We start from the raw sequence: 113,746 nt of genomic DNA, 5'->3' as shown, positions 1-113,746 counted from the left end.
TCCATCTTTGCTACAAGGGAAAGCACCTGGTGAACAGGGGCTCTTCACAGGTAGGAGTGTTGGAGGCCTCAGGGAACTTCTAATTCTGCAGCAAAGCCTTCCTATAAACTACACACCACAGGGCTGGCCCTCAGTTTCTCCAATAGGACGGAGGAGAACTTAAATCAGAGGTGAATGCTTTTGTGTGGGGGCACTGAGGAAAAAGAGGCAGGGTATGAAAGCTCACTTTCTAGAACACCCAACACAAAACAAGGCATTCCCGGCAACAAAACCCTTGCATACAGGCAGAAAGTATGGCTAAGGGGGGTTGCAACACTGCCGTTTTAAAAGCAGAATCAGAGATCCAAACCCGGTCTCAACCCTCGCCTCTGCACTTCCAGGCGTCCCCACAGTGGAATTCTTGTTCACTGATCATGCTGTCCAACGAGGCCAGGCTGCACCCCCGGGAAGGGTCGCCGGGATCCTACACCAGGGCGCTGGTGCTTGCCTAGCCCCCGCCTTCTGCGAGGCCGAGAGGGGAGGAGCCACGCGCATGTGCACAGCTGGCGCCCCCCCGCCCCCCGCGCACAGCTGGGACGTGGGCCTGAGACCTGAGGGCTCAGTTGGGAACCGGCGGTGGATGTGCCCGCCGAGGCCTCCGCTGCGGTCCCAGCGTATCAGCGCCTGTTCTGTCCGCGCCGTCTACCATGGCCGTGCGCCCCATGCGCCGCCGCTGCCTTCAGGCGCTCGTGCTATGCTTCGCCTGGGGGGCTATGGCGGTGGTCTCCTCGAAGCCGGGGGCAGGCTGTCCAAGCCGCTGCCTGTGCTTCCGTACCACCGTGCGCTGCATGCATCTGTTGCTGGAGGCCGTGCCCGCCGTGGCGCCGCAGACCTCCATCCTGTGAGTGCGGCCCGGGGTCGCTGGGGTCCGCGAGACGTGTGATTCACAGTGATTGGGGGGAGGGGCGTGAGTAGCCAGGGGGACGGGGGTTTGGGTTTGGCGGAGCGGGGAATCCCGGCGTCCGGTGCAGGGCTGCAGGGCGTTCTGGGCCTTTGTCCGTCCTGGCTGGGACGCCAGGGGCGGACCTGAGCGCAGCGCGCGCGGCCTTGGGAGCCGCCTTTGTTCAAACTCAATCTCCCGCTGGCCCGGGAAGTGGTAGGGAGTCGCCAGGGAAAGCCCCGTGCGTCTCGTGCGCCCTCCCCGACTGGCCTCCCCTATGGTGTTTTCTCAACTTCCACTCAACCCGCTCCCCCTCCTCACCACCCCTTCTTCCACCTCTTCCCCTCTCTGCTCTCCCCCTCTCCCTCTTTCTCTGCCTCCTCCTCCCTCCTGAATCTCAGGCCTTAAGGGTGAGTCGCTTCTCTTCGGACCTCTTCCCCCCTCAGTCTACCTGCCCCCCTTCCCCCGCCTTCTGGAGTGAGGCCCACCCCACACCACCCTGTGCCAAGGAAACCTCTCCCGCAGATTCTGTCCCGTGTCACTAGCGCCAAGTGTATACTCCCGTCAGCTTCTGCGCTAGAGCCTTCAAGTTAGCTGGGTGTCCTGGGGACTCTGTCGGGTGCAGCACTTTGTAGATTTTTTTCTATGCCTGAAGGGAGCCTGATATCCAGGGTGCCATGGGGGACCCATCACTGTGCGGGTGACGATGTTCTTGGCCGCCCGAGGGGCCCCTCTTGCTGTTTCTATTCCCAGCTGGTCTGTTTCGCAGAGCTAAGGTCCCCCACTTCCTGGATACTTGACTTTCACCTGGAATCGTGCACTTTTGTCTCTCTGCAAGACCCAGATCGGAAGGAATCCCAGTCCTGAGGGAGAGGGGCCCGAGTTGGCTGCAGGCCTCAGTGTGCTCTGAGGTTTGGTTTTGCGGAGGCAGGCATGCGTTTTAGGGGCCAACTGTAATTCAGGGCCCTGCAGCTGCACTTCTGCTTTCCAAAAAGAGTTTTCACTTTTTGTGGCTGGGCTGGAGGACTTTGGCATCTCCAAGGAGCCTGTGAAAGTTATAAAAATCTGAGGGACCGATTTACGGAGTGGGCGGGCAGCATTCTCACTTCTGAAAGTGCATGGGTGTCCTACTTCCTCTGGTAGAGATTGTGCCCGCGGCAGCAGGGCCAGGCTAGGGTGGGAATGCCTAGCAGAATTCTCCGGAGAGCTAAATAAGGCTTCCATTCCAGAGGGGGTGGATGGTCAGCCAAGGCTGCATCTGAGAGGACCAACATTCGAGCCCTAAAGCAATAAACTTTTAAAGCTGGCCAGGATGGACCGTCTCCAAGTGCGGAGGATTTCTGTAGTGAGTCAATGGCCAAAACTTGGACCCTGAAGCCATTTTTCACATCTGGGCAAAGTCAGATACTCAGACTATGTGTTCCCAAATCTTAATTGCTTTTTGCAACAGTGTTTTAAAAGGAGTGCTGTCGAATAGAACTGGAGACCTCCACTCTTCTTGGCTTCTACCAGAAATGTATGTGGGTTCCGAGTTCAGTGGTTAAGGACCTTTGCAGCCAAACTTTATAACCCGAGTTCAATTCTCAGGACCCACATGGTAGGAAGAGAGAATTGACTCTTGCAAGTTGTCCTCTGACTTCCCCATGCCCACCCCCCATTAGAGAAATAAACTTTTAAGAATTTAAAACAGTTTCCGTGTAGCAGAGGATGTGTAAGGTCCAGAGAAACAGCAGAGACAGTGTTTGGAAGATTCCCCGAGAAGGTATATTTGCAGAAATTCAAACCTTGCACTTTCATGGATGTCTGAAGTTTCCTGTAAGATTTTGTAACAAGGTACGGCTGATTCTCTCAGGCCAGCACATGACAGAACATGCTAAGTCAGTCCCCTTCTGTGTCTGGGTCCAGGCTGGGGCGGGGGGGGGGGGTGGCCCAGTGGGATAGTAGCACACAAAAGCACGGCTCGCTTTCAGCTTCTCTGACCACTCCCTGCTCTCATGTGCTTGCTGACACTCTCTGTACTTTTCTGCATCGGAGGCAAAGGTGTAGCTCAGTGAGGCCTAGAGTTAGATCCCTAGTGCTGACAGAGCTTGTGAGACATAGAGTTAGATCCCTAGTGCTGACAGAGCTTGTGAGACATAGAGTTAGATCCCTAGTGCTGACAGAGCTTGTGAGACATAGAGTTAGATCCCTAGTGCTGACAGAGCTTGTGAGACATAGAGTTAGATCCCTAGTGCTGACAGAGCTTGTGAGACATAGAGTTAGATCCCTAGTGCTGACAGAGCTTGTGAGACATAGAGTTAGATCCCTAGTGCTGACAGATGAAGCAAAAGACAAAAAGAAAACAATGGTCTCGAAGACACTGGACGTAATAGATGTGAACTTACAGAAGCCCACCTCCAAAGTCGGGACCATCCCGTTGTCACAGTGTGTGCTGATGCTGTCTCTCTCATCTTCTCCAAAGACTGAATCGGGTTCTGTCGTTCCTAATGATACAGAGGTTATGTTTTGGCCAAGGAGAATGCCAGATTGTTTGGGGCTTTTGAGTATTCTCAGGCCACCTTATGGTGCAGATTGGTACTGGCTTTGCTTTCTGGCACCTGTCAGTTCAAGGTGGAAGACATCAGTGGTACCCTGTGCCTCTCCGTGCTCAGTGCCTTGAGCCTCCTTAGGAAGTGTGACTTGGAAAGCTGCCTGATTTTCTCATAGTATCCTGAATGAAGCACTCCTATCAGCTCTTCCTTCCTCTGTACCTCTTCGCCCTGGCCTTTTTGGGGAAGTGGCCTTAAAGAACCAGCGCGGGGTCCTGTAGATACTGGGCTTCTCACTTCACCCCCTGTTCCCTTCACAGCCTTTTCTGTCCCCTGAAGTCTCCACTGCTGAGGTCATAGGAACTGAGCCTGGACACTTAACATTCACTCGGCATTCCAGGCCACTCCAGTGCCAGGGAGTTGTTACAAACTGGTGGTGTGGAGGAAGCCCCAGTGCAGGAATGACTGAGGCTGGGAGTTTGGGACAGCTTCTCCACGTGCCTTGCAGAGGTCCCAGGGCAGTCACCGTCTGGCCTCTTGGGCCTGCCCGTCTGCCCGGTGCCCAGTCTTCATTTTCTGATGGCCTCTTCTGTGTTTGGACTTGTGATCTATTCTAGACCCGCCACTTTAATAAAGACCCCATCCCTGTAGTCAGCCTTGTGGGATATCAACTTTCCTGTTGGCGCACGGGATAATGTTCAAGTGTGCCAGGCCCCTGTGGGATAGAACTCTCTGGTAGAGTGGATGCACACTTGGCTCGTCCACATGGACAAAACTCCCAAATGCTGACATCTCTTGGACTCTGGAGATGGACTCTGTCGTTCAGCATGCCCGTCCCATTTGTCACAGCTTGTCATTGACCAGCACCACATCCAAATGAGGCACTAGGAGAAAGCAGCTCCCTGCAGCTGCCCTTGTAGAATCAGCCGCCTTCCCGCAGGAAGCACAGTCATCCCGACCTGAAGACTGCAGGAGAAGGCATTGTTGGTCGTGCGCCAAGTTCACAGGAAGTTCCCTGACTCCTGACCACGTCCTCTGGGGACACCCTTGGCTCTGGCTTGCTGGGATGTGCTCTCTGTGTTATGTTCAGTGGCTATAACATGAGAGCTCATGTCCCTGGCCTCGGGGCTGAGAGAGGCTTAGATTCATGAAATCCCTGTGTTTTCCCACTGCTCCCAGCTCAGCCAACATCTGGGAGGCTGCTGTATCCATTCTGGATTCCTGGGTGTTGGCCAAAGAGGAGAACCCTCAGTGTCCACCCAGGGTTTGGTGGGACTTGAGTCTGGGTGGCATTCGTTGAGATCATTGGGATGCTCTTTGAGGGTTTATTCTGCTGTGACATCACTACTTCCTTGACCTCTGAATACTTTTTCTTGCGTGTCTCTGCGTGGAAGACATTCCTGTGAGGAAACCATGGTGGTTCCCTTGTTCTTTAGCCTTTCTATCCCGCTCTTCAGTGTGTTTTAACGTCAAGGAAATGGTGTGAAAATAATCCCTTCACCTGGGACCCTGGACCAGGCAGGCGGCTCTGAGGACTGGAAACTTGGCTCCATCCTAATGAAGCCAGCTTCCTGCAGTTTTCTCCTATGCTAATGGACTCAGTTGGTGGTAACTGAGCCTGGCTGGTTTCCTTGCTGTGGAGTTGGGGGGAGGGGGCAGAGCTTGAGTGTGGTGCAGGGTCTGTGGGCCAGCTTGTTTGTGCTCACCTCAGGGTCACTCCCTGTCGGCAGTCTGTGTTCCCTGCGATGAGGACCAGAAACTGAGGACGAGTCCGGTGGTTTTATCTGAAGTATGCGGTGCTGGGCGGCCTGGCCAAGAGGTGCTCTCTACACAGATCAGAGGCATAGCATTGCCACATATAGGCCCAAAGCGTATCTCTTTATCACTGTAAAACTGGGAGAGCTGGAGAGTCGCCATTCTCTGTGCATAGTTCCGTGGACAGAGTAGGCGCTCCTGCCTGACCTGTTGGAGAAACTGGCCTTTTCCTTTGTACATGGAAATAAAGAGAAACGTAAAACAGATTCAAAAGGATAAAATAAGCTAAGGCCATTATGGAGTTAGGTGGTCAGGACTCCAGGCCTGGAGCGGGAGCTGTTTAGAAATCAGGAAATTAAGGAAATGAAGAGGCGTCTGCAGGTCGCTGGCCTCTAGTGCCACGTGAGTGATGGTGGGTGGGGGGCTCTTGAGTTTCACAATGGCCAGGATGGCCACTTGTTTTCACAGTGACAGCTTTGTGGACTTTGAGGTGCAAAAGAAAATGATACATTTAAAATATCATTGTTTTAGCGAACTCGGGTTAAGAGCAGTTTAACTTGACTGTGGTGCTTACATAGCTGGGACTCCGTATCAGTTACCTCTCTGCTACTGTGGTAAATCCATGACCAGAGCAGTTTGGGGAAAAGCTTATTCAGGCTCGTGGTTCCCGAGGAGTGAGAATTCATGTCAGGGGGGCATGGCAGTAGAAGCAGGAAACTGGGGGAGCAAACTGGAAGTAGGCAAGGGTTTTTCTCTGTGTCACAGCCCTAGCTGTACTGGAACTAGCTCTGTAGACCAGGCTGGCCTCGAACTCACAGAGATCTGCCTGCCTCTGCAAGCATGCTCCACCACCACCTGGCTGGGTTTAAACTCTTAAAGCCTGCACTCAGTGACATACTTCCTGCAAGGCCACACCTTCTAAACCTTCCCAAACAGTTCTACCACCTGGAGACCAAGAATTCAAATACTGGAGCCTACAGGGGTATATTCTTATTCAAACCCCTGCTGACTCTCTTAGGATTCTCTTCAGTCTCTGCAAGCCAGGAACTCTTAGGTTCAGGATGGGGCTGTTTTCTTTATCCACCATGTGCACCTGACACCCCAGCACTTTAGCAGTGTGAAGGGATGCTTTCTTGTTGCTTGAAGTGATGCAGGTGATGGCTTTAACATCTTTCAAATTTGGTGATTCCAGTACTTTGTGCTTTCTTAGTTTTGGTGATTGGAAAAACAGGAGCCCTGCACCATCTCCCACCTGTTTGCTTATTTGCATGTTCTATTTGCATTTCTGGTCCCGTGACAAACACACTGATCAAAAGCAACTTTGAGGAAGAAGTGGTTTATTCAACTTAAAATTACAGATCAAAGGCAAGTTCAGGCAGAAACTCTAGACAGGATTGGAAGATAGACCTCTATGCTATTCCACAAACCATCATCTCAGACCAGGAAACTCACTTCATGGGCAGAGAGGTGCACCAAGAACCAGATAAGATGGTGATTACTGGATGGCAGACAGGCTTCTTCTTCGCTAGCTTTCTATTCTGACTGGTTTTATGTTAACTTGACACAGAGTACCACCATGTGGGAACCTCATTTGAGAAAATGTTCCTACTGGATTGGCCTGTGGGGCATTTTTTTTTGATCCATGATTGATGTGGGAGTGTCCACTCCTTGTGGGCAGCACCGTCCCTGGGTAGTGGTCCTGACTGGTGTAAGAAGGCAGGCTGAGCAAGCCATGAGAAACAAGCCAGTCAGTGAGCTTCCGTTCCTGCCTCTAGGTTCCTGCCTCGAGTTCCTGCCCTGACTTTCCTTAGTGATGGAGTGTGACCAGAGAATTAAAAGGGGCAATACACCCTTTATCCCAAGTTGCTTTTGGTCGTGGTATTTCTATTAGCACAGTAATAGAAATCCTAACTAAGACACTTGGGGTTATATGTGTTTCTATAGTACTTTTTAAAATTTTATGTGTGTTTATGTTCAAAGTGCATTTCTTGTAGGCAGTATGTAGGTGGACCTTGCATTTCATTCATCTTGACAATTTCTGTCTTTTCGTTGTGATATTTGACCATTATATTTAATGTGATAATTGATGAGTGGAATTATATCATCTTCTTATTTGTCCCATATGTTCTTTGTTACTCTAAAAACCTATCTTTTGAATTCATGCGTTTTAATTATTTTTCCATTTTGTGTTACAGGTTATTTACTGTGAATCTGCTGTTTCAGTTGCTACATTGTATGTTATTTTAGTAATGCTTATTTAAATTGTGCTGCGAAGCACATAACACGAGAGCGTCACAGCAGTTTGCTTCCGTTTCTTCCTAGCCTGACTTCTGTGGTAGAATTCTCTAGCATTTTACGTTTTCATTAATTACACATGCCACCGCACCTTTGAAAGAAATGAACAAACGCCAGGGTTTAAATGAGCAGAAACCATCTCCATTCTTTCCCAGGCCCTGCATTTCTATGCATCAACCTTTCTTTCTGCTGTGAGATATTTCCTATTGCAGTCCTTGTCGAATAGACCAGTGATGATCCTTTTCCCAGTGTCTGGAAAGCTCTTGTCTGCCTCCTTGTTTATGTATGCGTATGTGTGCTTGTCTGTGCCTGTGGATGCTGGAGAGCTATGCTGGCTGAATGTCTTCCTCAATCTTTATCTCAATTTTTGAGGCCGACTCTCTCACTGACCCTAGAGTCAGTGAGATTTAGCTAGATTGGCTAGGGAGAAGGTCCCAGGGAATATTCCTGTCTGTTCCTCTCGAGACTGAGATTACAGACATGGGCTGCCATGCCCAAATTCTTCTCTGAGTGCTGGAGATCTGAACTCAGGTCCTCATGCATGGTTGGCTACTGTTTATCAGCTGAACCCTCCAGCACCACGATATGTTTTGTTGAATAGATCCCAGACATCATGAACTTTACCTTTTTGAGGACTGTTGTCAGCCCCAGCTTTGTTCTGCTGCTACTGAGAAGCCACAGGAAGTCAAGTGCCCTCTTCCCCCAACCCTGAGTCTTACTACTAAGATTGGTGAGGCTGGACTGGAGGCAGGGCTCCTTCTTAGACCAGACTTTCAGGGTGAGACTCTTAAACACTACAGCCAGTGCCTCATGACTCCTTCACTGTGTGACGGATGCCGATGGGCATTGTTCACCTTGGTCCAGTGTGAGTGTAGCCTTTGAGCCACGTGGGTGCTTCTGTCCGTGTTGTTGGCTATGACCTGTCAGGCCCTGCTCCACACTCTGCAGCTTCCTACAGTCTTCTTCCCCTCCTCCTGGTGTGTTCTGGTGTTTCTGGCATCGGTCCTGAGAGTTTTGGCTGCCTTAGTCTCCGCATTCCTTGTGTTCCCTTCTCTCTCCAACAGTTTGCTAGACTAGCTGCATGCTCACCTCATTTGTTTCCCATCTCTCTGGGTTCATCTCCAGTTTTGACTGAGGTGCAATACCATGAAAATAGTTGCCCATGCGTTATCCATTTTTGGGTTGTTTATGATGGGAGACTTTCACCTGTTACTCCATCTCATTTAAGAATGAACAGCCATCTTTGGCTTTTTTTTTTTTTTTTGCCTTTTTAAATATCTTTTTCAGAAAGGTGTGGTAAAAAGAATTTGTGTTCAAAATAAAATGATGAGTTAACATTCACAAGTTTGAAAAGAATTTGAAACAACCGTGGTGTTTCCCATTTGTCTGTGGGCCGTTTAGCAGGAACTATTCCGACATGCAGTGGCAGGGTCCTGGTGCATTCCACCATGCGGATTCCCACACAGACGTTCTTGGCTGCACGGTTTTTCTGCTGGGAGTTCTGCTTAAAGCCAGGGGTTACCAACCACAGCTGTGGGTAGCCTGCCTGGTAAAGCTTGAGGTGTTGGGACAAGCCAGAGCGGGGGCTCCCATTTGGTCTGTGGCTGCCTACTAACCACAAAGGCAGAATGGAGTGGGTATTTGTACAGACAGACAGACCGGAGTTGATATTTGTACAGACAGACAGGGTGTTTATGTAAACCAAATGGTGTTTACCACCTGGTTCCTTCGGCTGCATCATGTTGGGCATAGACCCAAGGACGTGTCCCCTGTCTATCCTGAACCTGTCTCTCTTCCTTGGCTTTGAGGCTGTGATGGAGACAGAGAGGAGGGGGCGCTGAGCCTCCGGAAGTGACGCTGCACTGCTACTCACATGCCTTGGTGAATTCTGGTTACATGCTTCACCCCACTTCAGGAGTCCCAGTGTGTGGATCGGGCATGTACCCAGAAAGAAGTGTCTTCGAATAGCTCATCTTCCCCAGCTGCGGCAGCTTTAAGTTTCCTTTCACCGATTGATTTTCTGTGCTGTGTACGTCTTGATGGGAAGCTAGGTGGAAGGGTACTGAACATGGCCTCTTCTTGGAGAGGGTCACCAGATGTCATGGTGTGTGTCCCTCTGTTTCCGTGTGCTGTGACTTAGGGGAGATTCATGGGATGTCATGGTGTGTGTGTCCCTCTGTTTTCGTGTGCTGTGACTTAGGGGAGAGGTCACCGGATGTCATGGTGTGTGTGTGTCCCTCTGTTTCCGTATGCTGTGACTTAGGGAAGATTCACTGAATGTCGTGGTGTGTGTGTCCCTCTGTCTCCGTGTGCTGTGACTTAGGGGAGAGGTCACCAGATGTTTCTGAGTGACACAGGGTGATCTGTGCTAAGGGGACAGTGGTCTTTGTTCTGGTCCTCACCTGTGCCCTTCCAATAGGATGACTGCCCATAATTTGCATAATAATGCTTCAGGTGATTATTAAAATGATGGGCGATATGGTGAAGGACTCGAAGAGAGAAAGTAACATGGGGAATCCTTCATCCCTAGACTCAAACCATTAGCTTCTGGGGACCAGTGGTCAGTTGAATTTCCGAACAGGTTTGGCTTCTGGTATGACCATGCATCTTTGCCTACTGTGTCTCAAGGACGTGAGGCTGCAGCTTAGGGTCTTGTCCTCTGGCTGAAGGACTCTCAGCCCTTCCTGTTTACTTCCTATAGCTCTAATGCTGCATATAAACGTGCAAGGTCTTCAGAAATTCACCCCTTGATGTCTCCCTTAGGGTCTCTGAACCGTTCATCTCTGAGAGTAGTTTGGTGCAATAAACAAACACGTTAGATTGGCTTTTCCTGCCGGAGAGCCCTGAGCAGCAGTCTTCACAAGTTGTGCTAGGAGTTATAAAACCTGCCATCTACCCACCGATCGACCATTTTGTTTTTCTTCTACAGGTTAGCAATTTTGTTTTTGTAAATAATACATGCTTATATTAAAAATACTTTAAATATAGATAAAGCAAAAACAGATAGCTTATATTCCTGCATTAGATCATATGCACATTTATACAAATGTCTGTTGGAAGGCCAAGGCATATCAATGTTGACATACCTGTCATGTCTGTTTTCAAAAATTAGGGCAAGATACATGTCCTGTTCTGTAATGTGCAAGTATGCTTTAGCATTTGGTCACATGTCATACTTTGTGTGTGCACATGCATATGTGAGTACATGCATGCATGCATGTGTGTGTGTATGTGTGTGTGCATGTGTGTGTGTTGTATGTTATGTGGGTGTGTGCATGGAGGCCAGAAATTAATATGAGGTGACTACCTTTTTAAACAGGGTCTCTCATTGGTCCTTGAGCCTACCCGTTAGACTAGCTGACCAGTGAGCTCTAGGGATCCATCTTTCTCTATCTCCTAGTGCTAATAAAGTTAATGATGTCCAATGCTATGCCTACTGCTGCAAACTCGGGTATTCATGCTTGCACATGGCAAGCACTTCACCCTGGGAGCCATCTCCCCAGCCTCACATCCTTGTTTTGATCATGTGTTTATAGGTAGATAGATGCTAGATAGACAGGTAGGTTGATAGGTGATGATAGATAGGTAGATAGATAGATAGAGAGATAGAGAGATAGGTAGATAGATAGATGATAGATACATAGATAGATGATAGGTACATAGATAGATGGGGGGGGGATAGAGGGATAGATAAGGTGGTTGTGGTTAAAATGAGAATGGCCCCCGTTGGCTCATACATTTGCATACTTGATCCACAGTAGCTTGGGAAGGATTAGGAGGTATAGCTTTTTGGAGGTGTGCCATTAGGGGCAAATCTGAAGGCTTGAAAGGCCTCCTGCCATTCCTAGGATGCTCTCTGGCTCCTATTTGTGGATCAAGATGTGGTGAGCTCTCAGCTGCTGCTCCCGCTGCCTGTCACCATGTCCTCTCTCCTCCATCGTAGACTCTAAACCTGTGGAACCGTAAATCCAATTAAACTTTTTCACGGGTTGTTTTGGACACATCATTTGATCACAGCCATAGGAAAATAACTAATACACACACACATGCATACATACACGCACATTTGTGTACATATGTTGGGGATTGAATCCAGGATCTCAAGCTGTACCAGCAGACCACACCCTCTGTCCTGCCTTCTCATTGTTAATGAACACAGTATTCATTTCTATGAAATTGCCAAGTTTGCTTAACCAAATTCTTATTACAGACTATTGCTTTGTTTCTACTTCTTAGCAAACCTAAATCATACTTCTACAATGCACAGTGTGCATTTTCTGGGTGTCTCTGTCTGGGTTATTTTTAGGGTTTGGTTCTGTAATCCTGTAAATGATGGTGGAGTTTCTGTGGTCACTGGTTGCAGTGTGGTCACACCAACAGATCCACAGATGGTTTCTGTGTGTTTCAGCTTGAAAATGCCTAGTGTGAGCACATAATCCATCCATTAACAGTGAACCAGACTCGATCTGATGCACCGTTTGTCTGCAAGACCCATGCCAGCTTCCTGTTTAGAGACCAGGGCACGTACCAGCATCATGCCCAGCTGTGGGGGATGTTTTAATAGCAATATCAACAGTACAGAATATGGAACCACCAAAGCTGTGGTTCTAAACAGGCCTCAGAAGGGACTGGAGCCTGCAGACAACATATGGACCAGAGCAAGAAGGCCACCTGTCCATGATCCTCGGCGGAAGCAAATGTGGCAGGTGCCTCAGATTTTCCACCACTCTGCCCCTGTCTGCAGCTGATGGCTGAACTCCAAATATTGGCTTTGGGGTAATGTTTCACATAGATGTAATCTGCAAATAGAGCTCTCCTTGAATTCCCAGAAGGGACACCGTCCAGAACTCAGGGGCTCCTGGCCTAAAGAGAGACACTGGCTCAAGGTCAAGGAATTCTTAACCCAAAATGGGGTGCTGCTAGACCTCAAGGACTCCTGGCCTGGGAATCTGTGCCTCCGTCTACATCAGTTGAGGACAAGGAAACTCTATGCGAAGTAGTAGGTTGTTTAATGGTTCCCAAGTCTTTGGAGATACAACCACCTCTAAGTCGTTCGGTTTCCCTTCTTGTGCAGAGAAAACACGGTGCAGGTGCAGTGTAGGACGTAGGGGGTGCTGGGGTGGGTTAGGCAACTTGATGATAAAGATGTAGTGCTCGGATAGGGAACAGGAGACCCCTTCCTTGGAACCCTCATGTTATGGGGGTTGGCTGGATCTTGAGAGAGGTGAGGACCTGGACTCTGGAGCCAGGCTCACAAGGTAATAGGCTCAGTCAGAAAGGCCCCATCAGAGTGTGCTGGTCAGGGTGTGCTGCCAGTTCTGCTGGTGAGCAGGCTGCGAGCTTGCTGGGCTCAGTCCTCTGTATTTCATGCTTTGACTTTAGTAGACACAGAGATTTTAATGCAAATAGGAAATTGTGTGAGTGTAGTTTTTCATGCACGCTTCCATGGGTTTTTCTAACGGGCCAAAAAAGATGCTTAAGAAACATCTAAGTTTTTCCTTTTGAGAATGTGATATGGGAATACCCTGAGGTTGTGGGTCCTGTCCTCAAAGCCACTTCCTTAATTTCAGAAACAACTTACCTTTTCTAAGACACGACAGACCTAATGTCACTCACTAGAAGGGAAGACAACAAAAATAGACATTTAGACTTCCTATGAAGAAGGCTGTCAATAGACATGGGAAATTTTGATTTAGCAATGATTCAAGCTCAGGCTAATATTGTTTCTTTCTTAAGGAAGAAAAATAAGATCACCAAAACTCAGGAAGATAATTTTTTTTCCACATAGAAATCTAGGAGGGTTGAGGATGTAGCACAGTTGGAAAAGTACCTACCTTAAATGCCCAACGTCCCGAGTTCAATCCCCAGCCATGCTGTATAAACTGGCATGGTGCTACGTGAATGTAATCCCAGAACTCAGTAGGATCTGACAGTCAAGTTTCTTCACCGCTATGCCAAAAGTTCAAGACCAGCCCGAGCTGCCATAGACCCTATCTCAAACAAAACAAAACATGTTATAGGAAAGAAACATGCCTTTTGGATATAGTGTGAGAGGCAGTATTGTGTTTCTTCAGTGGAAAACAAGAGCTGCAGCGTGTCGGAAGTCCTTGTCGTTAAAGTCATGGCCCTCCTCTTCCTAGTCACCGCTGGCCTTCCTTTAGGGAGTAAGATTAGGCTCGTTGCTTCCTGGAGGGAAACAAATGTTTCTAACAATCTATAACCAGAGTAGCTGGACTTTTAACTTTTAAAAATAGCAATTAAATAGATTAATGGTCACCATTGTTATTTTTTCAGATGTGTGAGGTGTTTGTGTTGGCATGGTAACTAACAGGTTGATGAGAATTAACGTTGAACATTTGTTTTTTTGTGTGTGTTGTTTTTCATCATATGTTCTTCTAAAATCAGTGCCCATGTCACCCCTTTATCCACCCATCTACCTACTCACCCACCATCCCACCTACCCACCCGCCGTCCCACCTACCCACCCACCATCCCACCTACCCACCCACCATCCCACCTACCCACCCATTTATCCTACAACCCATCTGTTCATTCTCCTACCCATCTCTCCATCTACCTACCCATCTGTCCATCCACCTGCCCATCTGTCCATCCACTTATCCATCTGTCCATCCACCTTCCCTTCTGTCCATCTACCTATCCATCTGTCTATCCACCTACCCATCTGTCCAACCACCTTCCCTTCTGTCCATCCACCTATCTATCTCTCCATCTACCTACCCATCTGTCCATCCACCTGCCCATCTGTCCATCCACTTACCCATTTATCTACCCATCCACACTTTTCTCTATCCATCCACCCACCCTCCTGACTACCCGTTTATCTGCTGGCACAGTCATCAACTCACCATCCTTAGTCACTCACAAAGGGAGTCTTTGTGCTGGTGTGTACATGTCCCATGGTCAGGTACTGTTGTAGGAGAAGGGCTCAAGCCATGAGGCATATCCAGTAGTATTAGAAGATGCAGCAGTGTTACCTAGTTACTACCCATCCTCTGGTTTAAGTACAGGACTGATAATCCAGCCACCTCATTATAAAAGAGCTAGCTATAGAAGGAGTCTAGCAGAAGGCTTCTTCCCTCCTGTGCTCAACCTTAGAGAACACTTGTTTGCTGTGAGGCTCCCCAGAGTCCTGTGTCCAAGTTCATTGGGTTCCCTACAGACCATGATTATTTGCCTAGCTTTCCAGGGTTGTCCCTGGCCAGTATCTGGAGGAAAGAGAGCCCTTCCCATACCAAGGTGGACTATTGTGCTTCTCAGGTGCCCAGGGAAGAGCAGTTCTGAGCCTAAACACTGATTGGCACTGGGGCAGGGTGGTAGGGGATTAGTTAGGATGGTGACAAAGGAGCCCCAGGAAGGGATATGAGGAAGTCCTCATGTCCTTCAGAGGGACTTCCTTGGCTAAGAGTTACTTTTGTTCTCTTTATAATGGTCCATCTATTTCACTTGGTGCTTCCAGAGTGCTGAGGATGCAGGTAGCCACTCTGATACATAGACTCTCTTAAACATTCCTACTACTTAGTATACATGTTTGTGGATTCTGATTTACTATTGCTTCCTCCACAGTCAGCCTGATTGAGCCTTAGGAAAGCAGCAAAGATCAGCTGGGGCCAGGAAGGCTGGGATCAGCTCTTCCTTGGGTAGAGCGCATGCTGGCCTGTGGCCTTCTGCTGGCCAGGCAGCTGACTGACTCCTGGATGGCTGCCCAGTAGGATAACTTAATTTATCCATCTCCTCGGCTGCACCCAGAGTATTCTGGTCTCTGCAGAAAACCTTGGTTAACCCGCTTAGTTGTTTAGATAGCAATGTTTTTGGTAATCTACCAGGTCTTACAGACGAAGGGTGACCCTTCACCTCATGGCCAGACTAGCTGTCCATGATGGGGAGTTTCATGTGCCAGTGTAGCTAGGCACAGCTTCCAAACATGTAATTATATATTCAGAGTGCTTCTGTTACGGTGTTTAGATGAGACTGAGATTAAATGGGTATCCTGTGAGTAAGGCAGAGTTGCCCCAAAAACCTTTGTAGGCTTTGTGCAACCAGTTACTTAACAGAACAGGAATAGGTCTCCCCTGAGCAGGAAGGGATTCTGCTGACAGCCTGTGAACTTAGTTCATGTTCACAGAGCTTCTCTTCAGGGCTGGCCTGCTCGCCCACCTTCAAACTTCTGGATCTCTTTCCTTCTGTGTCCACAGCATCCTCTTGAAATCCCTGACTAGCAAGGTCCCTGCGATCTGCTGCCTGATTCAGATTCTTCTAGATCATGGGTGACTAGATCTGGTCGAGTCCTGATCTAAGCTAGTGCACTATCACTGACTGTCAAGCATAGCATAAACTATGCTGTCTCCTCAGAACTTAAACCAAGAAGCATAGAGGGAATGACTCGAGGAGCCAGGGAAGTCATAGAATACATGTGTCATTAAAGCAGGAGGAGGGGCTGGGGGAGGAAGGAGACAGGGGATGGGGAAAGGATCAATAAGAACAGATTATAAAAATGCTATAACGAAATCGAGTACTTTGTATGCTAACTTAAAAAAGAAAGCTAAAAAAATTTTGGAAAAGGAAGTGACAGCCTCCTGTGGCCAGAGCTGAAGGCCAAGCTGTGTCAGTAGAGTCCAGAGGGGGCTGTAAGAGAACAAGAAAGTGCTCCTGGGAGTGGAAGGTGGGCCCCAGAAGTGCAGTCAGCTGGGGAGCTTCCTGAGGGCAGCCAGTGGGCATCCACCTCTGTCCTTGTTCAGCATCAGGAGTTGTGGAAAGAGGTGAATTCCTGGCTATGGCTTGATGGGAAAAGGAAGGAGGAACAGAAGAAGGGAAGGAGAACGCTTTCTTATTACACAAGTAAGGCCATTGCTGTAAGGTTCAAAAAGTACCTTCATTAACTGTAATCCATAGGGCGTGCAGATTCTTTCCCCTGTACATCTGTAATGTTTTCAAGTATTTTGTAAAGGAAAACCCATGCTTCTTGGGCCCTTGTGTCTTTCCTTTTTTTACCTGCCTACTCTCCGAGTGTATGGGTTTTGCCATGTCTGGTTTCTGTCTGTCTCTGTGTACACTGTGTATGCCCGTGTGCATGCCCCGTTGTGTCTGTGTGTTTCTGCATGTATGTTTCACTTCACGTGACTCTGTGTGAATGCTAAGTTCTAGCTGTCAGCTGAAGAACCCCTTTGAGGCTGTAATAGGTCCCCCGCACCTCTTTCTCACTCCACTGAGGGTGTCCATCATCTTGCTGAGCCTTGGGATGTACGTTCTGATAGGACCCCCATCACAGCCCACGGGAAGCATTGATCTTAGTCTGATTTTCCAGGTCCAGAAGCAAACTGGGGGAGGGCTCTGAACATTGGCAGGTGTGAGGAGCAGAGCTGAGCTGGCCACCATGCTGCCTTGCCATGGAATGCCAGACATCCAGGGGCCTCTGAAACCTCACACCCCAAACAGTGGGCAGTGAGTCACTCCTGTGTCCGGGGAGGGGAAGACACCAGCCCTAAACCAAGGCCTGTTCTTTGAATTAGAAGAGGCAGCCACTCGGCACCTGTGTCCTGTTTTCCTAACAGGAAGGCTTGTGCGGTCCTCCAGCCTCAGCTCAGGATCCCCTCTCCCAGTGTTGGGACCATGTCTGCGTCACTCTGCTGGGAAGGGGTTCTCTGCCGCTGTTTTCTTGTCTGGTTCTGATTAGGAAGATGTCCATCCGGTTATGTGTTCACTGACACACTTGCTGGGAAATAATGAGTGTCCTGCTCTATTGCGCTGTTGTTTCTCTCCAACCTCCTCGTTTGCTTAAAATAAGAGCTTGAGATCGTTTCCCTCTCTCTTAGGTTGCTGTTCTCACTCTTGACCCCAGACTGGGGAGCTTTCTAGGACAGAACAAAATGGCCTTCACAGAAGTCTACCACTACAGGGTTCTGGCCAATTATTTAGGAAGCAGGGAGAATACTGACTTTGTTTTTTTGTTTTTTGTTTTTTTTTTTTTTTTTTCAGCATCCATGGGAAATATTTTGGGTTTGTTCCCAGGGAAACGATATGCATGGACTAGGGGCATCTGTATTGTTTACTCACGAGGCACCGGGATTGCTTGTGTTTGCGAGTGGCCTGAAGAACAGTGCTCTAGTAAACAAAAGCTAGAAATGGGGTTGCCCGTCTGGGGCCCAGTAGCTGGCCAGACCTGAAGCATGCAAGCTCTGCATTCTGTCCTTCCTTACTCTCTGGGGCCTAGGAACGGTTTCAGTCTGCTTTTGTCCAACTAAGCATTTTACACTTCTAACTAAATGAAACTTTGGCGAGAGTTTCATGAAGTGGCATCCGATGTGGTGGGCGTTAAGTCCATTGGTTAGTGAATTCTAGAGCCGGTAGAGGACACAGTGTAGAGCCACTGGCCCCGAGACACCCAACAGCCCAAAGCTCTTTCATAACTGCAGAGAAATCAAGGCAACAGGACTGCCGTGAGCAGAAAGAGAAGGAACGTGTGCAAGCCTGCCAGTGTTCAGCTCATTTTCTCTTTGATATAGTCTCAACCCAGGGGAAAATGCCACCCGCTTCTGTTCTAGGATCTCCCATAACAGTTCACGTGATCACAGTTCCCCATAGAGATGCCTGCACAGCAGCCTGATCTCGGCCTTTCCCCATCTGCAGGTGATTTTCGTTTGTATCAAACAGACAATTGAATCTAAACATCCCAGAGTCCTCTCTACTCATGGAGCACGTGTGGACCGGGAGCTGTCTCGGTGAAGCATGCGTGTTCCTGGAGCTCTCTCCTCACAGCCTTGGCTTTCACACGCCTGCTTTCCACTGCGACTCCAGCTCATCTGGTTACCCATCTCTTGGGGGAGCTGCTCGGTTAATCCGTCATGTAAGAGGCCCACCACAGGGTTGTTTTTGCGGCTTGGATGTTCTCTTCCTCTTCAGTGATCAGTGCAGCACAGCTGTGCACAGTTCCTACTGGGTGCCTCTTCATCTTGTACCCGGATCGCCCTTCCCAGAAGCAGCCTCTGTCTGTGGGCTTGCATGGGTATCGTTTGAAGAGGTAAAGGAACTGGAAGTAAACACACGAGGGTGCCCTAGATGGCTCGACACATGTATTGTTCAGGCAATGCTGTGTTTTACACAGAAGTGGCCGACTCCAAGTAGGTTAGGGCTGAGCAAACCGAGCACGTTGACTTTGCCGTAGTGAGCGATGCTCAGCTCCTGACTCAGTGCGCTCCTTCACACATGGATGCACAGGAAGGGCAGACTGGATGGGATGTGGGGATGTCTGGCACCCCTCCTGTTGGGTGCTTTAGGAAGGCACTCTCGGCTTGTTTAAAGCCGCGGTTACCATCCCAGGAAACAGTCCTGACTTTGAAACAGTTATATTTCTCTAGCCATCTCCCACCCCCATCTTTATAAGTCAAGCTGGCCCTGTGTCTATCACTTTCTTTGTTTTTTAAGTGAGAAGGAAGTGATGGAGGAGACGGACAGACAGACAGATGGGGTGGGGGGAATGACTCTCTTGGGCCTTCCTTCCTAGGCCCTAGATCATAGCTTCTTTGAAGGTATTTCCTGAATCCATTCTCCTCCACTTCTATGTGGAGGTGACTTGTCAACCTGAGTTTTGAGAACGAGGTGGTCAGAGAACTTGAGGGAGGTCTTTCTGTTCTGCGATGGAAAGTAAAACTGCATTCTTTAAAGTCTCAAAGGAGCTATATCATGTAGTCTAAACAAATACCCTGCATCAGAGTTTATACTGGAAAACCCTCTGTGACTGATAAAGCAGGCACTGGGGTGACTTTTCTGGATAATGTTTCACTATATGCATGCCTCTAAGGCTAAGCCTCTGCTCAGTCCTCCCAGCCCAGCGTATGCATGACTGCTTCCTTATGGTCACAGGCAGAACCTTTAGCCCCACCCCCTCTGAGCCTAGTATTCATTCATGACATTTGGTGAAGTCTCACAGAGTTGTTTACGGAGACAGGATGTCTGCAGATTTGTGTAGGGCATTTGGGGTAACCATTTAACATCCCTAGAGGTTGAACTGGCTTCTTAGAAGTTTTGTGGTCAAGAAGAGTAGAGTCAGAGATTGTCCTGGGGCCCCCAGGATGTACAGATGCCTTGTCCTCAGAGGAACCTGGGGGCCTTGCTCTTGGCTTAGTTCAGTCTTCCCTCACCAGTGTCGTCCTCTGCAAGTCCAATCCTGTTTGGAGCCCCATGGAGCTGGTGAGCAAGTCTTGAGAACCCATCTGATGGTGCAGGTAGGGTTTCCAAGTTGTCCCTAGGCAGAGATAGCTCGTCCACAGGGAACTAGTGTAGACACAGGCTAGGACCCCAGCTTCAGGCTTCTCCTGAGTTTGTCCTTTGCGGATCTGTGCAAGTTTTAATTTTAGCAACTCTGATAGAGGAGGACGTGTGCCCGAGAGGATCTGTGAATGCTTGAGTGCTGAGCAGGGTCCGCAAAGGCCTCTGCGGGCTGAAAGTGTGAACCCAGAGGAGTGGGGTGCAATTTGTTAACAGCTCTTGTTGCGTTGTGCATTAAAGCTGTGCCCTGGGCTACAGGGAGGCCAGAGAAGCAAGCAGAGCCCACTCTTGCCCTGCTCAGCCGCTGTGTTAGCTGTGATTCATGTGAGACGTTTTGCTGTAACCACAATCCCAGCAGTATCTTTACTTCCCCTCCACAGTTGGTTCAGTGTTGCCCTGGATCCACCGATGTTTGTACCTGAGCTGGTTTCCTTTCTGCATTGCCTGCTGGGACAGAGACACTGATACTGAATGCCCAGACTCTACCCTCGGCACCAGCGTGGTCTGGCTTTTGTATGTACCGTGTACTGCCCTAATTATCTGTGAAAGGAACAAGAGAATCACAGAGGCGAGGATGTTAATCAGTGTGCGCCCTGCTGTGAAATCACGTGGCTGTGCTAGCCTTTGTGTGGTGTCAGTCTGGCTGCTGGGGTACTGGGCAGCTTCTGGTTCCTGCTTTTTTCATTGCTTTAGATGGCATAGATCACGATGAGTGGTTCTGGGACTGGGAGTGTGAACTTAAGATGCCACTGTCCTGCAGGTCTTCCTGCTCGCTGGCAGTCACCTTATCATTGTGTCTTCTGCGGGGTGTAGAACACAGAAGCAAGGGAGCAAGCACCCTGGGGTTCTTCCTCCCAGGTCCCACATGGGGCCCGCGTTGGGTAGGAAGCTGAGAATGTGTGTGCAATGTCTGTTCTGTAATTCACCGAGTAATTCTGATTTCACTTGGTCATCGGGCCTTTGTCAATCACAGAGTCCAGATTCTTTTATTCCAGTCTTAATTACTATACTAACGTTAACTCTCTGAACACACGTTACACGTCGCACAGTTATATTTAGGTTATATGATGGCTATGAACAAGTTAAAGAAGCTACATTGAAGGCAGAGAGCTCACACAGCCTCAAGGAAGAATCTGTCAGGGACCAGATTTGAGACTTTTATGAGTGAACCGCAGGGCTTCTAGCCCTGCAAGCTCACCGTTGTCAAATGCAGGTCGTGGTGACAGCTTGTTCAAGAGTTAGCTAGAACTGGATTGGGTATCACAGGTGGGAAAAACAGGCTGATGTCCTGAGCTTTAACAGCTTCTCAGAATAAGCCTTGAGGCATCTGACCAGGTGCTGGGGAATCCTACTAGCTCTTCAGTCTCAGTGTGTTACTCCTAGTAGTCTTGTGGTGAAGAGGTTGTAGCTAGTGTGTGTAATCGGTTTGGGGGCCTCCTTTAGACTTTGGATATGCCCATGTGTCTATGTGTTCTTAGTCTACTTTGATCAAAGTTTATGGGTGGTAGGTAACTTTTTACTTGAGTCTTTGCTTCCTGGGTGTCTATACACACAAGGGCTTTATCTTGCCTGTGCATTTTCATTCAAAATGGAGTCTACCACTACTTTGTGAAGTAGTCTCCCAAGGCAGGCCACAGCCTGAAGCCATCGTCTTACCATGTGGAGTCTTTTTAGATCAGGGCCCACTTTGATCTCCTCTATATGTGTATCCTGCTCTGTCCGGGTTGAGAGAAGAAACCTTGTAAAGTCCGTGCTGCCCGTGCAAAGGTAGAATGAATATCCTTTGGGGATCCCAAGGACTTTATCTCTTCCGTCAGGAGAAGGCTTCATGGTAGGCCAGAGATAGATGGGAGGTTTGGTAAGAGCAGAGGTAGTCAGAGCTTGGAGATGCAGTCCTCTAGTGGGCTGGCAGGTCAAGCAGCTGAGAGGATGGAGAAGAACTCCCATCACCCCTAGCTGTGTGAGCCTTCTGCTCTGGCAGAGAGCAAGCTACATCATCCCCCCCCACACACACACATACACTGAGCTCTCTGATTGGAACCATGCAGAGACAAAGGATGAACCTTTTGTGAACAGTCCAGGCTTGGACTTTCTCAGTAGGACAGGGAATCCAAAGCAAACATTAGCTACTGGGTTTACAGACCGGGAGAGATGGGAAGATAATTTAAGAAGGGCCATTCTTCCCAGCCTGCAGGGCTAGGCGGATCCCTGCGGTCCAGGACAAGGCTCATTGTTCTGGCTGGGGCAGGATTCTGAGGAGGGTTCCTGGGTCATTTCCACCACAGGCTTTGTGGACTCCTCAGCAGCCCTAGGAAGTGTCTCAGGCCCTTGGGCAAGGGGACTGGTTATTCTCAAGCACCGAAGGCTTCGTATTCTTCCTATCAAGTGATCTTCTAGGGCATGCACTGGCAGGTGGCTGATTTGGGCACCTGGACACAATTCTCTTCCCTGGGATTTTGACAAGGGTACCAAACCTTTGGCTTCTCTGCTGTGGATGACACAGTCTTCCATTGCCATACCAGGTATCCTGGTCTGATGCAGAGGTGCCCCGCCATGGGCATGGCGCTCACTCTTGTTCCACCGTGGAAGGCTGGCATCCCTGTCAGTAAACAGTCTGGAAAGAGCTGAGTGTGTGATATGCTGTCTAAACAGAAGGCAGAAAAGCCCGCTATTACAGTAGAATTGCATTTTGGTTGCTTGCATTTGGCAACTTAATTTTCACAAGACTTGGCTAATGCAGGTGGGGTTGCTTAAAAGTGAATCTGTGCAAAAAAAAATTCAGCCCTAAGAAATGAAGTTCTGTCCTTTGCAGGAAAAATGGATACAACTGGAGTTGGTCATTGCGTGAATTAAGTCGGCCCCAGAGAAACTGTGGCATGGGTTTCTCAGTTGTGAGCCCTAGACTTTATAGATGCATCTAATAATATAGGCGACAGGAAGAGGGATGTGAACTGCTCAGGCTGACAGAAGGAACTGATGGGACAGGGCGAGGGGAAAGGGGGCGTGTACAGGAGCACAGCAGCAATGGGTTCACGTGTGTAATAAATAACGAAATAGACACATTTGCCTCATTTACATGCAGTTCTACTTTTGTCTTTAATAAATGGGAAAATTGCATGTATGCCAAATAATTTTTTAAAATAAATTTCCCTATGGTTTACTATCAGAAAAATAAAAAAGGATACCTTAATTCACTTTAACTGTTCAATGGATCAGAAAAGTTAGGAGAGACTTGGGAGTGCCTGAGGGGCTGTGGCTTGCACAATTCCCCTTTAACATATTTGCTGGAGGACTTGCTGGGACCTGATGGAAGGCTGGGGCTCTAGCCTCGCTGGAATCAGGGGCTTCTGAAAACCCGGGGTTGAGGGCTTGAACGCGCAAGCCCCTGCCTGGGGACAGATGGTGCTGGGGCTAATTGCTTTTTAAAAGTGAGTAGCTCATAGTTTAAAGTTATTTTCTAAAGAGCTCAAAGTGGGAAATGTGATTTAAAAAAATGTTGGTTGTTAAAAATCATCACTGGGACTCAAACCCTGAAACAAATAGACAAGCAGGGTTTGAGCCACAAGCTGCTTTCATGCTTGTCCAAGTTTTAAGCCTTTAAAAACTTTTCTGAGTTTCTGTTTTGTTTTTAAGAATATAAATTTATTCTATTGTTTGTTTATTATTTACTGTATGTGTATATTTGTATATGTCTGTGTGTCACTGTGTGGAAAGGGGGGATAGAAGTCAGGTTGTCTCTCTTACCAGCTGAGTCCCCTTACTAGCCTGGTTTTGTGTTGTTTTAAGAAGCTCATTCATGAAGGGACAGCACAGAGCTCTTCTCTTAGAGCTGACCCTGTGGCTTTAAATTTCTAACATGCCTGAACATATCAGCAGGGCCTCTTCACAGTGCTTGCTCACATGGAAGCTTTGTTAGGCTTGTGGGGAGTTCGCTAACTCAGGCTCACTCTGCTCCATAAACCCAGGACCCCAGGAGTGTATGCAAAGTCACAATGGGATCCACCCAGACAGACCCTAAGAGGATTTTTCTTTTTCTTTCTGTTTGAGATAGAGTTTTACCATGTAGCTGGCCTGGAACTTGCTACATAAAACCAACATGGCTGCTGTCTTAGTTAGAGATTTTATTGTTGTGAACAGACACCATGACCAGGGCAACTCTTATAAGGAAAACATTTAATTGTGGTGGCTTTCTTACAGTCTCAGAGGGTCCGTCCATGATCATCATGGCAGGGAGCATGGCAACGTGCAGGTAGACATGGTGCTGGCAACATCTTGATCAGAAGGCAACAGGAAGCGGACTCATTGTCACACTGAGGGAAGCTTGAGCAAAAGAGACCTCAAGGCCGGTCCCCACAGTGGCACATTTCCTCCAGCAACAAAACCATACCTCCTAATAGTGTCACTCTCCTTGGGGGCCATTTTCTTTCAAACCACCACAGCTGCGTGTTTGCAGAGATTAGCCTGCCTCTGCCTCGATGGTGCAGGGATGAAATTCATGCACCACTACCTAACACAGCTTTTGTCATAGCCTTTGAGACTGGATCCAGCTTTCCAGAACTAATGTGGTTACATTCTCACAGGATGCATAGTGAGAAATAATTCTGGGTTGTGAGGACGTCATGTGTCTGGCCCTGGAACCAGGGGTTGTATCTCATTGCTGGATGGAGGAGACCTATGTACAGCATGGAGAGGGCTGAGGCTGGGTGTGGAGCCTGAGAAAAGAGGGAGGTAAGGGGGGTCTTGTGGTTTGCCTTTACAGCAACAGTCATGGCAATTATTGAATTGCCTTGGTGCATGGGTTGATTGCACCAGTGATTCTGACTTAAACAGGCCAGAGAGTGAGGTCAGACTAGGGGATGGTGGATGGAGTTGGAAGGGGTGAAACAGATGTGAAGTCTAGTTACACCTGCTTGCGCCTGGTCGTGGGAAGGCAGGGCTTCCGAGATGCTCCTCTGAGATTCCCATGCTGAGCTAATAGGAAAGGGTGCACCTTGCGGGTGGGAAGGTGAGGTGGGAACTGTCAATCACAGTGTCCAACATTCTTCTCCTTAAATCATTTGAAAAGATTTTGTTCTAAATACCCTGTCTCAAAGAGCTCGTAACGTTTGAGTAGAAGAAGGGATGTGCTTAAGCAAACTAGAATTGGATGGTACAGATCCCAGCAAAATGCATGATTTTAACCCACACTCCTGAAGCCCGGGGGTTCAGCTTTCTGGTTGAGGCCATTCATCTTCCTGCCCTTGAAGACCGGTTTTCCTTGCTGATGGTGCCCTGCAGGCAGAGTGTACCTGCCACCTCTACTGTGTTCTCCCTGTGCGAGACCTCCACAGATCATTGACAATGAATAAATCATTCCCATCAGAAAATGCCCCATATCACCCTCAAACACAAGTTAGTGAGCTCAGAAAGAACACTGACAGCTATGTGTTCAAAACTGCTAGGAGATGTCTAGGAGACCCGAATTTGATTTACAAAGTTGTCCCCAGACCTTTGCACGTGTACACCCTGATACACACATACACACATACACACACACACACACACACACACACACACACACACACACAGAGAGAGAGAGAGAGAGAGAGAGAGAGAGAGAGAGAGAGTTCCATAATGGAGAGGTTGGGAATGGCCATGGCCATTAAGCTTCAGGGCAGGTGGGCAGTGGTGGTAGCAAGGCTTCCAAGAGCTGCTGGATCAGCCTGTAGAGCCCACTTCCTCCACCTTCATTCATGTAGTTCAGGACCATGCTTTCCCTCAGACTCTGGACTCTCCTCCTGAACTGCATTTTTTAAAAACACACATCAGCCCTGCCCTGCCTCTGCCTCTCCCTTCCCTCCCCTCTTCTCAGTTCCCACAAGTGTCACTCCAACCCTGGGCAAACACTTGGCTAAATTACACCCCAGGAATTCCCTATCAGCTGCAGTGGGTCAGTGGTTTTTGTGGAAAACAATGCTTTGATTCCTTCCAGCCCTTTTCACTACTAACATCTCGAGCTGTGAACCTCCATCCTCAGCAGGGATCAGCAGTTCCCAGTAGTGGAGAAAAGAAAGGGGTGCTCCACAGTTCCCTCAGCACACAACTCTTATGTGCTTTCCTCTGCGTAAGCATCCTTCATCCCTATGGTTAGTCCTCCTCCCATCAGTAGACTGAAGTAACCTTGTTCTCAGGCCTCTGCTTTCTGTACACTCTGGCTCCTGCTCTCCTACGGTGATCTATTTGTAAATACTGCTCTTATCTGTGAGCAGTGTGGTGTATGGGACAAAGGTATTCGGTTGCCGTCATTCAAAAAGTAAGTGTGTTGTGTAAGGCTGTGCCAAAAGACATCCTAACAGACGCAAAAGGAACTGATTTCTGTGTTCATTCCCCACAGGGGATTTTAACTATCAAAGTACCGGATTTTAGCTTTTTTTTTTTTTTTTCCTTTTTCACTAGTGAGTATACACTCATAAGCATGGGGTAGAAATTCTTTTAGTGCAGCCAAATATTGCTGAAAGACACAAGGTCTAGTTTTAGGATTCTTTTTCCCCTCTCCTTCAGCTGCCGTTCAGCATTTCACTGTGAGGTGCTAGTGTGTGTGGGGCTAGCACAAATGTACTCAGGGCCATGCTAGGAGAGAAGGCTTGAACCTGTCCTGCCATGATCCTGATTTTAAAAACTAGAACACATTTAAAATACTTTCTGTACTTCAAGTGAGTGCCCGTGAGTCTGCATTCCTGGGAGGAGTGTTTATCAGTTTAACATTCCCCAGTCTGGAGCACACCCGCACTCTAGTCCTGTGCCTGGAGAGCAAAGACGCAAGGTTAACTGCCCTGGTACTCGGTGATTTTTGACCCTGCGATACCAGAGATCTGTCTTTTGTAATCTGTAAATGAACTTTTGAAAACCCAAGAAGGTAAAGAGAAAGTAGCAATAAAATCGCAACAAGTACGTATGCATTCAGCTCAGCTCGGGGAAGCCTTATCCGTGGGATATTTGCAGGTTTTTGCTGGTAGACATAAGCACCAAGTACTAAACTACAAAACCCCCGGTGAGATGCAGGCTGTGTGGCCGTCATACCTGAGAAGTAACAGTGTGGTTTGACACACTAACAGCCTCCTTCATCTGTGAGCAAAAGAGTAGTTTTGGCTCTCAGACTGAACAGAAGACACTATTTTTAATTTGTTGACCAAATCATTCTTAATATTTAAATTTCAAAGTAAATGAAAACACATGGAATTTTTATCAGGAAAAAGTCCAGTATTATTGTAGAAGTAGTGTCATGGAGGATTGCAGTAAGTAAACTTTGTATGCAATCCTTAAATGCTACTTTTTTGTTTATAGTTGATTCCTTCTGCTTAAGAAGTTAAGCACCACGGAGTGGACTGTGCCTCTTCAGGTATTGTGGAAGGGGATTCTAAGGCAAATTTCCCAGAGAAAGATTTAAACTTGGATTTTGGACTATGAAAATGGCTTAGTGAGTAAGGGTAGTTGCCGTGTAAGCTCGAGGACCTGAGCTGGTGTGGCCGTGTACTTCCCTGTCACCCCAGCCTCTACTCATGTGCACTTGTATATACATGTGTGCACACACTCACATACAACCCCAAATCCCAAAGCAACAACAATAACAACAACAAACCAACAGAAAAATCTTGCATCTTGTTTTTATTATTCTATGTTTCTTTGCTGAATTATGACTTTTAAACATTTGTATTAACATTTATTGATTTTGCTTGGGCATGTGTGCACTTGTGTGTGTGTGCTTGTATGCCATAGTATGCTTATGGAAGTCTGAGGGTAACTTGTGGGTTGGTTCTCTCCTTCTACCATGTGGGGCTGGGGAAACTTGGGTTGTGTCAGGCTTGGTGGTAAGCATGGCAGCAAGCTCCTTTACATGCCGAATCATCTCACTAGACTCATGAATTACAGCTTTGATATATAATTTAAACTTGAGCTAGATTATTTCTTTCCAAGCATTTGGTTTTACTCTTCTGGTAGGTTTTGTGTTTCCATTGAGATTTTGGAATGATGGAAGAAATAAGCAAGCATTAAAAGTGAGATAAACCGTGAAACTCCTTGCTAGCCCTTTAAACAGAACATGACTCTCTTTCCCTGTGTTTGGATGCTGAGCTGGAGTGGGAAGTTTTGTGCTTCGTTTTTTTTACCCTTATTGAAGACGCTTTGCACCTGAAAGGGCTGTGCTGGGTCAGAATGGCAGTGCTGTAACCTGGGGAAGAGAGAAAAGGTGCTGTCGGGACTGGAGGGTCTGGAAGGGTCTGGTAACGAACTGCCTGAACCTTTCCCAGCCTGAGTCTGTGCTCACAGCTAAGCCTGATTCTTGCCCAGTGCATTTCTTCTGCCGTGTACAAAATGGCAGACTCTAGGCGGTTTCTAGTTTCAGAGCTCGTACTTGCCATGGAGGGGAGTTTCCCCCACCTCACCCCAGTTACTTTCCCCTAGCCCACCCTTTAATTCCTTAGCCTATTCTCCCAGGGCCACTTCTCCAGAAGGAAACCTTGGTTACCACTCTAGCCAGATAGGGACTGTGAGGCAAGCCATGATCTTGCTCCCCAGTCACCATCTCGGGAGCCTCTGGGTAATCACCTGTTCATTCTGGGGATACTCAAGTGTCAAACCTGCCTAACAGAGAGATTGACACCCAGGCTGTGCTGTCACTGGGCGAACCTCTGAGCTCTATGGGGGACAGGTAATACTCAGGATGAGTGTTCTGAAAACAATGCTCACTTGGGGTCTGTGTCTTTCACGGCATGCTCCTTGGTCTCACTTCTATTGGTATTTATGACCTGGTGTCCAGGGGTTAGAAAACAAAACAAACCGGTGCTCTTCACCATGGAGAGCTGCTGTAAGGAGTTTCCTGAGGTTCGGGCCCTGGTGGCAACGGAACACATGTGTTTACTCTCTCTGAGGTTCACACTCAGGTAATCATTCTGTTTATGACCTTTCCAGAACTTTCTAGAATCCACCTCCACTCCTACTTCATGCCAGCTCCACGAAGGAAGTTTGAGACATTCATCATTTGCTGGGGAAGTGTTTTTTCCGAACCGTAAGGGTGGGCGCCAGATGGCCTAGTAATTAGCAAGGGAGTGGGGAGCCATGACTCCCTGGCCGCTGGTACACTTTCCCCACTCCTGGCCCAGTGAAGGAGAGAGAACGCAGAGCCAAGAAGAGACTTTGAAGTGCTTTTTAGTTTGTAGAGTTCGAAGCAGTGGTCTTCCCCCCCCCCCCACCCCGGTTAGAGTTTTTGGTAGGACTATTATGATTTTAAAAATAAGAACGACAGGGCCAACTGAATCGTCGTGAATCTATGATGAAGAGGGCAGAGGACCACACCCTCCAGTTCTCTAGGGTCTGTTTCCCGAGACATGCGCAGATGTCAAAGGGTTGGTCTATTCACACTTAAACGTCACAGCCGTGATAAATAGACCAGCGGCTGGAAAAGAGGCATCCTGCTGCTGCTGCTGTATGCACACACCAACCAGTGAACACGTATAAAGACCATTTCTGTGTTGTAGACATGCACACGTGTACAAATTCATATGTGTGCTGCAGCTTTCCTAGCAGATCGAAGGGTCCTGTTTTTGAACCTTGTCTTGTTTCCCCTGGAGAGTTTGCTTAAACACACACTTCTGCTCTGTCCCCAAGTTCCTGTTTTGTGCTCTCGGGTGTGAACCAGAATTCCCATCTGAAAGTTGCCGAATGTTGCCTTAGCCACTACCGCTGATGCTGCTGCCGCTGCTGACTGAGGGCCCTGCGGGAACTTTGTGGCTTTGTGGCAACTTCCCTGTGGCTCCCTAAGAAAACCTTCATGCAGGAGAAATGAAGCCCTGTCAGGTGCCTGAACTTGCGGGTCATCCTTGAAAGGGCATTTGGTTCCTCTAGTTATATGTCAAGGCCACAGCACATCTCCGAGTTGAAGTATAGAACTCTGTTCCAGTGTCTTTGTGAGGTGTGGACATGTAGACTGGATTGTCATCCTTCCCCCCTCAACCGTGCCCATTTCAGCTCTTTTCCTGTGCTGTGGTCATCAGACAGAAAAGCATGCACGTGTGTAAGGATAAACATCTGCCTTTCCAGTCAGGTAGCCTTCAGCGTTCAGCTAGGCTTTCACGGTCCCGCATCTGCAATATTAAGTATGTCACAAGGTATGCGGAGTGAGCTTTTCATCTCAGCTACCCTTGCCCAGTTCTGAAGTTTCGCTTTGGTTCTTTGAGGTTTCAGTTGGTTATTTAAGAGCCTCCCCCCCCCTCCACCTTTGGTTTCAGAGGGAACGCTCTACCCTCTTAGCCTCAGCCTGAGATGGGCAGTTCTTGGTTGCTTAGGTACAACTTGTGAAATCGGCTTCTGAACTTGCCCCAGCTCTGTCTAGCAGAAATGCATGGTGACTAAGGTGCAGTCACATTAAAATGCAAGCAGCAGCTCAGCAGGCGACTGTCCCGCTCTGCTTGGCAAGCACTCAGATTCCAGTCTGTGCTCAATGGTGTGAAGTTGCACCGCAGCCCTCTAAGCCCTGGCTATGGGCTGAGTGCTCACAGTCAGCCAGCCAGCGCTTGTCCCTAGGATCAGAGGATTGGTGGCCCCAACTGTAGACTGGGGGCGGTGCCTTTTATAGCTTTCTCTTTATACTGCTTAGACCTCATCTTAACTGACCAACCCTTTGGCCCTCCTTAGCTGCTGTTTAGCTTCCGAGAGAGATTCATGTGCATTGTCCTTTGAGATGGAATTTGATGAGCTCGCGGTAGTGTGACTGGTTCCCACGCTGAGTGTGTTTTTCGTCTCTAAGTATTGATGCGTGGCATACCTTCCGGAATATATCATGTATCTGACACTTGGGTCTGGTCAGAGCCTCTGCCCCATGTCTGAGATCACCCTAAAGCCTGGCTAACCAGATTTCACATCTTAGCAACAGTTGATCCGTTTGGCTCCAACCCTTCCACAGATCTTTCACCTGTGGCCCATCCCCTCTCTTGACTCTCCCCATGTCCTGCTGGATGCACTGTGAGGTAACATCTCACTTAAATAAAAACATCTATGTCAGTACCAAGGATTGACCAGGGCAAGAGCAGGACCCACGGTAAAATCTTGGAGGAGAACGTGGGTAAGAGGGCATGGTTTGGAGACTGGAATGAAGCTGGGCTACTCTGGGAGCAGAAAGGCAAGCGACCTTGACTTACCCTTCACCTGGAGAACTTGACCATAGCAAGAAGGACCAACCGCAACCCTTTGCTGGCTCCTCAGCCAAACAGTTCACTTTGGTGACCCAGATGCATTTTGTGAAGTCTCCTTTTGAACTATGAAGTGGAACTGATTCTATAGGTCACTGGCATCTGTTGAATCTGCTTAAGATAATTAGATCCTTAAGAGACAGTGACCATTTCAGGTCGTAGGACAGCGTAAGAGAAATGACTTCTCATTACTCTGGCTGTGAATCATCCTGTGATTCCTGTTCTGTCCCAGTTCTCACTGCATGGCTTAGCCAGATGTGCACAGCTGTAAGTAGAGACTGAAATGCTCATCAGGGAACCCTCTCTCTTACCTCATGACCTCTTCCTTTCCGGTAGACTTGTGGCCTTCACTAGCTGTCCCCCCCCTCCTTGTATATCTGTCTCCCTGTTTCCCTTCTTATAAGGACACCAGTTATGTCGGGCTAGGCCCTATGTTTTAACTTGATCTTCTATGGAAGACTGCATCTTCATACACAGCCATACCCCAGGCACTGGGGTTAGGATTTACATGTGTGAATTCTGGGAAAACACAGTTTAACCTACAACAAAATCCCTATTGAAATGACCTGTTAAAGATGTGGGCTTCTGTTTATTACTCAATGAGTTCACGTGTGTAAATTTAGGTGGGTTTTTTTTTTTACGTGTGTGTGTGTGTGTGTGTGTGTGTGTACCACTGTGCATTTGTGAAAATTAGAGGTAACTTGTGGGAGTCATTTTCCCCCCTCCACCATGTGGGTCCCAGTGAACAGACTTTGGTTTTCAGGGTGGGTGGAAGTGCCTTTCCCCTTGCACCACCTCACTAGCCTATAAATTGACTTTTCAGCTCAAGCTAGTGATGATCTTTTTGAGAGGGGTGTCTACACATGGTCACTGCCTAGCTGCCTGAAGGCCTTTGACCTGTCTATGGGCTTTCGCCGAGGTGTGTAGGTGCTCCGAATCTTTCAATACTCGCACTGAACTCAGCTCCATAGGGTTTAGAGCCCTTGTTTTGTTTGATCAGTCCAAAGTCAGTTCTTTTGTGCTCTCCAGTCCCCGTATGCTGCTGCCTACGTATGCGCCCCTCCCCAGGGACCCATTTTAATAATTCAATATAAGCCGAACTCTGCTTATCTACTTGTTTGGGAACACTAGCCTGCAGTGTGTGTGCAGGCTGGCTCTTTCCCAATTCCCCTGTTGAGATGACTTAGCACTTTGAGATAACCAGTTAAATCATGGAGATAACACTGCCCCTCAGGTGTTTCAGCGCCTGCCTTGCTGGCAAATGCTGAAGGTTTCTGTGCTCACAGCAGGCGTGACACCTTGGATCTACATAGATCTACCTGTGTGTTGTCCCGAGGCTTTCTGGAAGTAGAATGTTCAGTGGGCTTGGCCAAGGATGGAATGTGTAGGGCATTCATTCCTGTCGTTTTTTGTTTGTTTGTTTTAATCTACCTAACTTATCAGTTAAACAGATTTCTTGTGTGTAATGTTGTTCCTTCACTCGGAAAGAAAAATATACCTACAATGAGAGAGTTCACCCAGAGATGGTGGCCTATGTGATTTTTAAAATGTCTGTTTATCTTGAAATAATTTGTTTAAGGAGAGCAGCTGTGCATTAATTAATTAAAGTTAATTAATTAATTGATTGATTAAAATACATCTCCTATCTCTTTGCAGGGATCTTCGGTTCAACAGAATCAGAGAGATCCAACCTGGGGCATTCAGGAAACTGAGGAACTTGAACACACTGTAAGTGAGAAGATCTAGTGGGGAGCTAGAGAGAGAAAAAAGAAAGATGGTTGTACTGTGTATCTGTTGGCAGATGTCAGTGCTGTGGCCGTCCTCTGATTGCCACAGTTGGAGGGGATGGATGGTAGAAGCCAGGATAGTGGAGACCTTTTTGCCTTTTGCATGTAGACCAGCGTACCTAGACCTCCTGTAGGACTCATCTCAACTTCACACCTCCCTCCGCTACCTGGGCTGGCCTCGGTGGGACTCACTCCCACTTCACACCTCCCTCAGCTGCCTGGGTTTTCTCAGCTGGACTCATTCCTACTTCACACCTGCCTCAGCTGCCTGGACTGGCCCCAGTGGGACACACTCCCACTTCACACCTTCCTGGGCTGCCTGGGTTGGCCTCGGTGGGACTCACTCCCACTTCTTCACACCTTTCTCTGCTGCCTGGGTTGGCTTTAGTGGGACTCACTCCCACTTCACACCTCCCTCGGCTGCCTCAGTTGGCCTCGCAGGTGGGCACTTGCCTTCATCTCTCCCCTGTCTGACTGAGGAGGACCGTCATCTCCTGAGCTCAGCCTGGCCATAGACAAGGCTTTGGAGCCACTGAGTTACACCATCGAGCTTTGATCCTAGGGGAGTGGAAATAAGGAACCAAGTCCTGAGGGCAGAGTGAGAGGGAGGTGGCTCTGCCCAGCTCCTCATCCTGTGGAAGAATGGCAAACCTCGGAGACAAACATCCTACTCAGTGTGGTAAATGGGCCCTTAGTCCTGCCAGATCAGAGACACGGAAAGGTGACTGTGGAAAGATGCATCTTCCTGTGTCTAGTGAAGAGGGTTTACCTCTTTAATGTATATGACCATGGCAGAGAGAGGTAATCTGGTAACCATAGTAACTCAAGATGGTTCTCGAGCTGGGATTTAATGACCGCTGGCAGTAAGGTCTATATTTTATCATTTTCTGACCCTTTCAAGGCTACAGAAATGATTTTCCCTAGTATAATTTGGAAACGTTTTTGATTGTTTTATAAACCTCTCTTGGCATTTTCTTCCACAGGCTTCTCAACAATAACCAGATCAAGAGGATTCCCAGTGGTGCCTTTGAGGACCTGGAGAACTTAAAATACCTGTAAGTTGTGGGGCGGCCTCAGGCCTGCAAACATGTGCTGTCTGCCTTTAGAGTCTTTAATGTAGAAGCAAGGCTTGTCCTGTCTGTGGGTTACTGTAAAGACACCGTCCCACATGGTTTCAGTTTTAGGTGAGTGAGATTCTACAACATGTTGTCGTCTGTATAAGTGATAGGCGACGTGGGCTGAGTGACATGCACCTAGGTACTGCCTTTGGCAGCTGTGGGCCGGGCACTATGACTTTCCAGGGTGGGCGGGGCAGTGTGCACAGCTTGCTTGGGCAGACACAGCCTCCCTGGGTATATGCACAGAGAAACGCGTGCTGTAGCTAGTGAGGTCTCAGCTGCTTTTCCAACTGTAGGTGGGTTCTGACTGTGAAGTGCTAATTCCTCTGGAGTGTCACTAATTTCTGGTAATGTTTTCATCTTCTTGATTTTTGCCTCTTTTGGTTTTTATCTAGTGAAGTGTTTTTTATTTGAATATTTACTTTCATGGTTCGGATCATCTCTTACTTGTTGAAGTCAGCTCTGAGAAGTTTAGAAAATCGTTACTCTTTAAAAACATGTTTAAATGCCAGGAGTGTTGTTTATGAGTCTAACACTTGAGGACCCCCTCAAGTTTAAGGTTAGCCTGGGGTCCTGTCTTGTACCAGCTTAGTACCCTGCCTAGGTGCTTAGTGTAAATGTGAAGGATTGATGTAGCATGAGGGCCAACATGGTGTCCTATGGGTTGTGCCCAGAATAAGAATGATTCTTTTAGGACCTTGGCTGACTTCCCAAAGTGAGCCATTTTGTCAGTTATTTTTGTTAGGGAAATCCATACCATGATGCATGGAAACACCTTGAATTTGAGCTGATTTTTTAACAAACAGAGTAGTTTTTTTTGTTTTGTTTTTCCAGTGTTGATATGTATTGGAAATCGGTTTTGACCTGAGATGCCAGGGGACCTCCCTTCAGCTCTGTTTACTGGAATACATTTTCCTCAGTGCCAGTGTTGTTTGCAAACCCTGCCCCCAGCTCCTCTGGCATAGACACTCTTGAGGCTGATGCTTGCAGCCAGGATGGCAGGCTTCTGCTCCCGACCTTTGCTGTTGACCTCCTTGTTGTTGCCGTCCAAGTTCTACCAGGGAGGATTGATTTCCTGGAAAGTGGAGTCAGCTGATGCCAGCATTGCTGTGCATGCGCCTGTATTTTTAACCGTTTTATGTTTCATTTTATTTTTCCTTCTGAAAATACACACAGTCTCAGGAAGTTTGGGGTACTGTCTTCCACAACGTGCTAGCCTTACCCTTTGGCTGTTTCCCTTCCAAACAACCATACACTGGCTTCTCTCCCTCCCATAGCTTAGAGTGGGGTCAGGACAGTAGGTCTCCATAGAGACCATTACACCAGGTCACACCCGGAGACAGGCTGCCAAGACTGGAGCCTAATGCCTCTTGCAGCTTGCTTTGTGTAGGTCCCTGCTGGCTTTGTCCTCCAGTTCCCTGGGATCACATTGGGAGAGCATATTGAACATCACTATCATAATAGTATTTTACATGTTTAAGAAGATGTCTAGGGGCTGAAGAGACAGTTCAGCAGTTAAGAACACTGGTCGCTCATCTAGAGGACCCAAGTTCAAGTCCCAGAACCCACATGGCAGCTCACAAATGTCTATAACTCCAGTTCGAGAGATTCTGACACCCTCACACAAGGCATACATGCAGGCAAAACACCAACACACATCAAATAAATAAATAAATAAATAAATAAATATTTTTAAAAAGATAAAAGATTATGTCTAAATTTTATTATCTCAGCCTTGTGGATTTTTGTTTGTTTGTTTTTTTTAACTTTGTGTAGTCCTTATTTTCTGAACTGCTATTACTTCTATTCAGGCACTGGCCACCTGCTTCATTTCTTTATTTCCCAATGATGAGATGGGTGCTTGAGACAAAGGGCCTGGTACAAGGATCAAGCGTAAAATAAAAAATTACAACGAATTATTAGAACATCAACTGTTTTTTTTATTCTTAAGGAAATGCATTGTGTTCTGGTGTCTTTTTGTTTTTAAATGTCTTTTTTTGTGTGTGTGTGGTACTGGGCATAGAATCCAGAGATTTGCCCCTCTACCTTTGAGCTGTACCCCCAGTACCACTAGCGTCTTTATAAACACATACTTTCATATATATTAGTTGGACTTAATTATTTACACACCCCTCAGAAGGACTCTCTGCATTAGAAGAAGGCAAAATTCTTTGGTGTTTTGCTCTAAGAAGTGGACACAGGAGGCTGTGGTAACTCAGGCCGAAGAAGTGGACATGTACCAGGAAGTTCCTAAAACCCTTGTGCATAGTTATTTAGCTCAGTGATTCTGTCCATTCAAGAAACTGGGACGCAGAAAGGTTGAGTTTTTACTATAGGTGCATGTTTTCAAAGAGCCTGGAGGACCAATTTCTGATAGGCTTTTGTTGTAGGTGCTGGGCTATTGTTGGGGACAGGCAGGTCCTGGGTGGTTAGTGCTAAAGGTTATGGTTCTTTGGTGGGGGCCACCTTAGTGATTCTCACAGAGAGAAGGGGGAGACCCTTTGAGAATGACCAGTCCCATGAAGTGGGTTCCTGGACATGTTGTACCCCAAGAATTAAGGCAAAGAATGCTGTCTGTTTTTTTTATTTTATTTCCCTTTTTCTCATACATCTTTTTGTTTGTTGCTACCCATATTTTTCAGTTTTTATTTTCTATGTTTATTAATGTTAGCTCACAAAGGGCTGGATTTTATTATGGCATCTTCATACACAGGTGTCATGACGCTTTCTCATTTGTTCCTAGACTCCATTGCCCTCAGTGTGCCTTCTCTCCCACTGGCTTCCCCCTTCCCTCAACCCCAACTTCTGCTCTGTCCTGACCAATATTCATTACCCCCTCTGCTTCCCACTCTGCTTCCATAATATCCTTTTTAATTTTATCATACCATACGCACGCGTGCGCGCACACACACACGAACACTCTTGATGTGTGTTCATGGAAACTCTCTGAACACAGTAGTAATAGTAGATACTGAGCCATCAGCTTGAAGTGTTAATTTCTCCTGGCAGGGAGTTTGCCTTTGACTTGACCTCTACCTGAGTCACAAGTGAGGACAAACCATTTATACTAAAGGACTTGGTAGACCCACCAATCCCAGAGGGCAGGGGAATCATCTCTAACTCAAAGTGCCCTCCAGAGCCACCAGGGTGGCTGCTGAGGGACAGTGCAAGCTTGGCTTGTTCACATGTTGAGAAGTCACACTGAGGTAGCTCCAGCACACATGCTGGGTGGCTCCTTCCGGAACTGTGGCACTTCACAGTGGCAATCCTTGCCTATGCTGAGTCAGGTTGGGGTTTCTCTGCAGATGATCAGGTCACCCTTCATGCAGAACAAAGGCGAAGGAACCTATGGAAGGATAATTGTATCCTGCTCCCATGGACTATTGAAGGACCCTGAGTTAGGAACGTCACACAATGCTCCTGTTAGCATGAAATACAATTGTTTGTTTTAATTTCGACCATTTAGAAATGTAAAGTCCCTTCTTAGATTATAGGCCAATCCAAACAGACTCTGTAGCACACATGACTCTTGGGAAGGAGTCATCTGCTGTAGAAGAATGGGCTCTGGGTGGGAGAGGGATTCAAGACACCTTCAGACTCTCTGTTTTTCCAGAGCTGTGCTGGTGTTTCTATTTCGTTTGAAAGCGCTGGCTGTGATCTTACAGTCAATGCCTTGGCTTGTGTAGAGAAAGCATTTTATCTTCCCAGGCTTGGAAGCAGCTGTCAGGACCTCAGTAGACACATAGGAGACTCTGTGGACCCCCTTGCTCTTGATCCTTGAAGTGTAAGAGACGTTGGCTATTGAGAGTGGCCTGGCACCCGCAGTGCAATGTCTTGTGTGTGCCCTCCTGCAGTCGTTGATTTTAAACTGTTCTCCCAGTGTCCGCTCAGTTCCTCCCCCTGGAGGTGAGCGCTCATGTGTATGCTAATACTCCTCCATGTTTCTTGTTTCAGCTATTTGTACAAGAATGAGATCCAGTCAATTGACAGGCAAGCATTTAAGGGACTTGCCTCTCTAGAGCAACTGTAAGTGTCCCCTTCCTGCCACCTGCCTTCCTGCCCCCCGTAGGGACAGATGACTGATTGCATGATGCATGTCTGTACTTCCCGGGGTGCAGGGAGGATGTGCATGACGAGGAGAAGCAGCAGTGGGCGTTTTTCACCCACCTTGCTACCCTGCGCCCACCCGAGAGCAGACATTGCTGTGTTTCACCTCTGCACCAGAGCCTGGCCCTGCGTTCGCCATTTGCAGGAACAGGAACATAACTTGCTTTCCTGTCTAACAGTAAGAAATTTGGTGTTCACGTGGTGGTGGAAACACAGACATGCAAACAAGCCTGGGCTAGATTCTGTTGTGGTAGGCGTGTCCAGCAGGGGACAGGATCTGTGTTCAGAGCCATGTGCGGTTTCGACCATGGTGCCATTCTTTTGGAGAACACATGCCTTACCCCCTTGTAGGTGCTGAGTGTGCCAAAGTGCCCTCTGTTTCCTAAGCCGCATATGAACTTGCACTTTGTTATAAAATAAGTCATTGTGCTTTATCTGCATGAGGTTCCAGTAAAGTTGCAAAGAATTTTCTGGTTTATGTGTCTGGCTAGCGACCTTCCACTCAATAAGCTGAGGCAATCCTAGTGGGATTTCAGGCTATCTTGGCTTTACAATGTCATGGACAGAAAACAGCTGTTAGATGTACTGAAGGAGTAGCCTTGCACTCTAGTCCTGTGCCTGTTCCCGTGTTATCCTGGAGGGCCAGCGTAGCTGGGTCAGGGCAGCAGCAGGCAGGGCCACATCGTACACCTCTATCCACAAAGGAGCTTAATTTGTCAGTAGGCAGGTCTAGGAGCCTAGGGAGGGGCACACGCGTGTTCAGAAGAGGTTATTTGGAAGGTCTTGCGTAAATTTCTTCAGACAGATGAAATAAGAAATCCAGGTTTATTGCAAAAACTTGGAAATCTGGAGACATGACTCCTGTGGGCGTTTACAAAGGGGTACATTCTGTTTTCACGAAGTCATCCTGGTACTTAGTTGGCAGCGAGTCCAGGGACAGAACCCAGCCAGGGGGAATAAAGAGCAAACGGGTTTGAGTGGCTTCCATGAAGTAGCCAGTGAGGCTTTCTGGTGACAGAGAGCAGCCTCCTGAGTCAGCAAGGGTTTTACAAAACCCCATACTAGGGGAGGCAGGTTGCTGCTGCTGGGGTTCGGCTTTCTTTCTGAGAACCGAGTGTTGTAGTGGACTTGGGGACAAAGGACCCCTTGCAGGCGTGGCCAGGCTCTGTCTGAGGTCTGTGTGGAGTCTGACTGGGAAGAGAATGCCTGCTGGCTCTACCTGACTCTTCCCTTGCATGCAGAAATTGCAGGGTTTAGCCACTCAGCAGGGACAGTGGGAACCGTGAAGCTGGGGAAGCCTGGGTGGAGAGCCCTGTGGCAGTGCTGGGATCCGCTGTGCATTTTCAAATTGGTCCTCAGGAGACCCTCATCATCCTCTCAGTGCCACACCCTGATTCAGCAATGGTGCTCCGTTTCCACGAGGAGTCTCTCCCTGTCCTCCATTTTCTCAGCCATACAGTGAAGGCTGATGGGGCCCAGATTCTACCTGGAGCCTCAGCAGTTCAGAGGTTTGCAAACTCTGAAAACCACTGTCCCTGGTGCTTCTTAGGGCAGGATGTCTGAGGCCCACCTGTCCACACTTCATGCAGGATAAAGGGCTTTGAACACAAACCGTGCTACCTGCCCTGGGAGCCTCAAATATCCCACTTTTGTTTCTGCTTGTTCTTCCAGCTTAGCTCAGGACTCACAGGTTCAACCAGAGACTCCTCAGCAGCTCCCCAGTGTTGGCGGTTCATGTGAGCCCCCGGAGCGTGGGGACTATAAGGAATTGGTCACAGCTTCCTAGCACACACCAGGCACACATAATGGGGACTGAGGATTTCTCTTTGGTCCTGCCTCCTTTGGTATTCTTGGATCAGATTCAGTGCTGGAGCAATCACTGACCTCAATGTCCTTTCTCTTTCTTGTCTTGCAAACACATTGTCACATGGGAGTGAGGGGTACACTCCTGCACTCGAGGAGGGTCAGGTCCCAAGGAAGGAGAGGCAGACTGTAGACTGTGGCCCCCAGAGTTTAGGAGTCTCTGGATTAGTTATGCCTGGGGAGTGACCAGGGAAAAAAACTCATCTGGGAACCCAGAAGTCATGCTAATCTTGGAGCTAATGAAAATGAGTTCGGAAAACAAGGCTTTATGTGGAGTTGTGGTGAACTAGGCTGCATGTTGGCTCCGCTGCTTGTTTCTGTCTCTGGCCCTTGGTTGACCGGAAGTGTCTGTTACCATGGCTACCTGCGTGAAGGCTTTTCTCTAGGGCAATGAAGTCTGGGTAGGAAAGATGACCAATGTTTTATTGAGCAAAAAAAAAGTCCCACCAACTTTCAAAATGAGCAAACTAGCATTCGGGAGAATGGAATTGTAAATTGTTTGAACTAAGGAGACATCTTAAATACAAAGGCGTATGGACTCTGGGTATTCTGTATGACCAAGAACCCCGGGGAAGTCCACCACTTCATCATCTCCTGCCTGGGTGCCTGGTTCTATAACTGCTGTGTTCTCAATGTCACGTGGAAACATTGACCGCTTAGAGCGTAGGAGTCCTGTGCACGCCCATGGACAGGGTTCCTGTCTGCTAGGCTGCTTTTGGTTCTTCCTTGTTACCTGCCGCTGGGTATTTTATGGATTAATGTGAAGTGGCTGGGCCGCTATCCCTACCACTTGAGTTCATGGAGACCCAGGGCTTGCTAAGTCCTCAGGTGTCACCTGTGAGTCAAACGACTCTAAGACAGCCTGCCTGCTCTCACCTGTGTCTTCCTGTCTCCACACCTGTACAGAGCACAGGGCAGTGTACCTAGTGACATGTGGATGTGTGGAAAAAAATGTCAGAACCAAAAGTCTGGGTTGTAAAGTTCGGTAGGTCGTTCACATTGTGCTGCTTTTTCAACCCCCTAGGTACCTACACTTCAATCAGATAGAAACTCTGGACCCGGAATCCTTCCAGCACCTGCCGAAGCTGGAGAGATTGTGAGTTCAGCTTCTCTCTTTAATTTGTAGTCGGGGCCCAGCTCATGCTGCCGGAACGGTCAACGTTTGCTTGACACTCCTTGGTCGAAAATTGGTCTCTTGGCTAATAATGAGAAGTAGGCATCTGGGCCTGGTAATAAAATAGGAAAGAGATCCAGTTATTTTGTGACCTGCAGCACGTAGCTATCAAATTCACTCACACTAAGTAAACACAATCAATAAGACATGTGACCTCTCGGGCTTCTTTTTGCATGCTTAGGAAGTTGTGTGTGTGTTTGTTTCTCATATAGCCTTGTTCTGTTTTCTCTTCCCACAGATTTTTACACAACAACCGTATCACACACTTGGTTCCTGGGACGTTCAGCCACTTGGAGTCCATGAAAAGACTGTAAGTGAGCTTCTGGGTGTCTGCTGCCCGCGGTGTCTGTGGGGCATCCTCTCTCCCAGTTCATTCATCTGGACCGTTCTCTGATCTGACCAAAGAATCTCCAGCTTCAGAACAGTCTTCAGAGACATCTAAATGCCGGGAAGGCAGGCCTGTTGAGTCTGTTTCGGTGTGAAGAGGCGGGCAGATGACTCACGTGTACCAGCAGACTGGTCCGCTAATAAGGATCTTGAGACAGTGTTTAAAATGACGTTTAAATTCCCCCAATTAAGTTTTAATTGCAAGGTACATATTTTATGGGTGAGGGTGACAGAGTGGAAGCATCTTCATGTGTCGGCCTCCAGTTCCTTTTCTTGAAATCCGTTTACCTGAGTAAACAGACTGGTGCCTACTCGGCTTTCTTTTAAGGCCTCCTGAAATCAGCTTTGCTTACGTGTTATTATAATAGATTCAAGGTATTCTAGTACTCATGGAGTTTTTTAACAGCCTTGGTTGTTGTCCTGTGGTCTCTATAGAGCACTTGCCCAGTTGAGGTGTTACCGAACTGCGCAGTGTCTATAATGGGCTCCAGTGCTCATGACTTCATCTCTGCATAAGCTGTTGCATTATCATCCATGAGACCAAACCTCTTTCTTCGGAAAAGAAATTACCAGGCAAGGTGAATCTACATTTGGGGTAGGAAGATAGGACAAATACTCTTATCTCTGGTGGATGGGGGGAGGGGAGGAAGACGTTGTCAGATAAATGTTAGGAGGGCCCAAGGCAAAGGACGGGGTAACCCATGGACTAGCTTGCATATGGATGTCCCCGTGGGCAGCTGCTCTTTTAGAGGAATGCCAGCCCTTCTAACCCAACACATTCCTTATCTTGCTGGCTCTGCATTGCTCAAACATGAACATCCTAGATTTGGAGATCAAGACTAAGCTCATAAGAGTTGGCCTATGCCCTCACTGAAAGGTCCACTTCCAAGGAGCAGTCAAGATGGTATGTGACCTTCTTCTAGCTCACTCAAATGGCTGGGGTAGACTGGGCACGTGTGCCATGCTGAATTGCCCATCCAGACTTCCTGCTGCTGCCCTTGGTCCTGTAATGACTGTAGGGTCTTGCTATTCAGAAGTGAATTACAGACTGGGTACCCCAATAAGCGACAGCTCTTGTCCAACCCAGTGCCCATTTCTTACCTGAGCTTGGGGTGATGCATCTTGTTTACCATATTTCTGCCAGGGATATTGATCTGTGGAGTGGTACCAGCTCTGGGTCTCTGTCTCCTCTGAACTAATGCCCGGACAAATGTGAAATAAGCATTTGTCTTGCCCCAAGGTACCAGGTTGTGGAGTGTGTACCTTGTAGTGGTTTTATCCAGAATCCAATCCTCTGATTGATCATGCTCCCCAGCTAGTTCCTATCCCTCTTAGGGTGGGAATGGCTTGCCTCTTTACATCTGATAATATTCAGACCGTGTGCCTCATGGCCTATCAGGTCCCCACCTGAACCCCAAAGGCCTTGCCTTTGGGTGGAGCAGTTTTCAAAATGAGGGATCCTGCCAGCTCCAGCTACAGAGGCAGAGTGTCCTCACAGTGCTGCTACCCTGGAGCTGCCTCAGCCACAAGATAGAACTCTGCTGTTTAATGCTCCCATAAGCTGCTCTGGAGCATCGCTGTGATCTGTCATTGACTTGTCTGACTCATGCTTGCCATGTCTTTTAGTTTGTTTGTTTTGCTTTTGCTGTGTTTGGATTGAACCTAGGGCCTCCAACAAGGCACGCAAATGTTCTACTACTGGGTTAGATCCACAGCCATTCCTGGGCTTGAAGCTAACTGTTTGGTCACTGGTTGACTTGACTTCTTCACTTCTCCTCAGGGCTTTAGACTCTCAGGCTTTTCTGTAAATACTTACCCATTACCACCCCTCTCAGCCCTTCAGATTCTTCCCTATGAAAACTTATTCCTTGCATGATCAATGCCCAGATGTTCGTCATCTTTGGCGTCCCTTGAGGCTCCAGACTCTGGTGGTTGATCTACCCAGGATGGGTCAAAGTCTCCTTATCTCCTGAATATCTTCATGACTTCTTTCCCTAGGCGATTGGACTCAAATGCGCTTCACTGTGACTGTGAAATACTGTGGTTGGCAGATCTGCTGAAGACCTACGCCCAGTCTGGGAACGCGCAGGCAGCAGCCACCTGCGAGTATCCAAGACGCATCCAAGGACGCTCTGTGGCTACCATCACTCCAGAAGAGCTGAACTGTGGTGAGTGGGTCCTGGAATCCCTGCTGAAGGACCAGTATGACCCCTGGAGTCCAGACATATCCCCAGTTGATATTGCTGATGGACTGACTTGTCTTCTGTCATAGAAGGCTAAAATTTGAGAAAGATAGCATATTGTTTTTGCAGGGGTGTCTGGGTTGAGATGGGTATTTGGGCCTTGCGGTATCATCTGGCCATGAGGATTCTGATTTGGGTTCCCGTCTGTGTGAGCCTTATGTTTCTCCATGGCATTCATTTCTTGCATGTAGAACGGCCCCGGATCACGTCAGAGCCACAGGACGCAGATGTCACATCAGGGAACACAGTGTACTTTACCTGCAGGGCTGAGGGAAACCCCAAACCTGAGATCATCTGGCTTCGAAACAAGTGAGTTCTGTCTAGCGTAGAAATGTCCCTGAAGCCCCAGGGGCCGCATCAGGAGCCCATGTACTCCCATAGGACTCCCCATCCTTGATAGACACCTTCCCCTTCTATGTAGGAAGATGGAGAGGAAGGAAAGATTCCATACCTCCTCTCTTCCACATAGCAGCTGCCTGGAAGACACTTTTGAGCCTGAGTTACTGGGAGAAGGCCTTTCTTCCCCACTGGGACTCATTCCTTGTAGGCCACAGGTCTCTTTCCCCTGGTCTATCACTGACCTGGCAGCATTCTGGAACTTTCTTACCCCATCAAGTGGGAGCTGGGGAGATGCTGTATGTTTACTCATGCCCAGGCCTCTAGTGTTTCAAGATTTAGTAAGGTTTTGGATCTGAGCCATGATGATGGACTTCCTGGGGTTAGAGGCAGCTGATGTCATTGGTCCATTTCTTCTTTGAGACCTGAGTTTGCGAGCTATGAGGAGTCTACACAGCCCCCCTTGAACTTCTGGAGCCTTGTCCTGAGTAAATGAGCTTCTCTTTGTTCTGCAAACATGGCTGTGACTGCCTCTCGCCTTGTAGCGGTTGTTCATGAACGGCAGAAGAGGTTGTCTGCATGCTGGTACTCGGGCCCAGCTGTGGGAGCATCCCTCCAGCTGGGTCTGAGAGCTGGGTGTTGGGTTCAGTGTGGGAGGGGAACGGGCACAGAGTGTAGGGGAGAGGGGTCGGAGCAGGCACTACTGATTATGATATAGACCAGACCCAGTCTAGAATAAGGTCAAGATGCCTAGGGCTAGGACTTGTCTGTGGTGACATGAAGCATTTTTTGACTTAGGTTTTGAAGGTGAAATCCTTAGAGGGAAATCCTGAACACAAAAGTCTCATGTAATTGCCTCTTACATCCATTTGTGCCAAGAGTGAAGACGGCACTCATGGTCTGGCTTGCAGTGTGTTCATGCCAAACTCACTGGCTGTGTCCAGCCTTTGGGAAGCAGAGAGGCCTCCTTGAGAACATCACTAGCCGAGTTTAGGAACAGAAGGTTCAGACACTGACTGCCAAGTTATCCTTGTTCCAGCGGAGACCCAGATTCCACAGCCAACAGGAACCTATCTTAGGTAAAGTTCTGTTGACAGACGAAGCAAATAGGAAAGTGGACCCCTCAACGTTTGAGAGCATTCGGGGGCACAGTGAAAAGATGCAACAGAGTCGTGAGGATCACAGGATTGTGCCAGGTTTTGATCTTGGATCCAAGCTGTATGAATGTATGTGGGGAAATGTGAGAGATGTTCATCCTTTAAAAACCTCCATGTCATGGGTGGCTCTGGGCTGATGGGAGTGAAAGTCCAGGGCCAACTCCAGGAAGGTTACTAAAGTGTTAGAATGTTGACAGAGTTTTCTATCTTGCCCGGTTCCCACAGTTGTTATGTCCCAAAGAAAAATCACACAGAGGTCTACATTGGTTATAAACTGATTGTCTCATTAGCTCAGGCTTCTTATTAACTCGTATAAATTACATTAGCCCATTATTCTCATCTGTGTTAGCCACATGGCTCAGTACCTTTTTCAGTGGGGCAGGTCACATCTTGCTTCTTCTGTGTCTGGACAGGACTCCAGAGGTAGCTTCCCTCTTCCCAGAATTCTCCTGTTCTCGTTGACCTGCCTCTACTCCCTATCTGGTTGTCCCACCTATACTTCCTGCCTGGATACTGGCCAATCAGCATTTATTTAAAATATAATTGACAGAATATAGACAATTGTGCCGCACCATTAGAAGATTTTGTGTTAGACCGGGGAGGAGCATCAGTATGGCTCAAGCCCTTCATACCTTTAGTTTGTAAATGGAAGATGTGATGCTTATGTTAAAAATACAAAACTAAACATGGCAAGACCTTGAGTCAGAGTCCCAAGGCCTGCCCTCTGGTGCCGGCTCTGGTGCCAGCTCTGCTTGCTGCTCACTGACTGAGGTTCCCTGGCATTCCTGCTGCTGATCCACACGCACTCGGGGGTTGTTGCCTCCCAGGAGACCGAGTCAGAAGCATGCCCAGATGAAGGAGCTAAGAGAGGAGCCCCGGAGGTGGTTTCGTTTGTTGGAGACAGAATCTTGTGCCTCTCTGGTTGGGTTCTAACTTGCTATGTAGTGGAGGACGACCTTGAAGTTCTGATCCTTCTGCCTCTACCTCTCAAGTACTAAGATTATAGGTATGGGAGTAATACCTAGCTTCTTGCTTTTAACTATATAAAACTATATTTTTACATTTTTTTTTAAAAAAATCACAAAATAAGGGAAATGTTTTATTTGCATTCTCCATTAGGTTAATGTTTTTCTTGTTTGGAATTAGGACCACATTCAAGCATTTAGACTGGGCATGTAATAGTGAACACATACGTGTCCTTTCCTAGACATGACTGCTAAGTCACAGTTGCTGACGGAGACATATCTGGACAGTCGTCACTCTTGTTCTCTGGGCCTGGCATGTGTCACCTGCTTTCCAGAGCTTTAGAGCCCACTGTAGGGCTGGGAGGGGTACGGTATCTGCTTGAGCCGTGAGCACACCGGTTTCTGTCTCCATAGTTATGAGCTGAGCATGAAGACAGATTCACGCTTAAACTTACTGGACGATGGCACGCTGATGATCCAGAACACACAAGAGGCAGATGAGGGCGTCTACCAGTGCATGGCAAAAAATGTGGCTGGCGAGGCGAAAACCCACGAAGTGACCCTCAGGTACTTGGGGTCTCCAGGTGAGTGAGTATGTGAGGGCCACCCTAACCACCCACTTCTTGCTCCTTTCTTTGCACTCCGACTCAGTGAAGTCTGAAATGGCAAAGTTCCCATGCCAAGTGGCTCACAGGATTCCTGAAACGTAAGGTCATGGGTCATTCTAACTTGCCTCAGACCCATGGCTGCCCCCTGCTGCAGGGACATCCCCAGAAGCTCTGATTTACTACCACAGGTAAGACATGGCCATGGAACCTGGAGAGGCTGGCCGTGCCTCACTGCAGGTCCCTGCACAGCCACATCAAATGCATGGGGCACTGAGGCCTCTGTTTGCCAAGGGCTTTAATTAGTTCAAAGGCATTTTTAAAATACTGATTTTTATTTAGCATACCTATTCTGAAGGTGCTTGAATATAATATTTAAAGTGTAAGATGTCTGTCCAAACCAGAGGAAGCACAGCTGTGCCCTTTACACCTCTGCTACACAGGCACGGGCCCTCTTCTGGTCTGCGTGCTCTGTCCTTGGCCTCTGCTCACTGTGGAGCCAGACACTGGAACACTATAACCCAGCAGTTCTCAACCTATGGGTCACAATCTCTTTGGGATCGTTTTTGTTTGTTTGTTTTCACTTTTTGGTTTTTTTATTTTAAAGAAAAGCAGCATAGAACATAATCTATTTACTAACTTAAAGCCTAGGATGATATACCACAATCTAGGTGCTAATGCCCACAAGGAAAGCTGTATATAGAGTCTCAGTAGAAACTAGAAGTGCCTCCTGCTACGTATGTCAAACAGTTTTTGGAGTGATTTTTTTTTTTAAATTCCATGTTTATGGATAAGGGTTGTGGACCCGAAAGAAATAGAACAGGGGTTATAAAAAAATAAAAGATACCTGTACATATGTCTTTATACAGACTTAAGAAATCTTGTGTAGGTTGAGTTTCAAGAAGGGTAGCTTCCAACACAAGGATGCATGTAGCTTCCGCTCTTATATCCATGACTACCTCTCTCCAGGTAGACTGTCGATGTCTGCTGCGGTCCCACTGTGTGCAAAAACCTTCCCAGCAGACATACTAGTGAAGGTGTGGATTCCCCCCCACTAGATTTAGAGTTGACACTATTTGCGTTTTTCTTTCTGTGATGAAAGGGATATTTTTATATGGTTTAAATTTACCCTGCAATTTCTTGTGTCAATAATGACAACCACAAAGGTTTAATCAGGTTACCAGGGTATTTATAATAAATAGAAGTAAAGGTTCTTCAGAGAATTTAGGGTCTGTCTGGGAGAAAAAATACAGCTCTTCCATAGCAACCACTGTCCACAGGTTGCCTGCCTTTGGCTGACCCGAGTATGGGCACCATTTTATTTTCTGCCCTTTTTTCCCCTGTGGACCCATGTGTGACCCAGTGTGGGGATGAGAGGGCAACCGTAGCTGTTGATCCACACATACCTTATACCGTGTTTGAAGCAGGGTCTCTTGTTGGTAACCACTATGTACGACAAACTAGCTGGTCCTCTAGTTTCTGAGGATCCTACTTCTGCTTCCCATCTTGCCTCGTGCACCCTACGATGATAGATCCTACCACATCTGAGCTTGTGTGTGCTGGGCATTTAAACCAAGGCCCCTTTGTTCACATGGCAAGTGTCTCATTGCCTGATTGCCTACGGAGCCATTTCCTCAGCTCTGTCTGCATATTTTTGTTGGCAAGACAACAAAAAATTATGTAATTAAATGTTAGTTGTGTTTATTTTGGAAGCCGTTAGGGCGAATGGACAGCCTGGACATCAAAAATGCCAAGTAGAAACCTTGCGAAGCTCTAAGAAATTAATTGACCATTTCTGTTTGTGACAGCCCGACCCACTTTTGTAATCCAGCCGCAGAACACAGAGGTGTTGGTGGGCGAGAGCGTCACTTTGGAGTGCAGCGCCACCGGCCACCCTTTGCCACAGATCACCTGGACAAGAGGTGACCGGACGCCCTTGCCGGTTGACCCTCGAGTGAATATCACTCCCTCTGGAGGACTGTATATACAAAATGTCGACCAGAGCGACAGTGGGGAGTACACGTGCTTTGCGTCCAACAGTGTGGACAGCATCCATGCCACGGCCTTCATTATTGTACAAGGTGAGCATCCTTTTGTGCCAGCAGGCTCTTGTCTTTGAGTAGCCGCAACAGCCCCCGGGGCTTTGGGCCTCTCTGTGCTACTTAATTTCCTCTTTCACTTATCTTTGCTTTTAGAGACTAGACTTTGACTTATCTTTCTAGCCTAGCCTGACCTTGAACTTTTAGTCCTCCTCTCCAGTGCTGGGATGAAGGTGTGCACCTCCATGCCTAGCTATTTGGATCTGTATATATGTGCATGCTTGTGTGAACATATATGCATATGTATATTTGTGTACGGGTGGCTGTACATCTATAAACCAGAGAACAATGTCAAACATCATTCTGGTTTGGAATTTTGGGTTGTTTTGTTTAAGACTAAGTTTCTCACTACCCTGGGAATCATCAAGTAGGCTAGGCTGGCTGGCCAGGAAGCTTCATGGGCCCACCTCCGTAGCACCATGCTTTATGTGGCTTCTAGGAATTGAGCCATTTTCCCAGCTCTACCTTCCTTTTTAAGATCTATAGTATCCATCCAATTTGACCTGGCACACATGATTTGGTGGTTAGACTGTTTTCTTTAGGAGAATAGGACTTTGAGATTGCAGTGTCCAGAGCTCCCAGGTACTGGCCTCTGCGAATGTGGACATGAATACCTGGGCACTGAAAGTGAATCAGGGCATGTGATGCACACAGCTCTGAGTGCGCTCCGAGGTTACGGTGCTAGTGAGTCAGTGTGTGAGCCTTGCATACAGTTTTGAATGTACTAGAGTTACAGTCGTATGTAAGCAGTATACACTGCCAAGGTCACAGTGGCCATGAGCCAGTATGAGCGCTCTGCGTACAGCTGTGTCTTTTCTTAGATTACAGAGCCATATGCCCCTTGCAGATAGCTGTAAATGCAGACCAAAGTACGGATATCACCAAAGTCCAACTTGTAGGCCAGTGTGTTTTATTGGGGTCATTTATAGGAATATGGGTGAACAAAAAATAAATCAAAGTCAACTGTATCCCAATGCCCACCCAAGCATGGGTGACAGCTCACTAACGCAGGGAACTGGAGCATGCTGCACAGCCTGCAGACAGCTCAACAGGGTGGAGAGCATCCTTTTCAGCTGGCCCAGCTGTCTGAGCCTCGTCCAAGCAGCTCAGCGGTTTTTGATTTTTCTAGCCAAGCTTGACTGATCTCTGCTGCTTTGAGGCTGTTTAGTTGGTATCTGCTCCTTCCAGGTGGCTGGGACTGTCGGAGTGTCTTTTCTCAAGTGTTATTGTTTATATCGTCTTGAGGAAGAAGCCTAGTGAGTCTGGTTAGTTTTGGGGGACTTCCTGAAGCTCTTTTGAGTTGTTTACTTCCAGCCTTCACAAACTTCCCTGTAGTATTCTCCTTCCCTTTAGACGCCTCTTATGCTTAAAGTTTCCCTCCAAGATGGAAGGTTTTAATCTTGGAGGAACTGTGAAGACAGACACACTTGGGGACCCTTGTCAAGTCCTTTTGATGTGCTGCTAATAGACACAGTGACTTTACAGGGCGTTGTCTCTAGTGTCATGTGCAATGCTCTTCGCCTGCAGCCCTCCCTCAGTTCACTGTGACCCCTCAGAGCAGAGTGGTCATCGAAGGACAGACTGTGGACTTCCAGTGTGAAGCTAAGGGCTACCCGCAGCCCGTCATCGCCTGGACCAAGGGAGGTAAGATGTCACCCTGGACCATCCACCTTCTCGTTCATCTAGGACACGTGCTATTGCTTCTGGGTCAGGCAAAACCAGTATCTTTCCTAAGGGGTGAGCTGTGGCATAGGAAGAGGATGCGGCCTCCATAAAACCTGCCTTGCAGTGCAGCGTGGACGGTCACTATAGGCACCATGGATTGAAGCTGTCTTGCAGAAGGACTCAGAGTCTTCTGGGCGGTGGTTCACCATGTAGGTGAACTTTTCCAGGTCCCCGTAGAACTCACAAAAACAGGGTTTATCCCCTGACTGCCAGAGCCGTCCCACATTTCCTGCACTTGGTGTGTGATCTGTTAGCACTTGGTCAGTTCATGGCTCCTGTGGTCTGATGAAGGCTCATCGGGTTGAATGAGATGGTGGCAGTGTCAGGTGATAAGACCATTAAGGACACCTCTGCAGGTCTCGGGTGTTCCTGCCCTGCAGCCTAGGCAGGGACCCTGGAGATGACTTGTTACCTTGCCTTCAACCAAAAAGGCCACAGAATCCTCCCTCTGAGGAGCCCCTGCCCGTGGATCCTGAGAAACAGACAGAGGTAGAGGCCAGCTGTACACTCCTTGATTGACTAGGAAAGATACATGATGGAAAGGCTTACCCACAAAAGCATGTGCCAGCATCCTCCTCCTCCAAGACTTCTGCATAGTCTGGGCCTAGGTCACCTTTTTGTATGTTTCCCGAGGCATAGTTTTGGGTCAGCCCTACAGGCACCCTAAGTCCTTGTCTTGTCCCCATTCCTAATTTTAGCTTTTGGTTCTGTTCTCTGTCCCTCTCTATGATATTCCTTGGATATGATATTCCTTGGATATGATATTCCTTGGCTCTTTATTTACGGATGAACAGCAGCTGTAGGAGTCCGCATGTGGACGTTGAATAGCTGCCTGCTTACTGGATCAGGAGTGGGCATTTGGTACCCGATCCAGGAAATTCAGCCCAGTGACACTGCCATCTTCAGAGATATCATTCTCTCTAAGTCACCTGTCTCTGACTCTGACCCTGAAAGCCTCTGTATCCATGTAACTGATGTCTTGCCCCACTTTTGTAGGGAGCCAGCTCTCAGTGGACAGGCGGCACCTGGTGCTATCCTCAGGCACACTCAGGATCTCTGGGGTTGCCCTGCATGACCAGGGCCAGTATGAGTGCCAGGCTGTCAACATCATCGGCTCACAGAAGGTCGTGGCCCACCTGACTGTACAGCCCAGAGGTAGGTGCTGTTGATCGGGTGGATTTGTGCGTGTCTGTCATCAGTGACACGCTTCCTGCAACTGACATCAGCATCAGTATTCTAGCCCTAGCTCTTCTGGTCACTCTTCTGTGGAGAAGTGTGGTCCTTGTGTTCATGAGGGATTCACGGGCACTTACATCTTCATTTCCCTTGTTCTAAAGACGTTTGTTCATCTCATGCTGGTCTGAAAGAGGCTGGATTTGTTAGCGAGCACATTCGGGCAGGCGGCTAGATGCAGCCTGAGGCTCTTGATGTCCGTGAGGCCCTTGGGGGTACCATGAACCCAGTTTTGTCTCTTAGACCTGTAATATCCACTGTGTATTTTGTGGATTGCCCCTCCTGTACTTGCTCAGGAGACTCAGTGTGCTCTGGCGGGGTTCCCCATGGTGGGATCCCACAATGGTGCCGCTGTCTCCTGGTAGTGTGTGTGGGATGAGGAACGTGGGCAGCCTGGCCGCAGTTTTTTACCTTAGCTAACAAGACCTCGATCCAACTCATTGCAGGGCTTCTGGGCTGGCCCCTGCAGGCTCTGCTCTTCTGACACTCTGTGGTAGGAATCAGGGGCTGCCTCATTCTCTATACTTGCCTTCTAGTCACCCCAGTGTTTGCCAGCATTCCCAGCGACATGACTGTGGAGGTGGGCACCAATGTGCAGCTGCCGTGTAGCTCCCAGGGTGAACCGGAGCCAGCCATCACCTGGAACAAGGTAAGAGTTGACTCCTCACCCAGGCCCTCTCTGGTGCAGGATGTGCGTATTTAAAGTACCCCAAAGGCAGCCTTAATAATAAAGATACTGGAAACAAAATACACATCCCAGCATCAGAAACAGACAAAGTCCTATAGGCCTATTGCTTCAAGGAATGAAGTTGAGTTTTGTTGCTTCATTTTTCTTTGTTCTTCGTATTTAGCCAACTGTTAGGCAGCATCCACATACTGCACACAAAGGAGCTTGCTGAGATGATGCAGCGACCTCACGAGGGTCCACAGAGTGCCAGTTTTCAAGGCTCTCTAGCTCCTTCGCTGCCCACCAACCTTCTCCAGAGTGACCCAGCTGTGGTCTGTGCATGGCTTGCCAGTTCTGTCTCTGAACTGCCCGCTCTCCTAGAGGCCCTGTTTCTCTGAGCCCTTTCTGCCATAGCTCATGGCCTCTAGGAAGTGCTCCCAATATAGCGGTTTTCATCTTTTGCGCATAGCTATGTTCTTAGCAAAGGACAGGTGTACAGAAGAGCTTATCTCGTTGAGTTGGACTTGGGAGAACAGTAATAAGTCTCCTTCCCTGGGAAGACTGGGACAGATGTAAACATAGCCTCAGAGATTTTTCCATTTGAGTTTTAACAGTGGATGGACATTTCTTTCTCCCAGAGAAGCAGCTTCTGTTTCCCAGTCTTACTTTAGTAATTCTTTTGCTTCAGGATGGTGTTCAGGTAACAGAAAGTGGGAAATTTCACATCAGCCCCGAAGGATTTTTAACCATCCATGATGTTGGCCCTGCGGACGCAGGTCGCTATGAATGTGTAGCTCGGAACACGATTGGATATGCCTCCGTCAGCATGGTACTCGGTGTGAACGGTAAGATGTTAGGCCAAGCACAGTGCATTGTCTCAGAGGGCTGTATCTTCACTCTATGAGCACCCACTTAGGGTGTGTGCTGGTTAGTTTTGGGTCGATGTGACATAATCTAGAATCACCTAGGAAAAATTTGTTCAGGGATTATCTAGATAGGGTTGGCGTGTTGACTATCTGTGGCGATTGTCTTGGTTGTTAATTAATGTAAAAGACCAAGCCCACTGTGGAAGGCACCATTCCCTGGAGAAGTAGTCTTGAACAGTATAAGAGACAAGAAAGAATATATTTGTTTTTTCTCTGCTTTTGACTGGATATGATACTTTTAAGTTCTTGCCTGACTTCCTCAATAAGGAACTATAACAGGGAACTAACTGTAAGCCAAATCCATCTTTTCTTCCTAAGTAGCTTTTTGCCAGGATGTTTGTTCCAGCACCAGAAATCAAATGAGGCCATGGTGTTAGAATGATTCAGAAGACAGAACGTTTGGCCCTGACTTGGCCAATGGCTGATCTTCCCTTGGAGTATCTTCCTCTGCCTGTATTTTTTTTCCCCACAGTCTTCAGCAGCTCTTTTCATACCCAGTAGTGCCATTGACAATGATCCCTGCAGGAATTCCATGCCTTCCAGTTGGTTATGGCTACATGCAGCCTGGGATGTTTCTTGTACATGTGGACTGTCCTTCCCCAGGGTAGTAATTTGCCAGAGTGTCAAGATTTCACCTCCTCATCTTCCCCCACTGTCATTCTTCTCTCTGCCTGCCTTGCTTAGCTTTAGGGAAGAGGAGAACCAAGAACCCTGCTCAGACACAGCAAAGGAAAGAAACTGATGAGGGAGGTCTGGGGTCTGGAGCTCAGAGGATAAGTCAGGGCTGAGTACATTAACGCCCTGGGACTAGACGAGGTCCATCCCAGCCGGGGAGTTCATCCCAGCCATCCATCACCTGACCCAGGGGAAGAAGGTCCCCCCACAGCAACAAAGTGAAGGACCCTTTCAGTGAGGTTTCTCTGGCTGTGTCCAGGCCTGTGAGGATAGAAAGGAGCACTAACCACTGAGCTAAGATGAAAGTGCTATGGTAAGAGCTGAGAGTCGCTTCAGTGCCTGAGGGTGATAGAGTAGTTACAGTGGGAGTATTTGTACTTGGCAGAGAATGACTAGTTCTTATGAGGTGAGAAAGGAGCAAGAACTGAGAATCCCCCTGGACTTTGTGGTGCACACCTTTATTGCCAGCAGATGGGAGAGACAGGTAGAGCTCTGTGAGTTCAAGGTCTGTTTGGTCTACATAGGGAGATCTAGTCCTGCCAGAGTCTGACATATTTATCTATGTAGACATAGAAATATAGACAGATAGATGTAGATGTATAGATGTAGGTAGATAGGTATTAAGACCTTGTTTCAAAAAATAAAGAAGAATCAAAGTGTGAAGCTTTGATGGAGACAGGTTGTATTGTGTTACATTTGCTGTGTATTGTGTGTGTATCTCTGTGATGTGTATTATGGTGTAGGCTTATTCTGCGTGCTATGATGGTGTAATATAGTGTGATGTGTGGCCTATGTTTATTCTGTATGTGTGGGATGTGTATTATGTGTATGTGGTATGTGCAGGCCATCTGGGTATCTAGATGCTGATTTATTTTTGCTCTCTCTCTCTCTCTCTCTCTTCCCCCCCCCCGTGAGTGTGTGTGTGTGTGTGTGTGTGTGTGTCTGTCTGTCTGTCTGTCTGTCTGTCCTTCTGTCTGTGGGTCCTAATAAAGATGTTGTGATGATGCCCATGCAAGCAGGAGTTAGGACTGGCAATGGAGAGACAGTAAACAGTGGAGTCCAGAATTGGGGGTGCCTGTTCTTTGAGAAGAACAGAGACTTCTAGAATGAAGGCACCTCCTCTGATGACACTGCCCTCCAGATGGACCTGAGGAGCCTCAGTCTCTACAAACACCATGCTGGATATAAGCTCTTATATGCCTTGTGTTACAAATGTTTTGCCCCTTTTACAGGGCGTCATGTCATTTTCCAAAATTAAGGAGTATATTATTTCCATACTGTTTAAAAACAGCTTCTAGCAGAATTGATGATGAATAATTTGAGCCCTGGTTCAGCAAACAGAAATATCTTTTGGATGAAAGCATGACTTATGTCTAGATGATGTCGTGTCTAGACATGGATGTATGAGTAAGAATGCCATGTTTATTTTTTTCCTGCTAATATGAGTTCATGTTTTCCTAGTTCCCGATGTCAGTCGAAATGGAGATCCGTATGTCGCTACCTCTATTGTTGAAGCCATTGCAACCATTGACAGAGCCATCAACTCTACACGGACACATTTATTTGACAGGTATGGTGGACAGGGCGGTGATGCTGGCCTTGGGTAGGGAAACGAGTGGTGTGGGGTGGAATACATGTTTCCTAGTGCCTGGGTCTTTTACCTGTTTCACTCCCCAAACCTGACTGTAAAAGTCCTGAGAATTGTCCTGTGAGAACCATAAGGAGCGTCAGCTGACCCTGGCTCCCCTGGGGTTTGAGTGCTAGCAGGAGGTGTACCTTCTTCACAGGCTCTGGGCTGTGATTCACAATCAAAGCATTTGTAGAAGACCCGCCTCATTCTTTTGGCTTGTTAGAAACAATTTTGGCAAAAACAAAATGTTACTGAGGTGACCGGTGGATCCCTCCATGTTGGCACCGGCTACGTACTCTCTGCACCTTCACTGAAATGCGATGCCTGTGACTCTCTCTCTTGACTTTATTAATGGTTTGTTTTCAGTGTCTTTGGTTCTTGTTTGTCTGTTTGTTGCTCTGTCGCCTTCCACCTGGGATGAGTAAGGTACAGTGCACCACGTTGTCGAAAGTAGCGATAGACATTTAGAGATATCAGTACACTTTTAGTTTCTGGATTTTGTCCCCCAGTGACTTATCTCATTGAGTCTCTCCCTCCCTCCCTCCTGCCAGCCGTCCTCATTCTCCAAACGACCTACTGGCCCTGTTCCGGTACCCACGGGACCCATACACAGTGGGACAAGCCAGGGCAGGAGAGATATTCGAGCGGACCCTGCAGCTGATCCAGGAGCATGTTCAGCATGGCTTGATGGTGGACTTGAACGGAACAAGTCAGTACCATGTTCTCCCACCTTCTCACGTAACCATGAGGTAGAAAACACACTCCTGCATGTGCATTGCACTCTGGCCATGCCTGCATTAGTATCTAGCCCACTTTTCCCTGAACTTGCGTAGGTTCTCGCATCTCTTTGGGTCTACTGGAGACGTTGACTAATGTAGGACCTGGTTGCCTAGGCTGTGGATGATTTATTTGTGTCTTGCTGGGCTTGCTGTATGTTCTTCTTCCTATAGGCCTAGTCGCTGTGTGAAGAGGAAGCTGTTGTTTCTGATTGCTTCTCCCAGCCTGGAATTCCTCATGCCCACTTGCTTGCTTGGATTATTGAATGGATATTTTGATGATCATCCTTTGTAAGAAGAGGCTCTCATGCAACCTTTAATGCATGTAGTCTGAGTCTCTAGGGTCAGAGATGGGCTAGAAATAATTTAATGAAAATATTCAGTGCTGACTTTGACCAGCAGAGAAAGAGAGAGAGAGAGAGAGAGAGAGAGAGAGGATATACATGTATGTATATACATATTATATGATTGAATATGTGCACATGTGGGAATGTCAATGTGCCAGTGGGTGAGCAAGTATCTCTATGAGCATATCTTGCACAGGGGCATGCCATATGTGTGTGCAGACAGCATTGTGAGTGTGCACATGTATGTGTGTAGTTATGAGAGTTCATGTGTGAGTGCACACATGAGTGTCAGTATGTGAGATACTCTCAGGTGTGTGTACAGGTCTGTACATGCCCAGATGGCTTTTCTGGAGACTCTGGAATATTCTCCAGGGGAGGGATAGTGAGGAAGGTGATGGACGACCTTGGTGTAGGTGGAGTTTTCCCATCCTGGGAGCCGCTTCCAAATTATCACACAGAGGCTTATACTAATTGTAAATGTTTGGTCGATAGCTCAGGCTTTTTACTAACTAGTTCTTACATTTAAATTAACCCATTTCTATTAATCCATGAACCATGTGGCTCATGGCTTTACCTATCCTCTAGCGTGTCTTCCTTAGTCATCAGGTGGCCTCTCTCTTTCTCTCTCTCTCTCTCTCTCTCTCTCTCACTCTGCCCTTCTTTCCCCCAACATCCTCAGTCTGATTGCCCTGCCTGTAGTTTCTGCCTGGCTGCCAGTCAATCAATGTTTTATGAACAGTGAACATAATCCACAACACCACCTTGGCTGTGCTAATGTCTGCAGGCAGCATTTGATCAATCTGAGCTCTGAGCACGGGATCCTGGGGTCATGTGGCTATGCAGTCATAGACACCTGGTAGAGGCATACTGCTGACTAACAAGGCCTGACCTCCTCCTGTAGCTGGTAGACAGTCCAAGGTTCTTAATCAGGAATCTAACCTAGTAGGAGCCTGCTCCTGGCTAGACAGGTTGGAGGATATATTGTGTGATGGATTCTGTGAAAATCAAGGCCAGTGCCTTGAACGGCGTCCTGGGGTGATGGTAGAGGTGTGGAGAAGGTGACAGGAGTCTGAGAAGCCTGCAGGAGGCCTCATACATGCAGGTGGTGGTAGGATGGTCCGGACTCTGAGGAAAAGGTGCTTCAGTACAGTAGCCAGTACAATGTTCAGTGATGGTTATAGGGAAGCTGCTCCACAGGACCTCCTGTGGCTCATGTAGAGATGCATTCTTCGCCTGTTCCATGAAATAATATGAGATGTAGCTGAAGGTCCTTCGTTTTGGACATTTGCACATGACAGGCTTCTTACAGAGCCAGTCCCGTTATGAGAGCCAGTGGTATAAACCGTAAGCCTGATGACACCGAAACTATTAGCCAACAGTGAACCAAGCAGGGGGCTCCATTCTACCAGATCAGATGCCAGAGCACCTCCAGGCACCGACTGAGGCGGTGGTCTGCACTGCTGCTGGTGGAAGTCAGCACCACCCTGCTGTGTTGCAGGTTACCACTACAACGATCTGGTGTCCCCGCAGTACCTGAGCCTTATTGCCAACCTGTCGGGCTGCACCGCCCACCGGCGCGTGAACAACTGCTCGGACATGTGCTTCCACCAGAAGTACAGGACGCATGACGGCACGTGCAACAACCTGCAACACCCGATGTGGGGCGCCTCACTGACCGCCTTTGAGCGCCTGCTGAAGGCAGTGTACGAGAACGGCTTCAACACGCCTCGTGGCATCAACCCCCAGCGTCAGTACAATGGGCATGTGCTTCCCATGCCCCGCCTCGTGTCCACCACACTGATTGGGACAGAGGTGATCACCCCTGATGAGCAGTTTACACACATGTTGATGCAGTGGGGTCAGTTCCTTGACCACGACCTGGACTCTACAGTGGTGGCCCTGAGCCAGGCTCGGTTCTCCGACGGACAGCATTGCAGCAACGTGTGCAGCAATGACCCCCCGTGCTTCTCTGTCATGATTCCCCCCAATGACCCTCGTGTGCGGAGCGGGGCCCGCTGCATGTTCTTTGTGCGGTCGAGCCCCGTGTGTGGTAGTGGCATGACGTCCCTGCTCATGAACTCCGTGTACCCTCGAGAGCAGATCAACCAGCTCACTTCCTATATCGACGCGTCCAATGTGTACGGCAGCACAGACCACGAAGCCCGCAGCATCCGGGACCTGGCTAGCCACCGTGGCCTGCTGCGCCAGGGCATCGTGCAGAGGTCTGGCAAGCCTCTGCTTCCCTTTGCCACGGGGCCGCCCACCGAGTGCACGCGTGATGAGAATGAGAGCCCCATACCATGCTTTCTGGCTGGTGACCACCGTGCTAATGAGCAGCTGGGCCTGACCAGCATGCACACCCTGTGGTTCCGGGAGCACAACCGCATTGCAGCGGAACTGCTGAAGCTGAACCCACACTGGGATGGGGATACCGTCTACCACGAGACACGCAAGATAGTGGGGGCAGAGATACAGCACATTACCTACCGGCACTGGCTACCCAAGATCCTGGGAGAGGTGGGCATGAAGATGCTCGGCGAGTACCGGGGATACGATCCCAGTGTCAACGCTGGCATCTTTAACGCTTTTGCCACGGCAGCCTTCAGGTTTGGCCACACGCTAATCAACCCTCTGCTCTACCGGCTGGACGAGAACTTTGAGCCCATCCCACAGGGCCACGTGCCTCTCCACAAGGCCTTCTTCTCGCCGTTCCGGATCGTCAATGAGGGGGGCATTGACCCGCTGCTCCGAGGGCTGTTTGGAGTGGCCGGCAAGATGCGCATCCCCTCCCAGTTATTGAACACGGAGCTCACGGAGAGGCTCTTCTCCATGGCACACACAGTGGCCCTTGACCTGGCCGCCATCAACATCCAGCGAGGCAGGGACCATGGCATCCCACCTTACCATGACTACAGGGTCTACTGCAACTTGTCAGCGGCCTACACCTTTGAGGACCTGAAAAATGAAATCAAGAGCCCCGTGATCCGGGAGAAGCTGCAGAGGTGGGTAGTAAACTTTTAAAGATGTGTGGATGCCAAGTGGTTTTGACTGTAAAGTGTGGTGTTACCATCTCTGGGTTTGAGTTTCTCCAGGTGGAGGCTGAGGTTAGATAGGGGGCGGCCGGCTGTCTGGAATGCCGCAGTGAACCGAGTGTTGTATAGAGTCATGTCTGCCAGCTTCTCTATGCTCGGGTGGTGGACTTTGTAAGCTGAAAGGAGTTTTCTGTTGAGATAGGAGTTGTGTCTATCTGGCTAGGAGAGCTAAGAGTCCATGGGAAATGGACATCAGACTGGCCAGCCTCGTGGACCGGTCTAGGTCTGTAGCTCCCTATGCTTACTCAAGTCTGTGACCCCCACCTATAGTGGGGTCACACATCAGTTGCCATTGTACATAGAAGAGGAGAGCTGGACAACAAGCAGGCATGCTTCATGAGGAGGCGAATACTCCGTGACTCAGAGGATAGGCCCAGGTCTGCTCAGGATTGGGTTATCTCACCTAGGGCCAGGCTTCTTCTCAGACCTGCCTCCTGGGAGCTGTGCCGACCTGACGGTCCACAGGAAGGCTCTCTTTTGTGAGATACTGCGGTTTCTGAATGCGTGCTGCTCTGGCCCCTGGGCTCCAGTTCGTTTCCATAATAGTGTTCTATTACTGGCAGGGGAAGCATACGAGTCCCCCTGCAGGAACAGTGCATTTTTGTCACCGTCATGCTTTATTGGGAAGTATGCTCACTGACTGTGCTTCGTGAGCTTCGGTGTCCCCCTGTGTTCCCATCCAGATGGCCACAGATGACTTTCCCGGTCAGTTTTTGATTGCCAAAATATTTCAGAACTGCCTAGTGTCTGGTGATCCTGCCACTGCTGCTGGAGATGGTGAGCCCAGCCCTGCTGCAAGGGAGAGAGACCCCTGGCAAAGACCATGCTTACCTCCCCACCACACAGAATTACTCATTTATTTTTTCCTGTGAACCCATTACCCAGAGGGAAAAATGAGACATAAACAGGAGGAGAGCTGAATGGCAGTGAAATCCAAGCTGTCATGGTTTTCAGGAGGCCGTGGGGAATGCAGCTGCCGTCTTCTGTGCTGGCAGCCTGTTGACATTTTGCATTTTGAGACAGCCTGGGGATGCATTCCGGCTTCTTTCTCTCCCTGATGTGTGCTCCATAACCTACACAGTCAGGGTCCCCAGGCCCCTGAGTGAGGGAGCTTTGTAGTGTCATGGAGACCATCCCCAGCAGGCCTGAAGTAGATATCCTTCAATCCCTCCTCCCCATCCCTTTATGAGTAGCAGGTTGGAAGACAAGGAGCAGGGATCTGGGGAAGCACTGGCATTTGTTGCCTGTGTAGCAAGACCAGCAGTCCTCCAGGCTCCCACGTCAGGTGGCTTTGGTCCAGCGTGCTTGTCCCTGAACACCAGACAATGAGCACAGTTTGGCTGGAATGTGCCAGCTTAAGTGAGGCACCTTTATCCACTCCTGAGATGCATGTCACTGCTAGATGCTAGATGGTAGCGCGTTCCGCTGTCATTCCAAGCCTGGCGGGGAGGGAGCCAGGGACTGGAAGATGCTATTTCTAGCTGAGTTTCTAGCAGTAGGTGGAGCCAAGACCACCTGCTGCCTGGCTGGGAAACTGAACAAGATTAGAAAAGGAAAATCTGTAGGCATTACCTTTTCTCTCTGTATGAGCCTATATTCCAGGAGCTTGGAGGACTTGGTAAAAAATACTTTGTTAAACATTTTCAAATATTTAAGCCTCACATTAGATATCTATCCTAGCCAATTAAGCAGCATTTCCATTGGCAAATACATTTCAATATATGGGAGGGTTTAATCCTATTATTTTTGAATATGATTATCATTGTTCATATATTTAAAGAAGAAGATAGGTGTTGAAGGTAGGTGGATGTACTCCGTGGAGTTAGATGATTCTCTCTGGAGCATAGGAAAGAATGTTTTGATTTTCTTATCTATTTTTGGTTTTTCAAATCACTTTTAAGTAAGTGTGTGTGTGTGTATGTGTGTGTGTGTGTGTACACATGCATGTGCACATGTGTAATAAAAAGAGGAAATTTTTAAAACTGTGATTAGATATGCTTTAAAGAAATGCTGGTGAGTTCTCTTTGTTCTGTAAAAGTCTGGAGAATTGCTGTGCTTCATACTCCAGGCGGCTATGCTGGACAGACCTGACTTGCTCCTTGCCTATTGCAGGCTGTATGGCTCAACTCTCAACATTGACCTGTTCCCGGCCCTCATGGTAGAAGACCTGGTCCCCGGCAGCCGCTTGGGACCTACACTCATGTGCCTGCTCAGCACACAGTTCCGACGCCTGCGGGATGGAGACAGGTGCGTGCTGGAGAGCCTTGCCTTACGTGGTTGTTCTGGACTCAGGACAGATGACAGTGAGGACCCCTCCCTGCTGGCTGCCCTTCCAGCAGCTCTGTACCTTCTGTAGACTGCCCGGGCTAACATACCTGAGTCCCAGATGCTCTTGGTCTCTAAAGTCAACGAGAACATGAATGTTTCCAGGAGCCTTTTGACTGTTCGTGGCAGTACTTGGGAGGACTAGAATATTGTTGTTTGTTTCGTTTGCATTTTTGAGATGATCCCAGTGTATAGCTCAGGCTGGCCTCGCTCACGGCAAGGGTTTAGTTAGAAGTTTAGCCGTCCATCATGTTTGAAAAGTAGTCCATCTTCTTCTTGCTATTCAGATGGACTACTGTACTCTTTCTACTATGCCGGGGCTTTTGGCTTTTCTCACATTGATTGCGTGAGAATTCACACAATGTTCATCGAATCAGTGAATCCTGTGTTGGAATAACATTCTTACCTTGGATCCCGCGGCCAGCAGCCTCCCTGCTTGCCGCTGACCCTCCTGACTCTGTTGTCATCTCTGGAGAACAGGTTGTGGTACGAGAACCCAGGCGTGTTCTCCCCCGCTCAGCTGACGCAGCTCAAGCAGACGTCCTTGGCTAGGATCCTTTGTGATAACTCAGACAACATCACCCGGGTGCAGCAGGACGTGTTCAGGGTGGCAGAGTTCCCCCATGGCTATAGCAGCTGTGAGGACATCCCCAGGGTGGACCTGCGCGTGTGGCAGGATTGCTGTGAAGGTAGGTGCTGCCTGCTCCATGCCCTCACCGTCTCCCGTGACTGCCGCTCGGCACGGGAATGGGAGAACAGCCTCTGGCTCCTAGGATGGTAATGATTTATGGTGGCTTTGCTTAGTGATTTCACGGCTGGGAGATAAATGTCAAGGAGTCTTAGCATGAAGGCACCATGTAGTGTTGAGCCTAGGCTATACAGGTCAGTAGCTCCACCCACATTGACTCTGGATGAACTGAGGAGACGTGGAGGCACCCAAGGCTATAGCGTTGCTTTCCTACCTTAAATAGCCGTACACTAAATTGCTGATAAAAGATCAACATGGTTGATGCACACACCAGCCACTGAGCCCTGTGTGATTCAAACACCATGCCCTTAAGGTCACTTTTCATCCTACTGCAAGTGCCTTACGTTTATTGATGGCATTGTCACCACGGATACCTGCGTTAAGATGTCAGTAGAACTAACTTTGCAGCTTCATTTTTATCCTAGGCTGCACTGTAGTCTGATAGCTAAAAATACTATGTAAAAGGACACGAAACTTGACAGTGTGTCCTGATTGCATGTCTAACATTGAACCGACTGTATAGCGGCACCCGAGTGCTTGTGTTTCAGTCACATGACTCACAGCCCAACAGTGAGAAATAGCTCCTCCGGGAAGTGTGAGGGTCTTGATGTTGGGGCTGGACAGCCTCATAAGGAGGTCTGCACAGTGCATTCCCGTCAGCCTGGGGGCTGACTCCCTGCCTTGTCTGTCCTCCTTGTGCTCAGGGCCACCGTCACCACAGCTGTAGCAGCCACTGGCTCCCTGTGGTGACGGTTCCGCTGTCTCTTTCCCACTCTGCATTCTTGAGTTCCTCTCTTGGTTAACCTCAGTTTCCAGTTTCTAATTTGAGTGCAATTTTGGCTTTATTCAAACTATGATCAGAACCCCGTAAATAATAAAGCGGGGGATTATTTACAAGCTAAGCTTGGTGACGTACGTGTGTTTGTGGTGAGAAGAGGACTCAGAAGGATGGATGCTCCAGCCCCACATGGAGCAGCACACTGGGTCCTCAGCCCTGCCCTACGCCTTGGAGACCCCGAAGAAAGGGGGCTTGGAAAGAGCACACAGAGCTCAGCACTATGAGTGTCACTCTCTTATTTTTCTCCTACTGTAGTCACTCAAGATCAGTATTGAAATTAGGTTGACTTTTGAAGCTGCATTTAACATCCTAAGAGCATGTATTATGAGGGTGAGACTGTATCTGTTTGTGAATGTGTGTGATTGTGTGGTTTGTCCAATCTGCCTTTCCCCCACCCCTGTATGTATGTATGTATGTATGTATGTATGTATCTATCTATCTATCTATCTATCGAGAGAGAGTTATTAAGGAGTCACATAAAGGACATTGTGCTTACTGCTGCATACCTAATCCTCAGTGACTGCTGTTCTTGTGATCATAGAGTGGGAACTTGAATCACTTTTGCTTCTTTTTCTTTTAAACTCTCACAGTTTTTTCCAGTTTAAATACTTCCCTGCAAGGATGGCAGAGGATTTCGTTATGTCTGTAGGACCCTGTTGCCTTGAAAATGCTGGGCAGGGCCAATTTTTATTTTTCAGATACAGAGCCTCTCTTTTCTGATACCATGACTAGGTCCCCTCCTGCTGCAGAGTGGAGCCAGCCTTCACTCCTTTGCATATGTAATATAGTCACAGTCTCAGAAGAGGCTGTCTCCAAGGCAGGCCTTGTCTTGGCCTCTGCCCCCATTCTATTCCATTGTCCCAGGTGCTCAGTGCCCCAAGTTCTTGCTGACATCGGTTCTTCCCAATACTGGGCCTCTTACAATAGCAGGCTTGATCTAACCCCAGAAGAGCTTCAAGATTCTAAATGTACTGGTTTCTGTTTGAGCTCAAATCCATTTCTAAATCCCACAGGGGAAAAAAAAGTTGGTTCTGTTAACATTTTTTTGGATGTGTGTGTGCATGGTGTGTGCTTACATAATCTGTGTATGTTTGCATGTGTGCGGGCACACATGTGTATGGGTGCAGTTGGCATGTAGAGGCTAGGGATTGACATCTAGTGTCTTGGGTTTTTTGCTGAGCCCAGAGCTTGGCAATTCAGCTTGTCTAGCTGGCCAGCTTTCTCTAGGGATTCCAACTCCACTCTTTCTGCTTGCTCAGCAAGTGCTTTATTTACTGAGCCATCTCCCTAGACACAAAAGTTTTTCTAAATGAGCCCAAAAAGCTGCAGGTTTTTTGTTACCATGCTCCTAAATTATTTACTTAAATATAATTGGAACTGGGAAATTAGCATAAATAAAATTCTTACCTAATTTTTGGATCCTGTTTGAACTCTACTATGTTCCCAATGATGTTAGCTCATGACAGGTTCCACCTTATTTAAATTTACCTGAATGTTCCCAGATTCCTGTATCCAATAAGAGTCTGTCTGTCTCTGGTCCTTTTGGTAGGTTTCCCTCCGTATGGGTTTGACTGACCTTTTCCTGAAGGCTAAGTGCAGCATTGGAACATAACTGGAGTACGAATGATGTTCCTCCTGGTGCACCATAGCAGGAATCAGAGGTCATAAGTTTGTCCTGTGGCCAGTGACAGTGATTCAAGTTACTTATTTCAAATGTTTGCCTAGATACTGTGGTTTGCCTAGATAGTGTGGGGAGGGTTACAAACATGTGGTTTTAGTTAGAATCTAAATATTCTCCTCCTTTGCACCAAACTCTTCCTCCTATTGTGCAAGGCCCCGGGTGGAGAACCATTCCTAGGCAGGATGGGGGTTCCAGAGAAGGTTCAGGTTTGGAGCACAGGTCTCCTGTATACACAGAACTTTCCACACATTGCTATGGTTTGGTACATTTGCTTTGTGAACGTGGCTACTTTCATAGCAGCAGTGGGTGTGGGGTTGCGCTAGTGCCAAGGTGCATGCAACTGACGCAGGGCAGGCAGAGAAGTGCAGCCTAGCTCTGCTCTGTGCCTGACGGAGAGTTGGAACATCGTGGCAAATGTGGTGACTCTGGATTCCCAGAATGCATGTGTCATTTTCAGATGAGAGCCACTGGGCACAGCTCATTCCCATGAGGCCCACCCTGCTTTGTTCTTGTTCTCAAATAATCTAGAGTAAGGCTTTCTGATGGAGAATCATCCTTGCTCTCTTCCGGAATATTCAGTCTTGTCTGGCCTGGCTTCGGTTTTCAGGAAAGCTTGGAGAAAGAGGTTCCTGCGAAGACGGGGGAGTACAGGGAGTAGACATGGCTGTGCAAAGCTAAGCTGCTGTGGATCTGGTTTATGTCCTTGGAGCCACCTGAAAAGCCACATTTTCCACTCCAGGGCAAATTTAATCCTCCCAGCTTAACTCGGGTCAGATAATGATGTGTGATAACAAGTTCCAGGTTACTTAGGAACTGTTCCGGGGTCAGGAGCAATGGCTTGATTCAGCTGAAACACTTCCTTCAATTTCCAGCCATGGACATCAGGATCTAGATACTCTCATCCAGAGGCAGACAGTCACATGACCTCTGCTTAATTAATACTCCTTTGCCTTAGTGACGTAGACTGTCCGCTTCAGGAGGGTCACAGGACCTAGAATTTGGAAGAGACTGCCTTTGGGCTTTGTGTTCTTCTGGACAAGGCTATTCTTAGGGGAGAAAGGAGACATAAGATAAGTGTAAAGATGGGTGGCTTTAATGAATAATGTAGACGGGGCTTAGGTGAGAGAGAATAGGGTTCCTCCCCACCTCTGGAGCTTGGGATGAGGCCTCTACCAGGGCAGGGAAGGGCTTGGAAATTACCTGGACTTGTTGCAGGCTGATTTGGGCTGATAATGAGATCTCAGGGGCAGGGTACCATTTGACAAGGGCAAGAAGACTTAGATGGAGCAGACTTAGACCATAATTTAGAGTGCCCCAAATCTCCCTGTGTGGGATGCAGGAGGGTACACTGATCAATCAGCTAGGGTGCAGGGTGGTTTGCCCTCAGGGAGATTTACTGCAGCTCTTAGCAGGTTTAAGTGCTGAACCCAATACCACAGAGGACTGACAGACCCACTCTTAGCCCCATGAGTGCTTTTAGGCACTGTCTGGAATAACACATGTCCTCCCCGAAGGGGGAGGGGAGATAATGTGTGATAAAAATAGCTACTACTTGACAAGATGTAAATTTATTTTGATTAGAATCATCTGTAACTGATTGCCCTTTCCTGCTTTTTCACCAGACTGCAGGACCAGGGGACAGTTCAATGCCTTCTCCTACCATTTCCGTGGTAGACGATCCCTAGAATTCAGCTATGAGGAGGATAAGCCCACCAGGAGAGCAAGGCGCCAGAAGGCACTAAAGTGAGTTTTGGTGGTATCTGGAAGATGTCCTGGCCACTGTGGGTCTCCGCAGCAGGCTCAGGCGGTTGTTTCTGAGCTCAGTGTAGCCTGGGCTGGCTGAGGCAGAGGTGTTCCAGAGTACAGGAAGACAAGTCCTGTGCCCTGCCTGACAGTGCTGAGCTGCAATGTGCTAGGCCAGGCACCCAGCAGAGGGATGGATGCGTTTAGGAATGTTAGCTTAGGCCTGCGCACTGACACTCTGAATCTTCTCCTTATCCCTTAGTGTGAAATATGGCAAACATCTTAGTAATGCCACGTCAGCCTCCCATGACCCCTTGGAAGGGCCAGCAACCAATGATCTAAAGACGCTTATTCTGGAAATGCAGACGGTCATCACAGACCTCAGAAAGCAGGTAAGGCTGGCCTGAGCCGCTGCCATCTTCACCAGCTTGAACCTTTCACCAGCCCACCTTTGGCCCAGGGGTTCCCAGAGGCCTTGCATTTCTGGGTGATCATGTAAATGCTGACTTTGCTCTCACCTGCTGGGGACTGGTTGCTTGTGTAGCTTGCTTTCCTCTGGCTTGCTCCTTACTGGGCTGCATAGGATTCATGTCCTCATCTTTCTCTGTGGATTAGTGTGCTAGGTCCTTCTTTCTTTTATTGCTGTGCTTAAACACCATGACCAAGACAACTTATAGAAGAGTTTCTTTTTGCGTAGTTTCAGAAAGTTAGAGACCATGGTTGTGGCTAAAGGCACCAGGGCTAGGAAGCTGAAGACTCACATCTTAAACAGAAGCTTGAATCAGAGAGAGGAAAGTAGCAATGGCGCAGGGCTTTGACACCTCAGACTTCATCCCCAGTTATGTACTCTTCCAACCATACCTCCTAAGCCTGGCCACCACACCTGGGGCACTTGGTAGTGGGCAGTCAATGTCTCTAAATGTGGGGCCTCCCAGGGAATATGGCTGAGAGGATACAACCGGAATGGGTACAAAGTCCCAGCAGACTCAGGCATAGCCAGATGGAGAGGGGTAGGAGAAGACAGACTTGAATTCCTGCCGGTAAGCCACTTCTTCAGGGAGGGTTTGGAAGAGACGGTGCTAGGAGCCTGTCAGTGATGGCGGACTCACCAAGGCTGCAGGGCAGGGTGCCAGGGCTACACACTACAGCCCTGATAAATTCCTCTCCTGTGTGTAAGGATCTTTGTTCTTCTCCACGGCTCTGTGTTCAATTACCAAAGGTCTTGTTTCAAAGAGAGTGGTGTCTGGAACCTCAGGCTAGACAGAGGAGGTCTGTTCACTTGACAGTAAAGAGCGTAAGTGCGCGGACCTAGATATGGGCCAGAGGAGTGTCCTGGTGGTGTGGAGTGTGTCCAGGAGGCAGTCTGACATTGGTGCCTGGTTTGTGGGATTCCTGGGTCTGGCTCTGTTCCTACCCCAAGGGTACTCAGGTGATAGACTTAGGGGGAGACTCATGTAACCCAAATTCCACCATTTCTCTGACAGCTGCTCCCAGTCTTTTTTTTTTTTTTCCTTTCTAAAGCACCAGAGTGAGCGTTGCTGGGGACCCCGGGCTCTGGTGGAGAAGCTGAGACCAACCCAAGGAACCCTCAGGATTCTGATGGGAACAGGTGTCCTTCAGACCCTTGGTTGGTCTAGGTAGACTATATAGACTTCATGTCCATGGTATTTGCATTCTCCCTAGAGTCACAGGGGCAGGGTTTCTTGGCTCAAGGAGCCAGCAGACCTGATGATAGAGAATGTCCTCTGTCCAGACAGTTGGGGCAATTTTGGTCCTGGCCTGTCGTCTCTACATGACCTGGGCTGCTGCCTGTGGGTCATCAATGCTGATAGCCATCCAGATCATAGTCACCTCCGTCCTCGGCTTATCTGGGCTTTGAGTGAACGCAGAGTCAGCCAGTGATGCCCAGGTTACTCCCCACTTCCTAAGGATGCGGGTCCATCCTTTAGTTTTCTCCACGGCCTCAAGTAGGAATGTCGAGGGTTAACTAAAATGTAAGTCATGCTAGTGCGTTATTCCTACAGAAAAGTTGACTTTGATTTGTTTAGAAATGCCGAAGCACATCTTATTGTGGACAGCTCTTTGGCTAGCTAAATTCTAACTGGCATTTAGGCTGTTGGGAGTAGAGTCATCCTAATACAAAGACAGCAGGGCAATCTTAGTACCAAGAGCACAGAGTTGCACAAGGTTCTGTGTTCTGCTTCTGTGTGAACTGGCGACCTCATGCTTAGTAGGTAGGATGGGGAAGCAGGAGAGGCTGGGGTTGAAATCCACATGGGAAGTAGACTGGTTTAAAATGCTGTGGCTCCTCTCCCTTGTTGTAAAGCGGAAAGCCTCTCCTCAGCTCAGCATGGCTGTTGAGGCTCACTCTGACGCCCTGCTCTGTGCCCTGCCGCAGATAACCAGCCTGGAGTCTCGGCTCAGCACCACGGAGTGTGTGGATGATGGTGGCGAATCCCACAGCAACAACTCGAAGTGGAAAAAAGACACGTGCACAGTTTGTGAGTGCAAAGTGAGTCTGGGGTCGGTTCTGTGTTCATGCCCTTGACATCTGGAAAGAGGGTGGTCCAGGTATCAGAGTGAGGTCCTGCTGGTCCTGATCCCTAGCCCTGCTTTCCCCTCAGAAGCTGGAGAGAACACTTGAGGGCATTTGGGTGACCCAACCAGCTTCTAATGGTGTACAGGAAACATCCACACACCCGAGAACCTGAGAACGCCACAGCTCGTGCCCCTTCCTCCCAGAGCTGGCTATCCTGTTCACCCCCTTATCCTCGCTGTCTCTGCCCTGGTCTGGCCTGGGATATTAGTTGCAGAGAATGCTAAGGGGAAGAGGTGACATGTAGGCCAGGGCTCCCCTTGGTTATGAACAGAGGTTCCCCTGCAGCCCTGGTAGGAGGACACTTAGAACAGAGAGAGAAGGCAGGACAACAGGAACGAGGGCCAATCCAGATCCCCTCTTAAGGGACAGGGTTCATCCTTTTGCCAGAACAGTGCAGGGTCCTCCAAGCACCCCTGGGTTGCCTGGCTAGTGAAGACTAAGCTAGGGGAGGGAGGACTCTTTGCAGAGATGAGCATTTATTTCTCTCGGGATGAAGTGGGAGATTGGGGGTGGGACAGCTTGGTCCTTTGATCCTGGACCCCACAGTGTAGGGTTAGAAGGCAATGGGAAAAGGAGAAGGTTTGCAATCCTCACCCCAGGGATGCATTTGTAGCTAAAAAACTCCAAGACTGTTGTCTTCAGTCCCCATCGCAGGAGACGGAAGCCGAGCACAGGGACTCTAGGTAGGGGATGAGGGCAAGAAGCATGGGGCACCATACTGGGGTTGGGGTCATGTGGATCATGCCTAGGAGAAGAGCCAAGAGTGACAAGGATATTTCTCCCTCCTTCAGAATGGTCAGGTCACCTGCTTTGTGGAAGCTTGTCCGCCTGCAGCCTGCCCAGAGCCTGTGAAACTGGAAGGTGCTTGCTGTCCCGTCTGCCTAGGAAACACCGCAGACGAGAAACCGTAGTGGTCGTGAGCTGAGCACCTCGAAGCTGGTCCACAGAGTCCTTGTGAGCTTAGATGGCAACGTGGGGGGCTGCGGATCACCGGACAAGTTGGAACCCCAGATCTTTCAGGACCCCCACTGTGTCACCCCCGAAGCAGCCCACGCTATGTTTGCAGAAGGAAATTGAGTAGGCAGGAGTTGGGTGCAGGAGTGGCTCTGGTCCTCACTTCATGTTAGACTTCTCAGGTTTTTATTTAATTATTTTTAAATGAAAAAAAAATTTGGTGCTACTATTAAATCGCACAGTTAAGACATGTAGGTTCCTAATATGTTTCTGTCTGAGGATGCCACTTCTGTTTAATGAGGCAGGAAGCCTTTGACATTTTGACAGGCTTCATTTAAACAGAAACTTTTTTTTTTTTTAGGCAAAAGGGGGAAATTTAGTGGCATTTCAATTGTAGTTTAATAAATAGGAACACAGGAACTCTAGGGCTTCCTCCTGCCACCCCCTCTTGTCTGCTGTCTTCACCCCCCACCTCCAGGGCTCTTCAGCGTCTGACCACAATACCAATACAATCCTGCATCTTGGGACCATGCCAGCCCTTTGACCCAGGACTGGCATCACACTATTACGCCACATTTAGAAATGATCTTGTGTCCACTTGGAACGTGTGTAAATACTGCCTTGCTGGAAACCGAATGTGAAATCCTTTGGTCCCATGCCATATCCAGTGACCCGAACAGCCCCTTACATCGGCGCAATGATGTACAGCCACCGCCTGCCATGGTTTCTGACTGTAGTGGAGGGAGAGTTGGTTCACTTCTCACCCCTGCCATAGGTGACAGGCAGGCAGAGCCTGAATGCCTGAGATCACGTTGTATGAATGCTTTAAAGGAAAAAAAAAAAATCCCTATACCTCATTTTTTTATTGCATGATGTTTTATAAAAATTTCCCATTTTAGATGTTAGAAAAATTATCTCCACTATGCAAAATATGTTTTTTAATTCAGTGGAAAGCAACTATTATACCTCATAGTCTCTTGTTTTTAATTGAACAAAATGATCCATTCTATTCTCACAAGGTTCTGAGGTCTCTCCCCTGAACAAACACTGATATACCCAGCACTGTGTGCCATCCATGTGTGTACATCAAGAGGGTCACCTGCCCAAGGTCTAGGGAGGAAGACCTCAAGGACATAGACTAGTCAGTGCCAGTTTGAGAAGGGCAAAATGGGTGTCATTATAAGGAGTCCATGGTCAGATCAGGCAATGGTCAATTCCTCGCAGCCTCTGGCTTGTGTTGAACAGTAAGGCCATTTTGGTACAGTCTATGGGTGATCCTTATGCTGATATGATTAGCTTCCTAGAGACAGACAGAGCCACATGTGTAAGGCTGCTGAGCAAAGACAGCATCCTAGCATGGGCGCATTCACCGTGGACTCACCACGTTGCCTTTCCCTCCTGTTGCTAATGATATTCAGAAGCCAGTGGTCCAGCACGCATGGGCATTTGTGTAATATTAAGTTGAGCTCAGTGATGAGATCTCAGAATAGACTTCCGTGAAGTAGGAGACAGAACCGTGCCATGGGAGATCTGATGGCCGTGTAGTTGCTCAGGCATAGATCGAAGTGGCAGGAGAGCCTGTCCTGAGTAGCTGGTATTTCACATGAGCCCTGGGGTGTCTTGTACCAAGGCATACAAGTGCACGGGGTTCTTAGACAGGTGTCAAGGGTCTTTGTCCTCTGATCCTGTGAAGAAAACTGGCTGTGATTCATAGTAATTTCTGTCATTCAAACCAAGATGTCTCCAGATCTCCATGTTGATGTTACAGCGTCCCTGGCCAGGCAGTGGGCAGTGCCCAGACACCCTTCCCTATGAGCTGCTGCACTGGGCTTCTGAGATACAAAGCAGTGTACATATTTATTTCCTTTTCTGACTGTTGCCAACAGCCAAATGCCATTTTATGTTCCTTGTATTCAATACATTACCAAAGAGGTGTTCGCACTTTGTAATGGCACCCTTTCAGTTCAAATAAAAGGGCCACATTGTCAAGTGGAGAATCTGTTCTTTTTACTTGGAGGCAAATAAGAACTTGCTTGCTGAAGGGCGTGGAAGTATGAGGAAGGGACCCAGGCCTACACAAAAAAACCAGAGCTATGCTGTGAGCCATAAAAAGAAAAGAAAGAGGGGTGTGTGGTTAAGAGAGAGATACTTCCTTCTGAGATAAGGCAGGCACCTTAGCCAGACTGATGTCATGTGGGTTCTGCCCCTGGGACAAGCCGCCTGAATTTCCATGTGGACCAGTAGGTTCCTTTTTCAGAAAATGCACAGTGCCTTTTGGCCCTCTGAGGGTACAGAGTGGGTGGGTAACCATGTTTTTCCATGTTTTTCCATGTGTTTGTGCTCGTGTGTGGCCTTCAGTCTGGCCACGGTGACCTGGATGGCAGGTTTGGGACGGATTCTGCTCTGAAAGAAGCAGAAAATGGACCCTGGTTTTACAGAGCCTGGAGAAGATTGTGACTGTTCGCATGACTTTCGTGCAAAAGAAGATGCAATGTTAAGGAGCCAGTGCATTACATTTGTGTATGTTTCTGTGTGTGCATGTTCAGTGGTTAGAGAAAGGTGTGTTCTATGATCACTGCCCACCTTAGTTTTTGAGACAGGGTCTCTGTCATAAAAGGCGGAACTCACCAGTTAGGCTAGACTCACTGGCCAACAAGCCCCAGAGACCCTCCTGCCTCCTCGCATTTCCCACAGTTGCTGAGGATCTGAACTCGGGTTCTCATGCTTATGTGGCAAGCACTTTGAGCTCTCTCCCAACACTGGGCACGAAGCTTTTTAAGTTGGCAGATCATTTCAGAAATGCTATGAGAAACTTGAGTGCTTCGCGAATGTGACTCACTGTGGGAGAGGATGCGTGGGATTCTGTGCTGCAGTGTTCCCATGGGACAGCTTTCCCGCACCTACACCACAGTCTGACAGACTCTTCATGAGGTCATGAGCTCAAAACTGACTTTTGCAGCCACAGCGAATCCCATGAAAATCTCAGCTTCCCCCCAAGAATGGTAGACATAGCGTGACTAGACCTCCACTCTGCTTAAGCTTTCTGCCAAAACTGATGAACTACAAGTGAGGCAGATCTCAGAAGGCCACCTAGACCCATTGTTGGCAGAGTCTGTGAGCAAAATGAGACCTGGCCCCATGTGGTGACCGGCCAGTCAGTCCCAGGTTTTCCTTTAACACCCTGCTGACGGACAGGGACCCCGAGCAAACATTATGTTTTTCCTTCTTCAGTGTGGAGTGTGTCTTGCTTTTTGACTAGAACCATCCCAGCATCTATATTCACATCACAGTTATTCTCCTAGTGCGGTGTCTCAAGAGACAAACGCACCTGCCTCTGAGCCTGACAGCCCAAGTTAATCCCTGACCCTTGGGAGCTACGTGGTGGAAGGAGAGAATGGACTCCCAAGTCCTCTGACCTACCCCGACAACCCTCAACACACACACCAAATCCTATATGTCTAAAAGTTGTTAACATCCTAACCCCAGACCAGGACTTCAGGGGTGGGCAGCAGAAGTGAATTCAGAAGTTTGCGGAAGTACTGTCACAGCTGGTTTGCTGTTTGGGGAATTTGTTAAAAGCAGCTCTGTTACTGTAATGTCTGGCTTTCTTTATTCAGACAAGTGGGACAGCAGAGGAAGGAAGTTGAGGTTAAAACCCCAAAACCTTCTTCTCAGACTTTCCCCATCATATCCTAAAAGTCTCTTCAAGTTGATAAAGACCATGAAGCTGTTTCTCCTTTTTGTTCTGAACGTACCCTGTGATCCCCTTGACTGCAGAAAGCCATGTGGTAGGTGCAGCTATATTATTGGGGGCTGTGTTGCTGAGGAGAGATGTGGGTTTTGAGCATCTTCATCCCATTATGGCTGTTTAAACACTAACAATAAGTTGATTTGTAGATGTCAGGTGTCAGGAGAGGGTAAGTGACAGAATTCGTATTTTATTACTCTTTCTAATGTTGAGCATAAGTACCATGGCAAACTTTATTTTTCAGTGTGTTTTACATAAAGCCAATTTTATTTATTCTTATTAACCCACAGTTACAAGACCCCCCCCCATCTCACCAGCCCAGAAATATAACCTCTGACATCATTGTTCTATGTCTTCTAAACCATCTGCATCTTAGTGTTCTATTGTTTTGTCTGTGCTTAACCAAACCAGGCAGGATCCACACACTGAAGAGGAGATGCCTGCAGCTGTTTCAGAGGAGATCCCTGGAAAACATCATGTTTGTGTTCCTTAAAAATGACCACATCAGGAATCATCGCAGATGGAGCTGCTAGTCATCATTGTTGTAACGATGACTCAGAGCTCACCAGGGGAGGAGGGGACAGGATGTGGTGCCTGTGGCCTCCAAGGGCACTGTGCAGCCCGGCCTTTAGATTTCCACAGAAGTCCCAGGGCTGCTGTCATAGGACTCTGCCTCCTTTACTTCTGCCTTACGGGGCAGAGCTTTCCTGTACGTCAGGAGTACCCAGACTGACCCTCAGGCCTGCCTCGCGGGCCCTGAAACCAATCCTTTCTTCATTCCACCAGATTTAGAGAAACAGCACATCCATATTTGAGAAAGACGGGTTCATTGTGCACCCTATTCATACTGTAGGTCTGGATAGACTTGCAGAGTTTCCCGGGCGTGCCTCAGGTGTAAAAGGACAAATCTGTGATCTTGAGAAATGTTGACGATCCCTGTTCTCTTCGAGTGAGTACTCACGGCGTTGAAGTCAGACAAACGAAACAAAACAAAACTCCCCTGTCTCGCTCAGAGCAGCTTATCATCGCCCAAGTCCCACAGAGGCCAGCGCTGTTCCTACGAGGCTACACCCTGAATCCAAGCCATCTTCACTTGCCCCGCCTCCTTCGCCAGGACCGCCTCCGTCTCCTGTGGCACCTCCTAGAGTCTCCCCAAACTCTAGTCTTAGTTATACACCTTGTTATGCCGTGTTCAGTTGATATATGGGGAAGCCTGATCTTTCCTGAAGGGAAACAGGAGCAGTGAGGAGAAGGGAGGTGGGAGGAAGTGGGGGTGGGGAGGAGGGGAGGGAGCAGAGGCTGCAGTTGGAATGTATTGTATGAGAATTAAAAAGGGAAAAGAATCTCCACCGACTGCAGCTGCTGGACTTCAAAGCTCAATGCCTTCACTTGAAGGCTGATCTTAGCAGAGACTTTTTTTTCCCCTCTTTCTTTCCAACGTGTCTACAGACTTGAGGTTTGGATAAGTTCCACCTCTGTTAATTACCATTGGAACTCAGACTATAAAATCTATCAGAACCTCAATTTCTTCATCTATAATTATCTAACTTGTAAGATTTTTTTTTTGAATTAAGCAAGGTAAATCTGGTGGGAAAGAGAGGAGTGTGGGTATGTTTACTACCAGAGCCAGTCTTGAACAGCCTTGTAGTGCTCTGTCTGCCGACCAGCAGAGACAGAACTCAGCCTCTGTGTTTGGGGTTCTGAGAGTCAAGTGGTGCTCTCTGTAATGTTAATTAGAAACCTGGCCCTTTAGATAAAAACCCACGGATTCTCCATCCTGTGAACTCTAGATGAAGGTGTCTTTGTTCTGGTGTAGAGGAAACCAAAGCCTGGACCAGTGCACCTGCTCCTCATCTATCTGGACTGTTGACATGTACAGGAAGCAGAGTGTCCTACATTTGGAGATGGGTTGAAAAGGGTGTTCAAAGTTAGAAATGACTAGCCACCTAGGTAGCCCTTCTTTAGGTGCTTACTCAGCAAACAGTAACCAGTTCATAGCCAAGGGTCCATGCTAGACGCTAAATGTGAGCAGTCATACCTAAAACAGACGTAGACTAAATAGATGTCCCAGCAAAGACTACCAGATGCCAACTAAATGGGCTAGAAACAGTCTAGAGGCAGACTATGGACTAACTATTGGCTGTTCTCTATAGAGACACACTGGCCATAGAGTGGGTAGAGGTGGAACACACAGTCGGATATAGACTAGATGGATTATCAGTCGGATATAGACTAGATGGGTTCCCTATAAACAGCCTATGTGTAGACTGAATATAGAACAGATACAAACAGGCTGAAAGTGAACTAGCTGCAGACTGGACTGCTTTGCCTTTTCAGCTCCATGGGATGAAGATGGTGAGGAGCCAGCTGTGGAATGGACAGGATCTCCCAGGAGTTTACCTTAGAAGTCAAAGAACTTCCTACTAGTGAAGAGCAGAGGGAAGGGCTGTGGTAGCAATACATACATATAGGAGGCATCTCCATTCCAAGTGAAGGAGCACCAAGGCAGGGAAGCTGCAGGTTAGCAGGGTGAGGTTTCCTTAGCGTTGACTGCACTAGTTCCCTGGTGGACACCTTAGAAAGCTTACACTAAAAAAGTAGTGTGGTGTTGCCCACAGTGGCAGCCTCGTGTCAAAGTAGGAGCTAGATTCTCTACAATGCACAGCCGGAGAGCTTTATTTCCCCCACCTCCCTGGCCATAGATGGGGGAGCAGTCAGGAGCTGTGGGGCAAGAAGACTAAGCAGTCAGGATGACATGATAGTGTCTGGTGGAACCCAGGAAGGATGGAGAGAAGACCTGTGTGAGCCAGAGGAGCGGAAGTGGGAAAGGTCACATAACTGAGATGGACAGCTACGCCGCTGGAGTAGGTAAGCAGCCCCTCCAGCTGCTGTAAGGACCATGTGATGAGTGAGCCATTGCAAGTCCTCCAGGTGCCTCATGTTTATTTGCTGGAAAGATCACAGCAACATGGCGCACAGTGATGTGCAGGTGCACGCACACTACAGCTGTGCGCCCTCCAGGCTTTAAGTGTGTTTGGAAGCTGGGTGTTGCTGCTAGGGCTGTGCCTACCTTCAGTGCTTTCAGTGCTATCAGTGCCAAAGTGGTATCACCCAGGATATCTCGGAAACTCCTCTTTGTGTGGCTCCCCATTCTTCCTGTTAATTACCTGACCATTTCAAGAACACTTCTCCCATTGTTACTGTAAACTGTACGCATCTAGGGTTCTTTTTGGTGTACGTGTCCTCATAAAGGTCTGTAGCAGATAGTGTCCATCTTTCACCCTATTGCTTCTCATTGGCACAGTCTTCAGTTTAGGGTTGTTACGGCCACCCTGACGGCAAGCTGACATCATCAGCAAGAGAAACTGTGGGAGAATGAACATACACACAAGATGTGTGGTAGTCTGAACCATTCAGACAGGGAGCAGAACTGTTAACAACGTTCTCTGGCATGGGGAGCAGAGAGTGCCTCGGCAGGAGCAGGTATCTGTGTGTTCAGATGGAGCACAGAGCATCAGGGAGTCCTGAGAAGGAACCTAAAGCAGGTGAGGAAACAGATACCCAAGCTGGTGGAAGGCAGGGTGTTTGGGGTAAGGCTCATACAGTTTTTGGAACTGGCCACCCATGGAGATGCTTCCTGGCTTACCTTGATCTGCAGATTAACTTCTGGTCCTGTGCAAGATGTCCCTCTGGAGTGGTCAATGCTATAGCTTCTGTCTGTGGAAAAAGGGAAAGGAGAGACGGCCAGTTGGCCATGGCTTTTGCCCCTGAACTTGAATGAAAAAATGTCTACAAATCACATTTAATGGGAGACTTCAACTGGAACAAGATCTCTTAAACCTCAACCGAAGGAAACAACCCAGTTTTAAGCAGGCAAGCTGTTTTAACAGTCACTTTCTTGAGGAGGGTTTAAGAAAGGTAGGTCCGTGTCTAGTTTGGTGGTGTTTGGTTGGTTCCTCGTTTTAATCTCCACATTGAATTCCATAGCTGCGGCCCTATGCTCTCCCACCCTCAGTAAATATTCTTTCCCTACATCCCTGCCAGCATCTGTTGTCATTTGATTCCTTGACGACAGCTGTCTTGAACAGGGTGAGAGGGAGTCTCAAAGTAGTCATTTACGTTCTGAAGTGTTTATTAGCCATCTTTTGTTCAGACCTATAGCCCATTTGGGGGGGTTAAATGGAAGGAAGGCAATAATCATATCAACAGATTGTTAACTCCATTAATCAGTGGGAAGGAAAATTGAGTTGGTGGCCAGAAGGGAAACTATTGACACCATAGATGCCAAAAACTCTTGTAGAGGAAGGAGAACCTCATTCATGCTGGTGGGAATGAAGGCAGTGCAGTTTCTTGGATAATTAAATAGTGCATTTCTGGGGAGCCATGCCCTGCTCTCAGGAGAACAAGGGGAGCCTATAGTATTGTCCGTGCTGAGTTAGTCCCTAAAATTGATCTGTCTCTCTTCCACTTCCTCCTCCTTTCCTTGTTTCTCCCCCCTCCCCCTATTTCTTTTTCTCAGTCCTCAGCAGGGCAACACTAATTGCAACTGAAAGGCATGGTAAAATCCTTGGCTGAAATCCTGGGCACATTGTGCCAAAGTTCAAATTCCATTCAACTGATGTCACCCATAATTGGGACATGCAAGGCTTTTGCTTTATTTTGTTTACCATTCCTTCTAGAGTAATTAAAACATATTTTTATATTTCCTAAGTTTCAGAAAAAATATTTTTTATTAAAATTGCCTGAGGTTAATAATCTTATTATCAAAGACCTATGATATAGGTCTTTATAGATGGGCATAAATTTGACATTTAAAAAATATACTAAATGGAGGGAAGGACATGAGTCTTCAGCCTTAAACAAAGAACTACAAGCAACGAAGGAGTGCTTAGAGTTGAGAAATCGTCTTCCCTAGGGACCAGCACACGAACTGGTCAGCCAGTATCCAAATGGTCAGCCCTGAGAATGAACATAAACATAACATTACACAGAATGTATATGCATGTGTGTGTATTCATGTATGCATGCATCAATAATTAATGAAAAGGAGGCCTTGAATTTGAAAGAAAACAGTAAGGAGAGCTATATGGGAGTGCTTGGAGGGAGGAAAAAGAAGGGAGAAGCCATGTAATTATATGATAATCTCAATAATTAAAAAAAAAAGGAGGACAAACACTTCTTTCAAAACATAATCGCTTGAAGTGCACAGCCAAAATGTCTTTGGACAGTTTTCATTTGGAATGAGCTGTTGGGTGGCGAGTGTTCAAGTTTGCCTGGGTCTGAGGGTCTCAGTCCCAAGTTTGGTCTTTTTGACCTAGAAAGGACCAGTTTGTGCATTTGTAGAAGCTTCCCTTGGTTACAGAGCCAAGACTGCTATCCATAGGCCAGCGTTGTTGAGATATTTGCAGCCACAGTTGCTTTTTAAACACAGCCTGCTTTAGTCTTCATCCTTTCCAGGGATCTCTTGGGGGTTCACTGCTCCCTTGTGGAGGTCGTGCTGGGCCCGTGCAGCTCTTGGGGTGAGTCACTGCCGCTCCTCACTGCTCTCCTTCCTCGCAGCAGAACATATGATTTTTATTTATTCCAGGCAGTTTCTAAGCCAGAGCTCTAAACAGTTCCAATCTCCGTGGGTTTCGTTGTCCTCAGCTGTGAGGTGGGGACGCTGCAGAAGCTGGAGGCCTTGCCTCTCGCAGGATAGGGAGGGACAGATTGAAAATATGAAATGTGAAAGTCCTGTGGGTATCAAAATGTTCTGCACTTAAGTCGCCCTTTAACCCGGAGTTCTGAAAACAAGCTGGGGAAAAACATATTCGATACTTACATGATTAGACATTTCCCTAGAATGCACCCCGAAAATAGCACAGTTTAAAGTGTTAAGCGAAAAGAACCCATCCAAGAACTCAACAAAAATATCCACCTGGGACGATGGCAAAGTGAAAAGGAAAGGACAGTGACTCCGTCACCAGAATGGTGGTACAGCTACAACACTGAGGGCAGAAGAGGATGCTGGTGGAGACTCTGACCTTCAGGGTTGTAGAAAGCAGAGCATAGCGGATTAATACTTGGGCAAGCACCAAACACTGCTTTTCTCCTCCTGGGGACCTGTATTTGTGTTGAGCGTGGGAGTCATATCCATACCCACGGTGTCCAGGGACAAGGCGTCATTGTACAGAGAGTGACTAGAATAGAACCCTGTTGTTTCAAAGCAGGCCAGGAAATGTTGTATAGTCTACTGTAAGCATTAGAGTAACTGTTGAAAAATAACCTCCCGCAGGTACAGAAAATGCTAACACGTGTAATGTTAATAACAGTTTTAAAAGCTAAAGAAAGGGCAGAAAAATAATAATAAAACAGCCTTTTAAACTCCAACTAAGTTGGCAATGGTATTATATATTAATGGTCTAAATTCACCAACTAAAAGAAGATTGGGTGAATAGGCAAGGAAGAACCTTCAACTATATGCCATTTCAGAGACCTACATCTTAAAGGTCCACACGGGAAAAATGTCAGTGGATGAACAAAGATGATAAACGCTGAATATAGATAGTGGGAGTCTGTTTCAGTGCCAGATAAAATAGACTGAACAGCAACGGTACTTCCAGGGTCTAAAAAGAGACACTCAGTAATAATGAGGTGTGTCAGGAAATCGTCACAGTTAACAGTGTACATTTTCACCGTGCAGCACGCAAATGGAGTGTTAAATACGAAAGTAAAGCTTTTCACAAAGCAGGGGATTTTACCACTCCCCACCTCTTGTCACTAATAGAATAGTTTTAAAAAAAAATAGAAGAAGAAAGGAAAGAAAGAAAGAAAATCGCGACTGCCAAACACTAGCAATTCCCAAGGTCTAATTGCACACCCAGCAGCTATTCAGTCTGCTTTGCCTTCAAGGGCACACGGGCATCTGGCAAGGGTTGATGTTTCATTCGGTGGAGGAGAAAGAACAGACAGGCGTGAGGATGGGAGCTGAGCAGGTGCATTGGTAAATCGTCCTGAGGGCGGGGCGGGGCGCGGTGGGGATGTGACTTCTCTTAACCTGGAAAGGGATTCAGCTGAGATTGAGCTGGGTCTTTAGGCAAAGAGAGTTGCTTTGCTCCTCTCTGAGAGTAGTCAGGTAGGATCTCTCTCTCTCTCTCTCTCTCTCTCTCTCTCTCTCTCCCTCTGTGTGCGTGCACTATTTCCTCTCCTTGTGAAGTGTGAAGGAGGTAAAACTCTGTCGTGGCACCCCACAGCTGAAGAGTACCATGAAATGGAACAGCATCTCCAAGGGAAAAGGCAGGTAAGGGAAATGGTTGCTGTTCGCACTCTCTAGGAAGATGTCTGGTGGCAGACTCTTGAGTATTACCTCCCAGGGTCACGATATTCCTTTGTGCCGTGTAATAATTGTGTACACTGTGAAAATGTGTTGCTTTCATTATTAGTGAAAAGCTTATTGGCCAATAGCTAGTCAGGATTTTGGGGGCCAAAGAGAATGCTGGGAAGAAGGCAGAGTCTAAAGAGTTGGGAGTCACTCAAAAGAAACAACATGGGAAGTTCATAGATGAGGTAAACAAGCCATGGGCAGCACATAGATTAATAAAAATGGGTTAATTTAAATAGTAAGAGCTGGCTACAAACAAGCCTAAGCTAACAGCCTAGCTTTTATAATTAATAGTAAGTCCCTGAGTGGACTGCCAGGACACAGGAGAACTCAGCCTACACCCTTGGGATGAAAGCTCTCTTATTGCTCCTGGAGATGGCTTCAGCTCAGCTCCTGATCATTGTGCTTCTAACAGACTCAGGTGGGCATTTGAAATCAGAGCTTATTAAGCTTCACTGTGCTTAGGTACCATCTGTGGAGCCTAAAAGTCCCGCTTTACTCAAGAATCCGACTGGACACTGAGAAGATATCAATGAGTGGTAAGAGCCCCTGGGCTCCCAGCACCTGCTAGACACCTTGCTTAGTGCTTCCAACCTATTGTCTCAGCATTTCTATACAACTGAAACAGCTTCCCAACAAGGGATCTGCCCGTAGAGATCTCAGAGCCTGTGCCGGGTCCATTTGGCTTAGTGAGGTCTCAGATCTCTGCTTCTCAACTACGCTTCCCTGGGACCCCTCATTCCTTGTCTACCAAGCTGGCTGGATTCTAATCATATTTTAGTGCTAATGGTTTTGGTACTAAGCTGGGCTTTTTCTCAAGAGGATGCCCTGTACGTTTTTAGGGCTCTGATAAGTGACATCATGGTGGCATGGATTCCTTGTGGTTGCAGTAATTGAACTTGACATTGGTACATGGTGAAACCAGAGCTTTCCCCAGAGAGCTGGTTGTTAAACATTTATGAACATTGCTTCACTCTGTGCAGTTCTAGGGGAACTTGGAGTTGTCCAATTGACCCTCTATTCCAAGTTGATTCAAAATCTATAGTAGGTAAATGATACCTGGTTTCTTTTTTCCGTGTTCTGGTAGCTCAGTCACCAGTGTATAGTGAGAGTTGGTAGGACCTTTGTGAGGCGGGTCCATGTGGAAGCTGAAAAGAGAATGGGCCAGCAATATCATTAATGGAATCATATTTTTCATGGTTTGATTTTTGAGATAATGTTTCATGTTTGAATTCTAGGGTGGCTTGGAACTATTATGTAGCCCAGGCTGGGCTTGATCTTAATTAAGTGCTCACTTGAGTTGTTTCCCCTCCCCCCAAAGAGTAGATGGATGGATGGACGGACAGACGGACAGACGAATGGATGAATGGGTGCACGGCCAGCAGGTACAGGAGCCACAGATTGTCACAGTGGCATTTTTGGCCAAGTTCTGCACTTTGGATTTGGTTGATTATTTAGCGGACCCCAGGCACGCGTAGCCAGGCACGCGTAGCCAGGCACGTGAAAGTTTCTCAATGTGCGCCAGATGGAAGAAGTCTTTGCATCAAATCTAGGGCACCTGGCGCAGTAGCCCAGGTCATAACCTCTTCAGAGAATCCTGGTTCCCCCAGCACAGCGGCTGGAGAGAACAGAGGCGCTGAAATGTAGTTAGATTCTACTAGAGTTTGGTGTGAGAGGTTCACTCTATTCCTTAGGTTCTGGTTCTAATTTTGAAAACAATCTTTTGTTTACATTCTTTGTATCAACAACATTATTACCCTCAGGAAGAACCTTGGAATGGAAGTGAGCTCATTGTGAGGATATTTGGAAGGACAAACCCACCAGGGACACTGGGGGTGGCAAGAAGAGGAGGGCACTTGAGGCTGCACAGCCACGTGGTTCCCAACGGCAGGAAAGCCATGTCCTGGGCGCCGTACTTGCCTCTTAGCCATTGTGTGATATCTGTGAATCTGGGTGTATTTGTAGAATAATGAAAACCAGCTCTAGGTCAGGGATCATTTTCAGAACTTAATGAAAAGACATTTAGCCTGGGCCCTGTAAATCCTTGCTTCTGCACTATTATTTTATCATTTCTCTGTCTTGTTCATTCGTGTAGCAGGTGACTGACTACCTAATAACCTTATATTTTGTGCGTGCGTGTGTGTGTGTGTGTGTGTGTGTATGTGTTCATGTGCACATGGGTGCGCATGTAAGAGGTATGTGTGTGTGTGTGTGTGTGTTGGCATGTTGGGAGCCATTTCCTTCGGCACCCCACCACCTTCTTTTTTGAGACAGGGTCTCCCACTTTTTACCTGGAACTTTCCAAATATGGTAGGCAGGTAATCCAGTATGTCCCCGGAATTCTCCTGTCTCTGTCTACCCCTCAGTACTAGGATTACAGACGTGTGCCACCCTGCTCAGCCTTCTCTATGTTGAATCTGGGGAATCTAACTCAGGGCCTCACAGCAAAGGTTTTATCAAATAAGCCACAGGATTGTGGTTTTGTTGGTGCTAGTTGGTTTGTTCTGGGGTTTCATAAAAACTCTCCCAAGGATTGCCTAAATATTAAGAGCAGCTTAGGAGGCAACAAATACCAGAAGAAGACAGAAGCCAAGTACAAAGCACAAGGAAACTGGAGTGTGGGCCAGCTTTCTGTCCCGACAGCAAATGCTTGAGGTACTCAGCTTACAAAGACACAAGGTTTACTTTGACTCCCGGTTTTTGAGGTCCTGGTTTGTTTGGCTGTCCTGTAGCTTTGGACCTATAGTAAAAGGCAGTCCATAGCGGTGGGAGCAGGTAACAGAGCAAAGCCAACCACCTCAAGATCCCTAGGGCAGGTCAGGGGGCCTTCTCCATGCACCCAGTTAGAGGTCAGGAGTTCTTAGAAATCACTGAAAACAGTAAGAAGTTCCGATAAACATCCCTCAGTATTTTTCCTCAGTATTTTCTATGACAGAGTGGTTTGGCTGTCAGATGCCCTTTGTATCCTTCTCCCAGGGTAGCTCCCAGGGAGTGAAACTCAACTCTCATATGCTGGTCAGGAGCAATTGCTGGTCCTCCCAAAGTTCTCAAGTCAGCTAGGCTATGATTGGAATTGCAGGGCCACATGGGTCGGAGGTAGCGAAAGTAGCTTCAGCCACACCTTTTCCAGAAGTCTGGGCAGCTGTCAACCATATGGCCACTCCTCCCTAGTTCTTCAAACTGTCCATTGGCTGCTTTCAACACTCCTAGCTTCCAAGGGAGTAACTGATCCAGCTACATATACCTGGAGGAGACTTCAGGCTAGCCACAGACACCTCTAAGGAGGTTCACTGAAGTTAGGGGCAGGCATGCAGCTGTCATGGCCACTGTCCCTGCATGGCTTTGCTTTGAGAAGCTTCATCCTTGCTGGGACAGACCAAAAGACCTTTAGGTGACCCCACTTGCAGCCACTTCCACAAAACTCCATGCACAGCTGCTCCGGCTTCATCCTAGCATTCCTCAGCCTGCATCGGGAGGAGCCCCTCCCCCACCGTGACGTTGCACATACGAACTGTAAACATTGCACCACCTCCTCTCTGGGCAGCAGTTGAGAATTCCCTCCCTTGCACTGCTTCTACGCTCAGACCCAGGTTCCAATGAGTAGGTCTATTGCCTGCCTGTGGTCTTTCATTATCATCACAGGGGTCTGTGACGGTAACAGGAACAGGGTGCCATACTCAGTCGCCTGATTTACTTGTCCATCTCTGCCTGGCACACTTCTACCTTCTCCTCTAGCTTGACTGCTTGGAGTGGCGCTGTGATTAACGGCTCCCCAGGCCTCTGGAAATGGTGGGGATGAAGCTGCTTTTGCTACCTCCAACCCTGCAATTTTCCTCCGCAGCCCCACACCTTGAGAACTTTGGGAGGATGGCAATTGCTCCTGACCAGACTTCACACCCCAGGAAACTGTTGAGTTTCATTCCATTGGAGCTGCTATGGAGAAACAGATACCCAGGAAGCCTGGTAGTTGCTAATCAAGTAGCCAAACTGTTCTGTCATATAAGAGGAAAAATGCTGGGGAGGGAAGGGGCTTATTACAAAAATGTAGCAAGACCTTAGTCTTCATGCAGAGCCCAGTTTCAAGGTCAAGTACTTGAGGATACACCCTAGCTCCTCAGTCTGGTAGAGGTATGCTCTGTGAGGTCAACACAGACCCATCAGTTGGAACGAGATGTGCTTATGCACCATGGAGGATACTCATTTTGAAACTTAGGCTAGATACATAAACACTCACATAGATAATTATTTTACCCATGTGTTTACATAGAGTCTCCGTTTGTTTAGTGCAGGTATAACAGAGGGATTGAGATTGGGTAAATTTACAAAGATCTATTTTTATTTGTAGAGATTTGTTTCTGATAGTTCTGGAGAGTAGGAAGTCCATAGCTTCAGCTGGGAAGGGCCTTCTCACTACACCATCTCAGCAGGTAGAAGAGACAGAGTATGAGAAAGCAAGAAGGAGTCCAGTTCCTTTGTCTGACAAATCCCTTGAAACAGCAGACGTATTCCTCTGTAAAGTCTTGATCTGGGCTGGGGAGATGGCTTAGAGGTTAAGAGCACTGGCTGTTCTTCCAGAGGTTTTGCCTTCAATTCCCAGCAACCACATGGTGGCTCACAACCATTTATTTTAAGATCCAGTGCCCTCTTATGACATATAGGCAGAACACTGTATACATAATAAATAAACAGATCTTTTAAAAAAAAGACCTTGATCCATTCATTAGTGATGAACATGGTTGTTGAGACTGAGGTTCTAACACAGTGGTGCAATAAACCCTAATGGTATAAAGTATGTCTTTAGGTGCTTATTCAGGTGCCATAGTCATCTCTGCTTATAGGTTTGTGTCTTTTGTCCATGTCTCATGACCAAACGCAGTAAGGCTGAAGCAAGTAAGAGGTGGGTGGACAAACACCACTGGTAGCGGAAGGTTCCTGAGTGGGACTGTGCTGTGTGCAGTGTCCAAGGATTCTTGAGCAACATTTGATGCATGGTTGGACAGGAAGGAAGGGTGCTGTGGGACAGTGGTCTTGTACTTTGTAAAGACTTGTCACTTATTAATAAAATGCTGATTGGCCAGTAGCCAGGCAGGAAGTAGAGGCAGGGCAGCAAGAACAGAAGAATTCTGGGAAGAGGAAAGGTCAGTCGGTACCCGTCACCCAGATGAAGAGGAAGCAAGATGAGAATGTCTCACTGCTAAAGGTACCAAGACACGTGGCTGACACAGACAAGAATTATGGGCTAATTTAAGATGTAAGAAAGAGTTAATAAGAAGCTCCAGCTGATAGGCCAACCAGTTTATGATTGAGGTAGACCTCTGTGTGTTTCTTTGGGACTGAACAGCTGTGGGGCCAGGTGGGACAGAAACCTCTGCCAACAGAAGGGGGGGTGGGTGGGAGGACAGTGCGCTTGTACTCCTGACTGGTTTCCCTAGTGCGTGTTTAGATCCTGGTAAACAAACGTCTGAGCCTGTTTCTTGTACCACTGGCTCTTGGATGTGTTCGCAATGCCTCCCCAAGGATAGAAAAGAAGGATCATATTGAATCATTTACAGTTTGAGGCTTAATGTGATTAATGTTGCCTGGCTTTGGGACATGCATGCTCTGACATCACCCTGCACATCTGGGCGCCCTGCACTTCTGGGTATAATCCCATCTGCGCAAAAGACCTTTATTCCCCCAATTGTTTGACCAACAAACACTGCTAATTGCCCCATTAGAAATGTTTACTTCTAACTGGGACAGGCCTTTGTTTAGGCTAGGGCTTCCCCAGGCTGGTTCCAAGACTAGCAGTGCCTCCTGGACATTTGTCTGGGGTGTAGGGTCCGGGTCACTCTGACCTCTAGGAAGAAATTCTGGGTATGGACTATGGGTGTGTGTATAACAGGTATGACTCCAGTGGTTAATGGGGTTTGAGGGACACTAAATACATCTACTGGTGATAATTCCCTTTAAATAAGAATAAAAGCTGGGCCCAGACCTTTTGACTTGTTATCCCAGCTACTGAAAAGAGGATGAGGCGGACAGATCACAAGTTTAAGGCCATCCTGAGGAACTTAAGCAAGTCTTGTATCAAAATAAAAAGTAGGAAAAAGGGTTAGAAGTGTGTGTAGCACAGTGGTAGTGTTTTTGCTTAGCATGGGTGAAGTTCTGGGTTCAATCAAGAGTACAATTAACATAGGAGGAAAAGAGACACCCCACTGTTCTCTCAAAGGGCCTAGCATGCCCTGGAGTCCGAGTTCCTTAGCAGTGTGAACAATTTGTACCTAAATTAAGTTAGACCACTGGGCACTACTTGGGCCTATTTCCTCCAAATGCTTCTGCTTCTTACCCAGAAGGATTTCTCATTCCCTGGTAAGTTTGTGGTTGATATGGCTTTCCTACAAAGCACTAGGAACTTCTACCTCTGAACCACTGAGACTCACCTACATACTACTTTTTACCCATGAGCAAGATGTCACACATTACATGCCCCAGTCCATTACATACCCGTTCTGTGGTGGTGTGCCAATTAGCAGCTTAGGAAACATGGGCATCTTTGATGGGAGCTCTTGCCCCTATGCTGCTAGGTTGTGTTTGCCCGACTCAAGAGGGCTAGGAAAGACCGAGGGAGATGAAGTATGTATCGTTGTGCCTGGCAGCAGCAGCATGGAGGCCTTTTCAAGTGTTTCCCAATCGGGTCAACCTCCTGTGAGCATCCCGTCCACTGTGGTCCAGACGCTACCTCCACTCGAATGCCTGGCTCACTAAATCCAGGACGGCTGACTGGATCCTCCTCACCCTGCCCCTTCCACACCTCCCACATCTCAGTCATCAGATCTTCAGCAGGATAGCGAGCTACGCTTCCTATTGTACAGTCAGCCTTGCTGCTGCCATCAGCTCTGTGGCTTCCAGGGTTGTCATCCTGCTCTCTCCTTGCGTCACTCAGGCAGTTCTCACAGAAACATTCTTCTACACTGTGCTGGAAGTCCTGGGTCCTCCCTACCCCACCCCCCATGGCATCACTTCCATATTTCTTTGTGCACAGCGGTAACTTTCACAGATATGGTCTATGAGTGCAGGGAGTATGAACCAGTGGAACCAATAACCCCAACTTCTGTTTCCTTGCTCCTCTCTACCCCCCCCCACAGTTCATAGGCCATTCAGTTCTGGAAGGTTATTATTCAGACTATATAACATGGGTCTGCTTATGGTATTTTCTACTTGGATGTAGCTGACCCCGCCTCTCACCTGGACCACTACAATGCCACTCACTGGATCTTCCGTACTAATAGCTAGAGTAACATTAATCTATGTATATTAAAAGGGAATTTATTAGAATGGCGTATACGCTGTGGTCTGGCTAGTTAAACATTGGCTGTCTCCTAATAGAAGGATCCAAGAAGTCCAAGGAACTGCAGAAATGGTTCAGATGTTAAGAGCACTGGTTGCTCTTCCAGAGTATCTGGGTTTAATTCCCAGCACCTACATGGCAACTCACAACTGATTGTAATTCAAGTTCCAGAGAAAGTTCAAGAATCCAATAGTTGTTCAGTCTATGAGGCTGGATGTCTCAGCTGGTCTTCAGTATGTATTGGAGTCCCAAAGAAATAGGTCCTAATACCATTGAAGGTATGCCTCAGCAGCAGGATAGATGTTCTTGTCAGCAAGAGTGAGGGCAAGCAGGAAAAAAGCAAAAGCTCCCTTCTTTGCCCTCTCATACAGACTGCCATTAGAACATGTTGCCCAGACTTAGGGTAGGCCTTTATATCTCAAATGCTCCAGTCAAGAAAAGCCCCTCTCGCAAGTGTGTCCAACTGTTTGGGTTTGAGATGATTCCGGGTGTAATCAGGTTGACAAGATTAGCTATCACAGAAGGACGGTGTGCTCTTTTCTGCTGTCTGGAAGCTGAAACAGTTAGGTGGTGGCTTGCTGCAAGATGGAGTTATTTCGGTGGACCAATCTCCATCTGTCATCCCACCACCTCTGTCCAGAGCTGAGGCCCAGATCTATGCTGTCTCTGAGAAACAAGTCTGCAGAGGCTGCCTGTGAGACTGAAGGCTCAGTTTGTGTCGGGAAGAAAAGGGAAAGCTGCCATGGATCTGTCTGTATTTTCGTCTGAATGGATGCTTTCAGAAGAAAGTCTGCGTTAGTTCTGTTCTGAACCTTTTACCCCGAGCCCTGTGTCCTGAGTCTCTATAAACCTTTGTTAGGGTCTCATTTCTGGTCCATCTGTGTGCTTTTCCTCATTCAAGATCCAGATCTGGCCTCAATATCTTCTGTGCACTGGGTAGACAAGGGGCACCGAGTTCCAGTTACTCATACTGAAGCACCAACTGGAGACACAGGAGTGGCCCCTTTGCTCTCTGGATGACGGAGACTGACTAGTATTGGTATTGGTGCTTGCAGGTGGAGGGAAGGGTTTTCCCCCAACCTCGGTGAGGATCAGCCAGCCACTGAGAGTTCTGGAGGGAAACCTGCACAGCCCAGACTTTCCCAGATCTCTCACCAAAGTGTGGTTCTGCCCAGGGCTTCATAGCATATTGGCATTTTAAAAAGACATTTGTATTCATACACGTAGGCTGGGCAGTGTTCTGATTTCCATTTCCAATCACACAAAACCACAGATGGGTGAGTTATCCAGAAAAAACCCATGGTCCTGGAGGCTCAAGAATCAGGGGCTTCATCTGGTGATGATTATTTTGCTGGCAATTAAGAGAAGCCACAGGGTGTCATGTGCTGGGGGCAGTGTATAAGCATGTGTGTAAGTGTGTGTGTGTGTGTGTGTGTGTGTGTGTGTTTGTGTGTGTGTCCTGGACATTCCCTCTTCCTATGAAGCAATCATGGCTCAATGATAGCTCTATCCTGGTGAACTTCGCAAACTGCAAACCCTTCCCCCACGCCCAGTTGTTAAATCCCATGGTTGGTTTGATGTTCTGCGTCTTCACATCCCACAGAGGAGTTCATTTCAACACAAGAAGACTTGAGGGATCCATGCAACTCCATCCAACTCAACACAAGCTGTCATAGTCAAGCAACTTGGACAGGCGGCTCAGACAACACAGATGCTTTGAAGATGTTGGCAGTTTCTGTCTCCTGAGGCTCCCTTGCTGTCCTGTGCAGGGCGTCCTGTACCTGGGTTCTCGTATGGTTGTGTCTGTGTTCTGATCTCTTAGAACCCCAGTTTCCTGGGGCCTGGATGCCATAGTGATCTCACTTCAACATAATCAGATCTAAAAACTCCTACTTCCAAGGACAGTTACACTCTTGGGTCCTGGGCCCGAGATCCCAACTTAGGCATCTAGGGACACAGTACAAACCTTAACAACGGACAAGGCTGGAGTTGAGGCTGCCAGCCATGAACTGAGTTTGCTGCCTACACCTGGAGCAAGGGAGGAGTGTTCTATGTAGAACTGAGTTCTGACAGCTTTGCCTAGCTCCCTCTTTGCCTAACTGCTCACCAGCCCAGCCTTCTTCTGGTCCCAGCTACCCTCCCCACCCCAGTCACCCACTATGGCTCAGCCATGCTTCACTGGCTTCGCTCCATTCTTACCCAGCTGGCTTCCATGCTGACACCCAGCTCCAAGTGGCTTTATAGTTGTCCTATGTTGCTTCACAGGTGTTAAACAAGACTCTTAGACTTTACTTTCCTCAGTTTCCCTATTTGTATCTTAGAGTATGAACAAGGAGGTCTAGATGGCCATATGAATGTATCCCAGTGATTCTGCCTACAAAAGCACACTCTAGGGACTTCAGCCTGGTTGGTGAGAGAGTGTATTTCCCAGGGACTCATGGGTCCCAGGAAAACATGGCTCCCTGATTCATCCTGGGATGAGCTAGGGCCTCTGAGGCTTGGAAAAAGACCAAATTGTTTCTTGTTCGATGGAATTTTGCTTGGACCCAGACTTGGAGTTTAACCTCCTGTTGTATAGAAATGGACATCCCTGGGAGAAACTCCATGTGCACAGCGACCTAGCCTTTATGACCTAAAGGCAGAGAAATGTGTATGTGTATATGTGGTATGTTTGTATGTGAGCATGCAAGTATATGTATGCATCTCTGTGTATAGGCTGTGCATGTCTTGTGTTTAAATTTGTGTATATGTATGTATGTGTGTCTGCATGTGTGTGTACGTGTGCGTACATGCATGTGTACGTGAGTGTCTCTCTGTGCCTATATACAATGAGGGCAGACCTGTTTGGACAAAAAAAATGCCTCTTTAGAGAATGACTCAGTGATTTGGGGTAACCTCAACACCCTTCCTCCCATTGCAGTGTCCACAGAGGCCATGAGGCGTGGGAAGTGTGTGGCCAGGCAGCTCAGGGTGGCCTGGCAGGGCAGCCAGAAAACAGAGCCAGAGAGGCCCTGCTTTCCCAAAGTCTCCTTCCAACAAAAGGTTCTTGTTTTCCCCGCCAAGCCCCTGTGAGCCATGTGGGGCTAGAGGGAAAAGTCTCAGCTGTGGTACTTTCCAGGGACGGGAGCCAAAGAAGACCAGGTCACTGTGGTCACAGATGTCCCACGGATGCATCCAGTGGACCCATCTGAACAATAATGGGGTAGCAAGCAAGGAGGTGAGCATTAGTGAGACTCCCAGATAATTTGGGAGGACCTAGCGTCCTTCTAGAATTTGCTGGTGTAGTTAAGTGAGGCACTTAGCTGCCCACTGAAGGCGGTGAGGCAGGAACAAGCCCCCCACCCGTGTCATAGTCTGCCTTCCCTTTCCTTGAGATTCCGTACACTTGGTTTCCTGGTGGAGCTAGGGTTACTCAAGCAGGACCACCTGGCACTTTACCTGCCCACTAAGCAGGGCCTATGTCTAGGGAGGGATGGCTGTGTTTCATGTCTCTGCATCGACAAGGCCTGGCATGGGTTCTTCCTAAGAAATAGTCTCTTGAATATTCAAAAGAGACATAGACACTCCACGGTGCAGGTCCACCAGAAGAGAACAGCCTTGGCCTGACTGCTGCTTCAACCTTGAAGACTGTGCTAGTTTTACCTGGAGGAACGTGTTTCTCACTGTGGTTCTTATCATCATGGTCATTACCTATATGCTTTGGTATCCGGGGACCTCTCAGCCTGGCCCCCAAAGCACAGCTTTCCGACAGAGCTCCCTGTGGTTGAGATTCTGAGAGATGGGGAAGAGAGATGTCACAATGAGCTGTATTTCCATCACACCTTAGATATAATGTCCTCCTGATACTTGGTCCTGGGAGGTATGCTGCCTGTCTGTGCCTAGCCAAAGATGCTTTTCATATTGAGTCAAAATATGTACCCCTTGTGTGAGGTATGTATTTACGTGAAGGTTTGGGATGTGATTCCCAGTGGTGTCTTGTTGAGCCTATGTCCATGAAAAAAGCTCCCCTGGCCATACCTGAACACTAAATAGCTTCTTAGTCACAGCTTTGGGTTGGGCATAGCATACCCACCAAGAATGGAAACCCTCAGGCTGGCAGACTCATGGTTCTCTCCACTAGACTTGTTATTGCAAAGCTGAACCAACTGGCACCGTTCTGTTGACACTGGGCCTCCTACTAGTGGGGTGACCATGGCTAGACAACCAGAGGCCTGCTGAAGCCAAAGGGGTACCAGGAGCTCTGCAGAGCAAGGACCAGGTTTCAGAATAGAAATGTTTCCCACTGTTTACCTAAGTCCACAGGATCACAAGGAATGTGCGGTTAGCAATCCACAGAGGGACACCAGTTGACATAAGTTCATCAAAGAGGAGGAAGCCTCAATTAAGAAAGTACCTCCTTTACATGGGGTTGTAGGAAGGCCTTTCTTAATAAGTGAATGATGTGGGGAGGCCCAGCCTATTGTGAATGGTGCCATCTCTGAGCTGGTGGTCCTTGGATCTATAGGAAGCAGAATGTGTATGTCATGGTGTGCAAGCCAGTAAGCAGCATCCCTCCATGGCCTCTGCATCAGTTCCAGATTCCTTTCCTGCTTGAGTTCCTGTCCTGACTTCCTTTGATGATGAACTGTGATATGGAAGTGTAAGCTGAATAAACGCTTTCCAGTCCACGTCACCTCGGCCAGCGTGTTTCATCGCAGTGATAGTAACCCTCACGAAGACAGAGGCTGGCTAACATGGAAATCTATTTGGAGGGTGATTTTTCTTCAGCCTGGGCTGCGATTTGTCAGAAGCAAGTGCCCTGGGCCTCAGTTTCCTCAGTGTTTTTGCTACTTGGGTCTCTCCCAGGTGCTAGGGCAGTCCCCGGGATGTGGTATCCAAAGTGGATATGTTTGGACGTTGACAAGGAAAGAACAGAGCTCGGCCAGAGATGTAGAGAAGGTAGTAGACTGTCACTAAGAGACTATTGAAGTGTTTCTCGCTGGGTGTGAAGTAGGCCTAGGAAAGGCTTTTTGTGAAGAGGCCTGGAAGCGTGAGGGTCCATGCTTTCTGAGCATTCGTCTGTTCTCCATTACCTGTGCCAGAGGTTACACATACAGACACCCGAGGAAAAGGAAGCAGAGAACGTAGGGAAAGAGGACATTTCCAAAAGAGACAGAAGGAAGATAATGGTTTCTTCTCATAGCTGTTCGGTGAGGCAGACACAGGGGTGGAGCGGCAGCAGAGTGGAGCCAGGGGCACCGCTGAGCAAGGCCTGGCCTTGCTCAGGATCACCCGTGTGCTACCTGGGCTCTGGAGGAAGTTGTGTGGGTAAAGCTCCAGGGGCTAAAGAAACTGTAGATGTTCTGAGAAGGGTGCCAGCAGGGATAGGGTGGCAGGCAGCATCTTGGGTGCTGTTCCCACCGGGGTGTAAGAAGTCCCGACCTTTTCTGACCAGCCCTTGACAGGAGGCAGGAGCCCCAAACACATTATCTATCTCCGGCTCTCAGGATGGCGTGGAACAGGATACAGATCTAGGGAATCCAACAACATGGTGACTCCAAGCTGCAGAAAACCTTGGCTGTGGTCGTGTGGGAAGCAGGTCCTTTCCATCCCAGAAGGCCTGCAGGGTAGCCCTGCTTCTCTGATACGGGGAATGGAATTGCTCTGCCTTTGGTCTTCCACAAGATGGCAGAGTCTGCCCAGGGTCCTACCTGCTGTCATAGCACACTTTGTCATCGCAGAAGGGACTCAGAAGACTGGCCTCTGATGAAGGGGATCCTGGCGTTCTCACTACCAGTGGGAGGAAACCCTGATCCTCTACAGCTGTGCTTCAACAGTCAGGCCTGGGAGGGAAGCTGAACAGAAAACTGGGCCGTAATGTGATGCTTCCTGTGACTGGAGAGTTGAAGACTCACAAAAGCCCTCCTCTGTATGAAATTTCTGATGTGCAGGCCAACCATTCTCTTAAAAGTGAGAGAAAGTCTACCAGAACTAAGCGTCCTGTGACAGAAGGTTTCCTGTTCTGCCTAGCCTTGTAAACAGGGATAGAAGAATATATGACTCTTTAGAAAAATCTGGATCCACCAAACTGTGGCAGCAGGCCAGGGCCCATTTAACAGAAGAGCTGAGTTTGTAGGATTACTGGTCTCTCAGTGTGTCCCAATGAGCTGCAAAACGTTTTGTCTAAAGAAATGGACTTCTTGATTTATAGCATTTGGATGAGGCTAAGCTGGGGAGTGCTCCCTTGGGAAGTGGTAGGGCTATCCTATCCCACTAACTGGGAACTCAGATTGACTTGGGAGAACTTGTGTGTGTGTGTGTGTGTGTGTGTGTGTGTTTTAAGAGAGATAAGAAGTAGAAGGGTCAGATTGAAGAAATGGGACTTGAGAAGCAGCTAAGCATATAAACTGGGTGTTTGGAGGGGCCAGGTTAAATACAGCCATGTCTTTGCTGCTGTGTGTCTGATGTACCTAAGTCCACAGCTGGTTCAGAACCCCTTCAGCGATCACACTGCATCTTTGAGAAAACTCCTGAAGAATCCAACACAGACGTGCTCAGCACACAGTAGGACCTGGAGGCTGTGGTCAGAGTCCGGAGCTGACACTGTCCTACAAAGATTCAGACTGTTGTCTCCCCTTTTTTGTAGACAAATGAGAAACAAGCAAGTCAGGTAGGAGTATCATTCACAGCACCGGGGTGAGGCCACCTGGTGTGGGCTTAGTATAGTATTCTACCCCTCTCTTAAGATTAAGGACAGAAGGAAATAAGGGTCTCTTGGATACAGGTGGTCTGTGCTGCAGTTTCCCTCTTGTGAGCCTTTGAGGTTTCCATAGTATCTCAAGCTTGTTTAGTGTTGCAGACAGGACCCCTGGAGGGCATGGCCTCCCCAGACTAGTTCCTGTAAAGCAGAGGGGGAGCCCTGCCCCTCTTGCATGTCAGGGGAATCTTCTTGTGACAAATCCAGTCCATAAAACAATTTGCCTTCAACGCGGCATGAAGGCCTCTGGAGTTCACTTGTGGCCCCACAGCACGGACTTGGGAGCTCCTCTTGGATATACCAGTGTGAGCTGCTAGGAGCCTGGCTCCCTGTGATTGGCTCTGAGCTCTTGGTTTTGTGGGAGGGCATTGCAAGGGGGAGGGTATGTTAGATGCTGAGCGTACCCTGCATACTTGCTAAGAGTTCCCTTAATTTTTATTATATTGCTGGGTTACAGAAGGCTATTTTCATGCAAGCATATAATGAACTTTGAGCAAATCCACCTGATACTCTTCTATCCCCATTTTATCAGCCTACCTCATTCCCTCTGATCCCCTATATTTTTTTTACATTATCTGTGTATATATGATTTTATGAATTTATAAAGCCTAAAGCCTACAAAAGAGAGAATAGATGTAATATTTGTCTTTTGGGGACTGAATTAATTCATTTAATATGATCATTTCCAGTTGCATCCATTTTGGGTAGCCAGCTAGATGACTTATTGTTTAAGAGCACTGGCTGCTCTTCCTGAGGTCCCAGGTTCTATTCTCAGCACTTACATGAGGACTCACAACCATCTGTCAATCCTGTCCTAGGGAATCTGACTCCCTCTTTTGACCAGGCATGCACATGGTGCACAGACATACATACATGCAAAAAAATCCGAGCACGGATAGATATATGTATATGTGTATATGTATGTATGGGAGGTCTTCTTATCTGTTGTTCATGACTCAGGTCAGTACCCTACTAAGCACCAGATGTCTACAGGTTCCATTGTAGATGCCAGGGTCCCCCTTTCCTTCCAGTTGGCAATTTGGTCCCTTGGACCTGATCAGCTAAACTCTGGGAAAAGGACCTGGGTTGTTCACAGACCCTAAGTGAATGTCTGTTGTTTGCCAGATGGGTCCACAAAAGTGCATAGAGCAGATAGCTGGTCAAAAGCAAGGAGCTCTTTGCAAGCAGAGCATCTGATGCTGTGCCACAAGGGACCGAGGAAGAGATCTGACTGTTCCTGCTGGGCAGAGTGTATTGAGTGACTTTATGCCACAATGTCAGACTTCCTGCCTGGCCATACCTGGTCCTTATAAGGGACCACCAACTTGGTGCTGGAATTTGCTTTTTAATATCAAGGCCCAGAGGAGGACAGTATGAAAGGGGGTGTTTTTGTTGGGGATACTCTTATGTACTCATGTCAAGTTGACACCCATGTCGACTTACACACAAGCTGAGACACTCAGCTTTGGGACAAGGGTGTTAGATCTGAAGGGGGGAGGAGCCTCAGCACGGAGACAATACCTGGATGGCGTCTCAAGAAAGCTGATGGAGTAGCTCCTGACGGAGCTGAAAAGCCCAGTCTCTTTCCAAATCTCCCATTTGTCTGAGGCAAGAACTCTCAGACTAGCCCGGAGGCAGGAAGGCAGGCCTCGGAGCTACAGCTTGTCTTCCTAAAGTTTCGCCTCCACACCTGCCCTCCGCACCTGCCCTCCACACCTGCCCTCCACACCTGCCCTCCACACCTGTCCTCCACACCTGTCCTCCACACAGGAGACACTCTTTGCTGCGGCTTCCAGCTGTGCTCACTGTTTTCCACCGAGAAGTCGGAGCAGAGCGGGACAGTGGAGTGGAAACAGACACTGTGAACAACTGGCCACGCTCTGGGCCAAATCTAGTTTTTCTGAGGACACATGGGCTGGTTTTAGTTCTGTGCTTTACTCCCCCCACACACTTTTTTTTTTTTGCCAATAAAAGTGTTCTTGTTTGTGGGATGAATTAACTATGGAAAAACCTTGAGAAGTTCCAGAATGAAGGCAGGGTTTACAGCTGTCACCCTGCGGAGCGTTAGACAGGGATTGTCCGAAAGATCTATGTCCAGGCTCCTCATGCCTAGTGTGTCAGAGTCTGGGGCTCTTTGCGGGGAAATTGTCAACCCAGATGTGGACGATAATGATAACTACTACTAATAATAATTCATGATAATGTGTATTGTAAACAATTTTATAGGTGATGATATGATTCCTTATGACTTTTCTGACATCTTTACTGTCATTTTATCCTCCTTCCTCTTTCTGCATTTATCTGTTCCCTCCCTAATTAGGGAAAATCCCCCAATTTTCTACTTCCTCCTTCAACTCACTGTACCCTGCTAGCCCACTCTCAATTCCTCCTCTCCACCACTACTATTCCCCTGTACTCTCCTGGCCTCTGCCGTTACTCCAGGTTATGTATTCGTATTTAAAGACTTGAAGCAGGAACCATGAATGAGAAAGTTAGGTTTGTCTTTCTGGGTCTGGGTTAATCCTTTCAATATAATCCCTTTTAGTTCTATCTATTTACCTGAAATTTTAGATTTTTTTCTTTACCATTGCAATATGTTTAAAACTGTGACCCCTTCCAGGTCCCATGGAGGGAACTGTTCCTGATGTTAGCACATGTGATGCCCAACCAGAACATGTGGATTTATGTGAGCCCTGCAGAAGAGATGTAAGAGGATCTATGAGTTGGGGAGCTGCTAGCCTATATCACATGACCTTGGCATGAAATGGGGTCCCCTTTAGCCCACAGTGATGAGAAAATGTGTTGTACTGTGCATACTCACTTAACCAGAGGGTGTATCTATCATAATATCGTAATGCCACATATACCATTAACGAGCAGACATGCCCATCATATCATCCATATGTTATGATACCTATCATGATGTCATACTCACTTTAACAGAGGGGGTACCTACCATGAAATCACAGCCTCATTTAAACAGAGAATGCACCTATTAAGACACCACATATTCACTTAACCAGAGGACACAAATATTATCGTGTCAGAAGGCTTACAGCTGTCACCCTGAAGAGTTCAAGGATTGGCTTACAGATCTATTTAGGTTGGAGGGAGGAGCCACAGAACCATGTCGGCACTGGGGATGCTGCCTCTCTCAGGATCTCTGTAGCTGCCTCCCCTTCTTCCTCCTGCTTCTGCCCCCTTGTATTTTCACTCAGAGGAGAAGGCTGTGGAAGATGGTGGGTTTCTCTGGTGTGTTTGTAACCAGGTTCTTACTGACATGCCTTCTTTGGTGTGGCACCTGGGGATCAGGGTGGGATGTGGAAGAGAAGTCGTGGGAGCTCTTGAGAAACCAACTGGGGCCAGTCGTGGGTCACAGACGGGGACCTCTGCTTGTAGGAGTTCTTACAGAACCCGTGGATTGTAGAATCCAAGACAATGGGAGCAGGGTACCAGCACACAGACTCAGGAAACTTAGACAATAGAATCACAGGGCCTCTCCTGGCATAGTGTGGGTTTGAAGCACCCTCTTGGAGCTACACAGGGTCATATATCGCCCTGAGTGACTTACAGTTCTCCGAGTCCCTTCCTTCCACATCACTGCCCACTAGACCCACAGAGTATATATAACAGGACAGCACACCCCAGGTGCTCCAATGACACTTGTGGGCACCAGGTGGCTGTGTCTGCGGGGCAGCACAGTTTCCCAGCTAATTAAAGAGCGATCGTTGAACAGTGGTGTCCAGGGAAGTATTCTAGAATTCTGTAATCCAGAGTCGTCCTTATAAAATTCAGTAACAAAACTGAAAAAAATTTAACTGACCCACTCAACCCTTAATGCATCTATAAAACAAGACCAGGGTCATTTCGGAAGATGTTAAAATACATTCTGGCTGGAGCATACGAAGAAACCTTTCCATCAGTTGCTTTTCTCGTGCCTGTCACAGTCATGAACTGTCAATAAACAATGTTGTCCCCTAGATTTTACCCGAACGGTTTGTTGTTGTAGTCAGCTGTCCATGTACAACTTAGTCATGCTCTCCCTCTTGATTTCTGTACTAGAAACTGACTTTAAGAGACATTTTTCCTGGTGATTGGCTACTCGCTACTCATCTACTCATGACTTGAGCATGCTGCCTAGCCAGGACCACCTGTGAGAGGGAGTGCCACCTCACTCCAGGGGGCTAACATAGAGAGGGAAAAGCTTCTGTGGGAGAAGGTAGCCGAAGGCAGGAAGTAACAACGTGGAGGTAGATGTATGATAGAGCCCCTGTGAGCTCCTGGCTTGTGATAGGAGGGTGGCCCCCTGTGGGGTTCAGAAGGAACCTGTCTGGAGGACTTCACAGGCAGGGACAGTGATTCCCAAAGGCAGTTGTTCATGAAAGCCCCTTGTCCGCCTCAGGTGGAGTTTGGAGGACTCTTGTCCCCACTGATTGGAGAGTTCCTCACTTCTCTGTGACACAGTGGGGTTCAAAGTAGAGCAGCCCATTGGCTCTGACTAGCTTCCCCTTCTGTGAAGCAGCCCTTCCCTGCTGTCCAGCCTAGATGGGGCATCCAGCCTTTTCCTCTGGAATGGCAGCTACCCACAACCACATCTTGAGATGATCCAGATTGCATCTCCAGAGAGTGAGCTGCTGAGCAAAACCTAACTGCGCTCTAGCGTGCCCTGAGATGGCTTCCAGACGGGGGAAGGAATGGATTTCCTTGAGCTTACTGGAAAATCTTGTGGCATTTTCTCCATCCTCAAGGAAAAGGGGCTCTATCGTATGCTTGTTTGAACATCACAGCTGAATTTCTAGAAAGATCTCTTACCCAGCAGCCTCCTTGGTGATGCTTCTATGGCAATGATGGCTATGCCAGTTGTAGCTCACTTGGGCATATACCTGTCAGGTCGAGCTACATTCTGTGAGAAGTGCTTCACCCTTTGGATCTCATGCTGGGAAAACTGGTTTGAGTCCCCTGTGTGTGGTGGGTCTCCTAATCACACAGAGGCAGTATGGTCCCGTCTCCCCACCCCCGCAAACAGCTTTCCTAGTACTGAGTCCCTAAAGGACAAAACTCTAATGAACTCCGGATCTCAGAGGGTCATTGACCCAACTTCTAAATCAAACCATGTGGCAGGATGACTTCTGCCTGGTTTGTGCAGACCATCCATTGCGCTAGGGAAGCCCAGTTAACGTAAGAAGGAAATTGCACTTAGAGGGAGCTGGGGCCCTAGGAAGGTTTTACAGTTTCTAATGCCCCTCACCCTCGCCCTCAGAGAGTCCAGCAGAGTATTTACTATGGTAGAGCAGATTTGAGCTCTTCCCATGATGTCTCTAGAAGGCTGAGGTTTCCCCCTCTCTAGCCCTGACTTCAGGGACTCTGCCCAACCTTCCCGTGTTGCTGGGTTTGTTTTAGAAATGGACACAGCTCTTTGGGTTGGGTCACTCAACTTCCAAGAGTGGTTCAGTGACTACTCAGACAACTGATCAGATGTCCGTCTGTGACCACATCCCTGCTCAGCCTTGCAGAATCAGGGGCCACGCTGGGATGTTGGGACCCTCATCTAGAAGAAGAGACTGAAAAGGCCATACAGAGGGGATCAGGACCTGTAAATCCCGGATGAGGCCAACCAGTGAGGCTGATGTTGTTGCTAGGAATCCAGCAGTCTATGTCCAGGGTTCTGGACCAACTTTCTACCTGACTCTGGAGGTTCCAGGAAATATTCCTGCCGTTGAATTGCTTAAGCATCTACAGAAGATGGGATCTTTCCATAAATACTCTCTTGTCCTGGGAGACTTGCCTGTTCCTATATGCATCACCCCGGCCCCTGGAGTTCTCAGCATTTTTGGGGGCTGCCTTGGGTAACATCACTGTCATGGAAGCCCTGCCTTGCTTGCTCCAAGCTGACCACAGGTCATGCTGTGTTTCTGCAGACTGAGATCCTCCGAGAAGAGGTAGGGGGCCAGTGGGTGACACTACATAGTGGTATTTAGCAACCCTGGCTGAAGGAAGCCCAGAATCCTGGATCTCAGACTCTGAAGATAGAAGACCCGATTCCATCAGCCATTGAAGAGGGTCATCTGAATAACTGAGACAATGTCCCTCCTTTGAAAATCAAACTAAACCTTAGAAGATTTAGATCATACAAAAGTGAGAAAATAGAAGGGTCCCATTATACTTTCAAGAAACAAGGGCTCTTCATCCACGGACCAGAGTCTCATGATGGCCATTTGCAAAGCAGACTTAGTGTTCAGGGGGAGGCAGTGAAAATCACTGCACCTGGTCATGGAACCTCTGAAGAACAGCCTTCCATGTCTAGCCTGGGGAAAGCCCCTAAACCAGCTTCTCCCTCTGTTGGAAGGGCCCATTGCTTAAGGCTGTGTAGTCCATCACATCTGTCCAGCGCTGGGGGCAAAATGGAGGACTCCCTCCCCGCAAGCAGAGCCTCCTGCTTTCTGCCTGACTTTATGTGGAAGCAGTCCCTGAGTCTGGATGCCTGACCTATCTCCAGTGTGCCCTTTGACACAGATTCCTGCAGATGCTCTCCCTGTCGCTGCCCATCTAGTAGGCATTGTACTCCAGCTGTATGGTAGGACTGTGCTGCCAAACACAAATGAGGCGATGCCAGCTGCTGTCTCCATCCTGTACATTTCTCCTCAGTCTGGAATAAAGTGACCGGGACGCTGGAACTGTCCCCAGAAAGCTATTTATTTCCTGCTCACAGCTGTATGATCATAGATCCTTACTTTCTCTTCATGATACAAGCCTGGTGTGCAGGCATGTGTGCGTGTATGTCCAGGACATACCTGAAGACTCAACAGATTGAAGCTACAGCTCAAGGTGTTTCTTTTTTCTTTTCTTTTTTATTGATTCTTTTATTGAGCTCTACATTTTTCTCTGCTGCCCTCTCTTCCCCCCCACCCCTTCAACTTTCTCCCAAGGTCCCCAATGCTCCCAATTTACTCAGGAGAGCTTGTCTTTTTCTACTTCCCATGTAGATTAGATCTATGTAAGTCTCGCTTAGGGTTCTCATTGTTGTCTAGGTTCTCCGGGATTGTGGTTTGTAGGCTGGTTTTCTTTACTTTATGTGTAAAAACCACTTATGAGTGAGTACATGTGATAATTGTCTTTCTGGGTCTGGGTTACCTCACTCAAAATGATGTTTCCTAGCTCCATCCATTTGCTTGCAAAATTCAAGATGTCGTTGTTTTTTCTGCTGTGTAGTACTCCATTGTGTAAATGTACCACATTTTTCCCTATTCATTCTTCGGTCAAAGGGCATTTAGGTTGTTTCCAGGTTCTGGCTATGACAAACAAGCTGCTATGAGCATAGTTGAACACATGTCCTTGTGGCATGATTGAGCATCTTTTGAATATATACCCAAAAGTGGTATTATTGGGTCTTGAGGAAGGTTATTTCCTAATTTTCTGAGAAATTGCCACACTGACATCCAAAGGGCCTGTACCAGCTTCCATTTCCACCAGCAATGCAGAAGTGTTCCCTTTTCCCCACAACCTCTCCAGCATAAGTTGTCATCAGTGATTTTGATCTTGGCCATTCTTATAAGTGTAAGATAGAATCTCAGAGTTGTTTTGATTTGAATTTCTCTGATGATGAAGGATGTTGAACATTTCCTTAAGAGTCTTTCAGCCATTTTAAGTTCCTCTGTTGAGAGTTCTCTGTTTAGGTCAGTACTCCATTTTTTTAAATTGGATTATTTGTTTTTTTTAAATGATTTTTTTATGATGTATACAATATTCTGTCTGCATGTATGTCTGCAGGCCAGAAGATGGCACCAAACCTTGTTACAGATGGTTGTGAGCCACCATGTGGTTGCTGGGAATTAAACTCAGGACCTTTGGAAGAACAGGCAATGCTCTTAACCACTGAGCCATCTCTCCAGCCCCCAGATTATTTGTTCTTTTGATGACCAATTTCTTGAGTTTTTTGTATGTTTGGAGATCAGCCTTATGTGGGGTTAGTGAAGATCTTTTCCCATTCTGTAGGCTGCCGTTTTGTCTTGTTGTCCATGTCCTTTGCTTTACAGAAGCTTTTCAGTTTCAGGAGGTTCCATTTATTAATTGTGCTGTGGGGTTATATTTAGGAAGTGGTGTCCTGTGCCAATGCGTTCAAGTGTACTTCCGCCTTTCTGTGAGGTTCAGTGTGGCTGGTTTTATGTTGAGGTCTTTGATCCATTTGTACTTGACTTTTGTGCATGGTGATAGATATGGATCTATTTTCGTTCTTCTACATGTTGATATTCAGTTATGCCAGCACCATTTGTTAAATATGCTTTCTTTTTTCCATTTGATATTTTTTCCTTCTTTGTCAAAAATCAGGTGTTCGAATTTGTGTGGATTGATATCCGGGTCTTCTATTCGGTTCCATTGGTCCTCCAGTCTGTTTTTATGCCAATACCAGGCTGTTTTCAGGACTGTAGCTCTGTGGTAGAGTTTGAAGTCAGGGATTATGAGGCTTCCAGAAGTTCGTTTTTGTACTATTTTGTTTTGGCTATCCTGGGTTTTTTGCTTTTCCATATGAAGTTGAGTATCATTCTTTCGAGGTCTGTGGAGAATTTTGCTGGAATTTTGATGGGCATTGCATTGAATCTGTAGATTGCTTTTGGTAAGACTGCCATTTTTACTATGTTAATTCTACCTACCGAAGAGCATGGGAGATCTTTCCACTTTCTGGTGTCTTCTTCAATTTTTTTCTTCAAAGATTTAAAGTTTTTGTCATACAGGTCTTCCACTTGTTTGGTTAGAGTTACTCTAAGATATCTCATGCTATTTGTGGCTGTTGTAAAGGGTGATGTTCCTCTGATTTTTCTCAGCCCTTTTATCATCTGTGTACAGGAGGGCTACTGTTTTTTTTTTTTCTTCTTTTTTTGAGTTAATAAAGGTGTTTCTTGAATGTCACAGATCAGGGAAGAAGCTCAGTGAGGTGTCACTTGCAAGGGCAGTTGTCACATGCGGTTACTCAGCAAATCACCTTGTCCTGTTCCTTGGGGAAGAGCTGACTTTCTGACTGGGAAGAGATCACTTGAGGAGGGGCAGCAGGTCAGACTAAGGCACGGCTTTGAGTTCTGCTCTGACCCTTCACCACCTCACTGTCCTCCAGAGAATCCCACTTCCTCTTGCGCACCTGAAGGATGCCCCGCTTCCAGAGCACCCAGTGTCATTGCCAGTCCTTCACTTTACCCACCTTGCTGTGCCTCGTGTCCCAGGGCCCTACTGCAGAGGGCAGGGACAGGCAGACTCGCCTCTGTCCTGTCAGGCTTCACTCCGCACAAGACCCATGAGCTGGGTGGCTTCAGGCAGATGCTGTTTTCTCTGCCCACTACAATAGATGGTCAGAGGCCTGTGCTCAGCCCCTCACAGTTAGCAAGTGACAGATCCTGTGTCAGTAATGAAAGAAAGGGGTACAGCAGGGAGGAAAGATGGAGGGGTAGAAGGCGACTTTGGAGAGGAGAAACGCTAAACAGGATCAAGCAGAAAAGACCAGGCAGAAAATGTTACATAGTGGTACTAGAGAAATGCAGAGTCACCTGGCGGTGGTGGCGCACGTCTTTAATCCCAGCACTCGGGAGGCAGAGGCAGGCGGATCTCTGTGAGTTCGAGGCCAGCCTGGTCTACAAGAGCTAGTTCCAGGACAGGCTCCAAAGCTACAGAGAAATCCTGTCTTGGAAAACCAAAGGAAAAAAAAAAAAGAAAAAGAAAAAGAAATGCAGAGGTCACAACTAATCCTGAAGGTCTAGAAAACACCTGCTTCACAAGTAAAACTTTTGTTTATCATGAAAGGTCAGATCAGACCGTGACCATATCCGGAGTCCATCCCTCTTACAGTGGGGACCTCTGGACTCCCCCGTTAACAAGAGTTAGTGTCTGTGAAACTCACAAAGCAGACGTGTTCATCCGTGCAAGCTAACAACTCCACGGATGGTGGCAAGGGAGCCTGACAGCTGCTGGGTTGGAGCTCTTCAGGCCCAACCATGAGCAGTTAGGACTCTTTAACAGATGCCTGCACTGGCCCCGTGGGAACTAGGGGCACAGATGGATGAGGTGGCAGGGAAAGGCTCTCTCCAGTTATTTGCGGCGTTGTTAGTGTTTCCGACATTCCTAGGAGTGGAACAGTTGGGAAGGATGATGATGCTGAAGAGCTGAGAGCCCCCAGGCTTGCTCTAGAACCACAGAGTTCTGACTTTGAACATAAAATGTCCCTTAGGGCTTTGCTCCCTCAGCAAACAGATAAATCTGTAAGGACCAAGAGAGCAAGTCACTGTTGAAGTTCCCACCCGCTAACACTGAAGAGATCACAGTGTCGCGGTAGAGGCCGTGTTGGCCCGACTCGGGGAGGATGCTCTCTGATTGTGCCAGGATCCACCCAGACCCTGGCTGTGGTAGGGCCATGCACCAAGACACGACCCTCAGCTGCAGCCTGGGCCTGGATGTCACCGTGGCCCTGGGTGGCAGCCCAGGTCACTCAGCACAATCACTGACTGTAAGCGGATAAATGCTCCAGCCCGTGTGTCGCTCTCCCGTTGGCCACAGCATTTAGTTTCTCCAACAGGCAACAGTCATACAGGTGAGAACGGAATTTGATCTTTACCACTTCCTGATTATAGTTTCTCGTTAGCCACATACCCTCAGCCCACATCTGACCCGCGGCCCCTTCCTGGCCCTAGGCCTCCTCATCCTGGTGGCAGCACAGAACAGTCATATCCTGAGATTCCTGAGTCACACAGGCATCTGGCAGTGTTTCGGATTGGATTTTGATGTGTTTGAGGGTTAAGTGGGCAGGGAGATTGTGTTTTGCAGGAAACTGCGTCAGAGGAGGGGCGGCATTGCCTGTTGTTTCTTACTTACATGATGTCTGCTCAGGTGACTCCATCTAAATGGCTTTCTCTGACATTTGCATAACTCCAACAACAATCAGTTGGAACACTTTCCCTACAGAGACGCATCTCTGTCATCTCAGAAGTGTGTGCTTTTTTTCTCTTTCACATGCTTTACAGAAAATACTCAGATATGTTCAGTTATGATAAATTATACAATTACTTTAATAGAGGCCTTGTTTTTGATATTTTTGTCACTGTGTGGACAGATACAGAATGTTCTGTCTCTAAATTAAAAGCGAAAATATTTTTAATGATGTAGCACAAATTCTAATCAGTCTTGATAATAAAGCCCTGGAGTCAGACATTGGGGTAAATGCTGAAAGATCAGTAAGCTAAAGGAGCCAGCCGTTAGTTCTTACCTCTACTGCATCCTCAGACCCGAGGGGCGATCCCGTCCCTATGAATCCTCAGACTGATCGCTCTGCACTTCTGCCTCCTCCAGATTCAGCCTGAGGTTTCATAGAGTCGGCTTTCAGCAAGAGGATCCGTGGAGACAGGATCAACCCTGCGGTCTGAGGGTTCAGTAGAGGTAAGAACCAGCAGTGGCTGACTGCTCTGCTTCTCTGATCTTTCAGCTTTTACCCTGATATCCGATTCCAGGTTTTTATTATTAAGACCAATTAGACTTTGCACTATGAAATATAATTAAGTATTTATGGCAATGCCCAACAGCTAGGGTCTAAGTGGCATCTCAAAAAAATTTATAGAGCAGGTAAGATGTTGCAACAATTTCCTAAAGCTAAGAAACAACCAAGACTTTTCTGTTTTCCTAGTGCTAAAATGGCTTGTTGATTGGAGCTGCTTGTGTAGGAAGGATCCTCCGTCCTCACAGATGGCCTCTCAGTCCCAGCCAGCCCAACGATTTGCCAGGCTTTGTTCTTTCTAGGTAAGGGATTGCCTGTTCCGAGGTTGCTCTGAGCTTGCCTGATGGAGATGCTGCTGGCTCTTGGCCTCAGTTTTCTATCTACAAAGGACAGTCATCCTGTGTCACAGGGTGGGCCTTCTGCAGTACCTTGGGATGAATGGCAGCCATGGGCTCCTTCACTGTCCCACCCACCCAGGCACTGAGCTTTCTTTCCACCCCATGAGGCTATAGCTCTTCTTTGGGGTTGATGAGCTGAGCTTGCAGGAGTCAAGCATCTAAGGACTTCTGAGGTCTGAGCAGGCTGTGTCCTAATCTGCTGGGTCATCCAAAGGAAGGTGTCCCACCTCTTTGTCCTCCCATCTCTGTAGACCTCAAGGTTGATGTGACAGCCCTGTCCTGACGGGAATTACTCTTTAGGAAAACAATGGATCTGGGACTAAGACATCCCTGTCCCTTCCTGAGATTCCCACTCCTGGAAACGTCAGGGATCCCACTCTGCCCAGGTTTGCCTACCCAGTCCCACTCCTGACCAAGGACCTGTGGCCAGTGTTTTCCGGGAGGCACAGATCAAGCACTGCTCCTCAGATCAACCTAGACTCCTTTCTTAGTTCCTTTCCGCTCCAGTGTGGGATACCCTCCAGCTCCTAACGGAAGATTTGCTCTACCTGGCCTGACTGAACTGGGTCTAATGGCACTTGTGGGCTCTAGTTCCTGAGCAAAGGCAGTGCTGGCTACTGGTGTTGGTACCAGGTGGGGGAGGAGTGGGGACATCTCCAGTTCAACCTCTCTGAGTCCTGTACTGCTTCTGTGGGGAAGAGAGAAAGGACACAGAGGCGAGGGATGCCCACAGAGGGAGAAGAAACCTCCTCTGCCCCAGGTTTGGACGTGTGGGGAGCAGGAGTCTGTCTCTTCCTTTTTAAAAATGACTGCCACTTTTATCCTTAGAGACATGTTAGGAAAAAAAAAACATAGTACAATCATTTAAGTGGGAAAGGTGGTGTGTGTGTGTGGGGGGGAGAGGAGATGGTTAAAAATGAGCAAAGAGGATTGAGGAGAGCTGTGCTTTTGTGCTGAGCCTGAGAAAGGAGACGAAATGCTGTAGAGAAGCAGGACTGAAGGCCCATGGCACACCATGGTGATGAACCTGCATGGGCCAGACTGGTGGGTTAGACACAGGGAGGGTATGCTTGCCACAGGGTAGTCTTAAGGGAGGAGTTGAGGGGCAAATTTCCTAGGACTGAAGACGGGCTGGACTGAGGATTCAAGTTTATGCAACTACCCTAGGGAGAGAGTAACAAGAGGGAAGAGCTTCACTCTGGGGCCCTGCAGCTCACGGCACTCATCGGTGGAGTGAGACACACTGGGGGTCTGCACGGAGCCCACGGGAACAGATGGCGATGACGATGCTTTTGAGGTGGCTGCTTCATACTTCTTGTTATTAGGGTGATTTTAGTGTTGGGTTCTTGGGCCTCATTATGTTACTCCCTCCCTTCCTCTTGGTCACAAAGTCCAGGAGACTTTTCCTGCTATCACATAATTTCTTTGTATTTTCCTGAACCGAGCCGACGTACTTCTGACTCCATGCGGAGTTTTCTTCCTGTAGTTCTTTTTTTTTTTTTTTTTTTTTGATTTTTGAGACAGGGTTTCTCTGTAGTTTTTGGTGCCTGTCCTGGAACTAGCTCTTGTAGACCAGGCTGGCCTCGAACTCACAGAGATCCGCCTGCCTCTGCCTCCCAAGTGCTGGGATTAAAGGCGTGCGCCACCACTGCCCGGCTTCTTCCTGTAGTTCTTGATAGTTTATTTCCATCCATCTGAGTGGACAATAGAAACTCACCCAGTGCTCCTGAGCCTCTATAATGCACAGGAAGGCCATGGATTTAGCTATGGCTTCACCTATTCTAAGGCACGAGGCCTGTCTGGAGTCATGAGGCCATCACTGAACAAGATTCTGTGCTTTGGACAATGAGCTGGGAAGCCCGTGCTGGAGTCAAGGGAAGGAAGCCCAGTTTACAGCGTCAGGCGTGAAACACTTTAGGATATTTTTGGAGTGCGAGGCAGAAGCTGTCATCCATGACAGGAGGACATCTCTGTCATTCCTATAGCCTGTCTGCCTCTGCAGGCAGGTGATGTAGTAAGAAGGAATGAGCAGGTGTTTGTTCTCAGCATCTATGATGTGGCTCTGGGGAAGCCATCAGTACAGGTAAGAATAGGCTGCTCATACCACACTCAAGAGTCTTCAGTTTCTCAAAGTGCCCATGTGTATATAACTCTAAGAACAACACACACACACACACACACACACACACACACACACACACACACACAGCAGATGAAATGGAAAGGCTTCTGCATGTGAGTCTCCAACAACACATTGGAATTTAACAGACCAAGTAAATACAATGACTAGGAAATTCAGCAACCGGAGTTCCCTATGTGTGCCAGCAGGTGGCACTGTGGGACAACGGACAGAGCAAAAGCCACTTCACAGAAACCCTGGTTGATGGGTTCTCTTTGTGCTTTGTTCCTTTCCCCCAGAATCAGGGCCCCTGCAGGACACTGGGAGTTCTATTCCCACATCAGGAGATAGGAGCAGCCAGATAGGTGCCCAGCTGTGTCATTGCTTTGAAGCGATGGGATTAAAAGCCACCTGCCACATTGGGACTACTGAGAGAATCTCAGGGGGTTAAGGAATGTGTTAGAGTTTGAAATGTAGGTGTCTCCAAAGGCCAGGTTAAATGGAGGCAGTGCCTGATGGGGGGGGGGGGCTTCATCTTAGTTTTTAAAAATTAGCTTACAAAGTAAGTGCATTCCCATTCCCCCCCCTTATTAAAAATAGATTATTTTCTCATATACTATATGTCCTGATTATTGTTTCCTCTCCGAGTCCCCCCAGTTCATACCCACCTCTCCTCCCATCTGGATTGACTCCTTTTCCCTGTCTCATTAGAAAAGAACAGGCTTCTAAGAGATAAATCAAAACACAACAAAATAAAACATAATAATATAAAACAAAAACCATTATCTCAAAGTTAGACAAGGCAAACTAACAGAAGACAAAGAGCCCCGAGAGCAGGCATCAGAATTAGGGACCCACTTGTTCACACACCCAAGAGTCCCTTAAACGTACTAAACTGGAAACTATAATATACAGATGGAGGACTCACAGCAGTCCCATGTCAACCCTGTCCTTGCTGTGTTAGTCCGGTCTAGTCCCTTCTATTCTACTCCCCCTCCTGGGAAATACATGTGCCCCCCCCCCCCCCGTTTAGTTGTCTTATTGTTCTAGCTAAGACCTCAAGTTCTGTACTGAACAGGTATGGAGAGAGTGAACAACCTTGTCTTATTCCTGATTTTAGTGGAATTATTTAGTTTCTCTCTAAGTCAATGTTGGCTGTGGGCTTGCTGTAAACTGCCTTTATTATATTGAAGTATGTCCCTTGTACCCCTAATCTCTCCAGGGCTTTTATCTGAAGAAGTGTTGGATTCTTGTCAAAGGTCTTTTCTGCATCTAATGAGATGATTATGTGGTTTTTTTCCCTTTCAGTTTGTTTATATAGTGGATTACATTTATTGATTTTTGTATATTGAATCATCTTTGCATCTCGGGGATGAAGCCTACTTGATCTTGGTGGATGATTTTTTTTTGACATGTTCTTGGATTCAGTTTTAAAGAGTTTTGTTGTATATTTTTGTATCAATGTCAATGAGGGAAATTTGGTCTGTAATTTTCTTTGTTAAATCTTTGTGTAGTTTGGGCATCAATGCAACTTTGGTCTCATAAAATGAGTTGGGCAATGTTCCTTCTGTTTCTATTTTATGGGATAACCTTTTATTTTCTTCTATGCACCTTTTACATCCTGTGTCTCGATCCCATTTGTTTCCCTTTTCTTAGCATTCACCCTCCACCCCTGCACTCCCTCCCAAAATAAAATAAAATTTGAGAAAAAAGGGAAAAAAAAATTAAAACTCTCATATTGGAAGCTGCGTTGTGACACATGACACAGTGAGCCCTGCAGTAAACCCCTCTGTCCAGATATGGGTTTTGTGAATGTTCATTGCAAAGTCATTGGTCTGGTTGGAGGCCTCTGGTTTCTACTACACAATCAATACTGGGCCCTCGCTGGGCCTCTCCTGGGATATCCTGTTGTGGCCCTGTGTTGTGGAGATCCTGGTCTGTGGACTAGTCAGCAGCTCATAAATGGGGTGGACGTTGGGGGCAGGTCAAATCATAACCCTGGTTCTGGGCATGGGCAGTTGCAAGGTTGGTCCCTGCCCGTTCTTCCTGTCATCACTATCAATGTGAACTCCCCAGCCTTGCTGCCTCCTACACCTCCTGCGGCACTGAACAAGGGCTGGGACAAGTTCGCGTGCTATCGTGCCCTCAGGGTCGATGCTCCCACACCGGCACCATCAGGGCCAGTTCTGCTGTGTTGCCCAGGTGAGGTGCAGGGCCCACTCTCCAGCGTGCTGCCGTTGGTGAGGGGCAGAGACAGCCCTTCTGATCTAATGACCCTGCAGCCAGCTCCTCCACCTGTCTCAGGCACTGATGGGCAGGGGGTGGGGGGAAGGGCATCTCTCCTCCACATGTCAGATGGGGACAGCTCTCGCTTGTTTACAACATGGGGTCACCCTCACCTCCAGCCACCAGGCTAGCTCTGCTGTGCTGCCGAGGCTGAGGGCAGAGCCTTCCTGAGTACTGCAGCTTTTAAGAGGGATGGCCCCTCTCTCATCTGTTGCAGGCAATAAGAGGCGAGGGATGAGGAGGCAGTCTTCCCCTTCTTGTGGAATAATTTGAGGAATATTGGCATTAACTCTTCTTTGAAGTCAGATATGTTGCAGGCAATAAGGGGCAAGGCGTAAGGAGTCATTTTTGCCCCTCTTGTGGGATAATTTGAGGAATATTGGTATTAACTTTTCTTTGAAAGTCTGATAGAATTATGCGCTAAAACCATCTGGCCCTGGAGTTTTTTGGATAGGAGAATTTTAATGACTTCTATGTACTAGGGGTTACAAGTGTGTTTAAATTGCTTGTCTGATCTTGATTTAACTATCAAGATAATTATCCATTTTAGATTTTCCAGTTTGATGGAGTACTTGTTTTTAAAGTAGGTCCTTACAATTCTCTTTATTTCCTCGGTGTCTGTTATGCCCCTTCTTATTTCTTATTTTGTTAATTTGGATATTCTCTGTGTCTTTGGTAAGTTTGGATAAGGGTTTGCCTATCTTGTTGATTTTCTCAAAGAATCAACTCTTTGTTTCATTGGCTCTTTGAATTGTTCTCTTTGTTTCTATTTTATTGATTTCAGCCCTGAGTTTATTTATGGCCATCTATTCCTCTGGGGTGTGATTACTTCTTTTTGGTCTACAGTTTTTAGATGTGCTGTTAAGTTGCTAATAGATCTCTCCAGATTTGATGCTGGCATTTAGTGCTGTGAACTTGCCTCTTGGAGCAGCTTTCAGGGTATCCCATAAGTTTATATATGTTGTATATTCATCTTCAATTTTAAAAGGGTTTTAATTTCTTTCTTAATTTCTATCTTGGCCTATTTTTTCCACTCGGTAGAGAGGTGTTCAGCTTGCCTGAGTTTGTAAGCTTCTTGTTGCTGATATCCAACTTTAATCTGTGCTGGTCTGATAGGATGCATGGAGTTATTTCCATTTTCTTGCATCTGTTGAGACTTGCTTTGTGTCTGAGCATATGATCAATTTTTGAAAAAGGTACAGAGAAGATACGTTATTTAAAGTTTGGGTGGAATGTTGTATAAATTTCTATTAGATCCACTTGGTTTACAATGCCAGTTATATCAAGCATTTCTGTCTAGTTTTTTGTCTGAGTGGCCTATCTATTGATGGGATTGGGGTACTGAAGGCTCCCACTATCAGTGTGTGAGGGACAATATACGATTTAAGCAGAAAGGGTGTTTCTTTTATGAAATTGCATAGTTTGGGGCATAGATGTTAACAACTGAAATGCCATCTTGGTGGATTTTTTTGAGTTTGTAGATGTAGTGTTGTTCCCT

General features: G+C 47.7%; 1 protein-coding gene and 1 long non-coding RNA gene across 3 annotated transcripts; one reads left to right on the top strand and one right to left on the bottom strand.

Annotated features, from left to right (window-relative positions):
- Window positions 1-589: 589 nt before the first annotated feature.
- On the top strand, window positions 590-72,801 carry Pxdn (peroxidasin). Of its 2 annotated transcripts, XM_087907220.1 has the most exons (23): window positions 590-880; window positions 32,661-32,732; window positions 33,775-33,846; window positions 37,864-37,935; window positions 40,904-40,975; window positions 41,292-41,363; window positions 43,439-43,608; window positions 43,875-43,992; window positions 46,556-46,725; window positions 48,555-48,827; window positions 50,373-50,489; window positions 51,567-51,725; window positions 52,340-52,452; window positions 53,159-53,315; window positions 55,533-55,641; window positions 56,253-56,410; window positions 58,323-59,826; window positions 62,029-62,163; window positions 62,722-62,930; window positions 67,131-67,251; window positions 67,514-67,643; window positions 69,650-69,763; window positions 70,642-72,801. In XM_087907220.1, exons 1-23 carry the CDS (start codon window positions 687-689, stop codon window positions 70,759-70,761), a joined length of 4,431 nt encoding a protein of 1,476 aa, XP_087763346.1. In that variant the 5' UTR covers window positions 590-686; the 3' UTR covers window positions 70,762-72,801. The 2 variants fall into 2 exon arrangements, with proteins under 2 accessions (XP_087763346.1, XP_087763347.1); XM_087907221.1 differs by lacking the exon at window positions 37,864-37,935.
- A 1,970-nt stretch (window positions 72,802-74,771) lies between these two features.
- Window positions 74,772-78,271, bottom strand: LOC146894250 (uncharacterized). Its single transcript, XR_015002310.2, has 2 exons — window positions 78,199-78,271; window positions 74,772-78,088 (listed from the first exon to the last, which is right to left on the bottom strand). It is a non-coding gene; the product is annotated as an uncharacterized LOC146894250 (long non-coding RNA).
- Between the last annotated feature and the right edge of the window lie 35,475 nt (window positions 78,272-113,746).

Source organism: Myodes glareolus, chromosome 6 (assembly GCF_982192425.1).
Source record: "Myodes glareolus chromosome 6, mMyoGla1.1, whole genome shotgun sequence".
Classification (NCBI taxonomy): domain Eukaryota; kingdom Metazoa; phylum Chordata; class Mammalia; order Rodentia; family Cricetidae; genus Myodes; species Myodes glareolus.
Note: the sequence above shows the minus strand (reverse complement) of the source record. Positions and strands in the feature narration are given on the sequence as shown.

Coding starts and splice junctions, on each gene's coding strand:
- Pxdn (XM_087907220.1), top strand. CDS start 687: ATGGCCGTGCGCCCCATGCGCCGCCGCTGCCTTCAGGCGCTCGTGCTA. Junction 46,726..48,554: donor CAGGTACTTGGGGTCTCCAG/GTGAGTGAGTAT, acceptor TGTTTGTGACAG/CCCGACCCACTTTTGTAATC. Junction 67,252..67,513: donor AGGCGCCAGAAGGCACTAAA/GTGAGTTTTGGT, acceptor CTTATCCCTTAG/TGTGAAATATGGCAAACATC.